Source organism: Giraffa tippelskirchi, chromosome 1, assembly GCF_054371585.1.
Source record: "Giraffa tippelskirchi isolate mGirTip1 chromosome 1, T2T-mGirTip1v1.2.pri, whole genome shotgun sequence".
In the NCBI taxonomy this organism is placed as follows: domain Eukaryota; kingdom Metazoa; phylum Chordata; class Mammalia; order Artiodactyla; family Giraffidae; genus Giraffa; species Giraffa tippelskirchi.
The window spans coordinates 216,025,180-216,132,719 of NC_137275.1; the positions used below are offsets into that span (position 1 = coordinate 216,025,180).

Sequence of the window (107,540 nt, forward strand, 5' to 3'; positions counted from 1 at the left end):
TAGAAAAGCACTTTGTTTCTCAAAATGAGAACTGTTCCTGAACTAAAAAAGAATGATCAGCAAACTTAGGGTTGTTCAGTTTTTAAAGCTGTGTGCACATGTGCTCGCTATGCTGTAACTGTAACAAGTTTAGATGGATGGTTATGAGAAAGAAAAGAAAATATGACATCATTAGAATTACAGGTGAGACAAGGGGAAACCCAAAGTACAGACAAGAACACAGAAATATTTTAAGAGAGTACAGATGTCATGACATTTATTAAAAGGCATGCTACAATGCTACACTTGTTAGGAAAAGAGAGTAGAGATATCAATAGTCAGCAAATATACAAACCGAACGAAAATGGAATATACTGTAGTGTACAGAAGCTTTAATTAACCATGCACTACACACTTAGAAAATATGTTTTTTAATATTTTATCGTCTCTTTGCATTTATAACATGATTCACTTTGACAATCACAGAATCCTTTTCTTCCAAAGCCACAAACTGTGTTACAAATGAAAGCTGGTACTGCAGCTTATCAAAATATACAAGACAATTGATGTTTTATATAAAACCACTTTATATGTCAACTTGTTCCCCCAAACCACTTTTTCCCCCCTTTTTTGGCCTGGTTTAAAAAAATGTTGTTACAAATATTTACAGCATTTACTTCTGTTAGATGAACATTCTTATAAACTGAAAAAGGGAATTTTATGAACAGACCACATAAAACACAAGACAATGTCAGAGGCTCCTAGCTGTGCTATTTTTTTTTTCTTAAATACAGTACTGAAAATGCCCATCAAACCCTTATCATCTAATCCATTCTGTTCACATTTAAACTCCCATTTTCTCTAAGTAGTCTATTCACCGATATGAAATAGAAAGTAAAGGCCGCTTTGCACTGGGTCTTCTTTCAGAAAGGAGCTTGGGAAAAAATGCTTAACAGAAAGGAGTCAAAACCAGAACAGTCAGTCTTTGGTCAGAGCAATGAGGTGACATTTTGATGCAAAACTCTGCTTGGTTAGCAATCTTTATAATTAGTACTTTTTGGATGTGGGATGAATTTTTTAAAGATCTGGGTAACAATGGTAAAGGGAAAAAAGGCCAGAGTATGATTTTTTAAATGACATCAAAAATAGTTATTTAAATATTTATTATTACAACTACTACATAGATTCAAGAACTAAAAATAACCTAAAAACAACAACAACAAAAATCTGTTTACAGTGCTGATTTAAGCTTGCCATAAGCAGCTTTCAACCATGACTATTATCACCAAGGTCACTGGGCCAGAAAAATACCCCTGTTCTCTGGAACATATGCCTCAGGTTACAGAAATGAAGATGACTACCACGAAGACTTAGAGCAGCTCTGTTCTTGGACCTGCACATGCTATGAACATTATGTGAGGAAGGCAAAAAGTATAACTGAGACTTCATTTTACAGTTAACAACTGTTTCCTTGAAGGAATGGTCTGTGGGATAACATTCTTTTGAAATTAGATAGTATGCATTTCCTGAAAACCAGAATACTGATATTACCACCTAAACCTCAAATAGGAAGAAAGTTCAATTAAGACTACTGAAGAAGGCACATAAACTTTGGTCCTGTTTCTTTCGTTTTTCTCCCTCTATAAACCCCCCCCCAAAACTGATATTTTAGTAATTTTCTATTTTTTAAACCATTCACAACTAGCTGTTAAAATTTGCTCTGAAAAAAGACTGCAAACAGTCTTCTAGATAATAACACAGCTGAATTAAGAGACAGCTGAATTACATTTTCTTGGAAAAGTTTTGTGCAATCTAAATTGTATTTCTTTTTAGCACAATAGTAGATTATTTTAAGTCTGGCAGTTTTATTCTTGTTAACAACAGACCAAGACAAAGGAAAGGTTAAGAAGAATGCTTTTACCCATAGTCATGCTGTCTTTTTGGTTTTAAAAATAGCAGTACACACTAGTTTTCCTAAGAGATAGCCTGACAATTTGGCAAATAGGGTTTTTAAGTGACTCACTGGGGGCAGGGGGACACATACTTTTGAGCTTGTCACCTTTTGTCCAAAAAATATTTAGTGGGAACAGAAGGGGAATTACATGATAATACAATCAGTGCATAACCTGGCTGCTTAATAACATGGACGTTTCCAAGTTTATATAAAACTGAAAAGAGACATTCATGAGCACTACTTCTAATCAACTGAGGCAGAATCTATGATGACCATACTAGGTGAAGCCAAAGAAACACTGCTTCCATAAGGAACTAGGCAGGCAATAACTATGTCTCTAAAAACTGTGAGATTTGCAACTTTCAACAACAAAATCAGAAACATTACAAGTAACATCACAACTTAGCCTTAAACAAAGAATTTACGGCATTCTGTAGGAACTACTGGGCAATTCTGATACTCTCCAGTAAGTTATCAAATTATTAAGCTTATTTTCCTATTTGTATCTCACACAAAACACAATTTACTACTATGCAAGTTATTTAAATCTCAAAGTAAAACTTTTTGGCATAAATTGCTAGCGTTTAATGTGTACTGCTATTTTTGTTTCAGAGTTCCATACTTTTGTTGGTTATTCATTTTGTACTGCTATTTTTTAAAGTCCTGAATATATATAATTTGTGTCAAAGTCAGACACCTCCAAAAATAAGACAATTCTCCTAGAAATAAAGTAAATAAACTTTAAAATAGGATACTACGACAGCTCAACAACAAAACATTGCTTAGAAGATATCAACTAACTGCATGCCAAAACAAAAAATACAAAGATCTAGTTTTTTCACTGCCCTGATATTTTTTAATCTTTTTATTCAGAAACTATGTCAACACAAATACTGTAGACCTCTATAATTCAAAGAGCAAACAGCCCGATATGGACAACATCCATGTGCTACAGCTAATTTTAGACACAAATTCATTGTTTCGAACACACGGCTGTAAATAAGAATCTCACTTTTCCAAATCTTAATTTGATTAATGTTTTTGGTCAATAATTTAAGATGTATGTAATGTACATATGTATGTACAACATTAGAGTGTATGTATGTATATACACTCATCTATACACACACATACACACACACACACACACACAAAGCCCTGAAAAAGATTCAAATGTTCTCTCTCAAATATAAAGGCCATTTTCTACTTCAAAATTACATTCAACACCATTTATGATCTCCCTTCTGCTACACTTCTGCTACACGTACACTGAATGTTACGAGAATCATGAATTGAAACTAAACAGTAATTCCTACTCAAAAAGAAAAAAATTCCAATTTAAAATATAACTGAAAATTACAATAGCGCTTATAAGGAAGGAAAAAATGAAGCAAACTTAAGAGTGATTTCTTAAAGAAATTGTTTTTTTCTCCCTTCCCTCTTACTCAGTGTTTTGGTAAAAATGTATTTCATAAGTGAAAAAAAAACACAACTAGATAAATGATTATACCTATCAGCCAATACTAACACTGATCCATTTGAAAGATCTCAATTTAGTGTCCTTCAGATTCTACCGACTAATTGTTGCTCAGCGTTGAGGGAATTTTGCTTTTGAACAATCCAGAATGTCTTTTGTATTCTCCAATATTTTTGCAAAGTATTTTTTGTTAAAACTTTCCTGTTTAATTTAATAGCTGGCATATAACAAGAGATTGAGATATTCTTTTAATAAGTGAGATGAGCCACTCTGAGAATCTGAGAAAAGTGAAAAAGGGGTAGACAAAAATGACCCTTTTAACAAATTCTGCTTTAAAAAATCTACTCAAGCACTGAAGGAATAAGTAATGAATGCAAAGTATCTAATTTAAAAGAAACAATTTTGCATTATGCAATCACTGAAACAACATTAAAACGTATGCTTACATTCAACTAAAAAGAGAGAGGGACAGAGTGTGAGAAAGAACCCACTCCTTCTCATACTCCATACATGTGGGCACTCACTCAGTACTGGAGCTTCATTAACAAAGAAAAGCAAGTTCTCACATGAGTACATGACAAAAACCAAGCAATCCTGAGACAAATTCTAATGGGTGATAAAGATTAGACAAGATCCAGAAATGGAGACTGCATTTTATAGCCCCAAACTGGTATGCTATAACCGCAATGACCACTACTGGTCACAATATGAAGAGGCCTACAGGTGTGCACTGAGTTATTCCCCAAACCATTTAACCCTTCCCCACCCCACCTCTACACCAAAGCACCAAAAATTTGAATAGAAACTATTACTTCTTGAAAATCACTTAAAATTGCAATAAGAAAAGAAAAACTTTAAAATTCTTGCCAAAACAAGGAAAGAAAAAACAAATGCTCACCAAGCCCACAATATAGCTTTTAAGATACTTAGATAAAACTCTAACCTATTATATCATAAGCACATAATAAGGCACATAATAGGAAATTAAGTAAATACACAGTAATTCTGAATAAGTATTAGAGATTATAGTGGTACAAAAAACCCTTGAGATTAATTTTTTTTCTAAAAGAAGACTTTACCAAAAATAACTTTTAAAAAATCTGTCAAACCATATGATAGACCTGAATATTTTCCTTAAGACTGTAAACTTTTTTTTTCTGAAAACAACTATAAAAAAGTAGTTTATAAGCAGGATTATTTTTCTTTTTAAATTTTCCAAGATCATATTACTAGGCAACTGTCATTGTGAAAATTTAAAACATGATTTTCCCGAATAAAATTAATTATTCTGACACCTTAATAGATCCTGGTTGGATTCCACATAATTTCCCTGGAGACAATTGAGACATTTCATTCTCCAAATAGTCTTAAAAAGTTAAAGATATGCAAAGGAGTGTCTTACAGTGGAAAAAAAAAATTGAAAGAAAACATGCAAGTTTATCAATTTGCTTCCACTACAACCCAATTTATGTATAGTAAGTATCAATATATGCCAAATAACTGTTATAACTTATAAGAGAACATAGTTTCCTATAGGACTCAAACTTCTGAATCATAAAGTTAAAAACTTGGTTGTAGGTCATTTAAATTACTTACGTCAAGTAATTTTAAAAGTCTATATGTTTAAATTTTTCAAAGTACAAAGGAGTTTAGAAATGTTGTATAAGGCTGACCTGGAGCCAAATTAAAAGAAAGTCTGTCCTCTTGAAATCCAATTTAATATAGGGAATTACATTATTGGAAAAAATTTTTTTCCTGAAGATTATTTTCATTTCAGAAACAATGGTACAAAGGAAAAACACGCCTCTGATGACGTACTGGCAGAGGGGAGAAATGGGAAAAGAGAACATCTCTTGATTTTTTTAATATACTTGAACATCAAACTCAGAGTTATTTTTTGAAAAAGAGGCAGAATTGGTCTTGAGCTGCTTCAGTCTATGTCTGAAGGTTTTACTGAAATTATGGTCCAGTCTTAGGAGAAAAATTCACAGAAAAGTCAGATTGTAGATTTTGAGAAGGAAACTCTGAGGTGATGATTTTCTCCAAGGTCATGGTTATGAAGCTCAATGAGGGCCTGGATTGCTTCTTCCACAGATCCCAACTGAATGAGTGCCATTTTCCGATCTTTCCTAAAGTGGCATAAGAAACAGAAAAAGTACACAGAATTAATTTTGCCTACAAACCCCTTCCCCAACCCTGGAAGACTTCATTAAATTACCATAAACATTTGCCAATCATGTTAATGTATTTTTTAAAAGAATGGACTTACTGGAAGAATTTAAAAGCCTTCACTGAACATCCAGCTTCTGTGAAAAGATTCTTCAGGTCATCTACTGTAACAGAGGGGCTGTGAAGACATCATCACAGAGAGTCAACTATCTTATCGCTAATTTTCAAATGAAGCAAAGATTAACTCCTGACATCATCAGGTCTCTAGAATCATCTCACATTACAAAGAGCATAAAGCCATGCAACAAAGATATGATTTGCAAGTGCCCTTAGAGATCTTCAAGGTTGAGCTTCCGCAGTGGCTCAGCGGTGAAAAATCTGCCTGCAAAGGAGAAGATGCAGGAGACTTGGGTTTGATCCCTGAGTTGGGAAGATCCCCTGGAGGAGGAAAGAACAACCCACTCCAGTATTCTTGCCTGGAAAATTCAATGGACAGAGGAGCCTGGTGGGTTTTCTGTAGTCACAGAAGGAAAAAAAAAAAAAAAGATGTTCAAGATTGATGCATGCATGTCTTGAGACAATGGAATTTTGTCTCAGTTCTTTTGCATAAGACATGGGCAGTATCTAAAGAACAAGAAAATCTTTCTATATTTACTCTTTCAATGGGATTATTACCCATACGGCTTTAGTACCTAACTAGTATTTCCAAGCCCCTTCCCTAGCTCTGATTTGTCTTCTATAGTCTACTACTAGTCCAGTATAATTTTACTACTACTCCAGTACCTTTTCAATTACTTTCAGGATAATTATGAACATGTATATGTGCCAACCATGTTCTAAAATAGCCCCCAACTACTCTTGCCTCCTAATATTTATACCTTTTGGGTACCCCTCTCCCATACAGAATAAGGATGTCCTCTGTAACCCTCAGGGTATAACAGAAATGACATGTGACTTCTTAGGCTGAGAGACACTGTGATTTTCACCTTGCCCTTTCTTGAATGATTAGCTCTGGAAGAAACCAGCTGCCTTTTCATGAGGACAGTCAAGTAGCCCTATGGACAGGTCACTGTGGCAAGGAACTGAGGGAGCCACTTTGGAAGTGGACTCTAGCCCCAGTAAAGCCTTCAGATGCTATTTTGTGAGAGAATTAGCCAAAACCTAAGCCACTTCTGGATTCCTGACTCACAGTAATAGTTTGAGATAAAGAACATCTACTATTGTGTTAAACTGTTAGGTTTTGGAGTGATCTGTTACACAGCAGTGGACAACTAATACTGCCAGGTGGTCTACCACATGGCAGTCAGTTGACTAAATGTAGACTCTTCCTCATTTCACAACTACCAGCAAGGACGGTCTTACAGAACAACAACTGGCTCTGCTAGAAGAGATCCGAATTCACATCCTATCGGTCATTCACCTGGAATGTCACTCCTGAGTAAGTTACTTAATCTGAGCCTCTCACTTTCAGTGTTAAAATGAAACTAACAACCTTTACTCCAAAGGTTATTATGGATAAACTGCTACAGACAGAACACAGAATGGTGGTTACCAGGGACAGGGTAGAGAGAAACAGAGAGATACTGTCTAATGGGTACAGAGCTTCAATTTGAGATGTTGACAAGGATTTACAGATGGATACCAGTGATGGTCGCACACTATGAAAGTATATAATGTGAATATACACTGAAACACACACTCAAAAATGGTTAAAATGGTTATGTATTTAACCACAATCTTAAAAAGATGATTATTATGGAGATTAAATGAGGTAATGCATGTAAGACACCAGCACAGTACCTAATACTTGGTAGATGGTTAAAAATATATTAACATACTTTATCTCTCCTACCTACATGTCCAGTGTAGGCTGCAACCTGAGACCAGCTCCTGGATAAATGCCCTGAAGAGGGAGCCTGCTTTAGTCTTTAAATATATTGCCTCTCTCCCTGATTCTCTAGTAATGAGGTGCTAAAGTTCTAGGTGCACATAATTTAGATTCTTTTTCTAAAGCGGCGACTCCTGTTGCCTAGAAGGCATAAGGCTTGAGCCACTGCCCAATTCAGATGCAAAGTTTCCCATGTGCCTAACTGGAGACTAGTGAGGAGCCTGGGCATTCAACAGTATTTTGAATAATTATTTTCTGTTCCTATTCAATGGCCATTCTCCTTTTCAGAAATGTCCCAGAACTGTACCCTTTTCCATTCCCTTTTAACTTTTTCCCAAGTTAAAAGTCTTTAACTTTTCACACACATGCTCACATACAACTATACCCCCCAACTTTTACCCTTTCTTTCCAAAGCTTATCCTCCTCCATGTATTAGATTAGGTTATATAAAAATGCCATCTTTTTTGGTCAAGGATTTCACAAATTAAAACTGGTGTTTCCAGTTTTACATTTCTTAGGCTTTGATGACCATACAGTCTCTATTCTAACAATTCAGCTTTGTCGTATTGGCTCAAAAGCAGCCACCGCTAATACATAAATCAATAAATGTGGCTGTGTTCCCTGAAACTTTTCTCATGGAAAGTGAAATTTTATGTAATTTTCTCAAATCCCAAAATATTCTTTTGTTTTTCCCCAACCACTGAAAATGTAAAAACTGATCTTAGCTCATGGGCCTTTCAGATGGATTTGGCCCATGGGCTGTAGTCTGTCAATCTCTAAGCTAGATGATGATTAAACAACAAGTCTGCTACAACACTGGTTACTACAAACTGGTTATAAGAAAATAATTTTTAGCTTTTGGATATATATGTGGCTTGTAGGTTAAAAAACAGAGAATTCAGTTTTACCAAATTCTTGCATGCATGCTCAGTTGCCTCTGACTCTTTGTGACCCCATGGGCTGTAGACCACCAGGCTTCTCTGTCCGAGGAATTTTCCAGGCAAGAATACTGGAGAAGGTTGCCATTTCCTACTCCAGGGGATCTTTCCAACCCAGGGATTAAACTTGCATCTCCTGTGTCTCCTGCACTGGCAGGCAGATTTCTTTACCATTGAGCCACCTTGGAAGCTCACCAAATTCTTAAAAACATAAATTATTTGATTTTGCTATGCTGGTTGCTGAAGGGTCTTTACTTCTACAGAAGGATGAATAAGTATGTACCAATGGAATATCTCTGCATAAATGTAGTTTTGCCCTTCTGTAACTGAAAGGTAACTAGTTGCTAATTCCCTGTTTGGAAAGAAAAATTTTAAACACTGCTACCTTTACTTTTGGAGTGTAACTTTAGACAAATTTCTTAAGACATGATGGCAAATAAATCATCTGACAAAAAATCAGTGAATAGGACAACTACTACAGTAACAATAATTTCAGTTTTTATCTCCCCAAACCATATACTCTAGATTATTAATCATTGAAATGAATAGTAACAAATTAAGATACATACGGGATGTTGGAAAGATGCAGAGTAGCTGATGGGGGAAAAATATTCTGGAAGTTTTTAGAGCCAGGTTTTTTAAAGCGATGCAAAGGACTATTGCTAAAATCCTTAGTCAGACCTTGGTCTTCTTGTCCCTCTCGAGGAAGCTGAACTGCTTGATGCTTGGACAGTGTAGCACGAAGCACTTTCCCATAAAGTCTCTGACCGCTCAGATGGTTCATTGCTGGTGCATAAGAAGAAAATAAGGAAATTCTGGGTATTAAGGTAGAGTCTCTCTAAGACTATCATAATTCTTTTTATTTAGTCATTTAAAATTATATTGTCAGTTTGAGGGCTTAAACAGTTTTAAATTTAAAAACTCTTACATATGAAAATATATTAAATGACTTTGTTTTACCATAATGAAAAGAAAAGCAATACAACAAAAAATAGCTATTTTCCTGCTACTGTTACTGCTAAGTCGCTTCAGTCGTGTCCGACTCTGTGCGACCCCATAGACGGCAGCCCACCAGGCTCCGCCGACCCTGGGATTCTGCAGGCAAGAATACTGGAGTGGGTTGCCATTTCCTTCTCCAAGCTATTTTCCTAGCAGAGTGCTAAAACATTTCAGAATGCCTGAAATATAACATGAGATCAGGAAATGGCTACTGAATAAATTAATCTCAAGTAAAGCTTTTTAAAATAAATATCTGACTAGTAATATTTCAACAGACACTATAATAGTGAATGGTGAGATAACAAAATGACACCTTCTTGCACTATCATTATAAACTTTGAAGCAACAGTTCTAGAAAACTTAAAAGGAAAACAAACAAGCAAACAAATAAAATGAAAGAAAACAAGTCATGTTTATTAGTTTAAAGCTAATGGAAAAATCCTAGAATTGAAGCTCTAAACATCAATGATATGTTCAAACAGATAAATGAACTTCAAAGAGTTATAAACATTTTTAAATTTTAAAATGTAAGCAGATCCAAATAATAATGCAGACACTGACATAAAGAGGAACTCTGCCTACTTAAGCCATAAGTTTACTTCATAGGAAAAGTCACATACAAAAGGAGCATATAATATGCACATATAATAATGACTATTATTAATCACTAATACCTAGTTGAGCTTGATTTGCATCTGCCATCTGAACCAATGCGTTTTCCTTCTTATTAAACATTATCTTCACTCGATGTACATCACCATATACTCCTAATTAAAAAGACAAAACAAAAACAGTTTTTTAGCGTTGACTGTGTAATGTTCAATTAATTTTACCAACATATTTAAAGAAAGCTTCTTTTCTCATGCTATATGCTTTCCCTGAGCAATTTCATACATATGCTCCCAAATTTGTATCTATATTCTAGATTTATTAATCCCTTCATGTGGATGTCCCATAAATACTTCAAATTTAACATATTCCAAACTGACTCATCTCCCCTTTTCTGTCCCCTCCTGTGTTCATTAACTCTTGATAAACAGTATCATCATGCATGTATTTGCTCTGGTCAGACACCTGGGAGTCATCTTGTGACCTACTCCTTTCCCTAAGTTCTTACATCCTGTCAACTACCAGCACTCACTGACTCTACAGCCTAAATACCTCTCACATTTGCCCACCTCTCCCCATCCCCCCACCATCAAAGCTATTACCACTATTTCACAACTGGACAATCACAACAGCATTAAAACTGATCTCATTACATCCAATTTTTCTATACTAGTGTTCCCCAAAGTGGGTCCCACATCCCAAAAAGCAGGCAAACTGATTCACTGGGGTGTGGGAGGATGATGAAAGTGAAAGCTGCTCAGTTGCGTCCGACTCTTTGAGACCCCATGAACCATACAGTCCATGGAATTCTCCAGGCCAGAATACTGGAGTGGGTAGTCTATCCCTTCTCCAGCGGATATTCCTGACCCAGGAATCAAACCAGGGTCTCCTCCATTGTAGGTGGATTCTTTATCAACTGAACTATCAGGGAAGCCCGAGAGGATAATAAACTGTTATTTATCCTGATTTTTTTATATAAACTGATATGAAAAACTACATTTTACTAATTTTCAACACATAGAAGAAATTATAGGTGGAAATTTTCTACAATGTGAAGGACATTTTCTCATTTTTTTTCCATTTAGTGTACTAAAATATATTGCAGTTCATGTGGAACAGGGTATCCACCAATATCGTAAAAATAAGATCCTTAAACAGTAGCACCATTATCATACTTTTTAGCAGGATGAGGGAATGACTATGACAATCTTCAGGGCACACAAGGAGAACTGGTTATCTTATGGGCAAGCCCCTAAGAGCAACTAAACTGAGAAATGAACAGTAGCTAAAAAATATATATACATGTAAGTATTCCAAATTTGCTGTCCTTTTCAGAAATGACAAGTGGCTAAAATGTTGTTGCTCAGACGCTCAGTAGTGTCCAACTCTTTGTACCCTCACGGACTGCAGCATGCCAGGCTTCCTTGTCCCTCCTGGCCAAAATAAATACCCTTTAAAAAATAACATACAATTTGTATTTCAAGCTGAGGGTGATTTTTTTCTAAATGAGTGAGAAATTAACTATTTTTGGAAAGAAATGTGCTCTGGCTACTAAAGAGACATATGAAAATTTAGCATGAACACATGATTTTGTAACTGATAATCACATAAATGTGTCATGAATTAAAACTATTATAGAAATTGCACATGAGTATGAAGTATCTCTGTGGGGTGACAGAGATGTTCTCAAATTGAACTGTGGTGATGGCTGCACAACTTTGTACACTGACTAAAAATCACTGAGTTGTATATCTAAGTTAGTGAATCGCATGGCTGTAAATTATATCTGAAAGACGCTGTTAAAAAAACCTATTATCCACTCAAAAAAATTGAAACAATTTCTCATTCTATTAAAAATTTTTCCAAATGAAGATTACTAGTGAGTTTTAGCCCCATTATTCTAATGCAATATATTTCAAGATCAACTAATTCACCAAGAGGAAACATGGAACTTTTTCCAAGTAAAATACATCAAAATTTAGTGGATTAGACTAAAAAATTAGTATCTTAATCAGTACAGCAACAATGCAACACTTTCATTCATATCACATTTTTATAGTTTTCAAATAAAATGTTTTCTTGGCCATGCCACGAGACTTGCGGGAGCTCTGTTACCCAACTAGAGACTGGACCCAGAACCTAGCACTGAAGCACTGAGCCCTAACCACTGCACTGCCAGGGAATTTCCTTGTATATCCCTATGAGGTATCTTTTTCAGTTACGACAACCATCAAGTATGAAAATAAAGTGAATTTAGAATCAGATTTTGGAATGACGATTCAAAGTGAAAAAGGTTTTTGAAAATAATGAAGCATATTAAATCTTATTTCTCACTAAATGTTAACAAGATTATTATTTAAAAATATAAAAATCTTTAAAATATTAAACATTGCTGACTTCATGGATCTTGTATTTCTGTTTGTAATACAACACTATACATAAAGAGTACAGTAAAAGATTGATGAAATTTATGATTAATCATGTATTGATTAGGAATACATGTTAAATTTTTTTTTTTTAAACTGAAAGAGATACACTATTAAAAAGTCTGGGGATTATTTTTAAAATCTGAATCTCATTATGGATTCCCATTGTTCTTAGGTTGAAAACCAAGCTCCTTAATATAGTTTACAAAGCTCTTAATGGCCTTGCCCCTATTTGTCTGTCCAGCTTCAACACATCTCTCCCTCACATTCTCCACTTATACTCTCCATGAGTTTCCTTTATTTCCACGTTCCAAGAACTCTGTCTCTCACTGCTAGTATCTGTGAAAAGACATTCACCCTCCCTTTCTGCCTGGCTAACAACACTTCCTCATTTCTCACAAGTCAGTTTAACTATCACTTCTCTGTACATCATCTTTGATTCCCTCAGCAAGGTTAGGTCTTCCAGCTGTATGTTCTTATTACAATCTCTATTTCCCTTTTTATAAAACTTTGTTGTATCTATAATCACTTAACAAATCTTCCTTGTTATTCTCCCCGCAGTGGCAAACACACTAATTGGCACACAGCAGTAGTAAGTACTACTGAATGATGCAATGGGTTCAATTCACATCATAGCTAATAAAAAAATAAAAAAAAAAAACAGCAAAGCAAAAGAAATTACTTACCAAATAGTATAAAAAGTCCATGTGGCGTGATAAGCTGTTTGAAAAGGAGAACACAAAATGTAAGGGTCTCATTAACTAAAAATTTTTTAAAAGTTGTAAAAATGAGAGTTGTCTGTGTTTCAAGTGTTGCTTTTTTACATGTTTCTTTATATATACTAGTGATAAACTTTAAAACAAATTTTTAAACATTTCCATTTGAATTCATCTCAACGTCAGAAGCTACAATATTTCCTCCTGAAAGACTTTTTACATAGGATACTTTCCAACTCACGTCAGGATTAAGATTGGTGACAAGCAGAACAGAATTTCCCGGCATACCACCAGCCCCAGGAATGGCCATCCTTCCAGTGACGGCGGAGGAGGTGATTGCGAGAGGACCGAGCGCTCCGGGACCTAGTCCAGCTGGGACTGACAGACCTTTACGAGACAGCAGAAGCATTTCGCATTCTAGTTATCTGGAGAATTATAACACTTGAAACAACTTAAGAAAATAAATGAACGCAAAAGCAAAAATAGAGAAGAAATTGTTTCAAAGCTACCATAAGGATAACAAAGGTCAATCTTCTGCCCTCCAGAGTCTGGAGGTAGAGTTCCTCATTTGTTGACATTATCATATTTAATACTCTATTACTTATATAACACTTTGCAGACCAACCAAATTCTCCAGTCTTAAAGCCATGAGGTTTTTTAAACGGTCTGTAACTACCAGTACTCCTATTTCTTGAAATAGATATATTCCAATACATTTCTCTAAAGCAGATGTAATTTTCATATTGACTTCTACATTAAATCACATATATGTGTGTGTGTGTTTACATATATACATTCTAAAAGCCCTTCAGCAGAAGTCACATATATGCAAGCTAGGTAGTAATGCATGTTCTAAAACTGGACTGTGGTAATAGCTGTACAACTCTGTAAATTTATTAAAAATCACTGAGTTGTATATCTAAAACAGGTAAATTGTATACATACATTCTGCATGGGGAAAAAACATTTTGTAACCTTGTAAAACATTATTACCATCAACAACAAATTTATGGAATTCAATATTCTTTTGGAGCAAGAATTTTCAGAGCTCTCTATTCCCCTAGATACTGCAGAAACTACTGAAAGCCCTATAATACTGGAATATGGACACTACATACAATACCCAAAACACTACACTTCCTCACAAGGTCCAATTATTTGTATTCTCAGCTTAAAAACTGTCTAAGATAAAATTCCCAGTTGATGTAAAATGAGCCAATTCTTTAACGTATTGATTCTAAGTTCAAAATTCCTTATAATAGAATCTGGCCACTTTATCACAAACCATGCGTGTGCATATAGCCCCCTGTTACACCTGAAAAGCCTTATCAACTCAGGAGCCCTCTTCATGCATTTTTTTCCCTCTTTCTTAACATCTACTACAGTTATATAGATACAGCATGTCAAAAAAATATCTAAAATGAAGGAAACCATATATTGCTACCTCCAAATGTGTAACTTTTGGGAGCTTCAAACACATAAACCCAATGTATAATGCCTTCATTTTAATGCGATAGATAAGATCACTCAATTAAACATATGTTAAAATGTCTTAAACCCACCAAAAACCTAAAACTTAAATAAATCTCAACCTTTTAAATCACTCTTTTTAGTTAACTTCATCCTCTCCTGAAGAGAAGAGTTACAATTCCCAGACTTATAAAGGGAGGATACAAAGATCATTGTCACAAAGTAGCTATGCTGCAGTTTAAAATAGTTATATTCACAGATCAGCTGGAAGCTATAAAGGTAATATGTAGACTAGACTTAACACTACATCACTCTTCCAATCAACCTCAAGCGTTTTCTTTAAGCACAAAACCATAAAGTATTTTTTCTTAAGTTATAATCAAATTCATTTTGTTTATTATTTGGAAGAGTCAGAGTTATTATCAAAGTATTAACTGATTGCTCTCTCTCTTATTTTCATTAGCTAAAGGAAAAAAATGTGTATATGTATTTATATTTTTCTGAAATAAAACAGCATGCATATTCTCTATAGTAATCTTCCAAACCCATTAATTTTTTTTAAAAAGTACTTACAGATAAAATAGTAAATGTTTATTAATTCAAATGTTTGCTGCCTGCATAATAAGTACTGAATGCCATTAAAGGCAGTAAGGACACAAAGATAAGTAAGACAGAAGTCTGTTTAACATGTAATTGAGCTGCTTATCAGCAAGCAGCTCATCTATTTTATATAATAACCAAAGAGACAAATCTAAGGTTATTTAATATAGTCAACCTATAGTTATCCGTGCCAAAGGCAAGTATAAATGATGCAGAACACATAATAGAATTTCAGTGTTGAGAATGAAACCAGAGAAAATTATTTATAAACATAAGGAAGCTGTACAATCATCTATTCATGAGCCACTTCCATGATTGATACAAAAATGCTTTTTTGGTAAATCCTTCAAACATGGCCATATTTTTCACGTTGATAAGTTCCTAGAATATATAAATCATCATTAAGAAACCATTTCAACTTCAACTTTAAAAGAGTCACCTGTAGCTTGAGGAAATCCAATAGCTGGGGCAAATCCAGCAGCCCCTGCATATGGTGAGGAAATGATTCCTGGTGCACCTAATGGGGAAGAGAAGCTGAAATAAATACACTATCTTCTATAAAGATGGTTATCAACACAATAAAATGCCCATATGAGGGTATATTGTTGACAAAGAGATTCTATTACGGAGTAAAGATTTGTTCAACAGATGATCCTTGTTGTGTTGTGTAAGAGCCTCTGCCACTTCCAGAGGCTAATCCCTTTCAACTGGGTTCAAGGTTCAAGACTACAAGCTAGAATGTTATTAATATCTCATTCTGAGTTATTAGTTTGCTACTTAGTTTTAGTTTATTTGGTTTTGTTATTTAGGTTGATATTCTTGCCCTTATTTAGAGCACTGTTTCTATGTAAAAATCATCAAATATTCACTAAACTATACTGTACCTGTGGGGTACAGTGCTGATAAAAAGAAATATGAAATAAAAATCCTTGCCTTTGAGAGGCTTTACAAACTAAAATTATGAATTATAAAAGATTCACATGCTGAGGATCTAGAGGTTTAAATACAAATATACTGCAAGTGGTCTAAGAAGAAGGGATTGCAAAGGATCTCAGTGACTGTCTGAAGGCTTCTCAGGAGGTAAAACTTGAGCTGGACGTTAAGTGAAAAGCAGTGCTTAGTGTGTATCAGATGCTAAACAAAGGCTGATATTCCTTCTCCATTTAGAAGCCTGGCAGCTGCGCACCATCAACAAATATAGGAGTTAGCTCTAAACCGTGGAATCATTACTAGCAGGAAAACAATCTAATTTAGGACAAATTAAGGTCGAGGTGATAGCAAGACATTCAAATGGCAATGCCACAAGGGGAAATGAGGGGGTAAACTCAGAATTTCTAACTATTACAAGATACAGATTTGTAAATCATCTATATAGAAATAAATGTGAAAGCCATATGAAGAAGAGCTCCACTAAAAAGGGCACAAGACAAGAAATGAAGAAAGCTAAAAATAGAACCTGGGAGTATTAGTACACTTATGTGTAAGAGGGACATTCTAAGAAAAAGAGAAAGAGAGAACAGCCTCAGAAAACAAAAGAGTGAATTATAGTCCCTTAGGATCTAGAGATGGAATTTCAGGGAGAGGGGTTCAATAAAAGTCAGGTAGAGTGAGAAACATAAACGCAAAGCAATAGTTTTAGAGGAACAGCGAGAAGCTAGGTTTTAAGAGTCAAAGGGAGGGATTTGGTTTTTTTTTTTTTTTTGTAATGATAGGGTGATATGCATATTTACAGGAAGTATGTATTTTCCAGAGGAGTTAAAAGATCACGTAAGTTTATTCTCTTCATTAAAGAGAATTATTTAACAGAATTTGTTAAATATGTGCTATGATTTATTAAAATAATTCAAGAAAATATAGTCATAAAGAGACTTCAGGGATAGAGCTAGCAGAGAGAACTGACAATAAATGAAGACACAAAAATGAGAACTGACAGAGTAACTGATGAAATAAGAGAAATATCACTGAAAGCACATTAGGAGGCAAGCATCCCTCTGGTGCTCAGGACGCACTGACTGACGCATACAAGAATCTCTGCCCTTGCTAAACTCATATTCAAGTAGGCTGAACGTCACAGGTAAAATGATTCCTTTTCATAACAAATAACTATTTTAAGGCATAGAGGAAGACTTACCCGAGACACTTCAATATGGATACGAGTTATTATGAAAATTTACACTGGGAAGTTAAATGAAAGAAGAAACACGGATGCTAAGTATTCACTCGACCCTTCCGTCTACCTCTGGCTAGTCACGTGACTTGCCGTGTCTCCTGCGGAACATACATCTGTATGCAGCACCAGTGCATTCAATCACATGACAGGAACACGCAGTCATGACACAGACCGCCTCTGCACAGAAGCGTGCAGAAGCATCATGGGTTCACACCAGCTCTCTGATTCCTTTCACCCTCTGCCACAAGAATGCCACGTCTCAAATGGAGTGACACTGTCAGCCTGGACCCTCGATCAAAAAGACATGTGAGGGAAGTTTGCAAAAGTTGACTCACAGTTGTTTAGGTGTCAGTTATGTGAGAGGAATAAACGTTAATTACTATAAATCACTGAGATGTGTCAGAAAGGCAAGGGAGATACTTTTAAAACAAAACAAGTCTAATATAAGTGGTTACGGGGGGGTGTGAGGTAGAAGATATGCAGTAGGTTTGAGAGAAATGAGGAAAATTTTTGATATTAACTCTCACTGAACATTAAATAGTAATAAATGAAAGAACTGGCAAACAGTTCCAGGGCCAAATTTTAAATAATTGTTTCCAAGTACAAGAACATTTGTTAATATTCGACGAAAGAAACATTTGTAAAGAGTTTCCATAAATCTACATTCCTCAAGTAAGCAGGAACAGAAATATTTTAGCAAATTAACCTGTTAGACACTGGTTTACACAAACTTTAAAGGAAAAGGTTTAAGATTTGAATAGCTATATCAGAGGTATTTTACATTTGGAAAATGTATTACCAATAGCAATTAAAGTAATACAAATAAATTAGCTACCAGCTTCAGCAGCAGTGCCTTCAGGACAAATAGATGACATTTTTATCTATGAAATTGGTTTATCAGTGTTTCAGTGTTTCTCAGTGCTATTATTTATAATAGCAAACCCTAAAGAAACAAGCTTAATGTCTAGATTGGAGAATTATTATATAAATTATGAGTCACTAGACAAAATACAAAGCCATTTGAAACATTACAAACAATATATACTATGGAAAAAAGGCACAATTACTGTTTTTTAAAAATGTGGCTATAGTAGCAGACTAAATAATAAAAACCAACCTTGTGGCAGATGTGTCCAATGAACAGTAAAAAGATCTTTTCTTAAAAAAAACCTAACAGCTAACAAGATGATTAAGAGTAACTCAGCTAAAAACCTAACTCTATCAAACAGCTTTGGTTTTATCATCCTCATGCGTAATGGACAAGATGCAAATCCCAAGGTTAGCCCAAAAGGAAGGACGTCAACAGGAGACCTCCATGACATTAATCCAACCGTATAAACCTAAAATAACTCATCCCATTACCTACTCCTCCTACCTTCAGAAGACTACAAGGAAAGCTGACTTTGTGTCTAACAGAGAAGAGATAAAAAAGTTCCTGAAAAGGTCTAACCAAAAGCAAGCTCTCATGCAAATTTGCAGCCTAAATTCGCATTTCTTCGGAATTCAAGGGAAAATAAACAAAATTATGGATTTAGATTGAAATGGTCCCAGAGACAGATCCTTTGATGTTGCAAACAAGTAAATTCTTTCTGGAGGAACATGCCACCTCGAGACTAAGCTTGAGACTAAGCTTGAGACTAACTCAAGAAGAAGAAAGTAGAAAAAGAAATATCTAATTGCAGAAAAATAACTGCGAAGACTTCAGACACTGGAATTATCAGATGAGGATTCTAAACAATATATTTGGAAAATTAAAAGCTATGCTGGAAAGTATAAGGCAGATGATACTTAAAGAATAAAGTTTCTAGAAATAAAAAGCACATTTACTGAAATTTAAAATTATCAGACAAGTTTAACAACAGATTAGACAAAGGTGAAGAGACCATTAATAAAATGAAAGGCCCTAAGGATTATTCAGGATGCAGCTCGGAGAGATAAAGGAACAAACAGGACAGAAAGTCTGAGATACTCAGAACAGAGTAAGAGAACTTAACAGGTCTAGTCAAAATCCCAGAAAGTAAGAAAAGAAGTAGTGTGAAGATGGCATATGTGAAAAGATCAATTTCTAGGACCAGTAAAAGACAACAATCCACCAAATCAAGAAGCTTCTAAAGGGTATGTAATAATATGTTATAGTAATTTTAATTTCCATTTTGCTGATGACTAGGGATGCTGAGCATCTTTTCATGTGTTTATTGCCACACATATATACCATCTTTTGTAAAATATTTTTTCAAATCTTTTGCCCATTTTTAATGACTTGTTTTCTTACTATTGAGCTGTGAATTCCTTGTATACCTTGATATAACTAATTTGTTTTCTTCAAGTCTGTAAGCTTGCCTTTTGGTTTTCTTGATGGTATCTCTCAAGCCACAGAACTTTTAAAATGTTGATGTACATACAATACATACATAAATCCTATTATGGTTTGTGCTTTCTGTGGTTTATCTAAGAAACGTTTGCATATCCCAAGGTTCCAAAGATTTTCTCCTAGTGTTTTTTAATCTAAGATTTACTTGTTTATTTATCGGTTTTGTTTTGGCCATGTCCCACTGCATAGCATGTTTTTTAGGTTTAAGTTTTACAGACAGGTCTAAGATCCATTTCAAGTCAATCTGTCAGTATGGTGTGAGACACTAATCTAAATTTATTTTTTCCAATATGGATATCCACCTATCCAAAAACTACTTGTTAGAAGATTTTCCTTTATTGAATTTTTACACTGGCAATTTTGCTCAAAATCAACTCATCCTACATATGTGGGTCAATTTTAGACCCTATACGCTTCTCTACTGATTTATATATCTATCTTTTCAACACTGTCAAAGTGGTTTGATTGCTGCACTTTATGTTAAGTCTTGCATTTATTTCCTTTCACTATTCTAGGCACTTTTCCATTTCTATGTAAATTTTAGAAGTTCAATGCATCTTACTAAAGTAAGAGAAAGAAATTAGAATATTTAGAGAAAGAAGAGTTAATCAAAGTTGCTGAATATGAAATCAAGAAACAACAACACTGCATTTGTATACTAGCAACACTTTGAAAACCAAATGATGGCTAAAATTTACACATTCTAAGCTCTTACGTACATTAGCACATATAATATTCATCACAACTCTTACCAGTTAAGTATTATTATTATGTTCATCTCACATATAAAAAGACAAAAGTACAGAGCAGTTAAGCAATTTGCCCCAAATTACACAGATCAAAAAGACTGGTTGAGAATTACAATCTAAAAAGTATAGCTCTTAGGAATAATTCTAACAAAACATATGTAAACATAATTTTATGGGGAAAAGTCATCAAACTTTACTCAAAGACATTAAAGAATATACAAATGGAGAGATGCACAACGTTCAAAATCTGGAAGACTCTATTGTAAAGATGTCAGTTGTCTTCTAAGTGATTTATAAAGTCAATATAATCTAATCAAAATCCTAAGAGTGCTTTTTCCCTCCTTTGAGGACTTGAAAAGATGATCCTAAAATTCCTAAGTGTAAATGGTCAAGAACTGCCAAGATACTCTTGAAGAATAAGAGACTTAACTCTGTCAGATACTCAGACTTGTGGTTATGACAAAAAGAATAAATAGACCATTGGAGCAATGCCCAGAAAACTACTTATGCAAATATTAACCTCTAGTTAATGGTATGTGTTAATAATTCTGAAACTTTTTGTGTATTATAGGATTGAGCAAATGGGTAAATATGTTGAGGCTAATGGAAAACTAGATTTCTCATTCCTAAAAAAGGAATCACAATATGAAAAAAAGAATGCTCAATTAGAATTGGAAGTATCAGTTAAAACTTGTGGTTTTTTAAAAACACACACACAGAAATATATTTATGAAGTACACATACATATCCACTTAAAGTTTCTAGAAGCAATGATACCCTATTATCAATGAGCGTATATAATGCCTTAATACTGATTTCCAAATACTATCTTCCACTAAAAGGAACCAGGGCTCATTGGAGAAATGGCTGACTGCAGTGCTAAGGGAGGGAAAGTAAAGAAGATTTGACATATCTTCTGCCAGAAAGTAATGAAGTGTGCATACAATGATGAGGACATGTCAAAAGGCCACAGAAACTTGTATGAAAGGGCTCCCACTGGCCAAATCTGGGATAGTTTGAACATAAAATGAAAAACAATAATATGAAATTACTGCCCATAGAATAAGAATTTACAAGTCCATGTTAATGTGAAAAAATAAATAGAATGAATAGTAAATAAGTCATACAGAGCTAATGCACAGTATAATAAATATAGACAATAGTAAAATTATGTAATGGGATAAATAATACTTGTATCAGCAATATTACACTATGTAAATACAAAGTAGCACATTATAAACCTTAAATTCACATAAATGTAATAAAAATGAATGAATGAATGGAGTGGTAAAAAAAAGTCCTTTATACTAAAATCCCAGCTACTAAATCAGGAGGAAAGATGAAATTAGCAAATCACCAATACAGCAACAACCATCACAGTGACAACTATTTTAGGCAATGGATATTAAAACTAAAGTATGAAGGACTTCCCTGGAAGTCCAATGGTCAAGACTTCGTCTTCCAATGCAAGCGATGCAAGTTCAGTCCTTGATTGGGGAGCTAAGAACCCACATGCCTCGTGTCCAAAAATCCAAAGCATAAAACGGAAGCAATATTGTAACAATCAATAAAAACTTTAAAAATGGATCACATCAAAAAAAAATCTTAAGAAAAAAACGAAAGGGTGAGAAGTTGTTTAAGAAACAGGCTGTTTATATAGTCTCTACATATCCTCCCTACAAAAATGTGTTTTTAATTACAAAGAGAAAAACAGTAAGAAAACTGGAAGAAACCACCTTAAGTGATCAAAGTTAACATCACCAGGAATAGGATAAACTGGTAGCATTCCTGATGTAATGAAATGAGAAAGACACAACATTATTTCAGCCAAAAACCCAGACACACATGTTGGGATACATTCTATTAAATAATCAACCCTGAACTCTTCAAAAATTTAAAGGTCATAAAAGACAAAGAATGAGGAAATGTTCCAGATTAAAGGCCTCCATGACACATGACTGATACTGGTTTGGATCCCTACTAGAAAAACATTTTCTTATAAAGAACATTATTTTCACAACAGGCAAAATTTTTAAAAGGTCTATGGATTAAGATAATGGTATCGTATGAATGTTAATTTTCTGATTTTGTTATTTACGTAAGAATGTCCTTGTTCTTGGAAAATACTCGATGAGTATTTAGAAGGGACATCATGCCTGCAACTTATTTTCCAATGACTCAGAGGAAGAAAAAAATACCACGCACACATACACAAAGAGAGATGATAAAGTAAATGTGGTGTGATGTTAATAATCAGAGAATCTGAAGGATATAGGGGATTCTTTCAACTATTCCTGCAACTTGAAGTACTGCAATAAAAAGTTACTAAAATACTATAAACTTTAGAATATTCTAAGTGTTTATATTTATAATGTCAAAGTCATATAGGATTTTTTAAACATGACACAAAAACACAAACATAAAGGATATGGCTAATAAATTTGGCCATATATAAATACCATGAAGAGAATGAACCAATAAGCCAAAACTGATAGAAACTATTTGCAACACATAAAACCAACAAAAAGACTAGTGTCTAGGATATTAAAGAATTCCTACAAATAAACAAGAAATGACAAGAAACTAAATACAAAAACAGGCAAAAGAATTAACAGAAAATTCATAAAGAAGAATGGCCAACAAACATAAGTTCAACCTGATGGCTAATCAGGAAAATTTCAAAGCAGCACTGTTCATAATAGCCTCAAACTAAAGTAACCCAAATGTCTATCAATAGTAGCATAGATAAACCAACTCTACAATATATTCATACAGTGGAAATCTATACACTTGACAGTGTTGAAAATGGATAAGCAAGAGCCACATATGTGCACATAGATGAATCAAAAAGAAAAACAGTGTGATTCCATTTAAATAAACTTCTAAATATAGGAGAAAAATTTTTAGCACTTAGGGCTGCATAATGAGTAGTAAAAAACCAAAACCAAACCACAGGAGAAAAGCAAAAAAGCAAAAGCAGGACTACCATCAAAAATTTGAGACTACAGTTATATTGGAGCAGGAAGAATGGGAACACAATAAATGAGAGGGGGTACAAATGGTGCTTCTACAGTATGTGTATACACTTTATTTCTTAATCTGAATAGTATGGATATTTAAAACTGTATTCAGGGGCTTCCTTGGTGGCTCAGTGGTAAAGCATCTGTCTGTCAATGCAGGAGGATCTTTGATATAGGAAGGTCCCACATGTCATGGAGCAACTAAGCCCATGAGACACAACTATTGAGTCGTGCTCTAGAGCCCAAGAGTCACAACTACTGAAGCCCATACGCCCTAGAGCTCATGCTCTGCAACAAGGGAATCCACCGCAACTAGAGAGTAGACCCTGGCTCGCTGCAACTAGAGAAAAAGCCACATGGCAATGAAGACCCAGCACAGCCATAACTAACTAACTAAATGAAATTAGTAGAATAATGTTAAACATTTCATGAAAAATAAAAAAAACTATTTTAAAAAACTACATTCACATATTTTTACAAGCTTTTCTATAGAGATAATATATACTATTATCTCTAAAACAGGTCAGGAAGACCCCAGAATGCTTACAACTTAGCTCTAAGAACCTGAAAGGGTAATCTTTAAAAGAACAGCTAGTGAAAGAAGGAACAGTCTGGGAAGTGTAGCATTTTCGAAGCCAAGAGAAAAAAAGAGGGAATAGTGAACCATGTCAAATATTTGTGAGAGGCAGAGTAAACTTTCATATAACACCTAGAGGTATTGTTCTCTGTTTGATAAATTGCTTATCTGAGAATGTACATACTATTTGCAATGACAAAGGACTTATTAACACAGTAAGAAAGGATAGTAACATTTTGATATTTTATATTCAGAAACCAAAATTCTTAATCGTATTAAAATGTCCTCCTCCCACAATGCAGAACATTAATTACACCAACAATATGTATTCAATTACTGGAATACGTGCAGTTCTGCCCTTGATAGCCAAGCTTTGGTAAACTTGAATGACACCCCAGTTTCTATCACTTGTTATTAAAATGCTCATTACAAAGACCTCTGGCTCTGCCAAGTTGTACATATGAGTAGAGGCTGATAATAAATACAGCCCCCTTCAGCATCTACAAGGGATTGGTTCCAGGACACTCCCAGCCCCCAACCCTGTAGATACCATCAAAATACAAGGATGCTCGAGTCCCTTTATAAAATGGCACAGTATGTGTATATAATCCCTGCACATCCTCCTTGAAATCATCTCTAAATTGTTTATAATACCAAATATGTTGTAAATGCTATGTAAATAGTTGTAAAGACAATGTAATGCTATGTAAATAGTTGCTGGTACAAGGCAAATTCAAGTTTTGCTTTTTGGAACTTTATGAAACTTTTTTTTCCTCCAAGTATTTTTGAACTGTGGTTGGTTGAATCCACAGATGCCAAACCTGTAGATATGGAAGGCCAAATGTATAAAACACAAAAACTTGGTCAGACGAAAACAGAAACTTTAACAATTCAGGGGCATGAACTGAACAATCCACTTGACTTTTTTCAGTTATAAATAATAAAAAGCTTTTAAATTTACTGTTTTCTAGAAAATTTGGACAACTATTTGGCTAAGGATTCTTTTTTCTCACCTGTAAAATGAAGATAAACTAAATCCCACTTAAAGTCTCAATTAATATTTTAGGTGTCATCTGGGAAAGAAAAACCAATCACGAAGGGTAATAAAATTTAATACCTTATCTAAATAATAAACCACATTTGAGTGCTGCAAAGCCAAAAAGTACATTAACCTAGTGATATATTCAACCAGGCTATTCACTACTTTTCCTTTTACATAAAGGTTTACTTCAAAAGTTTAGATTACTGAGACCTGATCGTAAATAAAAGGAAGCTCTTCAAAGCAACATTAGCATGAGTAATGCAGAAGACTGTATTTTTATTAGTGTAAAAATGCAATTTCACACAAACTTAGGGTAATTATGAAAAGTTCTGATGTTTAAAAAACAAAAATCCTCTTCTTTGAATAAAGAAAGAACGTACTACCAATTTAGGACCTTGTTTTAAAATATCACTGCTTTAAAAAGGAGAAGTATTTCTCTCAAGAGCACTTATGCCAATATTTTGCTGGCTATAAATCAACTTGTTTAAACCAATGGTAATATATAAGACTATTAATTTCAGACAAATGGTTGTATGGTTTATAAAGAATGAGCAATATTCTTTAATTAATGTTAGAAAATAAATTCAATTTTAGGTATCCACTTGTTTTTGACAACTAACAGAATCTACTAATATTAAGATGAACACATTTTTGTTCCATGAGTCTCCCTTTTCTTTAGAAATCCTGAGAGAAACCAAGAAGAAATTAGCTGACATATATGGATTAACAAATTAAACTTTTAACTTCAGAAAGCTTTTTCTATGAACCAGAACAGAACTACTCACCAAAAGCAGCAGCCATAGGGGATTCAAGGGATGGCTGGCCATCACCAGTGGGAAGGTCTAAGCGAGTGAAGTCTCTGCTTTTGTCATTATTATATTTCACATTAAGGCTGGTGAGCTTGGAGAAGTCAATACGCAGAGTGCAGCATGCATTATAGATATTCTGGCCATCCAGAGCCTAAAGCATGTAAGAAAGGGACTGATGTTTTGCAAGACAACAATAAATCAAGTAGCCTCTACTTTGACAAAAAGTGGCAATCAGGCATAAAGCAGAGAGGACCAAACTAAAAGCCAAAGAATTGTATCTCCTTTTACCTTAACTGTGTGAGCCTAAGAGAGAAAATAAAAACTCTATTTCTCAGTAAAGAAATAAAGAAAAGAAATTTTTCTTCTGTAAAGTGATAATCTCTATTTTATCTATGGTATGATCAAATTGAAGAGGAGAAATGTATAAGCTTGAAAAACCATAATACATTATTGTACACTGTACTAATTATTGTTATGATTATTTTTAAATGTTTAAATATATTTAAATTTTACATTTCATCTTAATTCATATTAGTATAGTCTATATAGGTTAAGATGATATAAAGTCTTTGTAAATGGTACTTGTCAGAACCACAATATGTGAAACAGTATCAACCACTTTTTTTTGTTGTTGTAAATTTATTTTCTTTGAGTAACAAGCTTGAGGGAAGTTTTAAGTCAGAGCAGATACAAGACCAAAAATTAGCAATCTCTTCTTTCATAATGATAAAGATCTCCCAAAGGGATATTTATAGCTACTTATGACTTCCACAAACACTTGAATTTACAAAATTAGATACCAGAAACTAAAACACAAAAAATAAAACAAAGAACAAATATACTAAAAAACGCTTAATTATCGTAATAGTTACTGATGAGTATGCCATCATGAAGGTCCAGAACAATCCATGCAGGGAGAGGATACAGCAAATATCAGTGTGATTCCTAGTCAAGAGCTCGACACTGTGTGACACACACAAGTGCCGTCAAACCTTAGTCTCTGTCTTCAGAAAAAAATTAGCAATGATTCAGATACTGATACAAGATAGAATCAGGGTTAGGGATAGATCTCAACAGGAGATGGATCAAACATAACCAAACTTAATGTGAAGTTTTATATCTTGTCAAAAGTCAAGCACTTGTGTGCTAAAAATAAAGACAGTATGAATTGAGAGCAGCATACTTCCTAAGATTTAATGTCTATCAATTTAGAGCTCAATGAGATTTGACAGTGAATATGGTTGCAAAAATATAGAAATCAATCATTCTTTGGCTCACTTAATAGAAGTAAATGAGGGCACTAGAGCAAAGATAATTCTATTCTATTAGTTAGATTATATCAGGAGTACTTTGCTCAACTCTAGACTTCAAATACGACAAACAAAAACGGGTCCCAGAAATATAAGAAATGATACGTGATTTGAAACCATTTCATATGAAGAAAGAAGTAGCTTTTAGACTATAAAAAGAGCATATGGAACAGTACATTCAAAAATGGTAAATTAGTTTGTATATTTTATTACAATTTTTAAAAAAACATAGTAAACTACAGCAAAGGAGAAGACATGATGACTTTCTTTGGTATCACTGAAGTGACTATAATAACAATTGAAAAATGAAATAAAGATCATAATTACCATTTTGGCATAATGTGCATTCAGTGGGTCAGCATACTGAAGCAAGGCTTGAAACTGATTATTCTTTGTAAAGGTGATAATCTTTAAGACTGTGCCAAATTTAGAAAATATCTGGAAAAAAGTTCACATTAGGTTAAATTCAAGGGAAAAATTTAGCTAACTTATCTTTATAAATAAACTTGATTCATAAATCTCAGTTTTAAATGAAAATAATCTCCTTATTAAAACTGCTGGTACCAAACTTATTTAAATCAAGCCTAAGATGTTCATGTTCTAACATCCATACATGGCTTAAAACAGTGCCTGACATACAATAGGAACTAAATATTTAACCTATTTTATAACTTGTCATAATTGGCACAGTACTGAAACAGAAGGTTATAACAGGAATTAATTAATGCCATGAGATAATGGTTGCAAAGCATATACTTAGAAATGGAAGAGTCACACAGATCAACTATTTCAGCCTGAGAATCAGCATCTACTTCCTGAAATTTTTATAGAAAGGAAAACTACAAAATATTTAACAAAATGAAGAACAAAATGTCCAATGCTCTATTAATTCATCAAATAGTCATAGAGAATCGCTGTAAGCTCTGAAAAGTCAGGAGTGAACAAAATAGAAACAAGAATCTCAGCACTGGTTCATCAATTTTAAACAACAGTACCATATTAATGCAAGATCTTGATAATAAGGGAAACAGTATGTCTGTGGGGGTAAGGAGGTATATATATTCTGCTCAAAGTGTTTTGTGAACTAAAAATGCTCTGAAGAATTCTAATAAGAAAACAAAATGCGAAACGGGAGAAAAATTAGAAAAGGCAGAAAGAGAATGGGGGAGGAAACCACACACAAGCGCAGTAAGCAGGAAACAGTTATCAACTGGCAGATGTATGTCCAGATAGATCTTGCCAGGTACATAAAAACGTCACTTTTAACGTCAATGTTCTAAATATGCGAATTAAAATACATAACTGTTTGAGTGGGCTTTTTAAAAAGCATATGCAAGACCCAACTCTAGGTTATTTGAGAGAAATCCACTTTAAATATAAAGACGTAAGCTAAAGAGAGAGAAAGATACACCACACTGACACTAATTTTTAAGAAAAGCTGGCAGAGCTATATTCTTTTCCTACAAAGCTGACCTCTGAAGAAAAATTATCAGGGATAATGAGGGATGCTATATAAGATAATGGGAGTCATTTATCCAAGAAGACAGAACAATCTTTAAAATGTATGTGTGTAACAAAAAAGAACCAAAATACTTAAGAAAAAAAGCTGCTAGAACTACAAAAACACTATTGTTGTTGGAGACTTTAATAATATCCCTCCAATACAGACTTATGGATAAGTCTGTATTGAGACTGTGAACAAACATACGGATACCAAAGGGGAGAGGAGTTGGATCTAATTGACATTTATAGAATAATATATCCAATATCAGCAGACTACGCATGAACACCAAGATAGATATATTCTGAGCCATAAAGCACACACAAATTTAAAATAATAAAAATCATACAATCGATATTCTCACAATTATAGATTTAAACAAGAAATCAGTAACAGGAAAAAAACACCTAGAAAATCAGAAGAAAGGAAGAAAGAAAGAAGGGAGTCTCTGCTCTTGTAAGGAAACACAAGATAATAAATACGCAAATAAATAACAATACCTGGTCACATAAAAGTATTTTGTTTTAAGCATAAAAGGGAAAGGGATGAGCATGATGCAAGCTGGGAAGGTGCAAGGGTGCTCAAGGAAGGCCTCTCTGAAGAGTCTCTGGAGAAGAGGGATAAGCAGAGTACAGTATACACCCATCCACAGATGAACGAATAAACAAAACGTGGTGCACACATACAATGGAATACTATTCAGCTTCAAAAAGGAAGGAAATTCTCACACATGCTACAATCCTGATGAACCCTGAAGACACTGTCATGTGAAATAAGCCAGTTTCAAAACAGCAAATGATGAATGATTCCACTTTTATGAGGAACCTTGCTGTTGTTTAGCTACTAAGTTGTGTCCAACTCTTATGACCCCACGGACTCTAGCCTGCCAGGCTTCTCTGTCCATGGGGTTTCCCAGGCAAGAATCCTGGAGCGGGTTGCCATTTCCTTCTCCAGGGGACCTACCCAACCCCGGGATCGAACCTGTCTTCTATATTGGCAGGTGGATTCCTTATACCACTGAATCGAGTCAAACAATTCTTATAAGAGATCAACAAGACTCGTGAAACTAATTTGTCTTGGAAGGGATCACCAGAAAATTCCATTCTTAAAGATGGAGTCTGAAGGCTCTCTATTGAAATTTAAGATGTTTTAAAAAAATATAGGTAATTTCATTATGGTCATACTTCAGGGGTCAAAATGTTGAGACCTTAATCCCTCATATCACTCTATTTTGAAAAACACTAAGACATTTTTGTTTTGCTCTTTTAATGAAAGGTTTGGTCTTATAATAAGTACTTCCTCAATACACCCTCATATCCTAGAGAATAAAGTTTATAAAATAATACCAGGGACTTCCCTGGTGGTCCAGTGGTTAACAATCTGCTCTACAAGGTTTGATCCCTACATTCCCCTGGTCGGGAAACTAGTAAGATCCCATATGCTGTGGAGCAACTAAGCCCATGTGCCACAACTAGAGAATGTGCATGCTGCAACTACTGAGCCCATGCACCACAATGAAATATCCCATGTGCCACAACTAAGGGCCGGCACAGTCAGATAAATAAATATCTTTAAAATGTATGTATATACACACACACATATATATAAATAAAAGGAGATATATTTAACTGCCTAACTTCCCTCCTTCATACTGCAGACACAGGTAGTGTTCTAAAGTACAAGTCAGATTACATTTTTCCCTACTTAAAATTCTTCACCATCTCCCCATTATCCATACAGTAAAATCCAAGTTCTCTGGTATAACATACACAATCTCTCCCTGGTGTACCTCTCCAACCTCATTTCCTGACACTTTTCATTTTACACTACTTATTTACACTTTTTATTTTATACTATTTACATAGCAGTTCTCCAGATACACCAAGCGGTTTCAGACTTCTACGCCTATAACATGTGACTTTTTCCCTGTTCCTGTATCTCTTTACACAATATCTAGGAAATTTTCATTTATTCTCTTTCAAAACTCAGCTCAGGCAATAATGCCACCAGAAAATTCTTAGCCTCACCCAAACCTCAATAGAGTTCATTTTCTTTACCAAATATTTTTATCCCTTTCCTGGCCTCATACAAATACTTGTCTTGCTGTTTTACTTATACTGTATTATACATTTGTCTATATATGTCTCCTTTAATTAGACTGAAAGTTCCTTGAAGGTATATTGCTTGTCTTGGTCATTTCTTTAGCATTGAGTACAATTCCTAGCACATAAGAGGCACAGAGTAAAAGTTTATTATTAATTGATAAAAAAATTATACTCTGAGACCTGACTGAAGAATAACGGCAATATGCAAATTTTAAAATGATAAACATTTTTTATGTAAACTTGTTAACAAAGTAACAAGAACATATAGTTTGTTCTAAAATTTGGGATTTTTATACTGTATTATGCTATAGGACCTAGTTCATTTCCACTTAATCTTCAGATTTTGTTAATGTTTAGATCCCTGTCTCTCATTTAATTTGAACAACAGCCTGAAGTATATCCTCCCTGGCAGATGTGTTTGGCTGTATAATTTTCATCTGAATGTGCTAAGAGAATATAAATGTACTCATCTGGCTAACCATGCTCTCTAGAGCTCCCTGGATTGTATTTTCTGAGGAGCTACAAAGATCAATCTGGTATTATTAAATAAAGCAAGCAAATACCAGTATCAGGGAATTCTGCAATGCCTGAAGTGTGGTTTTTAACAACTTTTTATAATTATCAAAACACTTGTTTTTAAATAGATTTGGTCTCAAAAGATCAATGTTTAGGAAAGTTTAATATATATTTTTATTGATTACAAGGTCTTTGACTACTTCCCTAATATATATACTTTGCTGTCATAAATACAAACACACACACAGACTCAACTCTTGATATGTCTTGTGCATTTTAATCTTTTCAAACTTTAAAATGGGACTAATAAAATACAAGAGATCACATTCTGGTAACATTAATCTTCAGGGTGATGAATATTAATAAAGAGTGATAAAGAGAACTTGCCAGAAACTGAAAATGTTCACTAGTATTCACTTGAAAAAAGCATTATTCATACTAGAAATTTCTAAAATAGCAAGCACATTGGCCACAATTTGTTTACAATAGTTTTTGTAAGCCAACAAAAAAGGTGACTTAAAAATCAGAATTTGGGGGCTTCCCTGGTGGCTCAGTGGTAAAGACTCTGCCTGCCAATGTAGGAGACACAGGTTTGATCCCTGATCCAGGAAGACCCCACACGCTGCGAACAACTAACTAAGTCTGTGTGCCGCAACTATCAAAGCTGTGCCCTAGAGCCTGGGAACCACAACTACTGAGCCCAAGGGCCACAACTACTGAAGCTCATACACCTCAGAGCGTGCACTCCAAACAAGAGAAGCCACTGCAATGAGAAGCCCATGCACTGCAATTAGACAGTAGCCCCTGCTTGCCACAACTAGAAAAAAGCCTGCAGAGCAACGAAGACCCAGCAGTCAAAAACAAATAAGTAATTTTTAAAAATTAGAACTTTATATTACTAGTGTTGATTCTTTTATTTGATACAATAATCATTGATTTTTGCAAGCTATTTATCTTTATACTTCGATTCAAAAAGGACTTATCTGTCTTTCATCCTGAAGAGATTCATCTATTGGACATCTGTTGGACATAACTACCACCACACATGATGGTACTTCAAAGTAATAGATTCCAAAAAAATACTGTTTTGCCTTACTCCATTAGTGGACAAAGAAATTTTTTGGAACGCAGGGTTGAGTTTACATACGGATCAGTTGATGAATGCTTTCTTTACCTGCAAATACTAAGTGATGCCATTCAATCCCGCGGCCTTAAGTGCCAGCCATATGCAAATGATCACCAATTTTCCAGTCCTGAATTCTTATGCTCCATACAGACTTATTTTCCAAATGTTTCTTCAACATCTCCCATTGTATGTCTAACAGGTATCTCCAATTTAAGTTGAAAATATACTCTTGATTCCTCCCCTATCTCCCACCCTTGCCCCACATCTTTCCCCCCCTCAGTCTTTACTATCTAGTATAAGATGGCTCTGTTTTACCAGTTCACATCCACAATCTGGAAAGCATTGATGGTTAATCTCTTTCTCTTCATAACTCACATCTACTCAACCCATCAGCACATCTCTCCAAATACACATGTAATCACCACTTCCAGTGCCCACATCCCCACCTGGGTCACCACCATCACTCATCTGGACTATGATAAGAGCCTTCACTTATGCCTATGTGTGTGTGTTAGTCACTTAGTTGTGTCTGACTCTTTGCAACTCCATGGACTGTAGCCCGCCAGGCTCCTCTGTCCATGGAATTCTCTAGGCAAGGATACTGGAGTGGGTTGCCGTTTCTTTCTCCATCACTTATGCCTGCAGTTCATTCTTAACATAGCAACAGGAGTGATTCTGTTAAAACGTTCAGCCTGTCATCTCACTCCTCTACTCAAAATCCACCACGGCTTCCTATTTTACTCAGTGTAAAGATGACAAAGGCTCTGCATCATCAAGTCTTAACCCCTTCTCGGAGCCCATCAGTCATAGCTTTCCTATTTTTTTTACATCCAATGACAGTCTTTTTTCTGATATTTGAATACATTAACCACACTTCCATTTTAGGGACTTTGCATTTGCTGTTCTTTCTGACTGGATCATTATTTTACCACATATACTCATAATTTAACACCCTCACATTCTTCAAGCTTCTGCTCAAATGACATCATATTGTAAATACTTTCGTTATCTGAAACTTCTCTCATCTGAAATAGCACCATTCCCATCTCAGTCACTCTTAATTCCCCCACCATGAGCTAAAGGAAAAACACTAGCTTCCACAGATGTTTGAGAGCAGTTTAGCTGTCAACTCTTCAGCAGAGAATACAGAAAAATTTGCTAATTATAACATGTGTAACCAACTCTACTCTTCCATGTATTTCCCAATCACAATATGTATCACATTTCATGCTATTACTTACATCTTACCCAGAAGGCAATAAGAGCAAGGATCTGTTTCTTACAAAGCAAATGCTAGTTTCTTACTAGCATCTAGTAAGTACAGTGAACATTTCTTGAGCACTTACTATGTAACAGGCACTGCTGTAAGTGCTTCAAATGCATCAACCCATGAAATCCTCGTAAGAAAGGTATAAAATAGATACCATCTTCACCCCCATTATATAAATAAGAAAAAGACATAGACACAGCAAGTTTCTTGCCCAAGAATTATAGAGGTAGTAAGTGGTGGAGCTAGGGTTCAAACCAGCTCCAGAAACTGTATCCTTTATTACTATACTATACTTAAATTGGCTAATGGAATAGAGTGCCCGGGGTAAGGGCTTAGTTAATGTAATTAGAGAAAGACACTCTGAGGAGGTGAATTTGAGCTGAAAATGGAATGATGTAGATTCAGCTAAGTGGCTAGGCCTAAGAAATAGAAGACAGAAATGGACTAAGACACAAATAAGAAGGGTAAGAGGAAGTGGGTCAAAGAGCCAAAAAAGCCGGGGTGCTAAATAAGCAGAACAGTCAGGAAGTGAGGTTACAGAGACAGTGAGAGGTCTGCATATGGGGGCATTAAGGGCCCTGGTAAGGAATTTCGCTTTTTGCAACAGCAGTGTGAAGGAGGATTAAACAAGAGAGTGCTATAACTAAAGGGCTGAGAGTCCTGTCCCAATGGTTACCATTGACGACTCAGAAACACTTCTCTTCACTTAAAGGACCCATGATCTTTTGGGAGAGAACAAGGTTTGTTACTGGTCTCAGGGAAATGACAAATGGAATAACAAAACAGGACCACACAACCTGGGCTAAGTTCACTGCTGACTGATAGCAATGTTGAGCCACAGGGGCAATAACATCTTTTGTGAAGCAACATAAATTATTAGCAGCAGCTACAGTGTTACAGGAGCAAAAGCAAACAAAAAGTGCTGATGGATCACAGAGAGCTCAATGCTTCTTGGTGGGATAAACAGAAGAGACGAAAATCCAGCAGGACAAAGAAGCCAGTCAATTAAGTAACTGCTGAACTCTTTTAGGAAACAACAGTGGCTGTGAATACCACTGCTAAAGCCCTCCACAGGACATGCTTCACAAATGCACATATTTAGAAAATGGTGCTCAGGAAACTATCACAGGGAATAAAGTAGGCATAATAAACGGTGTATTTTGATATTCACGTGCAGAGCATGTGAACCATGTGCTGTGCTCAGTCGCTCAGTCCTGTCCGACTCTTTGCGACCTCACGGACTGTAGCCCGCCGGGCTCCTCTGTCCATGGGATTCTCCAGGCAAGAATACCGGAGTGGGTTGCCATGTCCTCCTCCAGGGGATCTTCCCAACCCAGGAATCGAACCCAGGTCTCCCGCATTGCAGATGGATTCTTTACTGTCTGAGCCACCAGAGAAGCTGAACATGAACCATATTAGGAAATATATCTGAGCTCTTATCACAATTGGTACAATGACTGTGGGGAAAGTAACAACTTCTAAGGTCCCCAGTTCCCTTATTTGTAAAATGTGAGAACAGGAGAGGATACATTTCAATTGTTAGATATAAGTGCACACATACAACCCCCCATGACTCTTCATTCAGTAGTACAAACACAAAGGTTTAGAAAACAGCTACAATGATTCTAAATTGGCCTAGGGTTATGCTGTTTAATATTATATGTATTGAGATATAAATATGAAAATAAGCATATAATATGTTTTAGTGTTTTAAAATAATTTTTATATATAGGTTGTCAAGTATAATGAAATGGAATACTGGAGCTGACATCAGGAGGCTTGAATTCTAACTGGTTCTTCAATTACTCTTTACAATACTCATCAATTATCAGAGGTTTAGTTTTATTCATTACAAAATTATGTAATAACCAGGTGACAGATCTTGCAATTCTTAAATTCCGTCTCTTCACAGTAGGCCATGATGTGATACACTGCCTCTTATCAAGACAGTTTAGACACAGTAATAGATAGTCTATGAAAGTTATGTTGAGAGTCAGTATTTAACTTGGTTATTTCCATATTACATGTGAAGTTACTCATGTCTTCCTTTTAGAGTTTTAAATAAAAGTACTCAAATATATGGAGGAGTCTATAGAAACAAATTTGTTGTTTTCTATATTGATGTTACTTTCTCAGGAATAACTAGTACCAATTTTTTTTTTTTTTATAGCAGTCTATGCTTTGTTCATTTTCATGCTTAGGTATAAAAACACAGAATTCCTACATACCTTTTTAAATCATGTATCTAGGCTAGAAAAAGTAGGCTTTCAAAAAACTATTTCTAACTGACACTATTCCTTGCATGAAACAGGATGCTGAAGCCTTTTATTATTTAAGTAAATATATAAACCAGAATCAACAACCTGAAAAACTAAAGATAGAAAACATTAAAAGTTACAGAGGTCATATTTTGACTCTGCTTTCATAAGAGTGTCCCTCCTTACCTGATGAAGAACATCCAGGGTAACAGGATAAAAGAGGTTTTCAATAATTATTCGGAGCACAGGGCTCTGCCCAGGTAGGACTGTGCCTTCATTGGCAGGAGCTCCAGGAAGGGCCAGACTTCCTGACTGGACAGCACTGACAGCCTGCAGGGCAGCTTGGGCTCTCTATATAACAATCCAAAATGAGAACTTGTGGTTACACAGACACATTATATAATCCTTAGTTGATGTAAATTAATATGAAGTACTACAGTTAAATAAAAATATACATATCTGTTAAACTTTCTCTGGAGGCATATATCCTAATATTGTAATCAGTCAAGAATCAAAAGTCTTGTTTTCTTATCACAGTGACACAATATTTAAGAAAGTTGCCTAAATTTACTTGAATAAATGAAAAAAATACAGCCAAAAAAGAAGAAAATTTGTATATAACTTTCATATCCTAATTTTTTAATGACAAAAGGGAAGAAAGCAATGTGAAAGTAACATTAAAGACCACTTAAAAAAAATCACTCAAATTCCTCTGGGTGGCACATGATAGGCATAAACATGGAGGAGCTGTGGTGGTTCAGAGTGGGGCAGGGAGGGCATCCTGGCATGGAACATCAGAACCTGAGCAAAAAGAGGAACGCATTCACCTGCCTGGCAAGGGGAACCTGAGCCCAAACAAGGTAAGCAAGGCATCTGTGAGTGGGTGGCTCACCGCCAGCTGTCAGAACCTGGGGAGCATAAGAAGGGTAAGAAAGATATCCAGGGGAGAGCAGCCTAGCCAGGATTATCAGAGCCCAGAGAGAGTCAAGAAGAGGGCCACAGGGAATCGGGGGCTTCCCTGGTGGCTCAGTGTTAAAAGAATCCACCTGCAATGCAGGAGATGTGGGTTCGATCCCTGGGTCAGGAAGATCCTCTGGAGAAGAGAATACCTACCCACTCCAGTATTCTTGCCTGGGAAATCCAATGGACAGAGGAGTCTGGGGGGCTACAGTCTATGGGGTCACAGAAGAGTTGGACAAAACTTAGCAACTAACAAAAGCAGCTGCAGGGATAGGTAGCCAATGTAGTAAAGATAATTCGAGTAGGGAGGTCAGTCCATGGGGCCTGAATGGAGTAAGGAATTCAACGGAGAGGCAGCCTGGCATGAGATGTTAGAACCCAAGAAAAGGAAGTCAGAAAAGTTTCTAAATATGATGCTCTATTAAAAGGAACCGGGGTGCTCTAAAAAATGTCTAATTCTAAAACTGGAGCAGGAAAGCACAAGATGAATGTACAACATTTCCAGTTTTGTGGGGTTTTCTTGTTGTTTTGTACCAGAATGCAAAACAGTTTTCAAAGAACAACAGAAGCAAGCCAAAAGGACATAGAAGACAGCTTGAAAGGGACTCCCGCTGGCATTATTTGAGAACCAAAATAATGACTGTAACAAATAAAAACCCATCAAATAAAACAGGAAACCTTTAAGTCCACAAGCTGATAGAAAATGACAATTGATAAGGAACAGTCTATTTACACTGCCTTAAAGTACCTCCCCTCAAATACTTTTCTTTCCCCCTTTGTAAGTCATAACTTTATAGTGGGGAAACCAGGCAAACACCAGTCAAATCAAGTGATCAAAGAGCACACCATCTGTAATGCAGCAAATTGAAATTATGTGCCGCCTGATATGATGCAATGAGAAAAAAAGAGCATTACTTCTGTGATGTTCCTGTCAAAGCTGCATACACTGAATCTTATCAAAAGGAAACATCAGACAAACTCAAATTGAGGGATAGCCTAGAAGATGAGTAGCCCATAATTTTCAAAAGTATCAAGGTTATGAAAGTAAAAAAAAAAAAAAGAAAAATAACTTACTGTTTCAGATAAAAGGAGACTAGAAGATATGATTTCTAAATGAAATATGCAACTCTGAATAATGCTTATTCTGCTAGAACAAACATCACTGGGACAACTGGCAAAACTTGAATGGGGGCTGAGGGTTGAAGGGAAGTAATACATCAGTGTTAATTTCCTGATTTTGACCAGTGTATTCTGGTTTGTAGAAGAATATCCTTCTTTGAAGGAAATGCACACTGAAAGTTTGGCCAATGAAGACAGGCCAGATTAATAGTTTTTTCCCAAATGCCTCAAGTAATCAGAACTTCTTCGTATTATATTTACGACTATTTTTAAAAATTTTGTGACTGTCTCAAAATTTAAAACAATTATTAGGGTGAAAAGGGTGAATGGAAGAGAAAAAAGCATGGTTAATAATTAGTGAAATTAAATGCAAGTTTTTAATCAATCTTTTGTTCTGTACTTATAATTTCCTAACAATAGTGATAATGAATAAAATGTTTGTGCCACAAAATGAAAAAAGTCCCACCACTTTAATGCAGATTCTTTCATTTCTACATCTTGTATTCACTTGCAATTTTAAAGATCATAGTATTGTGTCACAGTACTTTGTTATTCTATATTAACATTTATTTTGTTTTCATGACTTTAATTTTAGTTTACTATTTATTATACCATCTTTCAAAAGTGGGATGAGTAGCTTTTTAACATTTTGTTATGAAAAATAACATTAAAATAAATGTCTTTCTGAAAAGTGGCTGTCTTTTCTGTATGCTTAATAATTGAACAACTTCCACTTTTGTACTTATATACAACTCTTTTTTAACAACATTTTTATGCCATACAAACACTTTTATGTATCAAGTAATACTCAAACTGCCAAATGTTCAGTTTCCAAATCTCTGAGAATATACGAATTATTTGAATATTTTGTATCATTAAATATATATGCACCTGTAAAGTCAAGTGTGTGAAATACTGAGCACCCCAATTCTGCTTCACACATAGCAGTTTATCTATTTTATACTGGGCTCCCCAGGAAGATTTTATTTGGAAAACAGGATTGTACTGCTTTTAAATTTGAAAACTGGCTCACAGTCCCACTTTAAGCCTTTAAATAGGCAATGATGAGGTTCGGAGGTCATTCAAAAGAGACTCAATTAACACAGGGATTAGAATTAGCAAACAAGAACATTAAAGTAATTATTATATCTGTATCAAGTGCTCGTGCGCACATGCGCGCGCACACACACACGAAAGGTTAAGTAGACACACAAACAGTACTGTCCAACAGAATTTCCTATGATAATGAAAATGTTCGACATCTACAGTATATTGGATACTAGTCACTGGTGGCTAGTGAGCACTCAAAACGTACCTAGTGCAACTGAGGAACTGAATTTTGAATTTTGAATTTATTTAAATTTATTCACATTTAGCTAGCAGCTGAGGGCTTCCCAGGCGGCTCAGTGGTACAAAATTCACCTGCCAGTGCAGGAGATCTGGGTTCAATCCCTGGGTTGGGAAGATCCCCTAGAGGAGGGCATGACAACACACTCCAGTATTCTTGCCTGGGGAATCCCATGGACGGAGGAGCCTGGCGGGCTACAGTCCACAGGATCACAACAGAGTTGGACACGACTTAGTGACTAAAGAACAACAAGCAAGCAGGTACCATATTAAATCTACTAAACAACAAGCTAGCAGTTACTCACAACTTTAGAATGTTTAGGAACAGATATCAACACAGTGAGGCTCTCAGTGGAATAATGGTTCCTTTTTCTCTCACATCATCCTGAGATTTAATCATCTTATCAAAACTAAGCCTGAATAACTGAAAGTAAATTTAACCTCACTGATATTTTTTTTTGGCCACACTGTGTGGCTTGTGGGATATTAGTACTATGTGTGGAGTCCTAAGCACTGAACCGCCAGGGAATTCCCAACCTCACTGATTCTATTTCCTTATCTACCAATCATTCAATCAATTCTTTTTATTAAACAATTCTATATATATGCTTACTACTGCTATATTACAGTTATTATTGCTATTGTTGCTGTTTCTCTTCCTTCACTCCTTCTTCTTTGGCATAAAAGATATCACACTGGAGAAATATGAGAAGATATGCTTTATATTGTCTTAATCATTCTACAGTTGTCAATATACTCCACATTAGTACTTCACAGACCATTGAGTACAAAAGTCTCTGCATAGCAGGCATGCAAAAAAAATTCTTTTGACAATAAAAATCTGATAAAAATTTGTTTAATAAGTAACTCTAGTTTCAATTTTTAATTAGATAAAAATATTTAAGGAAGAAAATGAAAGTAGGGGGACACTCTTCACTGAGGACAAAAGAAAAGTGAAGGGGAGAAAAAAGAAATGTCTTCTCAATATGAAGAGACAGTTCAGGTACACAGAAGACATATTTTCTGTGTATCTGATGCTAAACATTATGAGGCAGCAGAATTCTTATTATGGGAGATATTTTTTCAATGTTTCAGCCACAAACCCTCTGGAATGGTTACATTAACTAGTAGTAAAGGAAACAGCAGTATTGTGATGGGAAAACCAACAAATACTTATTGAGGTTGGGAACATATATATACTTCATGTAAAATTTAAATATGCCTAGAAAATATAAAGAAGGTATTTCTAAAGTTGAGATAGAAATGAATATACAACAAAATTCACAGATCTTAAATGTTCAGTTTGATGATTTTGAGGGAAATTTTTTAAGGAAAAAATTTTCCATGGCCATCATTTTGCAAATTTATAAATTTCTACCCACAAGATCAAGAAAAACTGTCTATACAAAAATGGCTGCTATTAATACAACCATTTCTCAAGTGCTGCACTTCAAAATACCATCTAAAATTTTTAGCTCTAATTTTAGTTTAAAGCAAGGGAGGGAAATAGTTGATATTCACCTGACCCTCTGCCAGGTATGTCCATAAGTATGTTTTGGGATATCTTGCTATTCAGAGAAGAAAAGAGAATGAAACAGTAATTTATCAGCTTCTGAGGGCTGTCAGAATATAAAAACATCTGGTACCTCTCATTAATACGTATGTAAACAGGTACCTTCAATTTTGACTTCAGCTTTTTTGTAGGACTCTGAATAAAAGAAAACCATTATTTTATCAAAAGTCAATGCAAAAAATGGACAAAAGTAACAAAATGGCAAGGGTACTGGGAAGAAATCAAGGCTATCTAAGAATAAACTAGGTCATTTGGGCTGGCTTTGGTTGCCAAGCAACTGGGATTTCTCACTGTTTCCCTTTAGAGTAATCCAGTCTTTAAGAGTTTTATTAAATTGTTTGTTTCTTCTTCAAGACTTAAACTAACATAATTAGCAATCACACTAATGACAAAACTGCATGACTTATACGAAGGAGAACTGAAAATTCTACTGAGAGATAGGAAATAAAATAAAACTCCCTCCTCAAAAGGATTAGTTAGCAATATAGATATGTTAATTATCTCCATATTAGTCTATAAAATCAACCCAATTCAACTGTGTCTTGGGGGGTTAGGAGTTATCAAAATAATTCTAATACATCCTGAGAAATAGACAAAACCTATTATCCATTTAATTTCTAAAAAGAGAGGGGAAAGAATTGAGCCTTGCCCTACGGTAGGTTAAGCCACAGGGACACTGAAACAGGAATGGGACAGAACGGAATCCAAAAGGTAATCCAGGTCAGACACAGACTGCATTCCATGTGAGCAGCACTCACATGAGGGCAGGTGGAGGTCACGCAAGCAAAACGTGTAGTCACGTCTAACAAGCACTTATGCATGTTGTAAGTAGGCAAAGCCTGTGTATAGAAAAGTAGAACATGACAAAGGACAAGTTTTACATGAGTGGATAATAAATGGGTTATTCAACCACAACAAAAGAGAAACTGGTCAGTGGGAGTAAGTGAAAGACCCTAGCCTCCCTCTTCACCAACAAAATAGTTTTAACAAAGATTTAAACACTAAAATAAAAACAACCAAAACATTAACGTATAAGAAAATATAGGTAGAAAAAAACTTTTTAATCTTGCTATACTGGGTTTTTATGAGTATGGTACCCATGTCAGAGATCATAACACAACTTAAGAGATTTGACTGTTACATAAAAATAATTTAAAACTAATTAGCAGAGAAAATTCAGAGACAGAAAACAGAATGGCAGCTGCCAGGGTGGGGGTAGGGGGAAATGAGGGGTCAGTATTTAATGGGTACAGAGTTTCAGTCTGGAAACAGGAAAAAGTCCTGGAGATGGATGGTGGTGATAGGTTGTGCAATGTGAGTATATTTAATGCCACTGAAGTGTCATTCACTCGCTTAGTTGTTTCTGACTCTTTGCAACCCCACAGACTGTAAGCCCACCAGGCTCCTCTCTCCATGGAATTCTCTTGGTAAGATTACTGGAGTGGGTAGCCATTTGCTTCTCCAGAGTATCTTCCCGACCCAGAGAGTGAACCAAGTCTCCTTCATTGCAGGCAAATTCTTTACTGTGTGAGCCACCAGGGAATGCCACTGAACCACACACTTAAAAATGGTTAAAATGGTAAATTTCATATTATATACATATTTTATCACAATTGAAAAAATGGGGAGGAAACTGCATTAACAGAAATCACTATAAATACTTCACAAGTTATTACATAAAAGTAAGTAAAACAATAAGATACAATTTGTTAACTATCATATTAACAAAAATGGACAGGAAAATCGCTTGCTCATATATTATCAGTGACAACCTAAATAAGCAAATAATCTTCACAGAAAGCAATACTGCAATGTATATCAAAACATAAAACACACATAGGCTAAGTACCAGCAATTCTGTTGCCAGAAACATAAACTATAAGATAATGCTGCAAGTGTACCAAGATATATAAGAATGCTACTACAGTACTATTTGTAAAAGCATAACATTGCAAACAATCTCAATGTCTATTAACAAGAAATTGGATAAATTATGGTTGTCCTTTTGAAGCAGGTGTTATGCAGTCATTTAAAAATGATGAAGTAATAAGAAGTAAAATAAAAAGTATGAAGTAATTGTGTATTTCTTGTCATGAAACAACATCACTGACCTACTGTAGAGGAAAAATAATCGCTCTTAAAACATTAGGATTCCACTGGTGTAAAATTATATACATAGACAAAATCTGAATAGAGAAGGGTACACAGTAAAATGTTTGCGAAATGTTAATCAGTTACATCTAGGTAACCAGATTGTCTTTTGTTTGTTTTGTATTTTTCTGGATTGTCTGAATGTTTTACCATGAGCACATATCCTACTTACAAGGCAATGTTTTACTTAAAACTTTTATACGTTTAAAAATATCTAACATTTCATTTACTCAAGTTTAGATAATTCATTATATCGTTAATATGTCTTAGAATAAGTTAAGGATTGGATGCAGGAAATGTCATTGTTTTTAAAAATGTGGAAAACTACAATTTAAATTCAGCAGCTTGCATTATAATGACTTTCAACACAGAAACCAAGAGCTGAAGGAGTCCCTCTGCCCAGGGCAAGACTGTCAGGGCCAGACAATGTTCTCAGCATAATAGAAAACCTATTTTTTAAAAGGTACTTGCTTTGTGGATAAATTTTTCCTACCTTTAAATTACTTCAAATTACTATTTTAACTACTTAAAAAATCGACCCGGAGAGACAGAAAAGTTTCAGTATGAATTATATTAAAACTGGAAAATGAGGTAAGAAATGTTCATATTCTATATTCCACATTTATCTTGGAGAGTCAAAAATCATTTAATGAACATATTTATATAAATTCTTATTAAAAATAGGAGCACCACTCAACTTCTCAATGCCTTTGTTACATATTCTGTAAAAAGAAAGGATTGACTTTCATAGTTCCTTTAGATCTGAGATTTTAAGAGACATTAACAATGTACTTTTTTCACCCCTTATGGAAACAGTTTCAAGGGAAAACTAATTGCCTGCCATTTCTAAGGCCATATCCTCAAACACAGTTTCAAATGGCAGTGCTTTCTTATTGGAGTCTTTGGATAAGAATTTATATATACAATCTTTATCCATAAAGCATCCCATGATGAAGAAAAACACATGATTTTTTTTTTCACTTAAAAATAGAAAATTAGTTATTATATCATGTATTCTTACAACTATTTTTATAAATGACATTAATACTTACAGCTTGATTAGGCAGATTGTCAGTCTTAAGTTCTCTGTGATTGGAATACTGAATAAAAACAGGCTGGCTTCGAAGGTGAGGAGTAACAGGAGTGTAATAATTCACCATAGTAACAGCAGCTTCCTCAGAAGCCATTTCTAAGAAAGCCTGCAATAAACACAAGAAAGTAAAGTGAAAGCTCCTGTTTTTGAAAGGCAGCTAAGAACTATTTTGTCATTCTAGCTTGCTCTAAAACTCATGCATTCTTAACAGAAGTCATATTGCCCCCAAGGGGATGAAAAGACTTTCATTTCAAATTTTATCACTGATAGTTACTGAAAACATATTTGACAAAAGTTGGGTTCAATAAAGGATTTGGGATTGGGAAATTGACAGTTGATTAAATGACTGTGTGGTTTTTGGTCTTCTTACTTCTGTTTCTTCTAAAATTTAGAAACAACTAAAAAAGCAAAAATAACTGTGTGTTTCACTACTATAAATAGATGTTTTCAGTTTCTTCCTAAAAATTTCTCCAATCATCTGTTCTCCTTTGCCTTTTTATGAATATAATTAGAACATTCATGTGCCAAGGCTCAATTGTACAAATTAGGGAAATGGGAGAACATCCTACATTAAGTCAATATTGATTTGATTTGGGTCATTCAAGGGACCTTTTCTGGCTATTGGTAATCACTATACTGATATTAGCTATTTGAAGACTAAAAAGAACTGAGATGGAAGAAGCTCCTTAGTATTCACGTCTTATTCTGTTTATGGCTCCTCCTCACTGTCATGACTCCCATTAACTTATGTGACAGGAATAGGATACGTACAGATCTTTAATTAAGGTGGCAGATTTTATCACCCTGTCTTAATGGTTAAGAAGATAAAACATATACTAACAGTTCTGAGCCCTAACTACCTATAAGAACACTTCAAATTTAACATACAGGAAGAACTCATGATCCAAATCACTATCTTGGAGGAATAAAACAGATTTTAAGTCATTCATAGTATCTAAAAGGTACAAATGTCCATGATACACTTTAAAGCTGCTATCCAATTGCGTAAGTAATACAGTTTTTCTAATATTTCTAAGAGAAGTAGATAAAAATGATCAAGGTAACAAAAATAGCTATGGCAGTATTTCCTAACTATTTGGTTTCTAAAGTCATCTTTTCAACAAAGAATTTGTTAACTGTATTCTAATAATATTCACCATATGGGGAGAGTCTCTTCCTGCAAATTCCCTACTAAATGTTAAGACTCCTGCAATATCACACAAAAGAAAGGCTGAACAATGTCTTTGGATATTGTGATTCTAGTCAGGAAATCATTCCTACACATATATACAACCTAAAAAGTCATATGTAAAAATAAAATTTTTCACATGGAGTCCAGTAAAAGAATTATTTATGTTTTCCCACAGCATCCAGCCAAGGATCAACTTTCATAATGTAGGATGAAGAGAAAATCAAAAGTCACTACACAGAAAGGCTGGTGAAAATAAGCCTTACTCCATTCTCAACACTCCACCTCCAAGAACCACGGAATGATTATGCCTACAAGTACTACTATAGTGACTCACATCAGAATCTCTTGCTGAAGTAAATTACTAACAAGGTATTTTCCTAACAGGATTTAGGATCAAAAGACAAGCAATTAATAGAAATCAGTTAGCACTACAGAAAAATATAAACCTAGAACCAATAGCAGAAACAAAGGAAATTGTAACATTGCCTGCTGCCTCTCAGAGTTATCTGACATAAAATATAGGATATACTACACGGAACATAATCATGTACGTAACATGTGCATGTTAGACATTAGACAGCCATTAGACGTGGTCATGTTGGCTCTTTTCAAACTGTGCAAACCATACTATTCTCAATAGCGGCATCTGTAAAGAAAATTAAGACCCAAGTGCCTACACTACCTCTAAAAGATGTAAGAAGAATGTATAAACACAACAAGGACTGAATACTAAGACATACTATTTAACTTCTCCAGTTCTTAATAACCTCAACTACCCTAAACAAGGCTGTTAATTTAAATAAATAGTAAAGCTAGGGGTCTGAATCAGACATCATTATCCAATCTTGGATGGTAATCAATCCAATCTCTTCTGATAATCACAGGATATTTTCATAAACCATTTTGTAATTAAGAATGTAAAATATGTTTGGTCAAGACAATAAATAAGAGAGAATCCTGTTTCCTATTTTTGTTTCTTGCTTCCTGTCATTGAAAAAGTTCTATTTTTAAAAGCTATGTAAATAGAATAAAATTAAGAAAATAAAACAAATTCAAGAAAACAAAAAGCTTTCTTTTTTTATTTTGGCTGCACTTTGTAGGATCTTAGTACCCCCAGCAGGGGTTGGACCTGCACCCTTGGCAGTGAAAGCACAGAGTCCTAAACGCTGGGCTACCAGGGAATTCCCTTAAAAATAATTTGTTGTTTTTTTTTTCACTAACACCCAGAGATAATAATTGTGGGTCAACCTATAAAACTTACATACCTGGCTTTTTCCTTTCAACATCAAAAGATTAGTTACTTTGCCAAATGGTAGACCTAATGATATGACCTCTGTTTCGGTGACATCACTTGGAATTTTGCGAAGATGGAGAACACGGGAAGGCGAACAGGGAGGTCTATCTCCTTTAAATTTCTTGTTGTCATTCCCATTAGCTAAAAAATACAAGATTTGTTTTTTAATTACTGAAACTAATTTGGGTTGACATACTACATTAACCATATCATCACATTTGATCTTCCAAGAGTTTCAGGTTTTGAAATTCAGGAACTACGGGGCTGATGGGAGAAGAGTAGAAGACAGGTGAAAACAAAACCATCCACTTTTCAATGAGTGGGTTTTTAAAAATATTTCACTGCAGGTGTATTTTTTTTTAGACTGAACTTGGATTTTTAACTTCAAGGAAAAGTGTTGGATAAATGAATTACGTATGTTGAGGTACCAAAAACCTCTAAATGGTCAACTACTTGTTGTGAATAGAGAATATTTATATTACCTTTAATGTATCTTAAAAGATGCTTTTCTAGTTTGTCCTATTACTAATTGAACAGAATAAAAACTTTTAGGATAGATGGTAATAAAAATTTCATGTTTATCACACCCTACAAGGATTTGGATTTTTGAAAATAAGTTTATTTCTCAGGCATTATACAATTTTTGCCAATTCATTTTTTAAAGTACTTTCAGAAACTAAACTGTGATTTCCTTAGGATAATCCTATTCTTTATGATATAATAGGCAGCTCTTAACATAAGTATCATCATCTTTTGGAAATGCGAATTTTTAGCCCCATTTCAGACCTACTGAATCAGAAACATCCCAGCAACCTGTGTTTTTACAAGCTCTCTAGATGATTCTGAAGCAACCTGAAGTTTGAGAACCACTGTTGTAATCCAGTATGCCAGTTTACAGCCACATTTTATTTAAAGCTTATGTTTTAACACTGACAGTAACTAGAACTGACAAGTGTGTAACAAGTAGTCTAATTTATGTTCATAAGATTCAGGACGGTTTTTTTTTCCCCCAGAGATAGCACCAAGTAAGACTGAATGCAAATTATCTAAAAGTCAAAGTTTGATTATAGTGTTGACCATACTTAGCACTATTAGAAGAAAAATATAATCTTTCCAAACACCTGAGATTACCATTTTTCTAAACACTAAAAAAACTTTACAATCCTATGTCTGTGACCCTAAATAAACAAATTTCATGAGGACTACATAAAAGTCTTGGCAATATTTTGTACCCATTCCTATGCTTACAGGTAAATAGGTTGACTTAATACCAAAACTAGCACTTGCTCCCAAATTCTCTATGTTCATGAATGCAGGCAACATCCTACCAATACTATCAATTCCAAGAGGTCCTTACAGGTCTGTGCCTGTATATAGCAAATGCCTAGGACAGTGTGTGGAAAATAATCAGCAAATACTTATTGGAAATCAAGTATTTAATTTATGGGAGTCAAAAGGTTCCTTCTCCTTCCTCATGAATCATCATGAAACATTGATTTTTCCCTCCAAAATAACTGATTCCACTGTCATCTCAACTTTCAATGTTACCTCACCTATCATCCCGATGACCTATGACCCCTTCTACTCTGCCTTCTTCTAGTCTCATTCCCTCCACTTCCACTAAGATCTAACATCTTATCATCCTAAATGTGTGTGTCATGTCATTATCCTGTTCTAAAAACGCTGACAGTCTTCCAACTACCTAAAAAGATCGTTACTTTCTAGTTTTCATGCTGTTTTCATTTACATTGCCTCACTGGGGTTGACACATAAAAATACATTAAATTATATCTTTTTTTTTTATAAATTTATTTATTTTAGTTGGGGGCTAATTACTTTACAATATTGTAATAGTTTTTGCCATACATTGACATGAATCAGCCATGGGTTTACATGTGTTCCCCTTCCTGGACCCCCCTCCCACCTCCCTCCCCATCCCATCCCTCTGGGTCATCCCATTGCCCCGGCCCTGAGCCCTTGTCCCATGCATCGAACATGGAATGGTGTTCTGTTTCACATATGATAATATCCATGTTTCAATGCTATTCTCCCAGAACGTCCCACCCTCACCTTCTCCCTCAGAGTCCATAAAATTGTTCTATGCATCTGTGTCTCTTATTCTGTCTCGCATATAGGGTTATCGTTGCCATCTTTCAAATTCCATACATATGCATTAGTATACTGTATTGTTGTTTTTCTTTCTGGCTTACTTCACTCTGTATAATGGGCTCCAGTTTCATCCATCTCAGTTAAATTATATCTTATTAACTTTAACAGATAAAGAGATTAAGAGATTTAACAGATCAGAGATTAATAATTTTTGTACACATCTAGGAAGTGAAAAGAGCATTATTCAAACTTAAGTTTAAAGGTAATTTTTTTAATCACAAAAATCTCAAAGTGTGTTACCATTCCTAGAAAGAAAAGGAAGCAACTTGATGACAATAAATTTTCAGAGTATATGCAGATTTATGAGGATTATAGTGATAATAGTGTTGCTAAATTAAATGCCAAATTATCACCTCCTGGACAGAAAGTCAAGCATGAAGTGTTTTTTTGCATCTCCCCTGTCTGTAAACCTAGATGGCTAGACAACAATACCACAACTTTGTACATTCTTAACCAAGATAAAGTGTTAAAAGACTAAAAAACCATACTAAGGAGCAAAGGCTTTTATCAGTTTACCCAGAATAATCCAAAACAAATGAACGAACATTAAGAAGGTTATTTCTTTAACTGAGGTGTTCATAATCTCTGCAAAACCACGTGTGAAATAAAATGAATACCTATGCAAGCTACTTGAACCTGAACTGCACTATCAAATAAAGACCAATGGTGACAAATTTTTTATCAAGAAGCTGGATCATCGAAAAAGCAAGATAATTCCAGAAAAACGTCTATTTCTGCTTTATTGACTATGCCAAAGCCTTTGACTGTGTGGATCACAATAAACTGTGGAAAACTCTGAAAGAGATGGGAATACCAGATCACCTGACCTGCCTCTTGAGAAACCTGTATGCAGGTCAGGAAGCAACAGTTAAGAGTGGGACATGGAACAACACTGGTTCCAAACAGGGAAAGGAGTATGTCAAGGCTGTATATTGTCACCCTGCTTATTTAACTTACATGCAGAGTACATCATGAGAAACGCTGGGCTGGAGGAAGCACAAGCTGGAATCAAGACTGCCGGGAGAAATATCAATAACCTCAGATATGCAGATGACACCACCCTTATGGCAGAAAGTGAAGAACTAAAGAGCCTCTTGATAAAAGTGAAAGAGGAGAGTGAAAAAGTTGGCTTAAAGCTCAACATTCAGAAAACTAACATCATGGCATCTGGTCCCATCACCTCATGGCAAACAGATGGGGAAACAGTGGAAACTATCAGACTTTATTTTTTGGGGCTCCAAAATCACTGCTAATGGTGACTGCAGCCATGAAATTAAAAGACACTTGCTCCTCGGAAGGCAAGTTATGACCAACCTAGATAGCACATTAAAAAGTAGAGACATTACTTTACCAACAAATGTCTGTCTAGTCAAGGCTATGGTTTTTCCAGTAGTCATGTATGGATGTAAGAGTTGGACGGTGAAGAAAGCTGAGTGCTGAAGAATTGATGCTTTTGAACTGTGGTGTTGGAGAACTCTTGAGAGTCCCTTGGACTGCAAAGAGATCCAGCCAGTCCATCCTAAAGGAGATCAGTCCTGAGTGTTCATTGGAAGGACTGATGTTGAAGCTGAAACTCCAATACTTTGGCCACCTCAGGCAAAGAGTTGACTCATTGGAAAAGACCCTGATGCTGGGAAGGATTGGGGGCAGGAGGAGAAGGGGACGACAGAGGATGAGATGGCTGGATGGCATCACCAACTCAATGGACATGAGTTTGGGTAAACTCCGGGAGTTGGTGATGGACAGGGAGGCCTGGCATGCTGCGATTCATGGGGTCACAAAGAGTCGCAAACGACTGAGGACTGAACTGTACTGATGCAGAAACACAACCATTTCAGGTTCTTAGTTATTCTGTGTTATGAAAGTCTCTGCATTATGTTAAAAACATGGGCTACAAAACCAGAGATCTTGTTCTGATATAACTCAGATTCTTTTCCTGTTAAATGAGTATAACAACAGAATTTGGAAATTGTAGTATGAGTATTTGGAAAATTAAATTATATAACATTAATATTTAAATGATAGATGTAATGCCCATTACAAAGTGATCAACAACATATGTCTTGATTTTCTTAAGAGGGCTTATTTTACTTGGAATGTATGTTCTTTCTACCTTTTTTGGTATTAAAATGAAGATTGTAGACAACAGTGGCTTTTTTCTCTTGCTGTCCTAACTTTGCAAAATTAAGACATTGCTCAAAATTAATTCAAAATTTTATTAGTCTATGAAATCTAAAAACCTAAAGAACTACTCATCTAGATGACCCAAAAAAGGTTATAATTAAAGATTTGATAAATATAACAATTTAAAAATGGAAAGGTATATAAGCATATATGGAATCATAATTTAATTAAAGAGGAAGCAAGGAAATTCTACTGCACTGAATATGCAACTTTGACAAATTATTCTCTATACGAAAGGTTAAAGACTTTCTGAAAACTGTATTATGAAAATAAGCATTCAAAATACTTAACTTGAATAAATCTTGTACTTTTCGATAAAAAGAAACTTCTGAATGGCTACTATATATTAATCACGTTCCAAAGAGAAAAGTGGAAGAAGTTTAAAAAAAATTCATATATTCCCATCTCAAAAGTGAAGGGATCTACCAGAAAAACTATCCTAGAAATATGGATCTTTTTAAAAATTTAACTTTATTAGGGTAGATTTTAGATACAGTAAAACCCACCTACATTTTAAATGCAGAGTTTGACAACCTTTGACAAATGACTCATATGACCACAAAAAAGAAAACTGCACCTGAATTTTTAAATTACCAATTTGATTTTTAAAACAGGCATAGGGCTATTTGTGTGTCAGTCACCAAGTTGTGTTTAACTTTTGCGACATCATGGACTGAAGCCCACCCATCCCCTGTCCATGGAATTCTCCAAGGCAAGAATATTGGAATAGGTAGCCATTCCTTTCTCCAGGGGATCTTTCCAACCTAGGGATCTAACCCAGGTCTCCAACACTGCAGGCAGATTCTTTACTGTCTGAGCCACAGGGAAGCTGGTTTTCTATTTCTTTTGTACTTACGTTTTTCAAGCAATTTATCCACTTCATCTAAATTTCCTGGCTTAAAACTGTTCATCATATTCATTTGCGATCCATCTTAACCTGGTCAGGATATCATGACAAAATACATCAGGGTGATTTAAACAATAAAAATTTACCTTCTCACAGTTTTGGAGAATAGAAGTCCAAAATCAAGAGTCAGCATTGTCCCTTTCTAGTGAGGTTATAGACAGCCACCTTTCCACATGGTCCTCACATGGCACGGTGGAGGGAAAAAGCAAGCTCTCTGGTATCACTTCTTATAAAGACAATAATCCCTTTGTGAACCCCACACCAAAGGGCCCATCTCCAAAGACTCTGGGGATAAGGGCTTAAACATATGAATTTTAGGGGTATACAAACATTCAACCCATCAGGTCAGTTCAGTTGCTCAATCTTGTCTAACTCTTTTGTGACCTCATGGACTGCACACATCAGGCTTCCCTATCCATCACCAACTCCCGGAGCTTGCTCAAACTCATGTCCATTGAGTCGGTGATGCCATCCAACCATCTCATCCTGTTGTCCCCTTCTCCTCCTGCCTACAATCTTTCCCAGCATCAGGGTCTTTTCTAATGAGCCAGCTCTTCGCATCAGGTGGCCAAAGTATTGGCACTTCAGCTTTAGCATCAGTGCTTCCAATGAATATTCAGGACTGATTTCCTTTAGGATGGACTGCTTTGACCTCTTTGTAGTCCAAGGGACTCTCAAGAGTCTTCTCCAACACCACAGTTCAAAAGCATCAATTCTTTGGCACTCAGCTGTCTTTATAGTCCAACTCTCAAATCCATATATGACCACTGGAAAAACCATAGCTTTGACTAGATGGACCTTTGGTTGGCACATCAATGTCTCTGCTTTTTAATATGCTATATAGGTTGGTCATGGCTTTTCTTCCAAGAAGCAAGCATCTTAATTTCATGGCCGCAGTCACCATCTGCAGTGATTTTGGAGCCCAAGAAAATAGAGTATCCACTGTCTCCCCATCTATTTGCCATGAAGTGATGGGACCAGATGCCACGATCTTAGGTTTCTGAATGTTGAGTTTTAGGTCAGATCTTTCACTCTCCTCTCACTTTCATCAAGAGGCTCTTCTGTTCCTCTCTCCTTTCTGACATAAGGATGGCGTCATCTACATATCTGAGGTTATTGATATTTCTCCCGGCAATCTTGATTCCAGCTTGTGCTTCATCCAGCCTGGCATTTCACATAATGTACTCTGCATATAAATCAAATAAGCATGGTGACAATATACAGCCTTGACGTACTCCTTTCCCAATTTGGAACCAGTCCATTGTTTCACGTCCAGTTCTAACTGTTGCTACTTGACCTGTATACAGATTTCTCAGGAGGCAGGTAAGGTGTTCTGGTATTCCCACCTTTTGAAGAATTTTCCATAGTTTGTTGTTATCCACACAGGTTTCCCTGGTGGCTCAGCTGGTAAAGAATCCACCTTCAATGTGGGAGACCTGGGTTCAATCCCTGGGTTGGGAAGATCCCCTGGAGAAGGGAAAGGCTACCCACTCTAGTATTCTGGCCTGGAGAATTCAATGTATAGTCCATGGGGTCGCAGAGCCCTTGCCCTTCAAGAAACAGAGTGGGCCCTAACTTAGTCCCTTCCCATTAATGGTGAAACAGGAGGAAGGGGGGCAAGGCACAAGTTTCGGGGCTTTCCTGGTGGCTCAGATGTTAAAGAGTCTGCCTGCAGTGTGGGAGACCCGGGTTTGATTCCTGGGTTAGGAAGATCCCCTGGAGAAGGAAATGACAACCCACTCTAGTACTCTTGCCTGGAAAATTTCATAGATGGAGGAGCCTGGTAGGCAACAGTCCATGGGACTGCAAAGAATCAGACACAACTGGGCAACTTCATTCTTGCTTTTTTGATGATCCAGCAAATGTCGGCAATTTGATCTCTGGTTCCTCTGCCTTTTCTAAATCCAGCTTGAACATCTGGAAGTTCACAGTTTACATACTCTTGAAGCCTGGCTTGGAGAATTTTGAGCGTTAGTTTGCTAGCAGGTGGGATGAGCGCAACTGTGTGGTAGTTTGCAAATTCTTTGGCATTGCCTTTCTCTGGGATTGAAATGAAAACTGACCTTTTCCAGTCCTGTGGCCACTGCTGAGTTTTCCGAATTTGCTGGCATATTGAATGCAGCACTTTAAAAGCATTATCTTTTAGGACTTCAAATAACTTCTCCAGGTCTTCCCAGGTGGTGCCAGTGGTAAAGAACCCACCTGCCAATGCGGGAGACCAGAGAGACATAGGTTCAATCCCTGGGTTGGGAAGATGCCCTGGAGGAGGGCATGGCAATCCACTCCAGTATTCAGTCCATAATAGTACCTTTTTAATGTCTACATGATCCTTCTTGATACTGGTAACTTACCTTCTTTTTCTGTCTACCTAGAAGTTTATTCGTTTTATTGATCTATTAAAAAGCAGCTACTGCTTTCATTAATCCTCATTTTCTTCATTAACTTTTCTTTTCATATTTAATATTTTTATTCCTCTATTTACTTGGGGTTTAATTTGTCCTTCTCATGCTACACTTAGAAGCTTATTTTAGACGTTTTCTCCTTTTCTAATAAAACATTTAAAGATGTAAATTTTCTCCTAAGAACAGCTCTAGCTGAATCCTATAAACTTTAGTAAGCTGTGTTTTCCTTTTAATTTACTTAAAAATATCTCCTAATTTCCCATGTGATTTCTTATTTGATCCATGGATTATGTGTTACTTTCTTTTTTTTTTTAATTGTTTTAAATTTATTTATTTATTTTCTGCACAGGTGCATGTAATAGAAGGGACCTTTATTTCTTTAAAGATAATTCATACATCCATTGATTGATTATATAGAGCCATTTCTCAGCCCTCTTTTCTTTCCACTTAAGAAAATTAAAATATACCATGATGAGAATGATTAATGCCAAAACAAGATCTCTGGTTTATTATTTAGGGTACAAATACACACTTCACTGCTTGACATTTATTGAACATTAAGCAACACTAAGCATCTCTGCCTTCATCGTACACAGCTGAAGCAGAAGACCAGGGAGGGGGGGATGGCACTACTGTCCTTGGCGGGGAGGATGTAAGCCCTTGTTGTCCTGTCTTGTTGTGGTGGGGCTAACCCATGTTCTGCCGGTTGCCATAGCCTCTAGGATGGGTGTCCTTCCAGTCATCCCACTTCTGAGCTCTGCAGACTGCCTGTTCATCATCCTCTTCCTTCTCATGCTCCTGATCTTCTTCTTGCTGAGTTGCTCTTTTGAACTCTGATGTCGTCTTGGCTATTCCTTGATCTGGTAATGCTCCAAATTTCTGATGCTGTTCATACCAGTCATTCACTGTCATAGATGCCAGACTTGGATAACCAGCTCCAAATACTTTGGCTTGGGCCATGTTCCGAGTGAGAACAAACGGTTTCACTGGAGGCCTGTCCTGATGAGATGACTGAGAAATTGATGCCTCTTTTGTGAAGTCTTTTTCTCTCAAGATCTTTATCTCCTGATCAATGCTCTCAATCTCTTCTAAGCTGATACCAATCCACCTTCGAAGGTGAAGGAGGTAATATTCACGAACATGCTCATCATCTGCTTGACCACTTTCCACAGCAGATTTCAGTGCAGACAACCTATACTCCACCTCCTTCTTCTGCTTGTATCTCTCTATTTTAGCCTGTCTCTGAGATGCCATAGCAACGATGCTAGGATAGGCCATGGAGGAATTAGCAGTGTTATTTTCAGCTGAGTTGGTCTTGGTTTTGGGCAGCTCAAACTCTGCCACATGATAGTATTGGCACTGAGTTAAGTAGTTTAAAAAGTGTTCTCGAGCCCACTGCAAATGATCTAGACAGTTGCTGGCACTGACTTGTTTCATGGCGAATGCTCCTTGAAATGCTGGCACCATCAGGTACTTCAGGTCAGTGGACGCGATCTCCTCCAAATCTTCATTTTGGCTGAACAAGTCGAGCTGCGACAACATTTCAGCAGCCTTCTTCAGGAGATCCAGTCCCTTGAACACCTTATCTTGGATTATTTGGGAGCCGGTGGGTTCAGTTGCGATTTCCACTTCATCCAAAAGCTGCTTGCTGGTTTCGAACAGCTCGGGGAGCCGCGGTAGCAGTAGCTCGTCTCGGGGAGCCGCAGTAGCAGTAACTCGTCTTCGGCTGCTGCCATCTTAGAGAGGGAGGAACCCCAAATTTATTTTTAATTGAAGGATAATTGCTTTACAGAATTTTGTTGTTTTCTGTCAAACCTCAACATAAATCAGCCATAGGCAGACATATATATGCATGCACACATATATACATAGGGGAGGAGAGGGTTAGATGTATGGAGAGAGTAACATGGAAACTTACATTACCATATGTAAAATAGATAGGCAACGGGAATTTGCTGTATTTCTCAGGAAACTCAAACAGGGGCTCTGTATCAACACGGAGGGGTGGGATGGGGAGATGGGGGAGAGGTTCAAGAAGGAGGGGATACATGTGTATGTATACCTGTGTTACTCTCTTTTTCTAAGCAACTGGAGATTTCTTCTCAAACATTTGAGTATCATTTTTTAAAATTTCTAGTTCTAGTACAACTCTAATACCTAATTTTAATGCACTCATATTTAACTGAGACCTATTTAAGGACCCAGCATATAGTCTACCTTGCAGACCACTTCATGTGAACTTGAGTATGTATCCTGATGGTGCTGGGGAGACTATTCCATACGTCAATTAGGTCAAGCTGGTTGAGAGTACTGAAAACTTCAGTATTAGAGGACCTACAGACTTCTTTTAAAGGGTCACATAAATATTTTAGACTTTGTGGGCCATACAAGCTCTGACCCAGCTATTCATCTCTGCAGTTGTAAAATGAAAGCAGCCAGAGGTAATATGTAAACAAGTGAGCATGACTGTGTTCAAATAAAACTTTATATATAGACAATGAAATTTAATTTCATGTAAGTTTCACAATCACAACAAAACATTCTTTGTGTTTTTCACCATTTAAAGTGTAAAAATCAGGGACTTCTCTGGTGGTCCCCTGGTTAAGATTCCACACTTTCAAGGTAAGGGGCTCCAGGTCAATCCCTGGTTGAGGAACTAAGATCCCACATGCTGTGCCGTAGGGTCAAAAAATAATAATAAAAAAAAATTTTTAACAGAATAATGTGAGGTATATAGTTCTATTTTTTTATGTAAAAATCAGTCTCAGTTCATGGGCAATACAAAAATGAGCAACTGGAATGGATCTGGCCAACAGGAGAATTTGCTAACCCCTGTTCTGTATCCTTACTAATTTTTATGTACTGGGCTATCAATTACTGAGAGAAGAGTATTGAAATCTCCAGCTATAATTGTGGACTTTTCTATTTCTCTGTTTAGTTGTTAGTATTCTTTATGTATCCTGAAGCTCTATAATTAGGTGAAAAATATATATATATATCAAGAAATATAATAAATATATGGAATACAAAGTAATAAATGATAAATAAAATGGAATATAAAAAATAATCTAAAGAAAGCCAGGACACAAAGCAGAAACAGAATGAATAGAAAACAAATAGCAAGATGACAGACTTAAACCCAACCATATCAATAATTGTATTAAGTGAAAATGGCATAAAGATTCCAATTAAAAGGCAGAAGTATGACAGTCTGGATAAAAGCAAAATTCAATTATATGGTGTCAATAAGAAACTCATTTTAAATATAAAAATCTAAGGTTAAAGCTAAAAAGATGAAAAAAGATAAATATGTAAACACTAATCGTAAGAAAGATAAAGTGGCTGTCCTAATATCAAAGTAGATTTCAGGAAAAGGAATATCACCAGGGATAAAGAAAGACACTTCATAATGATAAAGGGATCAATTTATCAAGAAAACATAATACGTCACACATAAAACATGCACATAAATGGCAGATAACCTCTGGTTTTCAATTATAATGCTTACTTTTTTGGTTAGTTTTTTTTAAGTGATTGCTCTGGGATTTAATCAACAATAAGTTTCTTTAATTTATCCCAGTCTACCTCAAAAGAATACTATAATACCTAGGTATTACGTAAGAACTTTTCAAAGTATACATCTGTTTCCCTTATCATATATATCCTTTGTATTACTGTCATATATTGTACTTTCCACATTTGCTACGACCCAACTATATTAATTTTATCTTGCTTTAAATAGTCAATTACGTTTTTTCCTTTTTGCATCTTGTTTTAATCACTTGTATCTTATGGAGCTTTCCATAGAGAGCATTCTATAGTTTTTTTCAAATTTTTTTTTACTATGGTATAATACACATAAAATCACTATCTTTAAACACAGAATTCAGTGACGTTAAATACATTCATAATGTGCAACTATCACAACCATTCATTTCCATAGCACTTTTCACCTTGTATTGATAAAACTGAAATTCTATATCCATTAAGTGCAGCTCCATAAACCCTCTTCTTCCAGTCCCTAGCAACCACCATTCTACTCTCTCTAAGATTCTGTCCACTCTAAGTATTCTTTCTCATTTCCTTTTGAGCATATTAGATAGCTATTTTCTTTATGGTTACATGGGGATTACTTTAACATCCTAAAGTTATAACACTCTAATTTGAATTTAGACTAGCTTAACTTCAAAAACATACAAAAACTGCTCCTTTATAGATCTGTCTCCACCCCTTTCCACTATTATCACAAAAGTAGATCTTTAAACAATGTGTGCCCAGAAAAACAAACGAACAATTCATTTAAATGTTGTCAGTCTCCTAAATTACGTAGAAAACAAAATGCGGAGTTACAAACCAAGTCACTTGAGAGCTTTTAGATTAATAATTTTTTTAAAAAGTATATTAGGCCCTTAAATTTGCAGAAAAGAAAAAGTGGATTACAAACCATTGTTTGAATGATATAGGCTTTTACAATGGCATTCACTGAGATCTTGATTTCCTCAAATGGCTCTGAGCTACTCTCTAGTGTCTTTTCATTTCACCCCAAGGGACTCCTTTGAATATTTCTTGCAGGGCAGATCTAGTTAAGTAATAAACTTCTTCTGCTTTTACTCATCTGGGAATGTCTTAATTTCTCTCTCACTTTTGAAGGACAAATTTACCAAACATAGGATACCAGTTACATTCTTTTAGAACTTTGAATATATTGGCCCACTGACTTTTGTCCAAGTTCCTGAAGAGAAATCTACTCATATTCTTATTAAGGATCCCTTGCATGTGATGAGTGAATTCTCTCTTAATGCTTTTCAGATTCTCTCTTTATCTCTGACTTCCAAAAGTGTGGTTTCAAATGTGTCTCAGTGTGGGTCTCATTGAATTCATCTTATCTGGAGTTCATTAAGGTTCTTAGATGTTTATATTCATATTTTTCATCAAATTTGGTATTGTGCTAATGCTGGAAATCAGATTCTTCCCTTTTCTCAGGGTTTTCTTGTCCGTGTTATTGTTTTCCTGATTCTTTCGGACTGTCTCTATGCCAAGAATAAGCTTGAGGTGTAAATTTAAGTTCTTCTCAAGTGTCTTCTGAGCCTTTTCCTGGGCATGCACTATTACTTTCTAATTTTCTCTGTAGATGGAGTTGTCTTTTTAATGTCCTCGTCTTTAATATCTGCTTCCCAAAAGGGGACAGGGGAAAGAAAATGAAGGGGAGGAAGGTGTGGAAAACACCAACCCTTTGTCCTCAGAAAGTCACATGTACTGGGGGTGAGGGGTGCTGACAAAAGGGGGAGATGCAAGAACAATGGCTGCCTGCCTCTCTGCGTCTATGTGATCAGAAGGAGCAATCAGAGCACAGATCCTTGAAGCTGACAGACAAGATCCTTTTTGCCCACCCTGGCTCCTATTTGTAAGCTGCTCTGGAACTCACACAGCTGCCTGCCATGTGACTGAGGGTGAGGGATGGTAGCTGCTACTGTGCTGAGAGCTAAAATTGACCATAATTAACCACAATTTACCTTCCAAGTCTTACCCTGGAACTCTCAGGCCTTCAAAAGACTCCAGAGTTCCAAATTAGTTACAGGCAGATTCTGCCAGCCCAATTGTCCTTTAGGTAGAAAGACTCGTGGTGCTTCTTACTCTACCACCTTCCCAGAATCCCTCAATTATCTTTGAACTTAACCAAAAACATGAGGGAAAAAAATCACATATCCACATATTTACCACTTTGTGTAGACCTAAATTTCCACCTGGTATCATTTTCTTCAACTCTGAGGAATTTCCTTCTACGTTTCATAAAATTTAAGTCTGTTACTAACAAATGCTCTCAGCTTTTGTGTGCCTCAAAAAAGCTTTAACTTTTATTTTTGAAAAATATTTTAACTGGACATAGATTTCTCTTTGATTGTTATTTATCTTCAGTACTTTGAAAATGTTTCTCCATCGTCTTCTGATTTGCACCATTTGGGGGCAAGAACTCTCTTTACTCTTATCTTTGTTTCTCTGAAAAATGTGATTTTTTTTCCCTCTGGCTACTTTTAAGATTTGTTCTGCATTCCTGGTTTTCAGCAATTTGATTATGATGAGCCTTGGTGTGGTTTCCACTGTGTTTATCCTGCCTGTGGTTTATTGAGCTTCTTGGATATGTGGGTTTACAGTTTCCACCAAATTTGGAATATTTTCAGTCATTATTTCTTTAGACATATTTGTTTCCCAACCCCCATCTTTTTTTCTGGCACTTCAAATATACCTATGTTTAGAACCACTTGACTTTGTTCTACAGGTTACTAAGGCTCTGATTTTTTTTTTTCTTTTTTCAGTTTTTTTTTGGTCTCTGTTTAGTTGCTACTGTTGACTTTAAATTCGCTGATTATTTCTTTTACAGAATATTAGTGCTATTAAAACCATGCCTGTTTCTTTTTAGATGCTATATTTTTATCTCTAGAAGTTCCATTTGATTTTTATTTTCTCCTTGTTGATATTTTCCTTTAAATCCTTTCACATACTTTAATAACTGTTTCAAAGTCCAAATCTGCTAATGTCATCATCTGTCATTTTTTAAACCTGCTTCTGTTGACTGATTTTTCTTCTAGCTATGGGTTACAATTTTGTGGTTCATTCCATGTCTGGCAATTTTTGGTTGAATACTCAACATTGTGAGCACTAGCATTTGTTTCATTCCTTTAAAGTGCCAGACTCCTTTCTGGAAAAAAGTTACTTTCAGATCAGGTAACTGTTTTATAGCTTGTTTTTAAGTCTTTTGAGGGGGTGTTTAGAACAGTCTTTATGGTAGAGCTGAAATACCACCCTTACTGGTCAGGCATGTGTGGCTTAATATTCAGCAATAAATTCAAAGGCAGATTTCTGTAGCATTTTTCTCACAGATGGAAGCTAGTACTCCTATAGGCAGAAAGACAGAAGAGGAAAACCCAAGTAGAAATGTAACACTTCCACTTATATCTTGTTAGACAGCACTCAATCACATGACCACACCTAGCTATAAGGAAGACTAGAAAAGCAGTCATTTAATCTGGGTGACAACAGGCCCTGATAAAAATTAAGGCTCTGTTGCTAAGAAAATAGAAAGTATTGGGGTACACAATAATAGTCTCTGCCATCATTCCTAAGGTTACATTTAGAAGGCAAAGCGTATGATTTATGTAGACAAGTGTAAAACATTTGTCTACAGAGCCAGACATCCTGGAATGTGAAGTCAAGTGGGTCTTAGGAAGCATCACTAAAAACAAAGCTAGTGGAGGTGATGGAATTCCAGCTGAGCTATTTCAAATCCTAAAAGACGATGCTGTGAAAATGCTGCACTCAATATGCCAGCAAATTTGGAAAACTCAGCAGTGGCCACAGGACTGGAAAAGGTCAGTTTTCGTTCCAATCCCAAAGAAAGGCAATGCCAAAGAATGATCAATCTACCGCACAATTGCACTTATCTCTACACTAGCAAAGTAATGCTCAAAATTCTCCAAGCCAGGCTTCAAGAGTACATGAACCGTGAACTTCCAGATGTTCAAACTGGGTTTACAAAAGGCAGAGAAACCAGAGATCAAATTGCCAACATCCGTTGGATCATCAAAAAAGCAAGAGTGTTTCAAGAAAAACATATACTTCTGCTTTATTGACTATTCCAAAGCCTTTCACTGTGTGGATCACAACAAACTGCGTTTCTTAAAGAGATGGGAATACCAGACCATCTGACCTGCCTCTTCAGAAATCTGTATGCAGGTCAGGAAGGAACGGTTAGAACTGGACATGGTACAGACTGGTTCCTAATAGGAAAAGAAGTACATCAAGGCTGTATATTGTCACCCTGCTTATTTAACTTATATGCAGAGTACATCACGAGAAACACTGGGCCAGATGAAGCACAAGCTGGAATCAAGATTGCTAGGAGAAATATCAATAACCTCAGATATGCAGATGACACCACCCTTCTGGCAGAAAGTGAAGAGGAACTAAAGAGCCTCTTAATGAAAGTGAAAGAGGAGAGTGAAACAGTTGGTTTAAAACTCAACATTCAGAAAACTAAGATCATGGCATCTGGTTCCATCACTTCATGGCAAGTAGATGGGGAAACAGTGGAAACAGTGACAGACTTGATTTTCTTGGGCTCCAAAATCACTGCAGATGGTGACTGCAGCCATGAAATTAAAAGACACTTGCTCCTTGGAAGAAAAGCTACGACCAACCTAGATAGCATATTAAAAAGCAGAGACATTACTTTGCCAACAAAGGTCCGTCTAGTCAAAGCTACGCTTTTTCCAGTGGTTGTGTATAGATGTGAGAGTTGTGGACTATAAAGAAAGCTGAGTGCCGAAGAACTGATGCTTTTGAACTGTGGTCTTGGAGAAGACTCTTGAAAGTCCCTTGGACAGCAAGGAGATCCAACCAGTCCATCCTAAAGGAAATCAGTCTGTAATATTCATTGGAAGGACTGATAATGAAGCTGGAACTCCAGTATTTTGGCCACCTGATGCAAAGAACTGACTCATTTTAAAAGACCCTGATGCTGGGAAAGACTGAAAAAGATTGAAGGTGGGAGCAGAAGGGGACAACAGAGGATGAGATGGCTGGATGGATCACCGACTTGATGGACATGAGTTTGAGTATACTCTGGGAGTTGGTGATGCACAGGGAGGCCTGGAGTGCTGCAGTCCACAGGGTCGCAAAAAGTTGGACACGACTGAGTGACTGAACTAAACTGAAACTACAAAAATTTTGTGATGAAGACTGTACTGAATACAAAAAGATCTTTCAACATAGTACTATGCATGGCCTTCTTTTAGCAACCCCTTATTAATGTGATTTTTAAAATTATTTGTGTCTTTGAAGAACTACTTAAGTACCTTATAATGGATTAAACTCTTTAAATGAGCCCTAGAAACTTTCCAATAAAATTTGTTCCAAATCAATCAGAAACTTCTTTATTCAAAGAAGTCAAGAACTAAGAGTAACATAATCTTTAGTTTTTGAAGTTTTTAGAGAACTGCAAATATTGAATCAAGTATTACAAAAGTATTTTTAATGCATAGGTGACCTAAAAAATAGAAGTAAAATTTCTAGCTACCAACAGGCCGGCCCCTTAGGAGGCCCCCTTTCAGTAAAAGGCAAACTAAAATTAGAAATTTTCCATCTACCACAGGTAGTGACATATGTCTGTTCAGAAATCTGAATGGAGAAATGTAAATATCCAGATTTTTCTTTTCTCTTTTCTTCTGATATGAATCCCCAAAGCAATATATTAACATATACATTAGGATATGTTAGCAGAACTATACTATACTATGTGTGCAAGCTCAGTTGTGTCTTACTCTGTACGACTCCATGTACTATACCCCGCCAGGCTCCTCCGTCCATGGAATTTTCCAGGCAAGCATACTGGAGTGGGTTGCCATTTCTACCCTAGCAAATCTAGCAGGGCAAACACAAAAGATTCTCACAGAAGGAAAAAAATAATTTAGTTGAAGTTTATCTCATAACCAAAAATTATGAATCAAGTAAAAATAATATACCATAAGCAAACATTAGCTGATACAAAACCCAGGAATATTAGCACCCCTAAGAACTCCATAATTGTAAAAATGAGACTATAAAAACTGTTTCAAATAATTAAAAAGTTAGGGGAAAAAACAGTAGAAACCCTAAGAAAAGAACACGATATTTAAAAAAAAAAAACCAAAAACCAGATGCTCTTTAAAAAACGAGTCAAACAGACAGAGAAAAATGAAAAATATATGCCTTGAAATCAAATACTCAACAGAAGGATTAAACAGCATATTAGACAAAGCTGAACAATGAGTGAATCAGAAAACCATTTCAAGGAAACTATCCAAAATACAGGACTTTAAGGAGAAAGAGGTGACAATGAATGTAAGAGGTTAGAACAAATGCAGGACTAAATGAGGTGGCCCAAAACATGTCTAACTGGAGTTCCAGAAGGAGGCAATTCTGTGGAAAGCTGGGGTCAATACTAAGCAGGATAAATGAAAGTAAGCCTGCAGCAATGGTCTTCAACCCTGGCTGCACCTTACACGTTATCAGCTAAGAAGCTTTAAAAACAGTACCTAGGCCTCTCCTTCCCCAACCAGCAATTTTAGAATTGGTGTGGAGTAGGTCAAGGTTATCTGTATTTTCTTCAAAGTTTCCCAAGCTATTTTAATGAACCCTCAGAGAACCAGCGATCCACACCTAGACATAGCTAGAGACACAACAAAATTAAAGAGAAAAATGTTAAAACAACTACAGAGCATTAATTCTATCTACACAATAACAACGTAGGCTAACAAAGGGCTTCTCAACAACAGAGGCTAAAAGAATAATAAAATAGTACCTGCAAAGTACTAAGAGACAATAACTGTCAACCTAAAAACACTGAACTTAGAATGAAATGGGATACAAGAAGAAATTCAAAACATAAAGACAAAACACAGTGGACTACTGCTGCCTGATAAAACTCACAGCTCATACATCTTTCTTTTCCTAAGTAATCAATCAATCAATCAAGATGTCAGTCTTTCTGGTCATCTGTTCCAGTAGTTTGTAAATATGACCAAACAAGTTTTAAAGTTAAAAGCAAACACGTGGGCCCCACCCTAGATGTACCATAGCTCTAGGAGTAAGAGCCAAATTTTCCTTAAAAGTCTAACAGATCAAGAGGATAATCAGATTTCAGAACTTCAAATTCTAGTTATTTCCTTCATTCAGTAATTCTCTTTAAGTGTGGCTCCTCAAATGTCAGCATCATCATTCCTGGGAACTTGTGGAAATGCAAAATTATCAGGACCCATCCCAGATCTACTGGCCTAGCAATTCTGAGGATGGACTCTGCAGCTGTGCTTTACTACTCAGGTGATTCTGAAGCCAAGTCAAGTCTGAGAGAGCTTTTAGTCTCCTGCTCCTATTATCTACTGTTCACATTTCCACAAGGACAAACCCCCTGTTGCTGCCCCACCAACAAATCTTCTACAGCAATGTTCCATGGCTGACCAATTCGCATATACTCCGAATCTCTTCACTGAATTTTCATCTTTTGTCTTGACTGTCACTTCTCTTATAGGGGTTCTCACATAAAGGTTGTTCACTCTTCCAAACATCAGGGTCTAGAAGGTGAAGTCCACTCATTCTCTAACTTCCTAGAACTCCAAAAACATTTGGATAAAAAAATCTCACCTTTTCTGAGACTCTCTACTCTCATGGCTTCCATTGTTAAATGAGTATGATATTGATTTTCAAATTTCTCTCATGATGCTGAAACCAGAAGAACCCACTACCTACCTGACACTTCCATCTGGATGTTCCCAGAGGAACCTCAAATCAATATACGAAATCTGAACATGCTATGTTGTCCAACCCTATTCTTTCTGTATTTTCTAATATAAATGAAGGCACTACAATTCAGCTACACAATTATCCAAACCTAAAATCTGAAAATCATCAGTGGAATTCCTTATTCAAACATTCAACTAGTCACCAATTACCATCAATTTCACCTCTAAGTTCTCTAATTCTCTCTATCACAACTGCTACTGCTACAGTACAAAATTTCCTCCCTTAGCAGGATTTCCTGTACAGCAATATAGCCTCCTAACCCCCTCGCTATCTCTTCAGTACTTCACTCCTCCAATTCATTGTACAGTCCTCAAATTTCAAGGACATTTAGTTTTAAAATCATGTGAGCTTATAAATTTTTAACTTAGTTTTAATACTTCTAAAGCCATCATCATTCAATGTAAGCTTTTAAATCTAGCTCTTTTACTCAACTGTTCTAGATCACCAACTTATTGATAATTTATCACAATTATGTAACAAAGAATGTCAGTCAAAAAAGGAATTATCAGAAAAAAGGAATTATCAAATTAGATCCAAATTAATCCTTAAAATTTAAGAGTGCTGTAACTAGTAACTTCATCTATATGAACTTCACTGCCACAAATTTTAGTTTTTGTTATCAATAGTAGCACTTGATGTTATAAGATGAGCAAAATAAGAATAATGTGGAAAAAATGTTTGAAACCCAGGGAAGAAAATTCTCAAATTTTGAAAAAAAATGAAAACTCACCATACACACCTGCAGAAGGAGCGGAATTGTTCATGGTAAAAGGTCCGTTAATGATGTCAGAAGAAAGAAGCTCATCAGACCCCCGCTGAAAAGCAAGAGCAATATTCTGTTAATAAAAATAAGCCTCTTAAATTTACTACTAAAAATATTAAAAGCTAGTACTATTACTTAAATCTTATATCACAGCATTTAAGGAGAACACCTCAAGAATCATAACATCTAAAGGTTGGAAGAGAAGAGTAAAGGAAAATTATCGCACATCTGCATCTACATGGTTGTAACGATAAAAAACAGAACTGCCATCACATAATTGGGAGCATAATCCCATAACCTTTTCTGATCAAACCCTCTGAGATGTTACATCTGAAGTACCAAAAACCATATTCAGGGGTTGTATCCTGATTATTATTTTTGCAGTATACTTTTAAGTATATTTAATGTATTTTAAATATAGTTGATATATTAAGCATGTTAAGCTTTTGTAGTATATTTTTAAGCATTTGCATGTGAATAATTTGTGCAGCACTCCCTGACTTTTTCATACATATACATATAAATATACTTTTTCATGACATATATATTATATACATATATTCTTAAAAGTTGAACTGCTGCTGCTGCTAAGTCGCTTCAGTCGTGTCCGACTCTGTGCGACCCCATAGACGGCAGCCCACCAGGCTCCCCCGTCCTCGGGATTCTCCAGGCAAGAATACTGGAGTGGGCTGCCATTTCCTTCTCCAGTGCATGAAAGTGAAAAGTAAAAGGGAAGTCGCTCAGTCGTGTCCGACTCCTAGCGACCCCATGGACTGCAGCCTACCGAGCTCCTCCGTCCATGGGATTCTCCAGGCAAGGGTACTGGAGTGGGGTGCCATTGCCTTCTCCGTAAAAGTTGAACAAAAAGATGTAATTTATTTCTATATTGGCCAAATCCTTTAAATAGGTGATTTTTCATCCATTATTCCTTAAATGGTCTTTACTGTGTATTATTTCTCAAATAACTACTCTTTTAAGTAATTTAGACTTTTCAGGTAAGAGCTTGACCAACTTCAAAGTTGAACTATCAAAGCTAAAAGATAAGTGAGTGGGACTAGCCTTTTCATTGTAACCATGAGGTCTATTACCAAGATTAAAACATTTATATATAGAAGGACGATAAACAACATGTATACGTTTAAAACCAACCTATTTCAAATGGTAATTTGTTCAGCTCTCGGTCAACGTTTTTGGCCGCACGTCACCACTTGTGAGATCTTAGTTCTCTCACCAGAGATCAAACCCGGCCTCCGACAGTGGAAGAGAATTTCCTGATCCTCCCGACCCAGGAATCGAACCCGTCTCCTGCTTGGCAAGCGGATTCTTTACCACTGTGCCATGGGGGAGATCTAGTTATATGTACACAATGTAATTAGTATTGAATAGCAATCTGTTAAAGGTAAAAATATTCTTTCAATAAAGCAAATTTTTTAAAGTTTTAAAAAGAAATGCAAACTTTTTGATACTAACAAAAGCCAAATTCCCTCTGTCAGATAAATTGATAAAAGACTGGATTTTGACAAAATCAAAATGGAAAGGACTGCAAAAGAGATTTAATAAAGTTCCACTTATGATTAACCTTTGAGAATAAGAGAGGCTTCCCTGGTAGCTCAGTCGGTAAAGAACCTGCCTGAAGTGCAGGAGACCCGGGTTCAATTCCTGGGTCAGAAAGATCCCCTGGAAAAGGAAACGGCCAACCACTCCAGTATTCTTGCCTGGAAAATCCCACGGACAGAGAGGCCTGGCAGGCTACAGTCCATGGGATGGCAAGAGTAGGACATAAGAAGAATAAACAATGTGGCATTAGAACTTTCCTTCAGCACACTGATGATATCTGTTTAGATAAAAAACAGGAGGTCAAATTTTTCACTATAACCATCTTCATCTAAACATTTTTGCATACTTATCCAATTATATCAGGAAAATATATAGATGTTAATTAGCTAGATCATTTTCATAGTTGTGTTATCCTAATACATACTGAAAAAGTTATAATATGAATCCATGTTCCTCTGTAATCTTCTTAACTGATAAGCTTTTGTCACATTGTTAGTCTCCATCATAATTATTTAATGAATTCTTAAATTCTATAATTGCCTACTATTTCCCTACTACTCAATATTAGGATCACATGTAATTTATTGATCCCCAAAATTATGCTGCATTTAGAATCCAGTATTTTCTGTATTGTATATTCTATCCATAGAATAAATATTCAGAAGTAAAACAGACATTTTTTTCTTTCTGAGTGAAGGTAAAACTGCAAGACGGAGAAGGCAATGGCACCCCACTTCAGTACTCTTGCCTGGAAAATCCCATGGATGGAGGAGCCTGGTAGGCTACAGTCCATGGGATCGCTAAGAGTCGGACATGACTGAGAGACTTCACTTTTACTTTTCCCTTTCATGCACTGGAGAAGGAAATGGCAACCCACTCCAGTATTCTTGCCTGGAGAATCCCAGGGACAGCAGAGCCTGGTGGGCTGCCGTCTATGGGGTCGCAAAGAGTCGGACACGACTGACGCAACTTAGCAGCAGCAGCAGCAAAACTGCAAGAAATCTCAAACTTCTGCTTAACAATATAAAGTAACTTCAAGTTACTAATATACTACAAGTGACTACTAAGGTGCATTTGCTTCTATAGTAAAAGTGAAAGTCACTCACTTGTGTCCCAATCTTTGCAACCCCATGGACTATACAGTCCATGGAATTCTCCAGGCCAGAATACTGGAATGGGCAGCCATTCCCTTCTCCAGAGTATCTTCCCAACCCAGGGATCAAACCCAGGTCTCCTGCATTACAGGCGGATTCTTTACCAGCTGAATCACCAGGGAAGCCCAAGAATACTGCAGTGTGTAGCTTATCCCTTCTCCAGCGGATCTTCCCAATCCAGGAATCAAACCAGTCTCCTGCACTGCAAGTGGATTCTTTACCAGCCGAGCTACTTCTAAAGGGGTTTTTCAAATATTGTTGGAATTGGCACATGACTGCCACAATTTTAATATTACTCAGTTTGGCTCACAGTCTGTGTAGTAAAGAATCTAACCTTGTTCAAAGAGAGGTCTGTTTTTTGCCCTCTCCTTCTAGGAGGTAATCTCTAAACCCCTGGTAAAGTTATGTCTGAGAAAGTGTCTTTTTTTTTTTTTTTTTTAACTTGAGGGGCTTTGAGTCACCAGTGTTAGAGACAAGGTTGACGACACGGCTGGAGGGGCTGGAGAATGAATTTTAAGATTAGTCTCCAGAGCAATCAAATATGCTTAACACAGAGTTGTTGTTTGTAGCTACGTAGAATTGCTGTTTTGTAGTTTAGTCGCTGAATCATGTCTGACTCTGTGACCCCATGGACTGCAGTGCACCAGGCTCCTCTGTCTATGCCCAAGCAAGAACACTGGAGTGGGTTGCCATTTCCTTCTCCAGGGGATCTTCCCGACCCAGGAATCGAACCTTGGTCTCCCGCATTGTAGGCAGATTCTATACCATCTGAGCCACCAGGGAAGCCTGTTCCCTAACTTGACTGTTGGCCTAATTCCTCTCATGGATAAATGATGAATCAATAGAGCAAATATATTAAAACTATTTATTTACAAGATTTTTTAAAACTTTATTCTTCACCTCTAAATCACCATTTAGATTTCTAACTGTAAAAGAAAAATTTAGTCGAAAAATGTGATCTACTAGTCAAATATTTTAAAAGATAAATTTATATGGCATATTAAGTAAATTAATACAATATCTTAACTGTTACATCTCATGTTTCTACACAAAATATAAACTATAACAAGGAAATGGTGAACATTACAGAGTCTTCAAAATAAAAGCATTTAAGTTTGATAATTCTACTAAATCTTCCAATAGTAACAAGAAGAATTTTTAAAAAGAGTAGCCTAAAATAATGCATAAATAAAGAAAACTCTATAGGATCCACTGAAATGCTGGAATGCCTATTTTTATCTTATTATATAATGAGAAAAATTAAAATATTTGATCCTAAAGTTTTATACTTGGAAATAGCAGAGATGGGGTTACCATTCATTTTACAGAATAAACAATGCGTATCTCAAATAATTCTGACACTTTAAAAAACTGGTAACTTTGACCCTAATAATTTCAGGATATGATAAAAGATAAAGATAGCAAAAAGAGCTTACATTTGAAAATGCAGTCATAAAAAATGTTCTGATAATCAAAATTTACTAGCTAAGCTTTTTTGCTCCTAAAGATTCATTTTCAAATCATAGAAAATAAAGTATTAAAACATTATAAAGCTCAAATCCTGAGTTATATTACTTTGTAAGCTTTGTAAAAAGTGACAAAAACACAATCAGTTCACTAAGCAACTATTCTTTCCTTGACATCAATTCTTTCTCCTGGGGAAAAAAAAAAATCACTGCCTGTAATTAACAGACTACTTCGCAAAAAACAAAGTATTTCTGAAAACTATGCTTAATATTTATAGCCTAAGTGTCTGAAAACTAATTTTCCATTATACTCAAGGAAGAGCAATGCAGACCTAGGTAAAACAGAGTGTCTTGTAAGGGAGGAAAATGTCTGACTTCTTCTCTCCTAGGTTCTTTGGCTGGTCTAAAAATTAAACTGACGTGAGACGGATTAACAGGAGAAAAACAAGATTTAATTTCATACATACAGGAACTCATGAAGATATGAGACTTCAGTTCAGTTCAGTTCAGTCACTCAGTTGTGTCCGACTCTTTGCGACCCCAAGAATTGCAGCACGCCAGGCCTCTCTGTCCATCACCAACTCCCGGAGTCTACCCAAACCCATGTCCATCGAGTCGGTGATGCCACCCAACCATCTCATCCTCTGTCGGCCCCTTCTCCTCCTGCCCCCAATCCGTCCCAGCATTAGGGACTTTTCCAATGAGTTAACTCTTCGCCTGAGGTAGCCAAAGTATTGGAGTTTCAGCTTCAACATCAGTCCTTCCAATGAATACCCAGGAATGATCTCCTTTAGGATGGACTGGTTGGATCTCCTTGCTGTCCAAGGGACTCTCAAGAGTTTTCTCCAACACCACAGTTCAAAAGCAGCAATTCTGCGGCGCTCAGCTTTCTTCACCGTCCAACTCTCATATCCATACATGACCACTGGAAAAACCACAGGCTTGACTAGATGGACCTTTGTTGGCAAAGTAATCTCTCTGCTTTTAAATATGCTATCTAGGTTGGTCATAACCTTCCTTCCAAGGAGTAAGCGTCTTTTAATTTCATGGCTGCAATCACCATCTGCAGTGATTCTGGAGCCCAAAAAAATAAAGTCTGACACCGTTTCCACCGTTTCCCCATCTTCTTCCCATGAAGTGATGGGACCAGATGCCATGATGTTAGTTTTCTGAACGTTGAGCTTTAAGCCAACTTTTTCACTCTCCTCTTTCACTTTCATCAAGAGGCTCTTTAGTTCTTCTTTGCTTTCTGCCATAGGGTGGTGTCATCCGCCTATCTGAGGTTATTGATATTTCTCCCGGCAATCTTGATTCCAGCTTGTGTTTCTTCCAGCCCAGCGTTTCTCATGATGTACTCTGCATAGAAGTTAAATAAGCAGGGTGACAATATACAGCCTTGACATACTCCTTTTCCTATTTGGAACCAGTCTGTTGTTCCATGTCCAGTTCTAACCGTTGCTTCCTGACCTGCATACAGGTTTCTCAAGAAACACGTCAGATGGCCTGGTATTCCCATCTCTTTCAGAATTTTCCAGTTTACTGTGATCCACACAAAGGGTTTGGCATAGTCAATAAAGCAGAAATAGATGTTTTTCTGGAACTCTCTTGCTTTTTCGATGATCCAGCGGATGTTGGCAATCTGATCTCTGGTTCCTCTGCCTTTTCTTTTTATTAGGTATTAGGTTTGACCTAAGGTATTAGCTTATAGTTAACACCATAAGTTTTTTCTTCTATACAGTTAGATTAAAACTACGATATGCAAAGTTTTGGAAAGGAAGAAAAATAATGAAATAAAGTCTGTCACTGTTTCCATTGTTTCCCCAGCTATTTGCCATCAAGTGATGTGACTGAATGCCATGATCTTAGTGTTTTTGAATGTTGAGTTTTAAGATACCTTTTTCACTCTCCTCTTTCACCTTCATCAAGAGGCTCTTCAGTTCCTCTCCACTTTCTGCCATAAGGGTGGTGTCATCTGCATATCTGAGATTATTGATATTGATAATGTATTCAAAGAGGAAGAAAAAATATGGATAGTTGTCTCTGGTGCAGTGTTAGACACTCAGTTGTGTACGACTCTTTGTGACCCCATGGACTGTGGCCCACCAGGCTCCTCTGTCCATGGAATTCTCCAGGCAAGAATACTGGAGTGGGTAGCCATTCCTTTCTCCAGGGGATTTCCCCGACTCAGGGATGGAACCCAGGTCTCCTGCATTGCAGGCAGATTCTTTACTGTCTGAGCCACCAGGGAAGCCCTATATATGCATTAGAAAGGTACTAGAAAGGTAAAGAAAAAGCTAATAAAATTGTTGTCTTTATGGAAAAGACAAGAGGAGGGACTACACTGTGAATAAGAGTTCTCCACATGTACACAGCTGAATTTGTTGAAATACTTCTGTTCTTTTCTCTTATTTATGAATGTAATTTTTACTTTTATCAAATATGTGTACTAGAACAAATATTACAAAAGAGTTTATATGATTAAAGCAGATCTCGGCACCCGAGCCTAGTTTTTAAACAGTTCTTATTCTAATGGTTGCCACCACAACACTAGACAACATGTTTATATTACTACCTATAAGTTATCAACTTGAAAAATACACTGACTGACCTCTAATATGAAACCTTAAGAATTTATCTCTAAAATTCCTCCCTTTTCTGTTCTCTCAATGTTTGAAATATATGCTACTAGTTTTAATTCTTGTTTAAGTATCTTTGAACTTTAAATAGTAACCTTATATCTTTATTGCTTGTTTGTCAACTTGACGTTATCTCTTTTTGTATATATTTTGAAATGTTAGATCTTATTCTTTTATTTTTTATTATTTAAAAATATTTTAATTTTACTGGAGTATAGTTGACTTACAATGTTATGTTAGTTTCAGGTGTACAGCAAAGTGATTCAGTTATACATACATTCATTCTTTTCTTTAAATTTTTAAAAAAATTAAAACAATTTTTATTTTGGCCGTGCTGCACAGCATGTGGGATCTTAATCCCTTGACCAGGAATTGAACACAGGTGACATTATCTCTTGATTTTCCATTTTGAAAGAAAGCTTTTGGGGCTAGTAATTTGTTCCCCCTCTTCCCTCCCTCTCCGCCAGCTTCATTTTTATTTTTATTCGCATAGTTGTTATATTCGGCCCTCCAATAATAGCATTCTTGGCTTTGCCCATTTCTGTCCTGTCCAAAGGATGAGTGAAAGTTGAATATCAATAAACAATATTTACATTTTTATTACTATGTAAATATTGTTCAAGGAAACATAACCTGGCACACTTCACTTTTTACTCTATACGTCTAATGTCACAACCTGCGAACCACTTGAAAAAGACTGTTCTTAGAATCAAGATTACACGGACTCTTTATTACACTCTATCAATTTCTTAACACCACGATATATTCTAGTTTGATTCATAGTTAGACATCTTTATTTATTCATTCATTCACTCATTCATTCACTTTGATTCCCATGGCATTTTAAAACTGTCTTTATTTTTGACACTACTATCCTTTATTATATCATCAAATTTTCCCCAAACTCTTCATGATACCACTCATTCTATATAGTTCTCATTTTTCTTCCTAAGATCTCCTACCTAAAACCCTCTTTTCTCTTGCTTCAATCTTGAATGACTGCTCTCTAGGACTTCTGAACAGTTATTAACTTAAGCCTTCTTTTCATTTTCATCTGGGTTGACTTAACTTTTTCCTGAACTTCTGTCTTCCGTGTCCTTAGTTCACATTATTTTGCTGCAACCTTAAATAACTACCCAAATGACAGTAAACACCAAGTTAAAGTTTCTGGGTCCATGCATGTCTAAAAATTCTATCCTCATAGTTAATCATATGACAGTAAAGAATTCTGGGTTAAAAATTATTTTTCTTAGGAAAATTGTAAACACAGTTCCATTTTCATCTAGCATACAGTATGACTAGTAAGATGCCAGTCTGACCTTCATTTCTTTAAAATTGACTTGGTTTTTTTCCTCTCCCTGGAAGTTTTCTGAATCATCTCTTCACCCGTGGAATTCTAAAATTTCACAATAATATATCTAAAGTTATAATGCTTTGTACTTCCTGTACTAGGTAATAAACAGGTGGGTCTGAAGCCCGAAACTCGAATGAGTTAGTCTGAAGCCTGAAACTATCACTGTCCTTTTGCACTTCCCGTATTAAGTAATAAGTTAGTGGGAAGTCTGAAGCTAGCATAAACTGTTAACTCTCATCTCCAAAATCAACCATGGAGAAGCTGCAGAAGCTAAAGGGATGTGTGAATCTCTGGAACCAAACTAATGAGAGGAAAGTCTTGATGAAATATAAGGAAAAAAAGACAAATCAACAGCTGAATTGAAATTTTAATACATTTTTCTTAGAAACCAATAGACCAGACACATAAAATATGACCAGAAAAAACAAGTAAAACAATCAATAACTTGAACTAACAGATATACTGAATGCAGAACCAGACAACCAGCTAAGAATAAACATTTATAAAAACAGACACTGTGCCAGATTGGCAAACTTTATATGTAAAGGGCCAAATAGTAAGATATTTTAGACTTTGTGGGCCAAACAGTCTCTGTCACAATTCACAAAAGCAACAAAAGCAATCATAGACAATGTGAAAATGAATGAGCATGGCTGTGTTTCAATAACATTTTATTTATAGACACTGAGATTTGAATCTCATCTATTTTTCACCTGTTACAAAATATTAATCATTGGATTTCTTTCAAGCACTTAGAAGTATAAAGGCCATTTTAGTAAAGGATGTATAAAAACAGATGGTAGTGAGCCCTGTTTAGTCCTTGGAGAATAGTTGCCAATTCCCATTTCAGTTTATAAAAGAAGTTCCAACACAATTCAAAGGAATATACTGAACATACTATGTTTTCTATAATAAAATTAGAAATAATAATAAAAGAATGGCTAATGTTTGACAACTAAACTTTTAAAGCTACTAAATAATCCTGGAGTTAAAATGGAAACTTCCCAAGTGATACACGCACCACAATGCTCCGAGCAGCACTATTCACAGTAGCCAAGACGTGGACACAATCTAACGTCCATCAACAGAGGAACGGATAAAGAAGTTGTAAGACACACACACACACACACACACATGAATATTACTCAGCCATTAAAAAAAAAGAATGAAATAATGTCATTTGCAGCAACACAGATGGACCTATAGATTACCATATTAAATGAAGGAAGTCAGAAAGAGAAACATAAGTATCACACGATATCACTTACATGTGAAATCTCAAATATGATATAAATGAACTTATGTACAAAACAGAAACAAAAAAAAACCAAAACAAACAAACAAAAAAAACAGAAACAGATTTCACATACGTAGGAAACAAACTTATGGTTATTAAAGGGTAAAAGAGGGAGGGATAAATTAAGAGTTTGGAATAAGCAGACACAAATTGCTAAATATATATAAAATACATAAACAACAAGTTCTACTGTACAGCACAGGGAACTCTACTCAATATCTTGTAATAAACTATAATGGAAAACAATCTGAAAAAGAGGATATATGTACACATATATAAATATTCATATATATGCAACTGAATCACTTTGCTGTGCATCAGACACACAACTCTGTAACTCAACCGTACTTCAAAAATAAGTAAATAGAATTTCTGAAATCATAAGGAAAATGTACAACATTTGGATACAGTGAAAATGAAAAACACAAATTGAAAGCTTGTGGGATCCAGCTTTAGCACTTAAAGATAAGTTTATAGTTGAAAATACATTTATGAGGAAACAGCAGATTTTAAAATATGTGAGTTAATTATCTGACAAAAAAAAAAACAACAGAGCAAATTCGAATCTCAAAATTAGTGTGAGAGGAATAAAGAACCTGAACTGACCATAAGGATTAAAGATAGTGAGATAATATACAAAAACATCCCTACTCCCCACTACTGATCCAGGTCCGGGTGACTTCACAGGTGAGGTCAACTAAACTGTTAAGAAAAAATTTGTTCCACAGAACAGCAAAAGAATGAAAGTTCTTTAGTTCATTTTAAGCAGCTAGTGAATGAAATCATGATCCCAAAAGTAAAATTAGAAAATCACCACTTTACAACTATCATTATAATAACAATTTCAGGCAAGAACCATCAAAATAGATGTTAAAACTAGTAGGTTAAAGTTTGAGAATTAAAATAATATTAGTGTGACCTCAAAGTATCACTCCACAAAATACTTACTAGCTGCAAAGAGAGAAACAGTAAATTTACAGTGGAAAATCTGGCAAATACAACCTAAAGTGATCAAAGTTAACACATTACAAGTAATAGGACAAACTAACATCCTTTGCCTTCTGAGAAGATACACTAAGAACAACAAAGCTTCTGTGGTATTCACTTAAATCTAGTTATAAGAAACAGATAAACTCAAAGTAAGGGATATCCTACACAATAACATGCCTATATTCTTTTAAAATGTCAATATCATGAATCAAAAAGACTGAAGCAACACTTCAGATTAACTTCCAGATTTTGATAATTATGCTACAATAATGTCAAATGTCTTTGTTTTTAGAAAATATACTCTAAAGTATTTAGGGGTTAAAGAGTAAAGTAAAATAATATATCAATGAAGTTGCAAGGAATCTCCTTGACATACAATTAAGAAACGAAAATTAATAATTTAATATAGTGGAGATCTGGGATGAAAATCATGCTAACCAAATGATGATTCAGAAGGATAAAAAAGAAAACTAGAGAGATATACATGTATCTGCAAACAGTAACATATAGATATATAAAGAGAGAGAAAAGACTATAAATGAAAAATAAAACAATGGAGCAAATGTGAATTGCCTGGTTAATGATTATATAAGTTTTTTTATAGTACTCTGCAACCTTTCTGTTAAGTTTGTACTGAAGTTTTAAAAATAAGATATCAACGAAATTCACATTAGTACAATAAGAAAAAAAATCTTTATAAAGTAAAAATCAAAGTATGTACAAACAACATAAGCTATGAGAGAGAGAGAGAATGTGGTAATATAAAAAAGTCATATGCACAGTGATTTACAATCAAAAAAGTATTTGCATTTTTTATAATCTTGCGTGCATTTTTAAGTTGTTTCAGTCATGTCTGATTCTTTACGACCTATGGATTGTGGCCTGCCAGGCTCCTCTGTCCATGAGATTCTCTAGGCAAGAATACTGAAGTGGATGGCCATGCCCTCCTCCAGGGGATCTTCCCAACCCAGGGATCGAACCTGCGTCTCCTGCACTACAGGCAGATCCTTTACCACTGAGCCACCAGGGAAACCTTAGACATTAATAAGCTATTTTATTACTCATCTTTCAATATTTATTCACTACTGGTAGTTATATTAGTTATACATGGATGCATAACAAATTATCCCAAAATCTAGTAACTTAAAAGTTTTTTAAAAATTTTTATTTTTGGTATGTGGCATGTGAGATCTTAGTTCTGCGACCAGGGATCAAACATTTGCCCCCTGCATTGGAAGCACAGAGTTTAAACAACTGGACCACTCGAGAAGTTCTCAAAAAAAAAAAAAAAAAATTTTTTTTAAACTCAATTTCTGGGCATGGCTTAGTTACATTCTCTGGTTCAGGGTCTCTCACAGACTGGAATCATCTCGAGGCTCAACAGAGAAAATGGAGGTCCTACTTCCACATTCACTTAAGTGATTGCTGGTAGGATTCAGTCTGTAAGTGGGCCTCTCCATAAGGTAGCTCACTTTTATCAGAGAAAGCAAGAGAAGTCAGTCTTTTGGAAACGAATCCTTCAAGTAGATTTAAGACTACCATCTTGCTCCTTACTATCTCTTTGGCTCATCCACCCTTTAATCTATCTTAAGTATGGACAAATTAAAAGGAAAAAAAAGAGGAAACAGGAAGAAAAGATATACCACACAAATATTAATCATAAGAAAACTGGAACGACTAGAATGACTTTATTACTATAAGACAAAGTAGATTTGGGGACAGGAACTATTACTAGGTAAAGATGTATATCACAAATGATTTTTTAAAGGGTTAATTCATTAAGAAAATATAACATTCCTAACCGTGAATGCATCTTTGCTTCAGTCATGTCCAAATCTGCGTGACCCCATGGACTGCAGCCTGCCAGGCTTCTCTGTCCATGGGATTCTCCAGGCAAGAATACTATAGTGGGTTTCCAAGCTCTCCCTCCAGGGGATCTTCTCAACCCAGGCCTCTTACATCTCCTGCATTGGCAGGTGGGTTCTTTACCACTAGAGTAATTGAGCTTTAAAATATATAAAGCAAAAATGGACAGAACTATAGAAAGAAATTTAAGAAAACCACAAATGTGGATGGAAATTCCAATATCCTTCTCTTCTTTTGGTAATTAACAGAATAGAAAGAAAATCAGGGAGATTACAGAAGACTTGCAACTTCAACCAGTTTATCCTACCAACATTTATAAGGAGGCACTATACCCAACAAAAGTAAACTATACATTTTTTCAAGTCTACATAGAACATTCATAAAGACAGACCATAGCTTGACATTAGAACAAATCTCAGGAAATGTAAAGGGCTGAAATGGTACACAGCATGTTCTCTACTCAAAACAGCATTTTTTGAAAAAACTAGAAATTCCAAGATTTGGGTTGGAAACCATATATTTAGAAATTAAACTCCCAAATATTCAGAAGTTAAATCATGCACTTATAAATAATCATAGGTAAAAAGAGAATCACAGGAAGGGTAGAAAATACTTTATAGTAAGTAAAAATTAAAACCCACTATACCAAATTTTGTGGGATGTAACTAAAGAAAGAAAAAAACCTGAGTAGCTCAATATCTATTTTTAAAACTGAATTCATAATTAAAAACCTTCCCACAAAGAAAATGCATCCACAAATAGCTACAATGATTAATTCTGTCAAACATTTAAGAAAGAAATAATACCAACCTTATATAATTCTAATCAACAGACTGACATGGCTGAGGAAAGAATTATGAGCTTGAAGGTAATTGCAATAGAAACCTCCCAAACTGAAATGCAAGATGAAAAAAAGAATGGGGGGTGGTGCAGAAAGAAAAGGAGAGTGAAGAAAAAAAAAGATCTGAAAGTAATGAATGACCAAGAGCTTTCTATAATCAATGATAGATACCAAACCACAAAACCAGATCTCAGAGAACACCAACAGGATAATGCCAACAAATATGCACTTCAGCCTATCAATCAAACTGCAGAAAACTAAAAACAAAGAGAAAATATTGGGGGGGGAGAGGAAAACATCTTACTTAACAGAGAAATAAGGATAAGAATTACAGAGGTTACTTTCTCATCAGAACCATGGAAGGAAGAAGAAAGAAGAGTAGAATATTTAGTGTTAATGGAGGGAAAAAAAAAAACTCAACACCAATCTAGAATTTCTATATGAAGAGTAAAGAAGAAGATGATTTCCTCACACAAAAACCAAGGAAATGTACTGTTAGTAGACCTGCTCTGCAAAAAAATATTAATAGAAGGTCTTTGGGAAGAAGAAAAATTAAATAGATCAGAACTCAGGCCTACATAAGGAAAGGAAGACTACTGAAGAAGGAATAACTGAAAGTATTTTATACTTATTCTTAATTTATCTAAAAGAATTTATTTAAAGTAATAATAGTAACAATATATTGGGTGATTACAACATATAATTAAGTAAAATGAAAGATGACGGCTTCTTTGATGGCCCAGTGGTGAAGAATCCACTTGCCAGTGCAGGAAACATGCGTTCCATCCTTGGTCCCAGAAGATCCCACATGCCATGGGACAACTAAGACCACACTCCACAACTACTAAGCCTCTGCTCCAGAGCCCAGGGGACACAACTACTGAAGTGTGTAGGCCTAGACCTATGCTTTCCAACAAGAGAAGCCACCACAATCAGAAATCCATGCAACACAACTGGAGAGTAGACCCCGCTCAGCACAACTACAGAAAACCCCACTCAGCAATGAAGATCCAAATAAATAAACAATTTTTTTAGAAAAGGCAAGATAACAATGTCTTAAGGGACAGGAAGGACAAATTGGGAATGCTCTGTTTAAGCTTCCCTGGTGGCTCAGACAGTAAAGCATCTGTCTACAGCAGGAGACCCGGGTTCGATCCCTGGGTGGGGAAGATCTCCTGGAGAAGGCAATGGCAACCCAGTCCAGTGTTCCTGCCTGGAAAATCCCATGGACAGAAGAGCCTGGTAGGCTACAGTTCATGGGGTTGAAAAGAGTCGGACACGACTGAGCGACTTCACTTTCACTGTTTAAGCTACCTGCACTATACATGAAGCATTACAGTACTATTTGGAGGTGGACTTAAACAAAGTTGTAAATGTAGACGGCAACCACTAAAAATTTTTTTAAACTATGAGAGACTAACAGAGGAGATAAAGGAATCACATAAAATGCTCAACTAAAACCAGAGAAGGCAAAAAAAATGAGAGGGGAAAAAATAAAAACAAAGCACAAATCAGTGAATACAAAACAGTTTATGAACAAGATACTTATTAATTCAACCCATTTAATCATCCCTTGAAATGTGAAAGGTAATGGTCTACATAAACCAATTAAAAGACACTGTTCAGAGTGGGTTTTAAAAAAAAAGACCTAACTGTATGTGGTCTATAAGAAATCCACTTTAAAGGAACGGGCAAAAAAGTTGACATTCATAAAAAGAAGGTAAGTGAATGGCTAACAAGCACATGAAAGGGTACACACTACTACCAGTCATCAGGTCAATGGAAATTAAAACTATAATAAGATACTACCAGCCATTCTAGTTATACTTACTAGCATGGCTAACAGTAAAGTGTTGGCAAGGATGTGAGGCAACCTGAACTCTAATACAAAGCTGGTCAGAGTGTAAAGTGGTGCAACATTTTGCAAAATAACCAAGTTAAATACAGACATCCAATTTTACTCCGAAGCATGGTGTACAATGAAACAAACATTTACACAAAGACATACACAAATGTTTATAGTAGCTTTATTCGTAATAGCTCCAATTTGAAAAGAATCTAAATGTCTATCAACATGAGGATGGATTTTTAAATATCGTGACATAGTCACACAATAGAATACTCTCATTAAGAAAGAAGAAAAACGTACTGATACATAGAACATAGATATCAATAAATCTAAAAATCCATTTTGCTGAGTAAAAGCCAGACATCAAAGAGCTTATGCTGTATATCGTTGTTTTAGCACTAAGTCATGTCCAACTCTTCTGCGACCCCTTGGACTATGGCCCTCCAGGCTCCTTTGTCCATGAGATTTTCTAGGCAAGAACACTGGAGTGGGTTGCCATTTCCTTCTCCAGGGGATCTTCCCGACCCAGGGATCGAACCTGAGTCTCCTGCATAGGCTGGCGGACTGTTTACCACTGGGCTATCAGGGAAGCTCATGCTGTATACACGCAGCATGAATATTTTATTCCATTTATATGAAGTTCAAAACATGCAAAATTAATCTGTGGTGATAGAAATCAAAACAGTTGCCTAGACTGGGTCTGGAAAAGGGCAAGAAGAAACGGGGATAAGTTTGTCAGATTTACTGCATTGTACCCTTAAGAAAAGACCAACCTAGACAGCATATTGAAAAGCAGAGACATTACTTTGCCAACAAAGTTCCGTCTAGTCTAGGCTATGGTTTTTCCAGTGGTCATGTATGGATTTGAGTTGTACTATAAAGAAAGCTGAGCGCCGAAGAATTGATGCTTTTGAACTGTGGTGTTGGAGAAGACTCTTGAGAGTCCCTTGGACTGCAAGAAGATCCAACCAGTCCATCCTAAAGGAGATCAGTCCCGGGTGTTCATTGGAAGGACTGATGTTGAAGCTGAAACTCCAATACTTTGGCCATCTGGTGCGAAGAGCTGACTCATTTGAAAAGACCCTGTTGCTGGGAAAGATTGAGAGCAGGAGGAGAAAGGGACGACAGAGGATGAGATGGCTGGATGGCATCACCAACTCAATGGACATGGGTTTGGGTAAACTCTGGGAGGTGGTGATGGACAGGGAGGCCTGGCGTGCTGCGGTTCATGGGGTCGCAAAGATTCAGACACGACTGAGCGACTGAAATGAACTGAACCCTAAAGATCCATGCATTTTACTCTATGTAAATTACAGCTCGGTTTAAAAGAAAAAAAAATTTCTGGCAAAGGCCTTCAGTATTTTCTGTAGTTCAAGCACAGTAAGTAGCTGATGAATTTTTTTTCTGCAAAGTGTCAGGAAGTAAATCTTTTAGAATTTGCTGTCATATGGTGGCTGCTATAACCCCTCTGTCATTGTATCATTAAAGTGTCCAGGCAATATGCAAACTAATGAGCATGGCTGTGTTACCCTAAAACTATTTACAAAAACAGGTGGCAAGCTGGATTTGGTCCATAGGCTGTATGTAGTCTGCTAACTCCTGGTGGAGCAAACAGAAAAATCAATCTTCAAAATTAATTTAGCTTAATTTCTAATTCAGAGTCAAGTTTAAAAAAAAATTTTAAATACAATGCATTGTTCTCTCCTATATGGTGACAGGCAATGATAATTATTAGAAGCCAATTATAATCCTTCCTAAACTTGTTTTTCTACACTCATGGAATCATTTTAAAATAGAAAGACAAACCAGCAAATCCCTAATATGGTTGATATGCAAGATCACCATTTTAGAAAATCATTTAACAGCTATAACAGTATCCTGAAAAATTATCTAGGAATATGAGAAATACTTAAGATACACTGGCTAGTAACAATTAAAGTATGAACTGGAAATTCAAAATATACTTAGGTACACACATAAAAAGCTATGTTACCCACAGTGGTGATGCTCTGATTTACCTGGTATAATAAAGTTTTTGAAACACGTTCGGTATCACTCATAATCACCTGGTTTGTTATTTAAAAGAATTGAAAATTAAGAACAGCAATCCCTTCTTGATGTTTTTAAAAGCATTTCAGAATATTAAATAACATAGTGAAATAAAACAAGCATTTTCTGAGAAGTACCAAAAGCTAATTTCTTTGCCTAATTTAGACAAGGCTCAAAAACTGATATCTTGCAAAGAACATCCAGGGTACACAACTAGGTAGAAATAAATCTCAAACATGGCACACGTAAGCTGCCTGAAAATGTTTATCCATCTCCAAGAAAATCCCAATCTAAAAAATGAACTTAATCCTCTCTCACCATGATATATACCTATTAGAAGAAACACCAGCAAAATTAGAAGGCTTGGGTTCCAGTATAAGTTTGCCACCTAATTGGCTGTGTGGGAATCTGGCATTCACTTATTCATCAAGCATTTCTGAGAGCTTAGTATGTGCCAGACTGGAAACACAGTAGTGAAGGAAATATCAAAAATTCCTGCCCTAATGACACATTCCAGTGAGTCACTTAATCTCTAAAAACAATTTAGTTTTCTTTCTCTAAGATAATGAATTTCATATTTAAGGGTATTTTCAAGTCCTTAAAATAAGACCCATATTACTTTCCTGCATCCAGGAAAGCAACTGATGGAGCATCACCTGAAATCCACTCTTTCACTGGCTAAAACTTTCCTATGTCATCATATTCAGAGAGCAAATTAAAAAAAAAAAAAAAAGTAACAGACATTCTTGAAGGACTTATTTTAAATTCACTAATTTCGGTTTACAAAATTTAGAGGAAATATGAGCCTTATTGGCCTATTACTTGGTAACTAAACTTCCTTGGATGGGATCCAAGAAAGCAGCAGAACAACCTTATGAGAATGTTCTTCATATAATGAATAATTTTACAGACATTACCAATACTGCCTAGTGAATTAACTAATCAGCTCATCTTTTCTTCAGACTAGGATTTGATCTTTGTTTCCAAAGTGCTTGCTGCAACACAGGTAGTCAGAAATCCAAATTGTGTATTCAAATCTAGTCCCTTGCGCCCTACATTTAAATTTTTTTTTTTATTTATCATCAAGATATATATTTTCCCCACAACAAAACAGGCATGACGGTCCTTCAAGCATAACTCCTCAATTTCCAAGTGGTAAAATTTTTAAAATGTCTCATGTATTCATTTTTCCCAGATAAACTCTAGAATCACAAACTACATTTCTGGTAAGACCAAAACAACGCTCACTTTAAATATCCCTTCCTTCATAGGCCCCTACCGAAACAACAAAAGGGATCCAAAATTTAAGCCTGCAGTTTCTAATCTATTGAGTATTCATTCCCAAATGAGAAACTGACCTAAGTATCCACCAAAAAAAAAAAGGTATATCACACCAAAAGCGGCTTACCTCCATTTATTTTCAACTCATAAAATATATTCAAAGTCTGCTAAAGCACGCTAACACCATTCAACTTCTAAAGACAGTATAAGCAGTAGTTCCCAATTACGCTAATCTTGAGCAACCTATTGTTAATCTAAAACGCTGTTCACTATACGTATGCTTATATTTTAAGATGTTTTAAGAATATGAGCACCACCATCAGGTCTAATAAGCCCAAATGCAGAAGTATTGAAATTGTTAGCGAGAGATGATGGACAGAAAGCAGTAAAACAGCTTTACATAAAATACATGCGATGTACACATGAACTATTTCTATTTTTTACAGTTATCTGAACTGTAAGTGGCCGTTAGAACTAGATTTTCAATTCAAGTATATCAAATACCAAATTGCTAAAAGAAATCTTAAACTTCCATCTATATTTTAAAAGTCTCATATTAACGAACTTGATTTATATTTCAGAATCCAATAAATGAAATGACTTTGATAAAACTGAAATGACTTATAACTTAGAAGAACCATTATTGTAAAATATTAATTATCCAGCTCCCCTGCTGTTCATCTTGTAGACAGTACCCTCCTCATTACTGGCAGTGAGGTAAAGTGAAAGAAAAAAAAGTCTAGTTTTGGAACCACAAAGACATGGGTTTGAACTCTGAGGCACCATGCCTTAAACATAAACTTTCTGAACCTATTTTTTTCATCTCTAAAATGGGAATATTAATATCTAATTTGAATGACTGTTTTAATGATTAGTGAGATATATGTAAAGCAGCTTACATATAATAGGAACTGAAGAAACTTTAGCTGCTATTTTTATTTTATTACTCATAAATGTATCCAAGAGAAGATAAAACGAAGGACATGACAGGAAAATAAATCAGAGCCAAGGTTACATGTAACTGTTAAAACAAGACAAAAACAAACAAATACACTGACAGTTCAAGTGAAACTTTTGGTTCACATTTTATAGAAACAAGATAATATTGTAATCTCTCTTTATACATACATAAAAACCCAAAACTCACTACAGGTCTACTAATGGTGGAGCTAAATAAAAACAAAAGATTATTACCATACAGTAAAACAGATAATTTTATGAACAGGTGAGATGATTTCACTACTGGAAAAAAAAAAAACGCCAAAACTAAGATTTTTAAATGCTAATGGAAGGATATTAAAAGATTCCTACCTTTAAACCGACTGCTATAAGATCTGTAACAACACTGTATGGAAAAAGTAAAAAGAGAAAATGGAAAACAAAGTTAGAAACAAGTTTTTAAAAGACAAAGATAATAAGATAAAGAAAAAAGAAAAAGCATTATAATAGCAAATAATAAAAATAAGAATGTGACAAGTTGTGAAATGTTAATACAAAGAAAAGTGATGGGACAGTCTAGCCAACAGAGTGTAAAAGCAAAGCTTTAACAGCAATGTAAGAAACAAATAATAAATCAAATTCTCTTTCAGTATTTAGAAAAATAATTGTGTTTCAATACAATGAAAATGGATTTATTCATTTACCTCTATTTAACAAATCCAACCAAGCCTTATAATCACCAAAGTTCATTCTTTTAAATCACTGGTATGAGTAACCATACTTAAAAGTTTTAAATGAAACAAAACCTATGAGTGGATTTTATAGAAATAGAAGATATCTTGAAAATTTGCATCTACCACCCAAATGGCTCACCAAAAATGTAGCTGACAGTCTTAGAACTAAAATAATTACAAACATCAAACTTAAGACATCAAAACTGTCAAAGGTCTGCTTTTTAAAAAGGTCTACCGCATCAAATCTGTGGTTAAATTACCTCAGAAAGAAATGAACATACACACACACACACACACACACACACGGACAGTTGGCATCTGAGGTGGAACTAGAAAGATATGTTGACTGGAGCTTTGTTGTTTTTTTAACTATCCAAAATAATGAAAGAGGACCTTTTTTCAGGCTATGGGAAAATGTAGAAATTTAATTAGCCTCCTGAAAGCATAAACTTACTGAGTTAAAATCATATCCCTTAACATCAAGATGTAAAAAATGCTATATAGTTCTGCCAAACAAAAATCCATCTCTTCTAAACTCAAAAGAAACTGTTTTCAATTAAGTTTGTCTCCATATATTCTAAAAGAAAGCTCTAATAAAATTCTACATATTGTTAATAACCTATATCATTACTTAATAGAAGTAAACAAATTTATATTTGTCAAATAATGCAAATTTGTTTTAAACAATAACGATATAGATTAAATTTTTTTTCTTATAGACTCTGGAAACTCGAATTTGGTTTGTTTTAAATTTAAATGTGATATCTCTGACATCTGTGCATAAAAAATTAGATTGTGTAAGGTATACCACAGTATTGGTCGGGATGCAAAGAGCATGCTCCTACTTAACTCCCAAATGAACTTACCTTCCAGTATTTCTTACTGCCTCATACACTTAAACCAATAAACTCATTCTTAGCTTTCAAACCACATTTAGGGGGAAGAAAAAGTTAATTTCTTAAACAATACCCAGAAGAGTAAGTTTGCACTTCACAGTTGCCCAAGAGTTTAACAGCCAAGATGCATAATCCAAGAGTCCTCTTTATTAACACTGTAAAGTTTCCAATACAAAAAGCTAGCCTGCCTCCACGTCTCACGTCAAACCACTAGTCTACAATTCACTACACATAATGAAATACTATTTTCACAGCCTTCTTCAACTGAAATACTGGCATACTCATACAAATAATTAAGATAGCAAAATTTTGCACCCATAGAAAGTGTAGTTGAAAAAAGGTGATGTAAAATGAGTTTTTAACAATGCTCTCAGAGAAGCTTCAATTAAACAATAAAAACAGCTTCAATTAAATTTTAAAAATACTTTAGAGAACATCACAACAATAAATGAAATCTAAAATTGCACTTTGTCTAACGTCTGTAATAGTGTGCAATCTGCATTCAAATATATTTATAGATTTATAAAACTAGGATAAATGAAATCTAATGAAGGCAAAAAATTGTTCGAAGATCCCTTTACACAGGAAGATCTTTACACAGCATGGCAACAATCAACTATATGGCAACATATACGTGATTTTACTGTTCAAGCAAGTTCCATATATTCTACAACCAAGAGGTTTACAGAAATCTTGCCATCAAAATCAAGTAACAGGCCAACCAAAATCTCAAGTGCATAATGAAAATAAGTAAGTGGATCTGCAGGCTCTAAGAGAGCAAGAGATTTTTTTTTTACCTTGACGAACATATACTAGGACTTTCAACTAATTCATTAAGATCTTAATCTAGTTGTTTTCTTAATCATTCAAATATTGGTTTGGTCCCACCCCAGGACCCTGGGTCTCCAGAGAAATATTTACATCGATGATCCTAAATCTTTATTTTGGCCACAAACTTCATTCACTTTTAGAGCGTTTCAAAGCGCCCCGAAAATCGCACTTTTTTTGCATACAGCGCAGGGAATTCACGAAGTTCCTTGGGGGCGGAGGGGGGTTGATAAGGGGACGCATCCCCAGTCACCGAGTCCAGACGCCCGGTATACCGTAACCTTAGCAGAGCTCCCAGCACAAGCCCGGAGAGCGCGTGGGGCCCCGGCTCCGGGACCGGGTCGCCGCCCAGACGTCTGCCGGCGTGTGCCCTCGCCGTCCGCCACTCCGCGGCCACTCGCCTCCCCGCCAGGGGAAGCTCCAGCGCTCGCCCCACCTCACCGGTAAACACCAACTCCCCGAGCGGGAGGACGCCCGCCCCGAGCGCCGCCTCCGCCTCCCCCAGCGCCGCGCACCATTTTCTGAGAGGAAGTGTCGGGAGGCCGGGCCGGGCTCCCCCGACTCTCGGGCGGAGGGCGGACCTCGGCACCCGGGGGCTGCACCGGGCTTTCCGCCGCTTCCCGGGGCGAGGGTGTGCAGGGGCGGCAGGACGGGGAGGCGCCCCGAGGGGGGAAGAGAGGCTGCGGCGGACCGCCTCTCCGCGATGCGGGGCTCCCCAAAGGAGGCGCCCGGAAGCCCCGCCGTCGGGCTCGGCCGGGGCCGCTCCTCTGGTCGCCGGCGCCGCGCCCGGCTTCCCAGCTCCGGCGCGTCCGGCCGAGAGCTGCGGGAAAGGGGACGAGCGCAGCCCGGTGACCGCCGCGCCGCCGAGCACTTACCCATCCATGGCCCAGACGGAGGCGAGCACAGTGCGGGGACTGACGGGCTCACCGCGAGCGGAGGAAGGAGGCGGCGGCAACAGGGCGGCTCCGGGAACCGGCAAGCGGCGCCTCTCTCCGGAGCCCCAGCCGGTCGGAGGTGGAGAGAGAGTGGGAAACAGGGGCGGAGACCAGGGACGCTCCCGCCACCGCCGCGCCCCCGCCTTCCCCACCCCCCGAGCGCGTCCCCGCCTCGCCTCACCCCGCCCCTTAGCGTCGACTCCCTCCCTGGGCCCCGCCCCCGGCCGCCTTCCGGCTCGGCTCCAGGGCGCCCTCTTCCTGCGGCCGCCCTAGAGACCCCGCCTCCGGGTGCCCCGCCCCGGCGCGCGCCCCCCGCCCCCGCCTGCGTCCTGCGCTCGCGGGAGCGCGCGCCTTGTGCTTCCCGCTTCGCCGCACCCCGCCCCCCCGCCGCGCCCCCGCGGGCTTCGCCGGCCTTCCGGCTCTTCCGCCTCGGGGCTCCCTAGCTTGGACACCTCCCTCTACCAGCGGGAAAAACGTTGGGGACCCGACTCCGGACGGTAGGTAGGAGTGTCCCGCGAGCGCCCCAGAGCCGCCGCGAAATTGCCCCGGGTGGGCGAGACTGTCGGCTCGGCCTCGAGCACCGAGGCCAGGCGCCAGCTGTGGTCTTTGGAGCCCACGGCCTGGCAGCCCAGGGAAGCGCCGGTCGCCCGCCGGGTGACCCTCACCGGCTCGGTAGGTGAGGTTGGGATGAAGATGAAAGAGGTGAATGAGACTACCCCGAACTTGAGAATATACAGCTTTGGTCTCTGAGTGCTTTTCGACTCAGTCTGGGATTGAATTTATAGGAAACATTCATTGCACTATATGGAATGGCCACTATATTGGTAGCATTTTGTAAAAGTTTCCACATTTTCCCTATTAAAAAACAACAACAACAGAAACCTGTGAAAGAGTGCTTATTCTCGTTTTTCAGATGAAAATTTAGACATCAGTGATTTGCCGACAGTTTGACACCCACTGAAACCCTTTCCTTTTAGTCTGAGCAAAATTATAAGCATATCACTAGTGGCAACTCGGTTTTTTCCCTTCACATTCTGTTTAGTTCTGAAATTGAATGATTTTTCGATTCACAGATCTCCAAGACTGTGAGCCACTGAACACTGTCCTCCACAAAATTCTTAACTTCCTGGGTAGAAAGAGGGGACAGCTCCTTCTCAGCCTCATTCGAAAAGCCCATAACTAGAAGCTCCATCATCTATCCTTGCTACTATCCTGCTTTTTAAAAAGTGGATGCTACTGAAAGGATTTAAACTGTAGATTCACCAATCATTCAGTCAATATTTGTTGTTTACTATTTGCCAAGTACTGCAGGGCTGCCCAAGAAAATCAGGTTCCAGTCTTGACCGTTGCATGCATTCCTCCCTTGTTTATTATTTGTTGACAATTTTTGAATAGCTAAGGTATCTTATTAAGAGAGATCATTTTAAAAATACTGTATCTAACCTACATCCCACTTTTCAAAACATCAAATATACTTTTGTTTCTTATGTTAAATCTAAATATTAAGTTGCAGTTATAAACATTGCCAGATGGGTATTAAAAATACCAGCAAGTAACTGATGAGGTCTTCCTGTTGTTTGGGAGATGTATTCTGTTGATAAAATTGCCTCAATTTTTTTTAAGCTATGCAAGTAGTAATATACATACATGCTCATTTTGGAAAATTCAAAACAATATTAAATATAAAAAGTTACTATTTTTCTTCACAAGCCACCCCCTGCCATGATAGCCACTTAACATTTGTGCATGCATACTTCTAAGACCTTCACCATTTTTTGATCTTTTCACTTAAAAATCCTAGAGATTTTTTTTATGTCAGTGCTTTTCATCTACTTAATTCTTTTTAATACTGCCTAGTATTTCATAGTTTCATGTGCCATAATTTTATTTAAGCTTTTCCAAAATAGTGGAAATTTACATTGTTTCTAGTTATTCAAAATAGTTAACAGTACTGCAAACAGTACTGTATGAGCATCTTTGCTTATATATGATTATATCAAGGAATAGATTCCTAGAAGCAGAATTTCAGAACAAAAGGCAAAAGCATTCTCAGATTTCATAAATATTGACAAAATGATTCCCCAAACCTGAACCAATTTATACTTTTTTTTTTAAGTTGTATTTCTCTTAGCCAATGCCTTATGATAGCTAACAAATTTCAGTATTAAAAAATAAATGTGAAGTCTGTCTCAAACTCACTGTCCGTAGTAGTAACAATAACTCTGAAAGGTCTCCAGTGTAAACTGTACCTGACTGAAAGAAACAGAACTGTATGGCATTTCCTAAAACACACACATCCAGTTTTACAACAGAAGCCTAGATAGTAAGAATACAACTCAGGACAGAACACAAGGTGAAACCCTGCCCTCTCCCCTGCCTCTTGGTCATAAGTTTAAAAGATTTTTCATGGATTGAGCGCCATACGTTTTATGAGTTCCTCCGATTGAAAAACAATAGATAGAATGGAATTTAGTTCTTCTATGACCACTTTTAGAATACTAGCTATTCCTATAATCCATATGGCATTAGAAAGCTGTGGCCTTCTACAATGTCAGCACAAGTTTCTGAGTTTCTGGAACAATCAGATAATCACCCACGTGACCTGCTTGGCATAAAGAGCTATATGTTCTGTATACTGGCTTCCTGATGATGAAGAAGATAGCACAGTCTTTATTTGCTAATTGCTCTATACTTTTGAAAAGTAAGACAGTTAAAATAATTTAGTTTAAATTTTCTAACACTTTACCTTCTTTTGTTGTTATTCTAATTTTTATTCTAAGAAATTCCCCTGAAACACCTTCATCTAATGAGACACTCCCCGCCCCCTCCATTATGATGTTTGGACAAAATGTAACCTTTGAACATTTGCCTTAAAACATTGCAATGTGCAGTGGTAGTTAACATTTAACCAACATTATTACCCTACTCTGGCTTCCCAGGCGGTGCTAGTGGTAAAGAAAGGGCCTCTCAGTGTAGGAGACATAAATAAGAGGGGTGAATTTGATGCCTGGGCGGGGAAGATACCCTGGAGGAGGGCATGGCAATCCTCTCCATTACTCTTGCCTGGAGAATCCCATGGACAAAGGAGCTTAGCAGGCTAAAGTCCACGGGGTCACAGAGTCTGACATGACTGAAGCAACTTAGCACACATACACATTACCCTATTCATGTTTATAGCTAAGATTACTTAAGATAGAAAAATAAAAAGATCCCAATATAAGTCAGAAATAAGGCCAGCCATTCGATGAATCTAGGAGGGAGACATTTTAATATCATTTTATCCCCTGACAAATACAGAGTCATAATTGCTAACATACATACACAAGAAAATCAGTCCTGGGTGTTCATTGGAAGGACTGATGTTGAAGCTGAAACTCCAGTATTTTGGCCACCTGATGCAAAGAGCTGACTCATTTGAAAAGACCCTGATGTTGGGAAAGATTGAAGGCAGGAGAAGAAGGGGACGACAGAGAATGAGATGGTTAGATGGCATCACCGACTCAATGGACATGAATTTGGGGAAACTCTGGGAGTTGGTGATGGACAGGGAGGCCTGGCGTGCTACGGTGCATGGGGTCGCAAAGAGTTGGACACGACTGAGCGACTGAACTGAACTGATACACTAAAATACAAACACGTGAAATTATCCTGAGTGAAATAAAGCTAAATGTAAAAGGCTACAAACTATATGATTCCATTTATATAAGTCTCAAAATGACAAAATTACAGAGATAGACAGCAGATTAGTGGTTTCCAGGGGTTAGGAAGGGGGGAAGGTAGGGTGGTGGTGATGGAAGATACAGAAATAGAAGCAGATGGGTGTGACTATAAGGGAGTATAGCAGGGGGGATGTTTGTGGTGATGGTGCAAGTCATGATTGTGGGGTTGACTATACAAATCTACACATGATAAAATTGCATAGAACTTTAGACACACACAAGTACATGTAAAACTAATAAAATCTAAGTGAGATCTATGGATTGTACTAAAGTCAATTTCCGGATTTTGTTACCATTATTAAGATGTTACCATTGGTAGAAACTGGGTGAAGAGTTTCTGGGACCTCTTTGCACTTCTTTTAAAACTTACTGTGAATCTATAATTATTTCAAAAATAAAACAAAAAAAATTGCAAAGTGTTCCCTTAAATACGTATTATTTGTTCAATAGTTATGCAATAACAAACTTCAGAGGCTGAAGGAAAATATATAGGTGTATAATTCATATTTTTCAGGTGCTATCAACTTGGTAGTCAGACTAGGTTATAATAGCTGACACACAGTGAGTCTGACAATCAGTCATTCAGTCGCTCAGTCGTGTCCGACTCTTTGCGACCCCATGAATCGCAGCACGCCAGGCCTCCCTGTCCATCACCAACTCCCAGAGTTTACCCAAACCCATGTCCATCGAGTCAGTGATGCCATCCAACCATCTCATCCTCTGTCGCCTCCTTCTCCTCCTGCCCCCAATCCTTCCCAGCATCAGGGACTTTTCCAATGAGTCAACTCTTCACATGAGGTGGCCAAAGTATTGGAGTTTCAGCTTCAACATCAGTCCTTCCAATGAACACCCGGGACTGATCTTCTTTAGGATGGATTGATTGGATCTCCTTGCAGTCCAAGAGTCTTCTTCAACACCACAGTTAAAAAGCATCAATTCTTCGGCGCTCAGCTTTCTTCACCGTCCAACTCTCACATCCATACATGACCACTGGAAAAACCATAGCCTTAACTAGACGGACTTTTGTTGGCAAAGTAATGTCTCTGCTTTTAAATATGCTATCTAGGTTGGCCATAACCTTCCTTCCAAGGAGTAAGCGTCTTTTAATTTCATGGCTGCAATCACCATCAGCAGTGATTTTGGAGCCCAAAAAAATAAAGTCTGACACTGTTTCCACTGTTTCCCCTTCATTTCCCATGAAGTGATGGGACCAGATGCCATGATCTTAGTTTTCTGAACGTTGAGCTTTAAGCCAACTTTTTCACTCTCCTCTTTCACTTTCATCAAGAGGCTCTTTAGTTCTTCTTCACTTTCTGCCATAGGGTGGTGTCATCTGCATATCTGAGGTTATTGATATTTCTCCCGGCAATCTTGATTCCAGCTTGTGCTTCCTCCAGAGAAGGAGACATATGAAAGACTATTCATAGAACCACTGCTATTCTATGCTATTATTCTATATAATAAACACACAAATAACCCAAATGAGAGAGATGGGCAAATAAATTGTGGCATAGTCACACAATGGAATACTATACAACCATGAAAATGAATAAAACACAATAAGTAATAATATGGTTAAGTCAAACCAAAATACTGAATGAAAAATAAAATCAGAAAAAAACTATATAGTGTCAGGATACATTTAACAGGAGGCTTCCTGTGTGCTGTTTTCAGTCTTGCATGAATTCTATGTTCCTTAACAGCACCTGAATACAGGTGCCAGAGGGCTGGCAAGCCAGCTTTCGGGGATAATAGAAATTCATGTATCTCATTCATATGGAAAATAGCTTTTCCATACAGTGAACAGCAGCCATTTACAACTCTCTTCCCTTCTGATATGTAAAGTAACTTTTTCAACCCCCTCTCTTGAGAATGATTCTAGCCTCTGGCTCTCTGGATGACTTGTTAGATTTTTGATCCCTGTCTCTGCTAAAAAGGGCTATTTGTATGAGAGTATATATATGCCCACAATATGTTAAATAAATGCCTTAGTTCCACCAGAACTCTGGTCCCCGTGTCTTTCTTCATTTCGTTCTGTCTCTCTCTCTCTCTCTCTCTCTTTCCCTCTCTCCCTTTCAGGCTGTTTCCACGGGGCACAGGTGTCCGCCATGTCTACTTACTTGCCCGGCCATTCAAGACCTCTTCGAGAGGGCGCCCTGAGCCTATGTTGACGGTGCTAGCTCTTTGTCTTAGAGTTATATTGGCATACTGTGTAAACCAGGGAATATCAGCCTCTTTTCTTCCTTCTTTCACTTTCTTATTGGTTGACTCTGTACCCCCAAGTTCCGGTCCATTTAAAGGACCCCCAACAATATACTAAGATACTGTTTCTATAAAGTTGAGAAGGAACCACCATGCAAAGCTGACCAATGTATTATGTACACAAACACACACACAAACATACGCACAATTTTATAAAAGATGACAAAGGAAAAGTAAACACAAAACTCAGAGGTGACTTTTAGAGAGGAAGCAGGGAGGTGGAAATCAGAGAAGCACATGACTCATGATTTCTAGTTCTTTAGCTGGGTGATGGTTTCACAGATGTTTATTATTATCTCATAATTTACATATATATCATACATATTTTCGATGTTATCAAATATTACACATGCACAAAATCTAGCCTATTTCTGTCAGCACTGATATAGGTCCCCAAACCTCATCCATTAGGGTAGCATTTCTCAGCCTTAGCACATTTGGATGGGATAATTCTCAGGGAGATGGGATGTACTGTTCTGTGTATTGTAGAACATTTAGTGGCATCAGTGGACTCCATTCACTAGATATCGGTACCATCCCTCACATATATGTGACAAAAGAATGTTTCCAGACATTCATTCACAAATATTCCCTCGGGTGTAAATTCCATTAAGAATCATTGCTTTAGACATTTCCCTTAGTTTCTTCTAATTTCATTCAGTCATTTAAAATGGTGTTTTTAAAAAATATATATTATGTAGCATTATAAGATTTAAAATTTTTTAAATAAGCTTTATTGTTTAGAACAGTTTTAGATGTACAAAAGAATTGTGAAGATAGCACAGAGTTCTTATATGCCCTACACCCGTTTCTATTATTATCTTACATGAGTTAGACATACTTGTTACAATTAATGAATCAATATTGATACATTGTTATCAACTATCACCCATATTTTATTAAGATTTCATTAGTTTTTACCTAATGTTTTTCTGTTTCAGGATCCCATCAAGGATACTATATTACACCGAGTTATCATATCCCCTTAGGATCCTCTTAGCTGTGGCAGTTTCTCAGACTTTCATTGTTTGTGATGACCATGACAGTTTTGAGGAGTACTGGTTAAGTATTTTGCAGAATGTCCTTCAGTTGGGATTTGTCTGATGTTTTTCTCACAGTTAGACAAGGTTATAGATTCTGGGGAAGTTTATAGGGGAATCACATCATGTCAAGGATACATATTATGAACATGGCTTTGTTGACTTTGATCACCTGACTGAGACAATATTTGTCAGCTTTCTTCACTGTAAAGTTATTTTCTCCCCTTTTCATACTGTACTCTTCAGAAAGAAGTCACTATGTACAGCCCATACTTAAGGAATGAAGAGTTATTCTGTATCTCCTTGAGGGGGCAATATTTACAGAAAATATTTGGAATTCTTTTGTATAGGAATTCTGCCATTTCTCCTCATTAAAAAAATTTTTTTTTTTTTTTTTGCTGTACCACACAGCATGTGGAACTTCCCTGACCAGGGATCAAACTTGTGCCCCCTGCATTGGAAGCAAGGGGTCTTAACCACTGGGCCACTGGGGAAGTCCTCTCCCTATTTTTAATTCAAGCATATAATTATATCACTATCAATTCATGGATAGTTATTTTATACTTTGATTATAATCCAATACCACATTTTGTTTATTTTGTTGCTCAAAGTGTTTCAATTTTGGCCATTGAAAGATCTTTCAGTTGACTTCTGTACTCCTTTGACATATCTCCATCAGTGTGGGGTGTTTTGTTTGTTTCATGTTTATTTTTTTGAGTACTCCTTTACTTTCTGGCACTACAAGATGTTCCAGGATCGTCTTTATATTTTCTATCCCAGTGCTAAAATAAGTAATTTCTCCAAGGAACTCTGGTTCCTTTTGTTGGAGAATAGGGTTAGAAACCAAGATCTAAGTACGAGGTGTGCTCATTTCTACTGGCAATAAGATTTAAAAGAAAAAATTTTTTTTTTTTTTTAGTTTTGAGTGTTTAGGGGAGGCCCAGCCTGTTTTGGGATTTTTATCTTATAATCAATCTTTATTTAATCTGCTCAGTTTACTTTAGTCAACCATTGCAGACTTGCCTTGCAGGGTACTCTTAACCCTTCTGCAGCATCTCCTCACTTCCAAGTTTCAGTTATTGGTCAGGAAACTGAGTCCTGGAAAGTCAAAATATGTGTCATATTGTCTCTTCTTCAGTTCTACCTTCCTTACCGTCTTGGACTAGAGCTCCTCAGAATGCTTTCTTAATTTTTCCCTGATCCACCCAAATCACTAGTCCTTGGTGTTTAGTCATTCAGTTGTGTCTGATTCTTTGAGACCCTATGGACTGCAGCACGCCAGACCTCCCTGTGCCTCACCATTTCCCAGAATTTGCTCAAGCTCATGTCCATTGAGTCAGTGATATCATCCAACCATTTTATACTCTGTCGTCCCCTTCTTCTTCTGCCTTCAATCTTTCCCAGCATCAGGGTCTCTTCCAGTAAGTCGGCTCTTTGCATCAGGTGGCCAAAGTATGGGAACTTCAGCATCAGTCCTTCCAATGAGTATTCAGGGTTGATTTCCTTTAGGATTGACTGGTTTGATCTGCTTGCTGTCCAATGGACTCTCAAGAGTCTTCTCCAGTACCACAGTTCAAAAGCATCAATTCTTTGGTGCTCAGCGTTCTTTATGGTCCAACTCTCACATCCGTACATAACTACTGGAAAAACGATAGCTTTGAGTGTATGGACCTTTATCAGCAAAGTAATGTCTCTGCTTTTCAATACACTGTCTAAATTTGTCATAGCTTTTTTTTTTCAAGGAGCAAGCATCTTTTAATTTCATAGCTTAAGTCACCATCTGCAGTGATTTTAGAGCCCAAGAAAAAAAAAGTCTGCCTGTCACTGTTTCCATTGTTTCCCCATCTATCTTCCATGAACTGATGGGACCAGATGCCATGATCTTAGTTTTTTTGAATGTTGAGTTTTAAGCCAGCTTTTTCACTCTCCTTTTTCATCCACATCAAAAGGCTCTTTAGTTCCTCTTCTCTTTCTACCAAAAGAGTGGTGTCATTTGCATATCTGAGTTTATTGATATTCTTCTGGTAATCTTGATTCCAGCTTGTGCTTCATCTGGCCTGGCATTTCACATGATGTACTCTTCATATCAGTTAAATACGCAGGGTGACAATATACAGCCTTGATGTACTCCTTTCCCTATTTGGAACTAATCCGTTGTCCCATGTCCATTTCTAGCTGTGGCTTCTTGACCTGCATACGGATTTCTCAGGAGGTAGGCAAGTGTTCTGGTATTCCCACCTCTTTAAGAATTTTCCACAGTTTGTTGTGATCCACACAGTCAAGGCTTTGGCATAGTCAATGAAGCAGAAGTAGATGTTTTTCTGGAATTCTTTTGCTTTTTCTATGATCCAACGGATGTTGGCAATTTGATCTCTGGTTCCTCTGCCTTTTCTAAATCCAGCTTGTACATCTGGAAGTTCTCAGTACACATACTGTTGAAGCATTAGTCCTTATTTCTTCAAATTTCAGATAGCTGCTGGACCTTTAGGTCTATCCCATTTATTTTCTTAAAAATGGCTCTGAGTTGTTTCTTAGAAGAAACATTTGTTAAACCTCCCTTCCTTAATTTGGGTACAAATTGGAAGGTACTCCTCCTAGTTTGTGGTAGGATTATGTCAGTTTCCTAGTTTTATTATACTTGAAATTTTCTCTGGTTCAGGTTAATTTTTTTTCATTTTCCTGGACTTCCATTTTCCCTGCAAGTTATATAACAACTAATGATTTTCATTACAATATTCCCACTCTTCTCTAGCAGCCTTCTATATTGTCTTTCACCAGTCCTTATCATGATTCTCCCTTAGCTTATCTATGCCTAACCAGTTAACTAATGTGAGATTCACCCTAGTCATTTCAAAGACTAGGAACGTGGAGGAATAGCTGTGAGTAGAGTAGCAGAAGGAAAGAGACAACTCCTTTTTTTCACCCATCTTTCCCAATTAACCTGTTGCCTGTAACTCTTCCATCTGAACTGAAGTTGGCTTACTCTAATGAGTTGATTTGCCTCTACTGCCTTGGTATTTCATTTGTCTACAGATATATGAGGTCAACACATATTATAGATGCCTATTGGACTTCCCTGGTGGTCCAGTGTTTAAGAATCCAGCTTTCAATGCAGGAGATGCAGGTTTGATCCCTTACCGGCCGATCAGGAACTAAGGTCCCACATGCCACAGGGCAACTCAGCCCATGCACCACAACTGGAGAGGGTGTGTTTTACAACAAGAAGCCCCTGTGTGCTGCAACTAGAGAAGGCCCATGAGCCTCAATGAAGAGCCCACATGCTGCAATGAAGACCCAGCACGGTGAAAATTAAAAAAAAAAAAGCTGTCTATAATATTGTAAATGTTCTTATATGAGACAAAATAGTTCCTTCTTAGCAATCTGATACCATATCTTTAATAGGAAATGCTTTTGTTTTTCACTAGAATAAGCCTTCACTCTGGTCAAGTCAAACCTTCCCCTAAAATTTTTGATACAACTGTTTAACAAGGAGCCATATTTAGCTATTGATTGGTTAGAGAATATATATATTTTTTCTTTGTCCTTATTTGCCCTTGGTTGAAATAGTCTTGTGCAAAAATCTGGTCACAGTTTACAAGGCCGGTGGAATGGTTCTTGCGATGCCAGACAACTGGAAAGAACTATTGCTGTCCCTCCCCAGTGTAGTTCTAAAAGACGTTTACTTCATGGAATCCTGCAGGGCACCAGGCAAACATTCAGCTCGGAGCAGGCAAACAAGCAAGAGGTCAGTAGCAGAAAAACGAAAGAACAATCTGGAGGACTTTGCTATGAGAATGTCATTTATGTAACTGGAAAAGCAAGTCTTCCCACCTCCACACCCCCCTCTTGGAGGTGGAGGATTGGTTGTATTAGAGGATAATGTCTTCATATAGCCTCTCTTCTCCTGGAGCAGTGGGAGTAGGAGACCTTAATCAAAAATTTAATTTAGTAGAGTGTAGTGGGAGGATGACACCTCTGAGAATTTCATTTGGCATAGCAGAAAGACATGGGGGAATTCCAAAGTCTGGTCTTTGTGTAGCAAAGTAATGGCCAGTAAGAGATAGATGGCTCAATTATGGGCCTGATCCTTAAGCTAACTTAAAATGTCCTTATTTTCCCAATGGTAGGCACAGTTTGAAAGTTAGAAGATAAAAAAATAACTGACATTGTTCCTCAGTATGAAATGATAAAATGCCATCTTTATAGTGAGCAGGGTTAAAGCTATGTTGATTACAGAAGAATCAAATATTTCTTTTTCTCAGCTTGGAAAGAGTACATGTACTCACAGTAGACTACTGTATCTCAGAAGTAATGCCTTAGTTTGGGAGAGGTGGGTGTGTTTGACATAGTAGTCACTTACTGGATACCAGGAAGAATTAGGTGAGACTATCTCCAAGGGAAGTGGACTTAGAATACCTACAACCATCATGGATCTCTTGCTAAAGTCATATTCTAAATACAATGAATAGGGGACTTCCCTGGTGGTCCAGTGGCTAAGACTCCATGCCCCTAGTGCAGGGGACCAGGTTGGATCGCTGGTCAGGGAACTAGATCTGCATGCCACAACAAAGATCAAAGATTCATAGTGCTGCAGCTAAGACCCAGTGCAGCCAAATAAAGAAATAAATATTAACAAAAATAAAAAATAAAATGAGGAATTCATTCTTGGGAAAATATTTAGCTAGGGAAGGGAGGATGGATCTTAGCGTGAGACCAACTCTTGTGAGCAGGGCTTGGGAGTTCCTGAAAAGTGGTGGAAATATTTAAAGACAATTTTAAAGAAGGAAATTTGAACAAAACTAATACTCTCAGGGAGAAATGCAGATTTGAAACCAAGGAACAAAGCTGGGAACTGGTTGGTTCCAGAGGGAACTCCCTTCAGTGGTTTACAGTCTTTTGATACTTTGCCTTGAGACAAAGTATCGTTTAAGAGTTAGGTCCAGATACATACAACAGAAAATAAAAAATAATAGTGCCCTAGATAAAAATTTATCTATTGTGCAAAAGAAGTAATGGTTTCAGGGCTGTGATGGCATTCCATGTTTATCAAACATTCCATGTGTTATCCAGTCTCCTTTATGTTCTGTTATGCGAACATACAGCTTTCATTCTTAATATCACAAGATATCTGGAAGCCCTTTAAAGAAGTTTTCCCAGAAGTCCTTCCCAACATCTTCTGCTTACCTCATTAGCCTTAATTTGGTCACATGGCCACCCCTAGTCAAGGGAGGCTTGAGAGATGCAATGTTTTTACTGGGCATACTGCCACCTCGAGATATATTGTTGGTAAGAAGTGGAGAGTATGTAATGGGTAAGCAAATAACTCTGACACAGCAGTTGTCATACAGAGAGAGAGAGAGAGAAAGATGGGTTTCCCTGGTGGCTCAGATGGTAAAGAATCTGCCTGCAACACAGGACACCAAGGTTGGATCCCTGGGTCAGGAAGATCCCCTGGAGGAGGGAATGTCTACCCACTCCAGTATTCTTGCCTGGAGAATTCCATGGACAGAGGAGCCTGGCGGGCTACAGTCCATGGAGTTGCAAAAAGTTGGACCCAACTGAAGTGACTTAGCACATACAGCACACAGAGAGAAAGTAATTCCCTCGTGTAAGCCTCAGCTCTTTGGTAAAGAGCTGTGTGGGAATTGTGTAGTAAACAAACCGACAGAGCGAAAAATGGACTATGGCCTGATCCACACACCCACTCCACTACTTGTACTCAGGCAAGGAAGCAGTTGTCTACTGAGGGAACTGTCTCCAAGAAATGTAAGAGCTGGCTAGCTGCAAAGTGAGGAAAACCCACACCGTGCCTTCGAGCAGGGGGAGTATCAGAAAGCTAGGTGAAGACCTAGGAGGGTTCTTAGACAACTGCCCCCTAACTCCCTTCCCTGTATATTATAGGAGAAAGTTCACCTTTGAAGGAGCTATGGAAAGGGGAAGGCTAGTTCCTCTCGTGGTTGCAAGACCAATGCAGCTGTTCCAAGCATCGTGTCCAGAAATGACATTAGAAAAAGAAAGGCTATATATTCGGTGGTCTCTTTCTTAAAGTCAGAAAACCTTCTCCAGCAGACCTCATGTTTGCCAGAACTAGAAAACATATCCACTGCTAAACAAGACATTGACTAGTGAATAATGATGTACACACAGTGGCTTTTATTGCAATACTGTTTATAAAAAATAAAAACAATATTGAAATACCATCACAAGTGGTAAAATTAATTTGGAGTACATTCATATAAAAGAAAACCATGAACCTAAGATAGTCTGGGACCTGGGATCAGGGACCCTTTACTGGAGTGCCTGCACCTGGACAAAAGGAGCTGGTGGAGCAACAGAATACAAAGAAACTACACCGGACTAAAAACAGCTGAATGCATGGCAGTCAGGGTGATTATGAACAATGATACAAAAAAGCCACAAACCAACTGCCACTTCTGAGGTGCCTGGAGCAAAAGCAGGGTACTGAGCGTGATCTCTGAACACAGCACCACCACAAGGGTGGCCGACAACCTAAGCCACCCCTTCTGCCAGACCCATGGAGCTGCCCCTACCTTCACTCCATTTAAGAAGAGCAAGCAAGGGCACCTCTAACTTGTTTTCACTCCCTAGTGCTACAGTACAAGTCCCAGTAAAGCCTTGCCTGAATTTCTCCTCCAGCTTCTTATAAATTTCTATTGATTAAAGAGTCCAAGGACCCGGGTGGATAACACATCTAATTTTTTTATTTAAGGTGAACTTTTAGGTGTAAATTTGAAAAGATGTTTGTGATACACTAAGTAAAACAAAAACAGGTTCCAAAACAATAGAGTATATATAATCTCCCTTTTGGGCTTCCCTGGTGGCTCAGATGGTAAAGAATTCACCTGCAATGCTGGAGACTTAAGTTCAACCCCTGGGTTGGGAAAATCCCTTGGAGAAGGGAATGGTTACCCACTCCAGTATTCTTGCCTGGAGAATTCCATGGGCAGAGGAGCCTGGAGGCCTACAGTCCGTGGGGCCGAAAAGAGTTGGACATGACTAAGTGACTAACACTAACAATCTCCTTTTTGCTTTTTGTTTTTCAGTCACTCAGTCGTGTCTGACTCCTTGCGACCCCATGGACTGTAGCACACCAGGCTACCCTGTCCATCACCAACTCCCGGAGCTTACTCAAACTCATGTCCATCGAGTCAGTGATGCCACCCAACCATCTCATCCTCTGTCACTCCCTTCTCCTCCTGCCCTCCATTTCCCAGCATCAGGGTCTTTTCCAGTGAAGCAGCTCTTTGCATCAGGTGGCCAAAGTACTGGAGCTTCAGCTTTAGCATCAGTCCTTCCAATGAGTATTCAAGGTTGATTTCCTTTAGGATTGACTGGTTTGATCTCCTTGTAGTCCAAGGGACTCTCAAGTGTCTTCTCCAGCACCACAGTTTGAAAATATCAATTCTTCGGTGCTCAGCCTTCTTTATGGTCCACTCTCACATCTGTACATGACTACTGGAAAAACCATAGCTTTGACTGTTTGGACCTTTGTTGGCCAAGTGATGTCTCTGCTTTTTAATACAGTGTCTAGGTTTGTCATAGCTTTCAAAAGCAGACATCTTTTAATTTCATGGCTGCAGTCACCGTCTGCAGTAATTTTGAAGCCCGAGAAAAAAAAGTCTGTCACTGTTTCCATTGTTTCCCCATCTATCTTCCATGAAGTGATGGGACCAGATGCCATGATCTTAGTTTTTTGAATGTTGAGTTTTAAGCTAGTGTTTTCGCTCTCCTCTTTCTCCTACACATCAAGAGTCTCTTTAGTTCCTCTTCTCTTTCTGCTGTAAGGGTGGTGTCATCTGCATATCAGAGAAGGCAATGGCAACCCACTCCAGTACTCTTGCCTGGAAAATCCCATGGATGGAGGATCCTGGTAGGCTGCAGTCCATGGGGTCGCTAGTAGTCGGACACGACTGACCGACTTCCCTTTTACTTTTCACTTTCATGCATTGGAGAAGGAAATGGCAACCCACCCCAGTGTTCTTGCCTGGAGAATCCCAGGGACGGGGGAGCCTGGTGGGCTGCCGTCTATGGGGTCGCACAGAGTCGGACACGACTGAAGCAACTTAGCAGCAGCGGCAGCAGTATCTGCATATCTGAGGTTGTTGATATTTCTCCCAGCAGTCTTGCTTCCAGCTTGTGCTTCATCCGGCCCAGTATGTCACATGATGTACTCTGCATATCAGTTAAATAAGCAGGGTGACAATATACAGCCTTGATGTACTCCTTTCCCAATTTTGAACCAGTCCATTGTTCTATGTCTGGTTCTAACTCTTGGTATTTGACTTGCATACAGGTTTCTCAAGAGGCAGGTCAGGTGACTGATATTCCCATCTCTTTAAGAATTTTCCAGTTTGTTGTGATCCACCTTTTTGCTTTAAATGCAATCAAAATCTATATTAAAATTTCAAAGGATACATGCCAAACTATTAACAATGATTATCTCTTAAGGGTGATATTACAGAGAAAGTTTCACTTTTGTTAGATTGTTGGAATAATATATTATGAGAAAAATATAGACATTAGCAAAGAGGTTAATATCCAATTGTTACCAATTAAATGAATGGCAATAATTCATTGAGCAACAAAAGGTACAGCGAGGGGTCCTACTGGGAAGATTCGGTACATTGTCAGAATCAACTGTTATATCCTCAAAACCCCCAAGGATTTCTCCATTTCACCTTCTAAAGTAGGGTGTGCCATCTTGTGGATGAAAGAAATGAAAGTTTCAAGTGATCTCTGACTCTTCAAAAGCCCTTGAAAGCACCTGCTCTTAGTCACATGGTATTGTTGGCTTCTAACCATCAATTAATAATTTTACATTTGACTGAAGGAACCTAGAATATCTTAAAAGCCAAGTTGAAAAATTACAATGGCAGATTACAACACATTAAGCAGTGTTTTCCAGATGGTAGGTTATGATCCATGAATGAGCCATTGAAATAATATTGTAGGTTACAGTCAACTTAAAAAAAAAACAAACAAACAGGGTAGTATATAATGGATTTAAATAGAATAGAAAACTTTACTAGGTCTGGATGAAAAATTTATTTTATGTGGGTTGTGGTCAGCAAACGAGTGAATTATACACTTTTAAGAAAATATATTCTAAAAAAAAAAATATATTCTTAAACAAGGTCAGTGTTAGAAGAGCCTTTATTTGATAATTTAAAACTAAACTTGTTTTTAACATCATGTGTGTGCGCTCAGTCATGTCTGATTTTTGGGGACCCAATGGACTGTAGCCCACTAGGCTTCTCTGTCCATGGCATTTTCCAGGCAAGAATATGGGAGTGTGTTGCCATTTCCTACTCCAGGGGATCTTCCCCAACCAGGGATCCAACCTGAGTCTCTTGAATCTCCTGCATTGGCAGGCAGATTGTTTATCAATGTGCCACCTGGAATGCCCCTTTTAACATCATATCCTTTGATATTTCAATTTAAGTTCATTTTCAACCTCCTATGTATTTGAAAACCACTAACACTGAAGAATTAAACTTGATAGACTTTAGAAGTCAAACAAGTGAAGACACATTTGCCTATTTTGTGATAATTGATAAAATAGTAGTAGATCGTCACACCTGTTTTACTGATACAAAGCATTATTTTAAGAAACTTAAAATTTATGTGTCCTCTTATTTCCCCTTGATAACAATCCTATAGAGAAATTTATGTTATTTTTGCCTTAATCCAAATCAGATTATAACATATATCACAACATTGTTAACAAATTAACATTTTGCAGTATTATATAATTGAGAATTTTAAAATACCAGTGCCATCTAGTGGTTATTCTCAACACGTTTTCTTTCTCTTGGGTATATACGCAATCTTCTGTATGTAGACATCCAGGAGCTGGTTAACTATGTTTTAACTTTTGGAGGAAAAAAGCTAAAACTGCAAAACCGTTTTCCAAAGTGGCTGTGCTATTTTACATTCCCACCAGCAATGTTTGAGGGTTTCAACTACTTTACATCTTGGCTAACACAATATTTTCCATCTTTTTTTTTGGGGGGGGGCTGCACCAGGTGGCATGCAGGATCTTAGTTCCCTCACCAGGGATGGAACCCATGCCTCCTGCAGTGGAAGTGAGGAATCTTAACCACAGGACTGCCAGGAAAGTTGCTCCATCTTTTCTATTACAGATATCCTAGTGGATGTATAGTGGAATCTCACTGTGGTTTTGATTTGTGTTTCCCTAACAACTAATGCTGTTGGGTCTCCTTTCATGTGCTTGCTGGTTGTTCACATGTTTTCTTTGGAGAAATGTCTATTGAGGTCCTTTGCTCATGTTTAAATTGGAGGTTGCTCATCTTTTCATTGCTGGAGTTGTAAGAGCTCTTTATAGATTCTGGATACCTTATCAGATGTATGATTTGCAAATATTTTCTCTCACCCTGTAGGTTGTCTTCACTTTCTTGAATGAATGGAGAGTGTTTTTTTTCACCTAACAGTTTCTATCATCACTCTTTTCAGAACACCTAATATTACAACACAGGCTTCCCTGGTGGCTCAGTGTTAAAGAATCTGCCTGCCAGTGCAGGTGGCAGGGGTTTGATCCCTGGGTTGGGAAGATCGCCTGGAGAAGGAAATGGCAACCCACTCCAGTATTCTCGCCTGGAAAACCTATGGACAGAGGAGACTGATGGGCTGCAGTCCATGGGGTTGCAAGGAGTTAGACAGCCTAAAGCACACATTGGTTACTCCTCATTCCGCTTACATAGGGAGAGACCTTGCGTTTTTTTTGTCCATTGACTAGCACCCATAGTTGCTAATACTTCTTGAATAAGTAAATTCTCTGGAGTCTCTAAGGACCATATCATAGATGGAAAATTCAAACGCCTATGACACTGGCAAGCGATATAAATGAGTAAATAGAGATATTTACGGTTCTAATAAAAGGGAGAGTACATATCCTATTTCCAGGTTAGTTTCTTCAGCTAGTCCTCACATAACAACCTCATTATCCTGTTCTACCTCTTCACCCTTATTCTACCCTGTTCTACCCTTGGACTACAAGGAGATCAAACTAGTCGATCCTAAAGGAAATCGGTCCTGAATGTTCACTAGAAGGACTGATGCTGAAGCTGAGGCTGCAAGACTTTGGCCACCTGACGCGAAGAACTGACTCCTTGGAAAAGACCCTGATGCTGGGAAAGACTGAAGGCGGGAGGAGAAGGGGACGACAGAGGATGAGATGGTTGGATGGCATCATCGACTCGATGGACAAGAGTCTGAGTAAGCTCCGGGAGTTGGTGATGGACAGGGAAGCCTGGAGTGCTGCAGTCCATG

At 36.8% G+C, this 107,540-nt stretch overlaps 1 protein-coding gene across 29 annotated transcripts; it reads right to left on the reverse strand.

The window, feature by feature from the left end:
* Positions 1–394: 394 nt before the first annotated feature.
* On the reverse strand, positions 395–89,504 carry PTBP3 (polypyrimidine tract binding protein 3). Of its 29 annotated transcripts, none has more exons than XM_081526812.1 (16): positions 89,150–89,359; positions 86,189–86,222; positions 66,514–66,589; positions 48,849–49,046; positions 46,750–46,919; positions 44,252–44,398; positions 36,236–36,400; positions 27,601–27,711; positions 25,940–26,114; positions 15,665–15,742; positions 13,397–13,542; positions 13,126–13,159; positions 10,079–10,171; positions 8,975–9,191; positions 5,680–5,757; positions 395–5,539 (listed from the first exon to the last, which is right to left on the reverse strand). In XM_081526812.1, exons 4-16 carry the CDS (start codon positions 48,865–48,867, stop codon positions 5,407–5,409), a joined length of 1,566 nt encoding a protein of 521 aa, XP_081382938.1. In that variant the 5' UTR covers positions 48,868–49,046; positions 66,514–66,589; positions 86,189–86,222; positions 89,150–89,359; the 3' UTR covers positions 395–5,406. The 29 variants fall into 29 exon arrangements, with proteins under 29 accessions (XP_081382938.1, XP_081382918.1, XP_081382885.1 ...); XM_081526792.1 differs by lacking the exon at positions 48,849–49,046 and adding an exon at positions 67,687–67,886; XM_081526759.1 differs by lacking the exon at positions 48,849–49,046 and adding an exon at positions 67,687–67,886 and having other exon boundaries at positions 66,505–66,589.
* Positions 89,505–107,540: the final 18,036 nt, after the last annotated feature.

Excerpts from the sequence above, each read along its gene's own strand:
- PTBP3 (XM_081526705.1), bottom strand. Across the intron at positions 15,743-25,939 it reads CCCTATGGCTGCTGCTTTTG|GTGCACCAGGAATCATTTCC; the intron begins GTGAGTAGTTCT and ends CTTCCCCATTAG. Across the intron at positions 10,172-13,125 it reads TGGACTTTTTATACTATTTG|GAGTATATGGTGATGTACAT; the intron begins GTAAGTAATTTC and ends CTTTTTAATTAG.